The sequence below is a fragment of the Pituophis catenifer genome, unplaced genomic scaffold (assembly GCF_029215685.1).
Source record: "Pituophis catenifer annectens isolate HBS135680 unplaced genomic scaffold, rPitCat1.0.hap2 SCAF_3, whole genome shotgun sequence".
Lineage (NCBI taxonomy): Eukaryota > Metazoa > Chordata > Lepidosauria > Squamata > Colubridae > Pituophis > Pituophis catenifer.
In genome coordinates, this window is record NW_027256883.1 from 100,930,515 (window position 1) to 101,074,693 (window position 144,179).

The following is a 144,179-nucleotide window of genomic DNA, read 5'->3' on the forward strand; positions in this document are numbered from 1 at the left end:
GGTCTAGCACAGCTGCTTTTATATTGTGGGTGAGCCAGTTGTGTTGTGTTGTGTTGTGTTTTTTAGGTTAAAAAAGGGCAAAGAAGTGACATTGACTTGGCCACACCCACCTGACCAACAAGCCATGCCCTCCCAGTCACCTTACCAAGCCACGCCCACTAATTAAGCCACGCCCACAGAACCAGTAGCAAAAAAATTTAGATTTCACCCCTGATCTAAATACTAGTGTAGGAAGAAATATCCTTCAGGGTTCAGCTCCAAGTGGGGAAAAAGATACTAGAAACATGGAGACTGCTTGGAAAGATGGTTTAATGGTGGACAGGATCACATGGCTTGAGTTCCTGAACAGAAAAGGGGACGAGACGCAGTGAGTCCCCGGGTTTTATGCCCTCTCTGGCTTTGAACTTCCTGGGGCCCAGAAAGAGTATCCTGATTGGTTGTCAGACTCCCAGGGGGTGGGGGTCTTAGCTAACCTTGCTGGTTGATGTAATCTTCCCAGGTGCCATGTGGTGAGTTTCTGTTACTAGATGGGTCCTATTGTGTTGCAGATGATGGTCCATTGACAAAGATTGAGTTTCTGCCTCTGGCCCACTGACAAAAGGTATGGGCAGGAAGATGGGAGCTGCTTCGTCTTTAAAACATGCTTCTCCATTTCTCATCCAGGGAAACATAATATTCTGCCTTTTTAATATTTCCTAAAATATTTCATTCTTCTAGGAAAGGGGCAGGTGCTAACTTCCTACACTAGATTACTTTAAGATTAGAAATTCAAGTAAATGAGGGGAGATACAATATTGTTGCCAATTTAGAACTAAGGAGAAATTTCCTGACAGAACAATTAACAAATGGAACAATTTGCCTGCAGAAGTTGTGAATGCTCCAACACTGGAAATTTTTAAAATGTTGGATAACAATTTGCCTGAAGCGGTGTAGCATTTCCTGCCTGGGCAGGGGGTTGGACTAGAAGACCTCCAAGATCCCTTCCAACTCTGTTATTCTATTCTATTCTATTAGGTCTTCTGTTCTCATGCACAAAGATTTTAATGCAGAATATTTTAAGTAATTTTATTATTCCACCAGATATATTATCTTTGCTTCTAGATTTCTTAGCAGAAAATTAAAATCACAAATTCAATTAAAATTATTTTTACTACAATCTTATTTCTCAATTTTAACAATGCTAATTCAACTTGCCAACAAACGTGCTGCCTCTTTTCCTTCTATTGGAGTAAAAATAGTCTCCAAACTGCTCAAAAGAATTAGGGTCAATGTTCTATCTCTTGAAAGAAAGCATACTTTCATGAAAGAAACGATCCCAACCACGCGCGTCAGTCAAACCCGTTGAGCATGCGTGGAAAATAGAACACATTGTGACGTCCGCGTAGACGCGCATGCTCTTAGTACCTTATCTGCAACGGTGTGGCATCTTTTTCATGCGTCCTGTTGTGGGAAATTGCGGTGCTACGTCGTGTCATGTCAGCGGCTTCTAAGGCAGCCCTGGGGGTTTCTGTCCTGCTCTCGGGCGGAGTCATTATTGGTGTCCACGTCCAACAGACACGTCTCAGAGAGGTAATGTCGAAAGATTTCTCATACAGTATAAGCTCCTACTTCCTCGTTGAATTTGGAAGCCATTTTTTTTCTCTCGGGTTAGAGGTAACAGCTATTCCATAGAAAAGCTATGGAGGAATCTGCTGTTTTATATTGCTGTACTAGGGAAGTTGCAAAACGTTTTTAAAAGCATATGTAATTCCGCTGTTTCTCTTTCAAGAAAAAAGCCGCATTTAATGATTTTTCCTCCCAATATCTCTTCTGTGAAGAAAAGTTAGGGAGTTTCTAAATATATGTTAGTACTTTCTAAGGCTTATACTGAATTTGGACTGGAAGAAACTCCGAGGGACAATTTTACTTTTGCTCAACTTGAATGCTGCGTTGTAAGGTTTTGGTTTTCTTCCTGGAAATCTAAACAAGCCTTTATCATTTTCCTAATTAAGGTATCTTGTAAAAAGCAAGCAATAACTTGTATCTTTATATTATATTTTTGTTTTTGGGCAGGGTTTACAATTTACAATGGCTTAACATCAGTTCTTTGCAGAGAGTGAAAGAAGAAACTAATATTAAAATAGCATTGTTGCCAAAGTTAATTCCACTTAAACATTTTGAGAATTAAACAGTGTTAGAGAATGAGAAGTTTGACTCAATGATTGCTAGATGGAATCTTCATACAAGTTTATAGGAAACTAAAAAATTTCCTGGAAAGTTGGTATCCGTTTCTCAAAAACTGGATACTGCAACTTATTTTTACTTCATCCTTTTTTTGCTAACTTTTTTTCTGGTTTCTTGTTAAAACAATGTACCATACAAAATAGTATTACAACTAGTTTCATTTTTTATTTTTAATAGTAATAATATAAGTTTAATTTTTCAGTTAAATCTTTTAATCTCTGATTTCCCACAAGTGTAACTGAGGCTTTTATGTTCTAGGTAGTTCTCACTAATTGGTGGCAGCTGGGACCAGCAATACCATCTCTACTTTCATGATCCTGACTTTCATGTGCTAAGCAAATCCCATATGCATCCCACAGTCTGGTTGTCATTTTCTTTCAGCCCTAGGAAGGAGACAGTGACAAAACACTTCTGATAAACCTTCCCAAAAAACCTGCAAGGACTTGTCCAAGCAGTTTCCTCTATGATTGAATGGAAAAAAATATTTTGCAAAGATATTATATTTTAGCCTAGAGAAATTGTTAACTGTACTCCACTAGGGAGATATGGGACTGACAAGAAATGAGGGGAGGATCAGAGATATTGTTCAGGACCAGTAGCTGCACCAAATTCTATGGAACAGCTTCTCACAAGACATCTGATATTTATGGCTGATCCTCAAAGTTATAGCCCCTGTGGTCATGTGATAAAAATTAAGACATTTGGTAGTCTGTCTGCATTTATGACCATAGGGTGCCCTTCAACTCTCCTCACCTGCCTAATTTCCCCTCCAACTCTGCTCTCCTCTGCTGTCTTTTGTCCTTGCTGCCCTGCACCCTACCCACACCTCAGTGGGAGGAAGAAGATGGCAAAGATAATCTGGGGGCTGCAGGATGGAGTACAGGGTGGTGGAACAGCAGGGGCAGTGGAGTTCAGAGTGACCCAAAAAGCAGAAATGAGAGGAAATGGATTGGAGAAGTTGAAGTGAAGGGGAGCATGCTAGGGCAAAATAAGCATGATAGCATAATCTTGGGCTAACAACTGCAACCAGGACTACCAAAACTGCTGTTGCTAAATGGTGTGGTCACATGATATTTCACCTAACAGATAGTCCTCAAACGACAATTGAAATAGAACCTTACAATTCCCCTTCTGTGCTCTTCCCAGTGCGGTCATTAAGTGAATTGGGAGACATAGTGCAGATCCTTCCCCAAGCCTCCTAAGGCCTTCCCCAACCCCTGAGGCATTCTGTGCTCTGCTTCCTGCCCTTGGGTCTGTTTCACACCCATAGACCCACATTCTCCTTACCCCACGTCACCCATTGCACCTTTCGAACATCTCTGGAATTTGTGTTAGAGAAGCAAAGCAGGTCTCATTGTTTCTGGCCTACATGGTGCAATCCTGGAAGTGGCTGCCATTTTCAGGTAAGCTGCCCTGAATAGTGGGCACTTTGAAAATGGTGGCGGCTTCTGGAATCGTACCATGCAGCCTAGACACGATGAGGCCTGCTTTGCTTTCCTAACATGAGCTCCAGAGATCTTAAAAAGTTAAGTGAGGAAGATGTGGGGCCTGCGGGGCGGGATGCAGGCCTAAGGACTGTGGAACCTGATGGGGAGATAGGCAGGAAGGTGCTGAAGGGTCCTTGCAGTCAGTTGTAAGGGCAAAGGACTACAGGGGTGCTGCAGAAGTCATAATTTTGGAACTAAGTCAGCTTTTGTGGGGTCCACTGTAACTTTGAACAGTCACTAAATGATTGGTCTTAAGTTGACTGCCTGTAGTTCTTGACTTATAACCATTTGTTTAGCAATCTTTCACAGTTACAGTGGCACTGAAAAAAGTAAGTTATGACCAGTCCTTGTATTTACAACTGTTTGGATCATCCCCACGGTCATGTAATCAAAATCTGAATGCTTGGAAATTGGCATCTATTCCAGTGTCTCAGTCATATGATTATTTATTTATTTATTTATTTATTTATTTATTTATTTATTTATTTATTTATTATATTTCTATACCGCCTTTCTCCCATAGGACTCAAGGTGTACAGTCAAGAAAAATATAGACACACAAACATCATAAAATTGCTAATTAAAATTATTACTTAGTTTGGTCAATTAAAATAAAACCCAGAATTAGATAACATTTAAAAAATCATTCACATGTTCGTATGTTTAGCCCCGCCTGTTGGAACATCAGGGTCTTGAGGGCACGGCGGAAAGCACGGAGATCAGGGATATTCCGTATCTCCGGGGGCAGTTCATTCCAAAGGGTTGGAGCCCCCACAGAGAAGGCCCTCCCCCTGGGAGTCGCCAGTCGACATAATTTGACTGACGGTACCCTGAGTAGTCCCTGTGAGAACGAACTGGTCGGTGGGAGGCTATTGGTGGCAAAAGACGGTCTCGTAGGTACCCAGGTCCTAAGCCATGGAGCACTTTAAAGGTGATAACTAATTATCATTTGTGACCTTCCCAGCTGGCTTTGATTTCTCACAAAATCAATAGAGGAATTCATATAATGACCATGGGATTCACTTAACTTCAGTGAATCGTCTAATAACTGGGGCAAAAAAAACCTATAAAATCACATGCAAGTCACTTAATCTTACTTAGCAATGGAAATTCTGATGCCAATTGTGGCCGTAAGTCAAGGACTACCTGTATATGAGTAGATGTAGTCCTCAACATATGGCCACTTGTTCAATGACCATTCAAAGTTATGATGGCCCTGAATGAAGAAGCTTATAACCTGTGACCTCAATTTTTCTCCCAATGTGATGAGGTGGCTGACCCTACTGTATGTGAATCAGCTGATAGCTCTGCCAGGTCTCAGGAAGAAGGCTTGGTGTGGCCAGCAACTGCTTCACATGCAGTAGGGTCAGGCCTGGTGCACCTTAACAGTGAGAGGAAAATGGCAAAGACCAGCTGGTTGTGGCAGGGCGGATGGATTAAAGCACACCGCACTGCTTGGCCAGTCAGGTAGCTGATGTGGCTGAGGCTTACTCCCTGCTGCTGGCCTGGGCTGAGATGGCTGAGGCTTCCAGGGATGGCTGCAGCTTTGTGCAGCACTACAACTCAGGCATCTTGCACTGTGTCACATTAAGAAGCCCTTGAGCCAAGCATATTTTTTCCCAGCCTATCAGTGCTTGTGGCATACTGCAGCACCCCCAGTTTGCATGTAACTTGTGCTGGGCCTCCCCCAGGGGTGAAATGCTCCCGGTTCGGACTGGATCGCCTGATCTGGTAGTGATGGCGGCGGGTGGTTCAGAGAACCAGTAGCAAAAATCCTTGCCTCCCCCCATACCCAGCTGAGCTGCGCAATCATCACAGGCTTTTTTTAAAAAAAATTTAAAGCATTTTTTCTACAACCTCTTCGGCCACTCCCACCCAGTCACATTACCCACCACCACCAAGCCATGCCCACAGAACCAGTAGTAACAAATTTTACATTTCACCACTGACCTCCCCCCTTCCCAGCCTACTGTATCCTTGTGCTTCTTACTGAAAGTACCTCATCTAGAGCTGCATGGCATCTTGTTTATGACCATGTTGCTTAGCTGGAAGTTTGGTCCAAATTATAATCATAAGTCAAGGGTTATTGTATTTTTTGCTTATTGTATATTTTTTTTCATAAGGATCTGTAATCTAATTAATATTGTATTATAATTTATGTATATCTGCTAAAAACCTATGTTGCAATATATATTAGTTTTGAAGAATTCTTAATTTTATAGCAAGTATGATGGATCTTTTCCAATCTTTTAATAATATTATATCTTTTTTTCAGAGATTACATGAAGGCGTGTACAGAGATCTTGAGAGACAGAAATACAAGGAACATTTTAATCTTTTAGATAAACATACTACTTTAGCCTTACAACTTGAAACAGAGAATAGCAAAATGCTAATGGCAAGAAAACCCCAAGCATGAAAAGAAAGAGTTGTCATAATTTTCTGTTAACATAATTTTATTATCATATTTTTCAAGTCAAATCATTATTTTGATCATACTTTTTAAATATTAGAAGAAAACATTTTTATATAGTGAAAATAATTCTCCATAGGCATAATGGATAAAAATGCATACATGACTGACATGATGACTTGTCATGATGATGAAGCTACAAGAGCATCTCCTTCAGAAGGACTGGAAGAGGGGGAAGTAGAAGGAGAGACTCTTCTTATAGTAGAATCTGAAGATCAGGCATCAGTGGATTTGAGCCATGATCAAAGCGGGGACTCTATGAATAGTGATGAAGGAGAAACATCCTGGGCAGAGGAGATGTCTTATTACTGTGAAAGATGTCAAAAATGGTTGCCAGCAAGTAAGACTTCTTAATTATATTGTGTCCTTTGTGAATTTGAGTTTCTCAAAGTTACAGTTATTACTCTGTTTTGCACATTAGCACATATGTCCATGTAGAATAGTGTCTTAACACAAGTTTAGGTATAGGTATTCCGTTCTACCCATTTGGTGTTTTTTAGAAATGATCAATTAGCTTTGTATGAACTGCAGAAGCCTGGAGGTATAATACTTCTTAAAGTAAACAACATTGAAATCATTTATGCTTACTTCAAAATAAATGACACAGATCCCAATCCTCTTAAGACACAAATAAATTGTTGCATAGCAAATTCATTTTAAAAAGCCTTAAACATATATTAACTATTTGAACTTACTTTAATCAACATTTCTTTGTTGCATAGCAGAGAAAATACCTGCATTTGTTTTTTCTATGAGAAGCCATTGAGAAATTCAAGGACTATGGTGTTTAGATGTTCAGAAAGATCCAGAAAGGCAGCAATCACAAACCACTTCCATTCCTGTATTAAGAATATTCCACGAAGACAGGGCCTTCAAAATAACAGGATCGTTTAATGTTTATTTGTTAATTTTTATGTGTGATTGATGGCAAGCAGTTTCCTTCAGGTGTTTAAGTTGGCTTGCATTTCCCTTCATTCTTATCACGACAATCCTATGCCCAAGTTACCCAAATGAGTTTACACAGTTGAGGAAAACTTGAATCAGGTACAATACATTAACTAATAATATCTCTCCCACCCTCAAGGTAAACAAAGCTGGAAGACAGACAACTTTTCAGACAGACAATTTTTTTTTCCAATTTAATCATTTTTATATGCATTATCAAGCAAAATCAAACATAATACTTTCTATTCAGAAACCCAGTAAAAAGCATGTGTACTGTTTTTGCTACTGTTATTCTTATAATCATGATTGTTAACTAGAAAAAGGGCTGCTGCTGTTTTAACTGTATAAATAGCATTGACATTACAGCAAAACAGGGTATGCACAAAATGCACACATCCCACCTAGAAAAAAAATGGCCCAAATTAACATAGAACCTTTGTATTTTTAAATGCACCCTGAAACTTAATATTGATAGAATAGAGTAACATTTATAATTTCTGTTATGGTCCATGAAACCATACTTTATATTAGGCATTTATTATAGCATTTCAATTTCAATCAGAATAGAGCTGGAAGGGACTTTGGAGGTCTTCTAGTCCAAGCCCCTGCTCAAGCAGGAGACCATTTCAGACAAGTGGCTGTCCAGTCTTTTCTTTAAAACGTCCAATGATGAAGCACCTACAACTTCTAAAGGCAAGCTGTTTCACTGGTTAATTGTTTTCATGGTTAGGAACTTTCTCCTTAATTCCAGATTGCTTTTCTCCTTCATTAGTTTCGATCCATTGTTTTTTGTCTTGCCTTCTTGTGCTTTGGAAAATAAGTTGACCCCCCTCTTCTTTGTGGCATCCCTTCAAAATACTGGAATACTGCTATCACATTGCCCCTAGTCCTTCTTTTCTCTAGACTATCCATAGCCAATTCCTGCAACTGTTCTTCATCTGTTTTAGTCTCCAGGCCTTTAATCATCTTAGTTGCTCTTCTTTGCACTTTTTTCAGATGTTGAGAAGTCTCAACATCTTTTTTGTAATGTGGTGACCAAAATCAGATGTAGTGTTTGAGATGTGATCTTACGAAGGATTTATAAAGTGATACTAATGATTTTGATTCTATGCCTCTCTATTTATACAACAAAGGATTGTATTAGCTTTTTTGGCTGCTGCTGCACACTGCTGGCTCATGTTTCAGTGATCGTCCACTAGGACTCCAAGGTCCTTTTCAGTTACTGTTTTTGAGCCAGGTTTTACCTAATCTGTACGTGTACCTTTGGTTTTTCCTGCCTAGGTATAAAACCTTCCTTTTCTCCACATTTAATTTCATGTTGTTTGATAGGGTCCATTATTCAAGTCTGTAAAGATGTTTTTGGATTCTGAGCTTGTTTTCTGGGGTGTCGGGTATTCCTGCCAGCAAATTTGATGAATTCCCCTTCTATTACCTCATCTAAATCATTTATGAAGATATTGATGAGTACTGGGCCTAAGATGGAACCTTGTGGCACCTCACTGCTTACTTCCCTCCATGTAGATGTACTACCATTAAGGACAATTCTGAGTACAGTTTGTCAGCCAGTTACATATCCATCTGGTGGTGATGCTGTCTATACTACATTTTTCTAGTTTATCAAGAAGTAGGTCTACTTTGTTGAATGCCTTGCTAAAGTCTAAGTATACTATGTCCACAGCATTTCGCTGGTCTACTAATTTACGCTCTTTGTGAAAGAATGAAATAAGATTGGTTTGGCATGATCTGCTTTTAACAAACCTGTTCTAGTTATAACTTTATTTGTTTCTAGATGTTCTAGATCTGTTTTGCGATTATTTTTTCCAGTATCTACCCAGGCATTGATGTTAGGCTGATTGGTCTGTAGTTTTCTGATCTGTTTTCCCCACCCCTTTTTTTTTGAAGATGGGAACCACATCATTAACAACACTTACTGTGAGCACAAAAAACCACCACACATATTAATCTTTAAATTAGTTGCTGGAAATACAAAGTACAAATTGCATACATTCCTCTCACCCATCCATATTTTAATTGCATCCACTGGTATACATTTCTGCCTAGTACATTATTTTAGAAAATCATCTATAATTTCACAGAAAGGCTGACTGTCATGTAACAGAGAGAGAAACAGTTAAGCGCTATTAACAATTGTCTTCTGTCTGACCACATGGTTAAATGTTTCTATCTTCATGCTTCATACCAGGATCTCAAAAAGTTTAAATCAGGAACAGCAAGAACATGATCAATTAATTCTAGCTTAAGTGGTCAAAAATTTGAAAAAAGTACAAGGCAAGGAATAACAGCTCAGTCATATACTTGGACACTTGAAATACTTACGATTTTCAACAGTTCAGCGATTCGAATCCCTAGTGCCACGTAACGGGGTAAGCTCCCGTTACTTGTCCCAGCTTCTGCCAACCTAGCAGTTCAAAAGCATGTAAAAAATGCAAGTAGAAAAATAGGGACCACCTTTGATGGGAAGGTAACAGCGTTCTGTGCGCATTTGGCATTTAGTCATGCCGGCCACATGACCATGGAGACATCTTCGTACAGCGCTGGCTCTTCGGCTTTGAAACAGAGATGAGCCCCCCCTCCCCCTAGAATCGGGAACGACTAGCACATTTGTGCGAGGGGAACCTTAACTTTTTTAATATATATGATAAGAGCTAATCTGAGGTAGTGGTTAAGACATCAGGTAGAGACTGGGAGACCATGAATTCTAGTCCTGCCTTTGGCACAATGCCAGCTGAGTGACCTTGAGCTAGTCACTTTCTCTCAAGCCTGCAAACGAAACAATAGAAAACACTTCTGAAGAACTTTGCCAAGAAAATTGCAGGTACTTGTCTAGGCAATCTCCAAGTATCAGACATGATGGAATGGAAAAAAAAATACTTTGTAATATAATTCATAATGAGTGACTTGAACTGTTTTTTTGGAGAAAAAAGGACTGATTTTTATTTATTTACAGGTCATACAAGAGAGCAGATCACCTATCTTAAAGGTGATAACTTTTTCAAGTTTACTTGTTCTGATTGTTCAGAAGATGGGAAGGAGCACTTTGAACGGTTGAAGCTAACATGGCAGCAAGTAAGTAGCAAGCTAATTAAGAAAGTTCAAATGATGTAATAATAAAATAGTTCAGATTTCTTTATATGTTAACAGAAGAATTTTTAAAATTATTTCCTTCAACACATTTTTCAGTAAACAATGTTTAAAATATTTTAAACAATGTTTAAAATGTATGTATGTATATGAATATGAATATTTAAAGATTATTTGAATGTAAAAGTAAAATCTATACTTAAACAAAGGAGAACAGAAAGAAGTAAATAGTGCAAGAAAAATAGAATAGAATAGAATTCTTCATTGGCCAAGAGTGATTTGGACACATAAGGAATTTGTCTTTGGTGCGTATGCTCTCAACGTACATAAAAAGACAAGATACATTCATCAAGAATCATAAGGTACAACACTTAATGATAGTCATAGGATACAAATAAGCAATCAGGAAACAATATCAATATAACTCGTAAGGATACAAGCAACAAAGTTGCAGTCATAAGTGGGAGGAGATGGGTGATAGGAACGATGACAAGACTAATAGTAATGCAGCCTTAGTGAAGAGTTTGACAGTGTTGAAGGAATTATTTGTTTAGCAGAGTGATGGTGTTCGGGAAAAAAGAATAAGGATATAGCCTTTATCACAACTATAATGAAATTTAGTGATTCTTCACCCCTCTAAGGTTACAGACTTTTTTATCTATCTTCTATCTCGGGGGTCCCCAACCTTTTCGACCTCAGGGATCACCAAGTTCATAATTTTAAATCCCGCGGACCACTAATACAAATCCAGTGCGCCGCTTGCTGAAGCGCCTGGACTGCCAGTGACGGGATGGGGTCCTTCAGGCACTCTCCATCCTCTCTCTCTCTCTCTCTCTCTCTCTCTCTCTCTCTCTCTCTCTCTCTCTCGCTCTCTCCCTCACTCTCACTCTCTCTCTCCCCCTCTCTCTTTCTCTCTCCCACTCATTCTCTCTCATTCTCTCTGATTCCCTCTCCCTCTTTCATTCTGTCTCTTTCATTCTCTCTCTCATTCTCTCATTCTCTCTGTCTCTTTCTCATTCTCTCTTTCATTCTGTCTCTTTCTCTCATTCTGTGTCTCTCTCATTCTCTCTGTCTCTTTCTTTCTCTCTCTCTCTCATTCTCTCTCTGTCAGGTTCCACAGAACAAAACCCCCAGCCAAATGATGTTTAGGTTTGAAGCGTTTATCTTCTCCAGCACTCACTGACCATCCAAGCAATAAACAATGCAAAGAAAGGATTGACAGAGCTAACATCCGGTGCTCCCCACCACCTTTAAATAGTTCCCGTTGCCACACCCCTTCCTCCACGTGCCTGCCTGTCACCCAGTGCTCCCGGAAGTGCTGAGTCACTGTCTCGTAGTTGTAAATTTGCTTTGAGGCTCGCCTGCTGCTGGAGACATTCTGAGGCAGTTTTGGAGGCCCTGTAAGGGGCTTGACAATATCCAGCTGTTTGCAACAAGGCTGCCTCCCCTGGGATCGGCTCCTGATCGTCTCCCCCCCCCCCCCCCAAATGGCAGCTCTGAGCTGAGCATGCCAGAGCTGATATGCGGCCCCTCTACCACGGAGACTGCATCTGGAGTAGAGAGAACATGGTCAGGAGGGATATGGGTGGTTCGGGCCCCCCGGCTTATCTGGGTACTTGTGGTGGAACCGGGCTACCAGTCAAGGTGCCCTAACCTTTGTATCGGGGACCCATGAAGCCTCTGACAAAGAGTAGTCTTTCCATGGGACGAGGTATTGCAGCTGCCTCCTATGCCACCTGGTGTCTAGAAGATCTTCCACCTCATACTGTTGTTCCCCGTCTACGTTTACGGGTGGAGGTGGCTGTACATGATCCCCCCTTATGTGTGACGGCTGAACTGGCTGGATCAAGCTGCAGTGGAAGAACGGATGCATTTTACCTAATAATTGAGGCAATTTTAATTGCACCATGACGGGGTTAATCACCTTCACAATAGGAAATGGTCCAATGAATTTAGGGCCAAATTTCTTACAGAGCACAGATAACTTTAGCTTTTTGGTAGAAAGGAATACCATCTGCCCTACAAAGAAAGGCGTTTGTGGCCTTCGCTTTTTGTCTGCCTACTGTTTGTATTTCACAGCTGCATGGTGTAATGCCGTTTTCACCACCCCCATACTTATTGCATCCAGGCTATTCACTCCTGCATACCTGAGTCGGCAGTAGCCACCTGGGGACACTCCGGAATCAGAATGAAGTCCCTCCCCAGTGGCTACCTGGAAAGGGGTGAACCTCGTATTGCTATGAAGTGCATTGTTGTATGCGACCTCCGTGAACAGGAGTAGATCAGCCCAATTGGTCTGCTGATACTTAACATAACACCTTAAATAGCGCTCCACCATTGCATTGGCTCTTTCTGCAGCTCTATTGGTTGCGGGATGGAAGGCTGAGCTAAGGCCTTGGGACAATCCTATCATGTTTACAAAATTCCGTCAGAAGCGAGCGGTAAACTGCACCCCCCGGTCTGATATCCGTTTGGGTACACCATGGAGCCGATAGATGTGGATGATAAACAGTTTGGCCAATTGTTTAGCAGACGGGAGGCCGGTACATGCTACAAAATGAGCCTGTTTAGAAAACAGGTTTACAACCGTCCATATCACTTTCTTACCCTGGCTGTCCGGTAGGTTCACAATGAAGTCCATTGCTATCTGTTCCCATGGGCATATAGAGTCCCATGGGCATATAGCCACAGGTTGTAACAGTCCGGGAGGGTGCCCTGGCCTGGCTTTCATGGCCGTACATATGACACAGCTGCCTACGTACTCCTTTATGTCCTTCATATGGGGCCACCAGAACTGGCGATTGGTTAAATGCAATGTTTTGAGGAACCCAAAATGCCCAGATAAGCGGACATCGTGACATCGACGTAACACTAGCAAATGGACAGCACTGGGTACATATAATCTGCTTGTAGGGCTGCCTGGATGGCCCTGGGTATGTCCACAATTTGGGCTCATGCACGGGTTGTGGATGACGTATGTTGGGTAGCTAACACTTTAGTGGGTGGTGTTGGGATTATAGCTTGTATGGAGACCTCCCTCTTTCTGTCATATTGTGGTTTACGAGAGAAGGCGTCCGCGGGGAAGTTCTTTTCCCCCGGGATGTACTTCAGCGTAAAGTTGAATCTCCTAAAATATAACGCCCACCTCAACTGTTTCGGCGATAGTCACTGTGGGGATTGGAGGGCTTCCAGGTTCTTATGGTCTGTCCAGACCTCAAAGGCCAACCCTCCCCCTTCTAATAATTGCCACATTTAACAAGGCCCACCGGACTGCGAATGCTTCCTTTCCCTATATGGATCAATTACGTTCAGTTTCAGTCAATTTTCTGGAGGTATAAGCACATGGCTGGAGGACCCTGTCATTGTTCGTCTGTAAAAGAGCGGCCACCGCCATGTCACTAGCGTTGACCTGGACTACAAACGGCTTGTCTGTTTCTGGGTGTTTAAGCACTGGCTCGTTTGCAAACAGGGCTTTCAATTGCTCAAACGCCTGCTGACACTCAATCGTCCGTACCACCTGACAACCAGGGTGTAGGGACTTTTTGAGATGTTTTGTTTTCAAGAGATCAGTCAGTGGGAGAGCCACTTGGGCAAAGGATAGGATGAACTGGCGATAGAAATTAGAGAACCTCAAAAAACTAGCTGTTTGCGAGTTTTGGGGGCTTGCCAGTCCAACATCACCTTTACCTTCGCAGGATCCATTTCAACACCTTTAGGTGAGATACGGAACACAAGGTAATCCAGCCGTGACCGGTGGTACTCACATTTCAATAATTTTACGTATAATTGTGCTGCTAGTAGATTTTTCAGGACCTGACGCACTAGGGCGACATGTTCCTCCATGGTCCTGGTATATATTAAGATATTGTCTAGGTAGACGAACACCCCTTTGTATAAATGTTCATGCAACACCTCATTGATGAGTTGCATGAACACAGCTGGAGCTCCCTGGAGGCCAAAGGACATAACTCTGAACTGATAGCTTCCCAGGGGACAATTAAAGGCTGTTTTCCATTTGTCCCCTGCCCATATCCTTATCCAATAATACGCCTCCCTGAGATCTAACTTTATGAAAACACGGCCCTCCGCCAACTGGGCCAACATATCCTTCATCAACGGGAGAGGATATAAGTGCTCTATACAGACTGTGTTAATTCCCGGGAAGTCAACACAAAGGCGTAGGCCTCCATCTTTCTTTTCGTGGAAAAGAATGGGTGCCGCCACCCGGGACCTCGTTGGCTGAATGAATCCCCCTTTTAGATTTTTTTTCTATGTATGCCCTCATCTCTGTCAGTTCATGTGGGGTCATAGAATACAATTTGGGCTTGGGTAGTTTAGCTCTGGGGAGGATCTCAATAGCGTAATCCGTGGACCGGTAACGAGGTAGGGTGTTACACTCTCATTTGCTAAATATCTGTTTCAGGTCTGCATATATTCTAAGGAATTCTCCATCATCCGTTGTTTTAACATGGGGTAGTGTGATACTTCGCCCCTCCCTATCTGGTCTTGGTTCTTGGGGTTTTCCCTCATGGGGTGGCGGGTCAGGGCCAATCCCTATCCGCAGATGGCGAGAGCCACTCTCCCACCATAGTGTTGGGCCCCACTTATCTAACCATGCTAGGCCAAGTACTATCTCCTCCGTAATACTCGGGACCACAATAAACCTCAGTGTCCCTAGATGTTGCCCAATACCACCCTTTCTGTGACATGCATGGCTGGTCGACTCCCCAACAATGACCCATTCATTTTCTCGAAGCATATTGGCTTTGCCAGTGACCTAAGGCCTACCCCCAAACTGGCGGCTATGGTAGCATTCACCAAACAACGAGTACACCCTGAATCAATCAGGGCTGTACAGTTCCATCGTTTGCTTGCCTCTACCACTACCGGTATGACAAATGGTTTGACCGGTCTACATACCATTGGATCGGAGTCTCTTTCCATGTCCACTGGCATCAGGGGTGTCAACTCTGCTACTAAACGCAGTATGGAGCGTGCTTCCCTGGCTTGCCCTCTGTGATTTCTCTGATGCTCTTCCTGGCTGTTCCCTTCTTTGTGCTGGATGAACTACTGGACCCCTTTGGAGCGTTGTCATTGCAGTCAGCCGCCCTGTGACCCTGCCGCCCACACTGGAAACGTGATCAGCGGCCTGACCAAAGGTGGCTTTCCAGGTCCAGGTGCCACAGGGAGAGGGGCCATTGCTGATAGTAGGGGCCCCCATGGCCCAAGGCCTGTGGTCCGGGTTGGAGATGGTAATGGCCTTTGTCCTCAGGCTCCCCACTCTCTTTTTGGTCTGTCTTCCCGGAATTCCACATCGAGTTCCATTGCGGCCTGGAACCATACTGGCAATCTTGGGGGCAGTCCTCAGCACATACAGGTGTGGCATAGAGCACAGTCAAGGCCGACCTTGAAGTGATGCACAATCAGCTGCTCTGGCCAACCCCTTGTCAGCTAGGCTCCAGAATTCCCTAATGTATTCTCATACAGGCCTCCCCCGTTGTTTAACTGCAAGCAGTTCATCCTCCGCTTCCTGGGTCCTTGTACTGTCCTCGAATCATTCTTGCAATGCTGCTAAGAACAGACCTATGTCGCCTAGTTTGGCAACGTGTTCTACGTAGAGGTCCACCACCCAATCAGTGGCCTCTTCATCCATTACTGCTGCCACCGCCATTATCATGTCCCAATTGGACGTGTATAAATGGCCGTAACGGTCCAGGTGGTTTACAACCTGGCCCAGTAAAAGGGCTACTTTCCCTGGGCTGCCGTCAAATGTGGCCCGCATTGGTGGTGGATCCCAATGTTCCATGGCCATGGGCAACGGACACACCTCTGTGGCCTAGGGGGGGTAGTTCTCATATCCTGGTGACCTCTTCCCCAGTACGTGCTAACCTCCAGGGAACTGAGGTTTCTGGTGACAACCCGGCCTGGATGGCCGGCGGTCTGTCCCTGTGGGCTTCTCCTGGGGGTCTCTGCTGGGAACCCGAAACCCACCGGCCACGCCTCCTGGCTGTTGGGGTCCGTGCGGTGGGTGGCCTGTTGCAGCCAGGTCCCACCATCCACTGTCATGTCCTGGCTCACGAAACCCACCGCCCCAAACAACTCCTGCAGCACGTCTATGGTCTGGCTGCCGACTCTGGTGGAGTAGCTCCAATCGTTATCAGATATCCTCCTTTCCTGTCACTGGGCAAAATGGGTCCCAGATGGGGTGAGTGGAGGAACAGACGGCAGAGTGGCCCTGCGGCCCAGACCCCATTCCCCACTGGATCCTGGTGGCCTTTGTCCAGCCTCTGGCTCCCCATGCTCCACAGGAAGCTCCCTTGCGCTGGAGTGGTCTTTGGGTCTAATGTCCAGGGATGCCTTCCCTGCCAGGTCTGGTATGGCTTCCAGTACAGTGACTTCAGTTGCCACTGCAGAATCCTCCAAATCAGCTACCTCTAACCCCAATACTGTATCTTCAGCCATGGTGAAGAGCTCTGTCAAATTGTCAGGTTCCGCAGAAAAAAACTCCCAGCCAAATGATGTTTAGGTTTGAAGCGTTTATCTTCTCCGGCACTCACCATCCAAGCAATAAACAATGCAAAGAAAGGATTGACAGAGCTAACATCCGGTGCTCCCCACCACCTTTAAACAGTTCCCGCCACCACACCCCGTCCCCCATGTGCCTGCCTGTCACCCAGTGCTCCTGGAAGTGCTGAGTCACTCTGAGTTGTCTCACAGTTGTAAGTTGTGCTTCTGAGGCTCGCTTGCTGCTGGAGACATTCTGAGGCAGTTCTGGAGACCTTGTAAGGGGCTTGACAATGTCCAGCTGTTTGCAGCAAGGCTGCCTCCCCTGGGATCGGCCCCTGATGGTCTTTTCTTCCCCTCCCCGAATGGCAGCTCCAAGCTGAGCATGCCAGAGCTGACACTCTCATTCTCTTTCTCTTTTGTTCTGTCTCTGTCTCTTTCTCTTTCATTCTCTGCCTCTTTCTCTCTGTGTCTCATTCTGATTCTCTCTGATTCCACTTCATTGTCTCTCTCTCTCTCTCTCTCATTCTGTCTCTTTCTCTTTTTCATTCTGTCTTTCTCTCTCTCTCTCCACTCCTTCTCTCTATCTCTCTTTCTCCCCCTCTCTTTCTCTGTCTCATCTCTCTTTCCCCTCTTTTTTCTCTCTCTCCCACTCTCACATTCTCTCTTTCTCTCTCTCTCTCATTCTCTGTCTTCATTCTCTCATTCTCTTTCTCTCATCTCATGGGCCAGCCAGTGTCTTGGGGCTGAGAGGAAGTCAAGCATCTCCCCAAGAGACCGAGGTGCGTGGAGCACCAACAAGGGCCGTAAGAAACGGCCATAAGATCCTGCAAGAGACGAAGCTTCGCTCCTGCTCTGGAATATGGAGCAAATCTCCATCCCCCACCCTTCCCTTGCCAGGCGAAAAGTGAGAGGGAAGGGAGGGCGAGGGGCGGGGATAGCCACTGGTAGGTTCAGCCAACAGGAAGCTACAGCAGGGGGAAGAAAGCAGCCCGCCACCCGTTTCTTCAGCCCACTTGCACTGCCACCCCCTTTGCACCATTTCCTCATTCCGGCCAGCGAGGACTGCGCTGCAAAGTTGCAAGTTGCACGAACTTCCCTCTACAGCGGAGATTTACAGCCCCAGCATGAGCTGCCTGGCCAGTCCCATATTCCAGAGCTCTAGTCACAGGACTGGCCATTGCTCATCCCGGAGCAGCTCTTCCACCCAGGTGCGCCGCAGACCACCAAAATTTTGTCACGGACCACTGGTTAGTGACCACTGTTCTATCTTATCATCTTTATCCCATATCCCATCACTTATCTATAAATAAATCAAAACGTTCATCTATTCAGCCCTAATGTCAGCAAAAGGTATGTAAAGGGTTGCCATATCCCCGTGATGGCGAACCTATGGCACGCATGCCCGAAGTGGCACACGGAGTCATGTTGCCTGGCATGCGCAGCGTCGCCTGTTCCTCTTCCAGGTTTCTGTCGCTCATGCGTGCACAATGATCAGCTGACCTTTGTGCTTGCGTCAGAATCTCAAGGACCTCGGAGGGACAGCAATCACCCCGAAGGTTCAGAGGAATCCTTCTAAATCCAACCGGGAAAAAACCAGCCATCTTGGCTGGCTGAGCGTTGACAACTGATTAGTGTGGAAGCGAAGATCAAATAAAGAGGACATCAGTAAGAATTAAAATAAATAACAAGAATAAGAAAGGTATAACTACAAAGAAACGAAAAGAAGCAGGTGATAGTGAGACTCCAAAAACCAGCGGCTTTACTGCCAGACAAGCGGCGAGGGAAGAGATACTGGAGCGGAAATTCAAAGCCAACAGTAACAGCACAATTTTGACAGGCGGCGGAGGCAAGTGAAAGCTAAGAAACATTGCGAAAAGGTGGTGGATTACAAACTTACAAAATAAATTGGTTTCGAAGAGGAAAGTGTGTAAAATTAGAACTGTGATCGTGCTGAGAGACAACAGAGAAGCGAGACCTAGGAAAAAACCGTGGACTGAGAGAAAAGCATACAGTGGAAAATGAAATGAAAATGAATGACGGATAAAAGATTTGAAGAAGAGAAACTTTCGCTTTACAATTAGAGATGGCGGCAAGGTGAGCCACAGATACGAGACATTGTAACTAGATACCAGAAGGATACATTGAATCCCTCTGAAAAAAGACACAAACAAGAGACTTTTTTCTACTGAAGAATGGGAAGAGATTGACTTATTTAAAGCAAATTTCTTTAAAACTTTTAAAACTGGAGTGATAGAAGACAGACTGAAGAAGGAAGATCACGGAAGTAAGTCCAACTGTTTAAACATGATATAGTGGATAAACTATTATATATTTAATAATATATGTAATTAGTTACTCTCATTTACTTTATATATTTAAATTTAGATTTTACTCAATTTTGATCAAGTAAATAACATAAATAAGAATTATTATAAATTATATATATTCATAAATAATCTTAGATATTGAACGATTGATACAATACTAGTAATAAGTGCCATATTTTTTTAGATAGTTAATTATAGACTTTAGGTATTGATATTGTCTAACAATTAGAACTTATATTGCATATTAACTATATTGATTAGTATTATCTTTTCCTACTTTTCCCCTTTTCTGTAAACTTGATAGACGTTTATACAAGAAACGATGATGGCTATGCAGGAGAAAATGTCAAATAACCATTCTGAATTAAAAACAGACATACATGCACTGGACAAGAAGATGAATGAAATTCAAGTCTCAATATTCAATAATGAGCAAAGGATCCAGAAGGCGGAGCAAAGAATTGAACAGAATGAGAAAAAACTAGACCAGACGTTGACGATGCAGAACAAGGAATTAGAAGATTCATTAATCCAACTGGAAATGTACAGGGCTTCGTTTTACTTACGGTTCCAAAATGTCATAGAAGACAAAGATGAAGATCTGGGAGAAAAAATGGCTGAACTGATAGTGGAAGTGCTCCAACAGAGTAAGCAAGAAATTATTAGAGAATTGGACGACGATTATAGGGTACAAACAAATTATGCGAGGAGAAAGAGGCTCCCCAGGGAGGTCCACGTGAGGTTTGCAAGAAAGAAAGTGAAAGACATCTTGTATAACATGACGAGAAGGGCAAATTATGTATAGAGGAAAAGAGGTGATCATATTAAAGCAAGTGCCAAGAAGAGTGAGGGAGGTAAGAAAGGACTACAGATTCCTAGCCATGCAATTGAATAAAAGGAACATACTTTTTAGATGGTTCTTGCCAGAAGGGATGTTAATTACATGGCAGGGGAGGAAAATAAAAATAGCCTGAGTTCAGCACAAGATTTCCTCAACCAGCTAAGAGGGGCAGAAGAAGAACAGAGCAGTAAAGAGGAAATCGAGGCAATTAACCTAGAAGAAGAAACTTCACATAAACGAAACAGTAAAGAAGAAATCGCGGAGGAAAAGAAGATAGAAGAAGAAGAAGCCAAAGGGAAAAAAACAAGACCAGTAAGAGCCGTAAGAACAAACAGGAACTAGGAACCAGACAAGGAAATCAGGAATGAATAACCTAAAACTAATATCAATAAACGTTAACGGATTGAATGATTACAAAAAGAGGAAGTCAACACTCACAAAGTTAGCGAAACAAAATGCAGACATAATCTGCCTACAGGAAGTTCATATAAAAAAGGATGAGGGCACTTGTCTAGAATACACAAAATACGGCAAAATATTTACTTCACTAGCAGAGAAAAAAAAGGGGGGGGTAGTAATTTATGTAAAAAAGGGAATAGAAGCTGAATTAAAGTACAATGATACAAAGGGCAGAACTCTTATGATCGAGGTCACTAGAGGTAATTACAAAATGCTAATAGCGGGCATCTATACTCCAAACAAAAAACAGGGAGAATACTTCCAAAAACTCCATGAACAATTAGGAAAATTGGCACACAACGAAATTTGCATTATAGGCGACTTCAATGGCATTGTAGATCCGGACAAAGATTATAAAAGTAATAAATCCAACAAAAATAAAAGAACAAATTTACCAAGAGCATTTTTTGATTTAGCGGACAAATTAAATTTAATTGAATATGGCGAACCCTGTATCCAGATGCTAGACAGTATACATTCTATTCCAACCTGCAAAAGTCATGGTCTAGAATAGACATGGCATGGGTTACCAGGAAGGTGGGATTAGATATATGGACGGCAGATATTAGCCCAAATACTTGGGCGGATCATAACCCCCTTGAAATAATTTGGAAGAGTACAAAGAGAAAGAAACAACAGAGATGGAGGCTCAACGTGAAATTATTGAATGACAAAGAATGCATAGAAAAACTGAAAGAAGAAGTAAAGTTCTTCTTTGAAGAAAATGAGAACCAAGGAACACCACGAGAAATAGTCTGGGATGCTATGAAGGCCTATTTAAGAGGGGTAGTGATATCCTTCAATGCATTCCAAAATAAAGAAAAAAGGAAATCCTTGGAAGATATTCTTAATCATCTAGTGGAAGCAGAAAGGAAGCTCCAGGATAATCCTGGAGACGGTGTAGCAAAACAAAATTGGTTGATGTGGAGACACAAAATGAACATCTTTGACCAAGAGGAATTAGCCCTAAAAATAAAAAGAACAAAACAATATTACTTCGAAAATGCCAACAAGTCGGGAAGGTGGCTGGCCTACAAACTGAAAAAAGAAAACGAAAAAGGGCAAATTCATATATTAGAAGATGCCAAGGGCAACCTTTTAAATAAAGAAAAAGACAAATTAGAGAGAGCAAGGGAATACTACGAAGCTTTATACAAAGAAGAGGAAGCCTCAGAGGGAAAACTAGAGCAATATCTGGCAAATGCCGAACTTCTACAAATAACGGAGGAAGAGAGGGAAATGCTTAACGGAAAAATAACACTGGAAGAGCTTAAAACAGCCCTCTCCAAAATCAAAAATAACAAAGCACCAGGCCCGGATGGATTCCCAGGGGAAATATACAAAAAGTTGGAAGAAAAAATTCAATCAAAATTAGTGGAAATTTTTAATGAGGCCCTAACGAGTGCAAAAATTCCAGATACATGGAGGGAAGCGCATGTCACACTCCTACCAAAAGAAGGTGCCGACCTAAAACAAATCCAAAATTACAGGCCGATATCTCTCCTTAACACTGATTACTAATTATTCATGAGTATAATGGCCAAGAGACTTAAAAAAATACTAAACGCTTGGATACATAAAGATCAAAACGGATTCCTCCGGGGGAGGCAAATTAAGGACAATTTGAGAATTGTATTAAACATCCTGGAGTATTATGAAGAGCATCCCGGAAAACAGATGGCCCTAATTTTTTTGGACACCCAAAAGGCGTTCGATAATTTGAATTGGAAGTTTATGATTAACCAAATTAGAATAATGGGATTTGGATTAAATTTTGTGAAAATGATAGAAACTATTTATGACAACCAAAGGGCGAGCATTGTAGTGAATGGTGACAGGACAAGAGGGTTTCAGATTAGGAAGGGGGTAAGGCAAGGCTGCCCCCTATCACCGTTATTATTTATTTTGGCCCTAGAAGTCTTATTGCGAAAATCAGAAAAAATGAAGAAATCAAAGGTTTAAAGATCAGAAAAGAAATCTACAAAACGCAAGCATTTGCGGATGATGTGGCCCTAATATTAGAAGATCCTTTAGAATCCAGACCAAAAGTATTAGAGGAATTGGGCAAGTATGGAGAGGTGGCAGGCTTTAAATTGAACAAAACTAAAACTAAAATACTAACTAAGAATGTAATTGAAAACCAGGAAAATGAGATAGAAGAATCGCTGGGATTACAGGTAGTAAAAAAAATAAAATACCTGGGAATTTGGATTACTAAAAGGTGCTCATCCCTAAAGGAAGATAATTATGTTCCCCTAATTAGAAAAGTGAAACAAGATTTGGACAGATGGAAGAAAATTAAACTATCATTTGTAGGCAAGATAGCTGCGATTAAGATGAATATCTTTCCCAAAATTTTATTCCAATATCAAAACATACCAGTGACCCTAGACAAAAAAATTTTTTTTAGAATTGAATAAAAACATCAGGGACTTTTTATGGGATGGGAAAAAACCGAGGATCTCACTTAAAATTCTACAGGGAAAAAGGAACATGGGAGGTTTTGGACTCCCAGATTGGGAATCGTATTACAGGGCAGCCAAGCTAGTATGGATAAGGGAGTGGGCCATATTGGATAACAGGAGAATTCTAACTTTAGAAGGCCACGACTTACAGAAGGGGTGGCATGCATACCTGTGGGACACAAACAAAAAAAAAGAAAACTTATTTTCATAGGCATAAAATCAGGGAATCTCTAATCCAAACATGGACTGGAATCAGACAGCGTTAGTATACAAAAGTTCCCAAATGGCTCTCCACGATGGAGGCCTTGATCTATCCAAACAGGTGGGGAATGGAGAAAATGTGCAGATATTTATTTATTTATTTATTTATTATTGAATTTCTATACCGCCCTACTCCCGAAGGACTCAGGGCGGTGCACAGCCATGAAATAAAACACATAGATATACAAAATTTAAAATCGAATAAAATGGATTAAATAAATTTGGCTGAATTAATACCCATAATTTAAAATACCCATATTTTAAAATCCATTAAAATTTAGAATTTACACTTAAAAGGGAGAAGATTTAGGCGAGGCCAGCTTGATGAAATAAAAGCGTCTTCAACTCGCGGCGGAATGTGCGCAGATCCGGAATCCTCCGTATCTCTGGGGGGAGCTCATTCCAGATCGTCGGTGCCCCCACAGAGAAGGCTCTCCCCCTAGGGGCCGACAGCCGACATTGTTTGGCCGACGGCACCTGGAGGAGCCCCTCTCTGTGGGAGCGTACTGGTCGGTGGGAGGCTGATGATGGTAGTAGGCGGTCCCATAAGTAACCAGGTCCCAAGCCATGGAGCGCTTTAAAGGTGGTAACCAGAACCTTGAAGCGCACCCGGAAGACCACCGGGAGCCAGTGCAGCTCGCGCAGGAGAGGTGTTACATGGGAGCTCCATGTTGCTCCCATAACCACCCGCGCGGCCGCACTCTGCGCCAGTTGGAGCCTCCGGGTGCACCTCAAGGGGAGCCCCATGTAGAGAGCATTACAATAGTCCAGACGAGAGGTGACGAGGGCATGAGTGACTGTGCGTAACGAGTCCCGATCTAGAAAGGGACGCAACTGGCGAATCAGGCGAACCTGATGAAAAATCCTCCCGGTCACGGCCGTCAAGTGCTCTTCTAAAGACAGCCGTGAGTCCAGGAGGACGCCCAAGTTACGAGCCCTTTCCGTGGGGGCCAATGATTCGCCCCCAATAGCCAGCGATGGCGCCAGCTGACTATATCGGGACGTCGGAAACCACAGCCACTCGGTCTTGGATGGGTTGAGCCTGAGCCCGTTTCTCCCCATCCAGATCCGTACGGCCTCCAGGCACTGGGACATCACTTCAAGGGCATCGTTGGGGTGGTCCGGGTGGAGATGTACAGCTGGGTGTCATCAGCGTACAGATGGTACTTCACCCCGAAACCACGGATGATCTCGCCCAGTGGCTTTACATAAATGTTGAACAGAAGGGGCGAGAGAACCGATCCCTGCGGCACCCCACATATAAGGGGCCTCGGGGTCGATCTCTGCCCCCCTGTCAACACAGACTGCGACCGGTCAGAGAGAAAGGAGGAGAACCACCGTAAAACGGTGCCTCCCACCCCCAACCCTTCCAGCCGGTGCAGCATGATACCATGGTCGATGGTATCAAAAGCCGCTGAGAGGTCTAACAGGACCAGGACAGAGGAACAACCCCTGTCCCGAGCCCTCCAGAGATCATCAACCAACGCGACCAATGCCGTTTCCGTGCTGTACCCAGGCCTGAAGCCCGACTGGAACGGATCTAGATACGACGCTTCATCCAGGTACTGGGGTAGCTGTCGCGCAACCACACTCTCAACAACCTTCGCAACGAAGCGAAGGTTGGAGACTGGATGATAATTAGCCAATACTGCTGGGTCCAGGGAAGGCTTCTTGAGGAGAGGCCTTACCACCGCCTCTTTCAAGGCGGCGGGAAAGACACCCTCACCCAACGAAGCATTTATAATCCCCTGGAGCCAGCCTCGTGTCACCTCCCAGGTATAAAGATATAAAGATATATTAGATGGGGGAGGAAACCTTAAATCAATTGACACTCTGAGAGACCAAGGTATAAATCTTGATTGGTGGACTTACCTACAAGTAAAATCAAGATATCAGAAAGACAAGAATATGGCTTAGAATTAGGATATAATGGACTAGACAAAATTTTGATGGGACCGGAGAAAAAAGTTTTGGCCAAACTATATAACTATTTGCTAGATGAGGACAGAACTGAAGAGACATCTAAAAACCAACTGAAAGTATGGGAAAAAAATATAGGACATAGTTTAAATTTCAACGAATGGGAAGAGGCATGGAACAAAAACTATAAATTAACTAGAGCCGCGACATATAAGGAGAATCAATACAAAATGCTCCACAGGTGGTACCTAGCACCTGCCAGACTAGCTAAGATGTTTCCCAATATGCACCCCAACTGTTGGAAATGCGGCCATGGTCAGGGCACCTTCTTTCATATGTGGTGGACATGCCCCGAAGTGAAAAGATACTGGAATAGAATTTGGAGATTGATACAAGAAATAATTGGAGAAGACATAGAATTGACACCGGAAATATTTCTCCTGGGAATAGTAAAGAAGGGGTATGGAAAGAAAAAGATCCATTTGATAATACACATAACCACAGCTGCTAGACTGGCGTATGCACAATTCTGGAAAGAGAAAACCCTGCCACCAGAAGAACTTATAATTAGGAAAATTCTGGAGTGCGCAGAGATAAGTAAATTAACATATGAAATAAACAACGATGAGAACTCAGAGTATTATACTGTGTGGAAAAGGTGGTACAAATGGTTGAACAACAGAATTAAAGAGGGAGTATAAGGTATGTTAAATAAGTAGCAACAAATTGATTAAGTGACACCAGAGACATTTTATGTATATATGTAAAAACACTGCAGATCCGATGTTAACAGAAATGAAATTTTTGTCTTGTATAAATATAAAACTTAATAAAGTATATTTTAAAAAAAAAGATAGATGTTTATAGAGATATATCGATTAATTGAAACTGTTTTGATTATAATTATATACATTTATTATATAGATATTGCCTAGATATAGTAATTTTTATAGTAATTCTAAGTAGTCTTAAATAAGCTGGTTGATGATCTTAGACTACACACAAAATTATTGATAATTATTCAGAATAAAAAGTGTGATTTATTAATATTATTACCTGATATATAAATATTATAGTTAAGAGGAATAAGAATAGAGTAATGAATTGCTGAACTATTGTACTTTCTCCCTATTCCTCAACTGACCTACCTAACGCTTATATAACAATATTTTTAAGTGAAATTATTAGAAATACATAAACTAGTGACTATACAACAGAAAAGAAAACAGATAAGATATCTCACATACTGACTCCTTTCCTCAATCATACATATCGAACAAATCTAATACTAATATTAATACAGAAATAAAAATACATCGACTCTATAAGAATCATAGTGTATGAAAATTTGGGAAATCGTAAAACAAAAAATAAAGATGACAACAACAGGTCCATCAATAACAACCAAGACAGGTAAAAAATTAATATCAAACAAGACAACTACAATATCCTCACCAACAGAACAAAAAAACAATCAATACAATGCTATCCTCAGACAAAGAAAAAGTCTCCACTACATTCAACATACAAAACATCCAATCAGTCTTAGCCATGATCCAGGAGGGGATGAATAAGACGCAAGAATAGATAGCGAACAACCACGAGGAAATGAGACGGAACCATGAAGAATTGAAATTAGATGTAGGAGAAATAAATGACAATATTAAAAAAAGGATGACAAGATTGAGAAAATACAACAAAATATTGTAAAAAACGAACAGCGGATCCAAAATATGGAAATAAAAGTGAACCAAGCAGAAAAAAAAAATTGGCAATATGGAACAAAACCAAACAGCATTAAATAAAGAATTGGAAGACTCAGTTACCTATTTAGAAATGGAGAAAGCATCCTTTTACCTATGGTTCCAAAACATCGCGGAAAATAGAGAAGAAGACTTAAGAGATTTGATGACGGGAATATTAGCAGAAGCCACCCAGAAGGAGAAAGAAGAAATCAGTAGGGAAATAGATGAAATTTACAGAGTTCATACGAACTACGCCCGCAGGAATAAATTACCCAAAGAGATCCATATTAGATTTGCACGCAAAACAGTGAAGGAAGAGATTTATAAATTAATGAGAGAAGAAACAGTTATAAGGGGAAGGAAATAATAACCTTAAAACAGATTCCGAGATGAATAAGAGAGCAAAGAAAGAATTATAGCTTTCTAACAACACAATTGAATAAACATAAAATAATGTTTCACTGGTTAATGCCAGAAGGAATCCTCGTGTCCTGGGAAGATAAGAAACATAAAATCGACACACTAGAGAGAGCAAAAGAATTTTTCTATCATCATTTCATATTAGAAGAAGAGCAGGAAACCAGATAGGATCCAGAAAACAAAAACCAAGAACATTCTACAGAAGAAATGGAAAGAGAACAAGAAGAAAAAAGACGAACTGAAAGGGAGAAGGTGGAACAAGAAGGAGTAAGGGGGAAAACACAAATGATAACAAGGAATACAAGAAGACTTAGGCTAACAAACAGATAAGTAAGAAGAATGGGACAAGAAATAAGGTTAATCTCAACATAAACGGAGTAAATTTACCAACTAAAAGATCACACACATTTAAAAAATTACAAAAATTAAACATGGATATCATAAATCTACAAGAAGTGCATATCCAAAGGCAACACCAAAAGTTATTAGAAAATAGAAGACTAGGAACACTATTCACCTCGTTAACAGAACAAAAAAAAAAGAGGAATCGCAGTATATATCAAAAATCATATACAAGCAAAACAAATTTATACAGACGGAGAAGGTAGGATCCTGATGATTGATATTAAAATGGAAACCAAAAATATATTACTAATATCAATTTACGCACCGAATGGAAATCAAAAAGAATATTTTAAAAAATTATATAACATAATTAAAGACTTAGACTATGAACATATATGTATTATAGGGGACTACAATGCGATTGTAGATATAGAAAATGATTACCAAAGCAGCAAAAAGAATAAAGTTAGGAAAAAGACACTTCCAGATACCTTCAAAGATATGGCCCAAGAACTACAATTACAGGACACATGGAGAGAATTGAACAAAACCAAGAAACAATACACATTTTATTCGAATCAGCACCAATCATGGTCCAGGATAGATATGGCCTGGATGACCACGGAGTTAAGGAAGGCCAACAAAAACAAAAAAGATGGATGATGGATAAAGAGATTATAAATGATAAGGAATACATAGAAATGATTAAGAAAGAGATGAACATATTTTTTCAAATAAATACAAGAGAACAAATATCATTGCAAAATTTATGGGACACCACTAAAGCGTATATAAGAGGTTAATCAATTTCTTACAAAGCGAAGAAAAATAGAGACAAACAGCAAAGGAAAGATAATCTACTGACAGAACTTGGAAAATACGAAGCGGAACTACAGAAAGAACCACACAGTAAAATGATTAAAGAAAAAGTAAATCTTACGAAACATAAAATAAATTTAATAACCAACAACAGAAATAGCGAGGAAAATTAAAATGGCAAAACAAAACCAATTTGAATACGCAAATAAAACAGGGCATTGGCTGGCCTACAAATTAAAAAAAGGAAAAAAGAACAATATACCAACTACAGGATGAACAAGGAATGAGGGGGAAAAAAAGAATTGCAAAGAACTTTTTACAGGAAGAAATTCAAGAAGAAGAGATTAAAGATTATTTAAGTAAAACCAATATTCAAGAAATAAACGAAATCCAAAGAGAACTATTGAACAGACCAATTTCGATGTTTGAATTAATGGAGGCAAGAAAAAAACAGAAAAACAATAAAACCCCAGGTCCGGATGATATACCATCGGAATTCTATAAAATCGGGCATCAGTTAATAGAGAATATCTTATTGCAGGTCTTTAATGAAGCACTCTCAGAAGCCAAAATTCCTCAATCATGGACAGAGACAACCATTACACTGATACCAAAAGAAGATTCGGACCTTACTCAAATTAAAAACTATAGACCTATATCACTCCTGAACGTGGACTATAAACTATTCACTCGAATTATTTCACAGAGAATGAAAAATATTATCGTTGATTACATTCACCCAGACCAAAACGGATTTATCCCAAAAAGACATATTAAAAATAATACAAGAACGATAATTAATATTCTCGAATATTACGAACAGAAACCGGACGAACAAATGGCACTAATTTTCCTAGACACACAAAAGGTGTTTGACAATCTCAATTGGACATTTTTAACAGCAAACTAGAAAAAATGAGAGCAGGCGATAAATTCCTAAACATGATCAAGAGGATATACTCCAACCAAACGGCAAGAATATGGATAAATGGAGAGACAACGGACCAATTTGAAATATCTAAAGGAGTGAGACAGGGTTGTCCCCTATCCCCCCTACTATTCATACTAGCATTAGAAATATTATTGAATGAAATTAGGAAAGACAAAGAGATAAAAGGATTAAAAATAAAGAATCAGAAATATAAATTACAAGCGTTCGCCGACAATGTATTTATCTTAGAATGACCAATCGGGTATGAAATTATTAGAGAAAATAGAACAATACGGAAAAGTAGCAGGATTGAAAATTAATAAACAAAAAACAAAACTATTAACAAAAAATTTGACGAAAGCTCAGGAGAAAGAATTGGAAGACATATTAGAAATACAGACAACAACAAAAATAAAATACTTAGGAATTTGGCTCACCAACAAAGTATCAACACTCAAAGAAGACAACTATAATAAATTGGCCAAACAAATTCAAAAGGACCTAGATATATGGAGTAAACTACGATTATCACTCTTGGGTAAAATCGCTTCCATAAAAACAAATACCTTACCGAAAGTATTGTACATATTTCAAGTAATACCAATAAATCCAGGAAAAACATACTTCAAAGATCTCGATAAAATGATATCAAAATATATCTGGCAAGGAAAAAGGGCAAGAATTAAATTGAAACATCTTCAAGACACCAGAGAGAGGGGTGGTCTAGGATTACCGGACTGGCAAATTTATTATAGAGCAGCATCACTTACATGGATAAAACATTGGATAACACTAAAAAACAAACGCATGTTGGCTCTAGAGGGATTCGATCTGCTGAAAGGATGGCATGCATTCTTATGGGAGGAGAAATTTAGACAACATGAACATTTTAGAAGACACTTCATCAGAGAGGCACTAGTAAAAACTTGGACAGAAATAAGGAAGAATCACTACGACAAAATTCCAAGGTGGCTCTCAACCATGGAGGCCCAAATATATCCAAACGCAATGGACATAGATAAGATGAGAACATACAATGAACTGTTGAATAATGAAGGAGAAGTGAAGACAAGAGAAGAATTGAAAGAACAGGGTACAGACATTGATTGGTGGCCGTATTTACAAATAAAATCAAGACATAAGATGGACATGAAAAAATTTGGAATACAAAAAGAACAGAACGAATTGGACAAAATTCTGTTGGGATCAGATGATAAATTAATAACTAAAATTTATAACTATTTACTAAAATACAAATTGGAAGAAGAAGTGGTGAAAGAGAATATGATTACATGGGTGAAAAATTTCGGATACAATATTGAACTCGATAAATGGGAAAAAATATGGAAAGTAAATACCAAACTGACAACGTCTGTACCCTATAAGGAAAATACTTACAAAATGTTCTACAGATGGCATCTCCCCCCAGCACACTTGGCAAAGATGTTCCCTAACACTACACAGGATTGTTGGAAGTGCAGATCACACAAAGGGGCTACTACTACCACATGTGGTGGCCATGCCAAAAGGCAAAAAAATTTTGGAAAATGATCCAAAAACAACTGGAAGAAATTACCACCCAGAGAGTGCCATTAAAACCAGAAACATACCTATTAGGAATACTAACAAACCACTATGAAAAAGAAATACAATATTTGATAATCCATATTCTGACAGGAGCAAGAATCACATTCGCGCAAATGTGGAAATTAGAAGATACGCCATTGGAGGATAAAATAATACAAAAAGTAATGGAATGTGCAGAGATGGACAGGCTTACCAAAGAAATACAAGAAAAGGAAGACACAGAGTACTATCTGGTTTGGCAACGATGGTACGATTGGTTAGAGAAAAGGAAACCGAAGTAAACAATAATCAGTAGGATAGAAAGGGAATACCAACTAAGGAAACAAAAATCAAGAAATAATCTTAAAATATTGTTATATAATGAATGATGTGTATATATATATATATATATATATGTTTTCTCAGGTTTTCGCGGGTGTTTGTATGTAGGTCTTTGGTTATTCGGGTCTTCTCCCACGTAAAATTGGAAGTGTCTTGGCGACGTTTCGACGAAGTCTCATTCGTCATCTTCAGGCTGGTGTTCTCGGCTTCGTGCTTCCAGGAGCAATGTGAGATCGCAGCTGTCTCTTCCTTTTAACTGCTAGTGGAGGTGTGAGCTGATTGGGTGGGAACTTGGCTGTGTTCTGATTGGGTGGAGGTGTGTTCTGATTGGTTAGGGGCTTGGCTGTGCTCTGATTGGCTGGGGTTGTGTTCTGTTTGGGTGGGGGCTTGGTTGTGCTCAGCTTAGTCTGAGTTGCAGGGGGATTTGAGCTGGTGAGCTGCGTTGTTGTTGTTTGGCTTCGTGTTTGTGGCCGTGCGAGCTCTTCATGGTGGGTGTCAGTCTGCTTCATGTATGGATTGGAGGGGTTTAAAGTGGCTAATGATGCAGCTGCGGTCTGGCTTCTGGTCCTTGGTCGTGGCTCATTATCAGTGTGGGTTTGAGTCTGCTTTCTGCGTGGATGTGTGGTGGTGACATCAGGTGTGGCACTCGTGAGTGTGGGTCTGGTGTCATTCGTCGTGTTAGGGACTCGTTTGTCAATAAGGGCGGGTTTCCAAATGGCTGGTAGGCGGGAGGTATCGTCTCGTTTGTTCATGCTGTGTGGGCGTTTTTCTATCTCGATGGCTTCTCTGATTATTCTGTTGTTAAAGTGTTCAGTTTTGGCGATAGTTCTGGTCTTTTTAAAGTCAATATCATGTCCTGTGGCTTTAAGGTGTTGGACCAGGGAAGAAGTTGGTTCCTCTTTTCTGACTGAGTTCTTGTGTTCTTCTATGCGTGCACTTATTCGTCTGTTGGTTTGTCCGATGTATGTGGTGGGGCAGGCGGTGCATGGGATTTCATATACTCCTTGATTTTCTAACTCAATTTTGTCTTTGGGGTTCCTTAGGATGGTGGATATTTTTCGGTTTGTGCAGAATGCTGTCTTGATGTTATGTTTGTGGAGGATTTTGCTTATTCTGTCTGTGGTGCCTTTTATGTATGGGAGGAGGGCTTTGCCGTTTTCTTGTTCTCTGTCTTGGATTTTAGTGGGGGTTTCTTTTTGGATTAGGTTGGTGATCTTATTTCTTTGGAATCCATTGGATGTGAGTACGTTAGTGAGGGTGTGTAGTTCGGTTTTTAGGTGTTGTTCGTCAGCTAAGCGTTTTGTTCTGGAAATGAGTGTCTTGGCTACAGAGTTGATCTGGGCAGGGTGGTGGTGTGAGAGTGCGTGCAGATAGCGGTTTGTGTGTGTTTTCTTCTGGTATATAGTGTGTCCTAGGGAGCCATTGGATTTTCTGTAGACTAAGACATCCAGGAAGGGAAGTTGGTTGTTCACTTCTGTTTCCATGGTGAACTGTATTTTGGGGTGTAGGCTGTTGAGGTGTGTGAGGAAGTTGTCCAGTTTTTCTTTCCCATGTGGCCAGATTATGAAGGTGTCGTCCACATATCTGAGCCAGAGTTTGGGTTTGTGATCGGATTTTTCTAGAGCTTGGGTTTCAAAGTATTCCATATAGAGGTTGGCAATGGCAGGTGAGAGGGGTGATCCCATGGGTGCTCCTTCTGTTTGTTTGTATTTCTGTCCATTATAGATGAAGTATGTGTTGGATAGGCAGTGGTTGGTCAGATCTAAGATGTGCTTGGGGGGGTTATATTTGTTTTGGATAACTGTCGGTTCGGGAGGACCGATAGCGATAAATTGGTGAGGGTCGCAAAACCGGTATTAATTGCTGGCTGGCCACGCCCCCGAACTGGTCCCCATCCTACCTAGTCACTTCTTTTACCTCCTTACCACCTGAGCGGCTTGCCTGCCTAAGCTGCCTTCCCACGTGGTGCCTGCCCTGCACCCCAACTGAGCTGTCGCCTCCTGCCTATAGGTAAGTCGCGCTACCCCCCCCCAAAGTATGCTGCGCCACCCCCACCGGGTGTTGTACCTTATGTTTCTTGACGAATGTATCTTTTATGTACTCCAAGAGCGTATGCACCAAGACAAATTCCTTGTGTGTCCAATCACACTTGGCCAATAAAGAATTCTATTCTATTCTACGCTACGCTACGCTACTCTCTCAGAGCGCCCCTCCTTACCTTTGCTGCCCCTATAAGGTGGCTTTGGGTCTTTTCAGAGCCCACAAACAGGGAGAAGCCAGCATAGGAATGGCCAGCTCCGTTTCTTATGACTGGTAGTGCTGTGATGTCAGCCAGAAGTCTTGTTTTAATCTTGATCAAATCAACCAACTTTATATATCTTACTTTCACTTCTAACAGTCTTAATTTTAAAATCACTCAAATATTGTTGTAGAATTCTCTTCACTTCCTTTTTGTAGAATTCTCCTTCATTTCCATTGTCCCATTAGACAGAATTTTTCAAGACTTTTAACAAGCCTTTTTGGTAAATCCAGTAGGAAAAAATTATCAAAGTTTGTCTTGGCTTGTCATTTGCTTTTAGTACGTACACTTATATACTACTTCACTGTGCTTTACAGCCCTCTTTAAGCAGTTTACAGACTCAGCATATTGCCCCCAAAAATCTGGGTCCTTATTTTACTGACCTCAAGATCAGTAAAAGATGGAAGGCTGAGTCAACCTTGAGATTTGAACTGCCGAACTTCCCTTTTAAATTTTAAATCCTCAGCCAATTTCTTTTGTAGATTCAGTGAAACGTCCACTTCTAAATCATTCTCTTAGCCAGTGAGTTGTAAATATCATCTCTGTTAAAATTTGTTCTATATCTGTCATTTCTTCAGTAAATGTTTTCGGCATAGTCTATCAATACAGGTAATAGAGTTATGAATGTAATAGAGCCTGCCAATTACATTCGTACCCAAGGAATCATTTGAATCACGATAAATGAATGTGATCACTCCCTGCTTTCCCCAACGCCTGGTGGCTCAGCAGACTAATAGAATTGTGATTAACACCAGCAGTCTGCAATTACTGTAAATTCAAATCTCACCAGGCTCAAGGTTGACTCAGCCTTCCATCCTTTCTAAGGTAGGTAAATTGAGGACCCAGTTTATGGGGGCAATAAGCTGACTTTGTATAAATATACAAAAGTATGAAGGCTATTGCTTAACGCATTGTAAGCCGCCCTGAGTCTCCGGAGAAGGGCGGCATATAAATGATTTTTTTTAAAAAAAACCGCATTTGTTAATCAAATGCACAGGTCATTAAATGAGGTATCTCAGAGTAGGGAAGAGCATGCGGGGCCAAGTGCTGGAGCAGGCCATCCAAGGCATCCCCCATCCACTGAGATACCTCATGATCCCTTGGGGTTCCCACAATTGCTTTCCCCCCTATCCTGCCCCACCAGGTCTCCACAGACTGGGCCTGCTTTGCTAGCATCCCAGATTCCACTTACTCCTCCCCACCTCATTCCCCATGGATTACTTACTTTTTGAAGATCTCCAGAGCTCCAGAAGAGGCTGGCCCACTGGCAGAGAAGCCAAAGTGTTTTATTCAGATGATGGCGAAGCTGTAAGAAAGTGAAATCTAAGGAAAACATTTTCACCAGGGTCTGAGTAAAAAAACCTTCGGCTTGGGGCCAGAGAGACACATCATTATTTTGAAACAGTTTTGTGTTTGTCAATATGACCTCCAAATATTTCACCTTTTTCTCAACCCTTAAAACCAGCCTTTTTAGTCAATATATATCACAATCCTGTAAGATCATATTCTTAATTAGCATTGTTGTTTTCTCTTTATGTTAAAACTGCTAAAATGCCAAACTCATTTAATTTCCTCATCAAATATTCTTTATTATTTTTGGGGTCTTGCAAGAATATAACCAAATCACCAGCATATGTCCTCAATTTATAAACTTCCTTCTTGATACTTATGCCTGTTATTTTCTCATTTTGCACGATATCTTTGTTCAAAACTTCCAGCCCCCAAATAAACAACAAAGGAGACAAGGGATATCCTTGTCTTGTACCCTTTTGAATTTCATATGAATTGGTTAAATCACTGTTAATAACAATTTTTGCTTGCTATGACATATAAACAGTTTTGATCCCTTAAATAAAATTATCTCCAAAGTCCATTTCTTCCAGAACTTTAAATATAAAAGCCAAATTTAGATTGTCAAAGGCCTTTTTTGCATCTAAGAATATTAAAGCTGCCTTTTCTCATTATGGTATTGTAAATATGCAATAATATTCAAAACAGTCCTCACATTGTCCTTAACTGTCTTTGGTAGAAAGCCAGATTGATCTTCGTGAATATATGCCTATAAACTCTTCTTTAATCTCTCTGCCAAAACTGCAGCAAAGATTATATAGTCATTGTTTAATGAAATTGGTCTGTAATTCTTTATCTTTGTAGCATCTTGACTGTCCTTCAGTAGTAATATTGGATTCTTTCCATATTTGAGGTATCTTTCTCCCCTGTAATATATCGTTCATCTTTCAAAGATCTTGGAACGCCAGGGAACTACCAGAGGCTTGGAAAAGAGCTGAAGTGGTTCCCATCCGGGGGGGGCGGGGGAGGAGAACGGGACGACACAGATTCAGGAAACTACAGACTACAGACCAATCAGCCTGACATCAATACCTGTGAAGATCCTGGAAAAAATAATCAAGGAACAGATATTTGAACAAGCAAAGCAAGCATAGTTATAACCAGAAGCCAACATGGATTTGTCAAACTAGACCATGCCAAACAAATTTTATTTCATTCTTTGGTAAAGAGATTAAATTAGTGGACCAGTAAAAGGCTGTGGACATAGTATTCTTGGATTTCAGTAAAGCATTTGATATACCATAGTAGACTATGTTTAGAAAAATGTGAGATAGACAGCATTATCATCAGATGGATTGGTAACTTGCTGACAAACCGCACTCAACAGGTAGTCCTTAATGAACTACATCTGCATGATGGGAAGTAAGCACTCTTTAAGTTTCTGTTTTAGGCCCAATACTCTTCTATATGTTCATAAACAATTTAGATGAGGGAACCGAAGGTGAACTCATCAAATTTGCAGACAACACCAAGCTGGCAGGAATAGCTAATACCCCTGAAGATAGACCCAGGATCTTAACGGACTTGAACATTTGACCCTATCTAACCAAATGAAATTCAACAATGAAAACAATAAGGTTTTACATTTAGGCAAGAAAAACAAATGTACAGGTATAGAACTGGTAGAACCTGGCTTAATAGTAGCAACTGCGAGAGGGATCTAGGAGTCCTAGTAGACAACCACTTAACTATCAGCCAGCAGTGTTCTGCAGCCACCAAAAAAGCCAATACAATCCTAGACTGCATTAACAGACAGACCGAATCAAGATTATGTGAAGTGTTAGTACCAATTTATAATGACTTGGTAAAGACCACACTTTGAATATTGCATCAAGTTTTGGTCATAGTGCAGAGAAGAGCCACAAAGATGATTAGGGGGCTGGGGGCTAAAACATATGAATAAAGATTGCAGGAATTGGATATATCTAGCTAGTCAAAAGAAGGACTAGGAGGTAACATGATAGCAGCGGTTCAATATTTGAGGGGCTATCACAAAGAAGAGGGGGTCAGCCTATTTTCCAAATCATCAGAAAGCAGGACGTGAAGCAATGGATGGAAACTAATCACGTAGAGAACCAATTTAGAATTAAGGAGAAATTTAATGACAATGAGAACCCGATGGAATTCCAGTGGAATGGCTTGGCTTCGATGCATTGCGGCCGGCTCTCTGCGCTGGTAACAGGAACCACTGTAGCTGGCGGGCGTGTCTTTGCGCCCAGGGCACTATTGCAATACAGGAAATAAATTTGCCGAGCAGTTGCAATAAGCTGTGCAACATTACCTGCCTCTTGGCTAAAACATGGTCCACCAGGGCCCTGATGTCCTGTTGCCTTTCAGCCGACAGAAAGACCTGGCCTTTTATGGAATCGATCAAAGCCCCAAGGTGAGTAATGCACGCTGTGGGCTGCAGGTGACTCTTCTTCCGGTTGATGGAGAAACTGTGAAGAGTGATAATGTGGCATACAGACTGTAGATCTCGTAAAGCCTGCTGATGTGAGGGAGACAGGAGCAATATATTGTCCAGGTAACACAACAGTCGAATCGGGATGAGACGAATCGTAGCCGCCACCGCTGCCAGTAACTTGGTGAAAGTACGTGGGGCCGATGACAGGCCGAACGGCATGGTCCGATATTGATAATGCTTGCCGGCAAAGGCAAATCTCAGAAACCTGCAGTGCTGCGGATGTATGGGCACATGTAGGTATGCTTCCTGCAAATCTAGTGATGTCCCCCTGTCTCACACAGGCCAATATTGTCCTGAGAAATTGCATCTTGAACCTCTTGTACAGTATGTATTTGTTGATGAACTTTAGGTTCAAGATGCCCCTCCAGCCCCCCGAGGACTTGGCGACCAGAAACAGAATCAAATACACCCCTGTCCCTTCCTGTCCTACTGGAACTGGTTCTATTGCTCCTATTTCTAACAAATGTTGTATTTCCTTGGACAGTTGCTGATGTTTCTCTGACTGTCCGGCAATTGGACAGGAAAGGAAGCGGTCGGGAGGTGTGGTCCTGAATTCTAAGGTGAGACCTAGCCTCACCGTCCAAAGTATCCAATCTTCGGACGTAGTTGTTTCCCATTGATGGATGAAATGACTGAGGCGTCCACCAATGGGAAAAAGGGATTGCGAGTCACTTGCCTCGCCTACTGGGTCTGGATCCTGCTCCCCTATAGGGTCTCCTTGAGGTAGGGTGATATCTACCTCTGTCCCGAAAGGACTGCCTATCTGCATTCCTGTCAAACCTCTGGGGGTAAGTCCTAGTGAAGTAGGACCCACTGGGTCCTGAGTCTGGCGAAAGGGCTGTCTCTGAGGGTACAGGGTAAACCTGTGTTCTGATCTCCGATAGGATACCGGAAGCACCTTCTGTTTATCCTTCCCCTCTACAAGAATAGGCTTCAGTTCTGCTCCAAACAGATCCGTTCCTTTATAAGGAGCAGAGGCCAATTTCCATTTTGATTTTAAATCTGCTTGCCAAGGGCGCAACCAGAGGAGCCTCCTAGATGTTACATTAGAAGCTGTTGCCCTTGCTGCAAATTTTACGGCATCTAGAGATGCATCTGCCGAATACTCCGCAGCAGCCACCATTTTATTGATATCCTGCTGGATACGTAAATCGTCTGGAGGAAGACGGTCACACAATTGCCTCAGCCAGATTAAATTAGCTCTATTAAAAAAGGCAGAAGTTGCTGCCTTCACCGCCCAGGCAGCTGCTTGGTGTGTCTTTCTAAATGAAACATCCGCCCGTCTATCCTCAGTTCTTAACACTTCTGAAACATCATTAGACAAAACAGTAGAGGAAGTCAAACTAACAATGGGAGTGTCCACTGTGGGAATAGCTAACAACCTGTCTAATACTGGGTCTACACAATAAGTCCTTTTGTCATGTCCCATGGGCGTCGAAAAAGCCCCAGGGAGATCCCACTGCCTCTTAATTACCTCAGAAAATAATTCCGGTTATGGAATAAAATCATGGTCAGGGGCGGGAACAGCAAAGAATTCATTCTGAGGCGTCTGTGAGCCCTCTACCTGATTCCCTGAGTTCACTACCGACCCCATGTTAGTTGCTAACATTTTGCCTTGCGTAACAATGTCTTGAAAACAGATGGACGGAAAAGAATTGCAAAGGCCGGCTTATCTGGCAGTACTCCCTCGTCCTCCGAAAATTCCTGGTCCCCTGGGTCCCCTTCTGCCTGCCATGAATCCTCGCTACTGACTGATTCTTGTTGGGCGACAGGTAAAGATTGATGCCTCGATTGTATGGAGGCTTGAGGCTGACAACCTGTCAAGTTGGGTGGCATATGACCCTGCGGATTAAGTCCCGAGGCCAAAGCCTGGGCTAATGCATTTGTCAGTAAAGTCTGAAAATCAAAGGACTGGCTTTGTCCCTGCCCCTCCCCCGCGTGGAGCCCCGCTGTGGTTGGGGTAAAAGTGGCCTTTGGTGCCAATCTGGCCCCTGGCTGTAGTGCTTTTGATCCCCTCAGGGTCTCCAGGACAGGTCCTGAATCTTTCTCCTGACACCCCTGAAGCTCTAAGGCTGTAACAGAAGGAACTCTGGCAGCCACAGGCTGAGATACAAATTCCTCTTCTAACTGAGAAGAAGGTGGCGCAGTACTTGGCTGGACCTGTTTCTTGGCCCATTCAAACTGCCTCTCCAGGGCATTATGCCGTCTCTGGGCAACTCTGTCCTCAATGGTAGACCTAGGAATCCCCTGGTCAGGTTCTCTCCTATTGGAAGAAGAAGAAGAGCTCTTAGACCTAGACTTAGAGGTCTTTTTAGCTCTGGGGAGAGTCTGAGGCTGTTCGATGTCTGAGGAGAACTCTGGGTCAGCCATTGTAAGAGTCACTGCAAGGCACCAGTGACTCTGAAGAAATAGCAGAGTTGGCGCCTAAATCAACTGCCAGCTCCCTCCCAGAATGATACAAAATGGCATGAGAGCTAAGCTCTCCCAGCGCTCTGGCTGCTCTACTGGAAAACACTTGAATAAGCCTTCTTCCAATCCAGCCACCCCAGCAGCTTTCAAATTATGGCGTGGGCTAAGCCCTCCGATCACTGCCTCTCTGTGCAGTCAATAATTAGCGGTGGAGATGTAAACAATCTCACGCCACTGGGACCGTCAAACCTGGCATCAAAATAGCGCGAAGCAATCCACAGGCTTCTTGCGTTTCTCCGCGGCCAGCCTCATCCAACCAAACTTCAATCTTCTGTGCGGCCCGGTCCCAAGGCTTTCAATGCACTAGAGCTAATTGCTCTTCGAGCGCTAGTCAGAAGAAATCACCTCAGAGTTTGCCTCGGAGCCCCGAGCATTGACTCTGGAGCTGCTCTACACTAAAGGGAGCTTAAAATGGCAGCCGCGGTTATTCTGGCGCACCGGGTGACCAGCAGGTTTGCCAGCGGCTAATTCAACAGCTTAATGCCTTTTGGAGTATCCCACCCGGGAAAAAACTCCTGCTAAAATGTGGGGTGAGGGTGGTGACCTCACCCACCACGAGCAGCATTAAGCAGCTCCAGCTGCAACTTCAGCCAGAAACCTGCACTCTTCAGCTCCCGCAAATAAAATAACAAAAGAAATAAAATAATAAAATAATAAAGCCTCTCTAAACACCTATCTAACTAACTGCCAGAGCAGTTTGAAATAGGTCCCTACAAGAAGACTGAGCGAAAACAACTGAGGATCTAGGAGGCAGAGGAGGCATGGCCTATGCAAATTTAAAGAAATATTACGCTCAGTTCCTGACAAGTGAGGAAATCCCACACATGAATTGAGTAAGCAGTGCAACGGAAAATAGGGGAGAAGGTGGTAAAAGAGAGCATAAATGAGCAAGAAAATAATATTGAAGGAAAAGGAATTGAATGCAAAAAGCAGTTAGATGATTTCACTGGGATTTACAGTGGCAAAAAAAGAGTGGATGTGGGGAACATCCCCCAAAAAAGAATCAATCAAAGGGTAAAGAGAGAAATGCTCTACTGTAATGCTCTTTACATGGAGCTCCCCTTGAGGAGCACCCGGAGGCTCCAACTGGTGCAGAGTGCGGCTGCGCGGGTGGTTATGGGAGCGACGTGGCACTCCCATGTAACACCTCTCTTGCGCGAACTGCACTGGCTCCCGGTGGTCTTCCGGGTGCGCTTCAAGGTTTTGGTTACCACCTTTAGAGCGCTCCATGGCTTAGGGCATGGTTATTTACGGGACCGCCTGCTGCCGCAAACGGCCTCCCACCGGCTGGTACGCTCTCACAGAGAGGGACTCCTCTGGGTGTCGTGGGCCAAACAATGTCGGCTGGCGGCCCCCAGGGGGAGAGCCTTCTCTGTGGGGGCATCTACTATCTGGAACGAGCTCCCCCCAGAGATACAGAGGATCCCGGAACTATGCACCTTCCGCCGCGCTCTTAAGACCTTTTTATTTCACCAGGCTGGTCTGGCCTAACTTTTCCCATTCTTTTTTAATGTAAATTTTAATTTGTTCTTAACCTGGGGTTTTAAATTTGTCTTGGGCTAAATTGATTTAATTCGATTTTACTTCTGCTCTTAATTTTTGTATTCTATGTGTTTTATTCTGTGCCTGTTCACCGCCCTGAGTCCTTCGGGAGTAGGGCGGTATACAAATTAAATAAAATGAAAAAAAAAGTGAAAATAGTGGAAAGAGATCAGGAGAAAGCTTGGGGAGATCGACGTGAATAATATATCTAAAAGTGAGAAAAACGTTTCAGAAAAAAAGATTTAATAAATATAAAAAAAGAAAAAGAAGAAGTTAAAGAGAATGAGATAAAAGGAGAAAATTATCAAGAAGTGGAATTTTGGAGAGACCAAGAGAAAATGCTTAAAGAAGGGAAGTTTAGTGGAAAGGAGGAAGAGAAATAAGGTACATATTAGTAGATTTAAGGGAACTGTATCAATATTATTAATTGTGAATGGTCAACTAAGTTAAAGGGTTTTAATGTAAGGTTTGAATTGCTTATAGTAAAACAAAATAGATGAAATGTGAAATGGCAATTTGGTTTAATTTTGAAGACAATTTAAATTAAGAGATAGTTGAAATGTTAAAAAGTGGGATGGGGATTTTCAGAAATATATTCTGTAATGGAGAAATAAGATAATTGATGTTATTGTAAGAGATTAGAAATTAAGGATGGATAGTGATACTGTTTATGTATTATGTATTAAGAAATTAAGATAAGATGAAGTATGGAAAAAGAATATTATGGCTGAAATTGGAAACATGTAAAATGGTCTTGGGGGAAAAATAATATGGTAGAAGCTGAAATAACAAGATGTGGGGGAAAATGATTAATTTGTGATAAAGAATTATCTAATATATGGAATATGGAAAAAATGGGAAGATTGGAATAGATTATAAAGATTAATATATACAAGATGTATAAAATGTGGCCCGGTCAACACTCTGTTCATAAAATATGTATGATGAAAGAAAAACTACCAAAAAAAAAAAAAATCTGGATAGGCATGGCTGGGGAGGGTCATGTGGGAGTGACATTGAGTTGGCCACGTCCACCCAGGTTTTGTGGCTCCCAGTGTTTTCTGTGGGAAATGGGTCCAAATGGCTCTTTGAGTGTTTAAGGTTGCAGACCCCTGGTCTAGACAGTCACTTATCTAAAATGTTATAGATTCTACTGCTTGAGCAGGGGGCTGGACTAGAAGACTTCCAAGGTTCCTTCCAGGTCATTAATTCTGTTCTATTCTACATTGCATCCATACTATTTCGCTTTCCCTATTAGAATATTGGGGGTCTGCTGCTGCTTCTTTTTTTTTTGGCACCTCACCAATCCTCCAGGAGTTTTCAAAGATTATAGCTGGCAATTGTAAGATCATTTCTGCCAATTACTTCAGAATATTGTTTTTATTATTTGGCAAGAAGTGAAGGAAGGGACAAAGTCAGGAATGTATTTGTGATAACATCTGGAAAGTCTTCTGAGCTTTCAGAAGATGGTGAGAGACAGGTACGTTGGTCTATATACCAAACAAATGACCCCCATTTGATATGGAATCCCCATATCAAAACAATTTACCTTATGTGCGGCCAGAATCTGAAAATAACATTTATCACAGCACAGTACTTATGCAGATCTCAACCGAACTATTTTGCTTATGTGGGACTGATTGAAGTAGATTGCAGAGGTAACACCGAAATACAATTTTATCATATTTTATCTATATCTTCAATTAAATTATTGTATTTTATTCCAATTTCATTTCAGACTGTATTTTATTCCAATTTCATTTTAAATTGCTTTTATCAAATTTTAGTAATAATTTGTTTCTAGAACTCTGCACTTTGGTATCGCCCAAGGACTAATAAATAAATAAAGATTAAAGAAAGATGAATGTTTGGGTTTTCTGTGGCTTGAGATGTAATTAAATTAGGAAATTGAATATAGAATTGCATCAGTAATTCATCTTTGGAAATGTTTAAATCTTATGACACAAAGTTTAGAAGATAGAAGGTTTTTATACATAAGCAGATGAATTGTTTAAGGTGTTAATATTAGCATTTCTGTTTGTAAAATAGGTTGTCATGCTGGCTATGTATAATCTATCTCTAGAAGGAACTGGTCGCCAAGGTTATTTCCGATGGAAAGAAGACATTTGTGCTTTTATTGAAAAACACTGGAGTTATCTACTAGGAAATCGGTAATTATTACAAGTATATCGTAATGTATACAGTAGTATTATCATTTAAATATTCTGTTAATTTGGAAAATACTGTTTCAGTATTACTTTTAATTCTTGATAGAAAGGCCACAAGCTTCAGAATTTGCAGAGCGTATCAAAAAATGTTATAAAGCATAGTCATCCTTTTTTTTTAACAAAAATGTTGTGTCTAGTAGTTGTAACGTTAACCAAATATGATTCAAGGAAATCTCTAGAACATCAGCAATTTTAGTAAAATAAAACGCTCTGATATTTTGGATTACTGCAATTCCCTCTACATGGGCCTGCCCCTGAGATGTACCCGGAGACTCCAGCTGATCCAGAATGCAACTGCACGGGTTGTTATGGGAGCCCCTCGTTACTCCCATATAACACCCCTCCTGCGTCAGCTGCACTTGTTACCAGTGGTTCTCCGGGTCCGCTTCAAGGTGCTAGTCCTCACCTATAAGGCCCTTCATGACTTAGGTCCGGGATATTTGCATGACCTTCTACTACCTGCCTCTCACCGTCCTGTTCGCTCACATAGGGCCGCTCTCCTCAGGGTTCCAACGGTGAGCCAATGTCACCTTGCTGTGCCCAGGGGTAGGGCGTTCTCTGTGGGTGCTCCCACCCTCTGGAATGAATTACCTACTGAGCTCCGGACGGCTCCTGATCTCTGCTCCTTCCGTCGGGACTTGAAGACTTGGCTTTTATTTATTTATTTATTTATTTTTATTTTATTCAATTTGTATACCACCCTTCTCCTAGTGGACTCAGGGCGGTACACAGCCAAAACTAAAACACATAACAATACAAAATTTAAAATTATTAAAAGAATTATATACTTTGGCCCAATTTTAGAACTATTTGAATTAAAACCCATTGACAGATTAAAAGCTAAACAACTAAAAAACTAAAAAAGGGGGGGTTCACGCCAGCCCTGCTTGATGGAAAAGAAAAGTTTCCAGGGCACGGCGAAAGACCCAGAGATCCGATATCCTTCTTATCTCCAGGGGCAAATCGTTCCAGAGGGCGGGAGCTGCCACAGAGAAGGCCCTCCCCCTGGGGGTCGCCAGCCAACATTGTCTGGTTGACGGCACCCTGAGGAGTCCCTCTCTGTGGGAGCGTACTGGTCGGTGGGAGGCTATCGGCGGCAGAAGGCGGTCCCGCAAATACCCAGGTCCTATGCCATGGAGCGCTTTAAAGGTGGTAACCAACACCTTGAAGCGCACCCGGAAGACCACTGGAAGCCAATGCAGCTCACGCAGGAGAGGTGTTACGTGGGAGCGACCCCTCGCTCCCATAATCCCCTGCGCAGCCGCATTCTGCACCAGTTGGAGCCTCTGGGTACTCCTCAAGGGGAGCCCCATGTAGAGAGCATTGCAATAGTCCAGGCAGGAAGTGACGAGCGCCTGAGTGCCTGTGCGTAAGGAATCCCGATCCAGAAAGGGACGCAACTGGCGAATCAGGCGGACCTGATAAAAAGCCCCCCTGGTCACGGCCGTCATATGCTCTTCTAAAGACAGCCGTGCATCCAGGAGGACGCCCAAGTTGCGAGCCCTATCCGTGGGGGCCAATAACTCGCCCCCAATAGCCTGCGATGGCACCAGCTGGCTATATCGGGACGCTGGAAGCCACAGCCACTCGGTCTTGGAAGGGTTGAGCCGAAGCCTGTTACTCCCCATCCAGATCCGCACGGCCTCCAGGCACTGGGACATCACTTCAAGGGCATCGTTGGGATGGCCTGGGGTGGAGATGTACAGCTGCGTATCATCAGCGTACTGATGGAACTCCACCCCAAAGCCACGGATGATCTCACCCAGCGGTTTCACATAAATGTTGAACAAAAGGGGTGAGAGGACCGACCCCTGAGGCATCCCACAAACAAAGCACCTTGGGGTTGACCTCTGCCCCCCTGCCAACACCAACTGCGACCGGTCGGAGAGATAGGAGGAGAACCATTGCAGAACGGTGCCCCCCACTCCCAACCCCTCCAACCGGCGCAGCAGGATACCATGGTCAATGGTATCAAAAGCCGCTGAGAGATCTAACAGGACCAGGACAGAGGAACAATCCCTATCCCGAGCCCTCCAGAGATCATCCACCAACGCGACCAATGCCGTTTCTGTGCTGTGCCCAGGCCTGAAGCCGGACTGGAGCGGATCCAGATAGACAGCTTCATCCAGGTACCCAGGAAGCTGTCGTGCCACCACACTCTCAACAACCTTCGCCAAGAAGGGAAGGTTGGAGACTGGACGATAGTTAGCCAAAACAGCCGGATCCAGAGCAGGCTTCTTGAGGAGGGGCCTCACCACCGCCTCTTTCAAGGCGGATGGCAAGACATCCTCACTCAAGGAAGCGTTGATAATCCCCTGGAGCCAGCCTCGCGTAACCTCCCGGGAGGCCAGCACCAACCAGGAGGGACATGGGTCCAATAAACATGTTGCGTTCAGCCGCCCCAGTATCCTGTCCATGTCCTCGGGAGCAACAGGGTCGAACTCCTCCCAAATGGCAGTCTCAAGACCGGCACCCACCATCCCGTCTGTACCTACCCAGTCAGAGACCAAGCCTTCCTGAATCTGAGTGATTTTATCGGGCAGATACTGAACAAAATCCTCGGCACGACCCTGCAAGGGATCCTCCCGCGCTCCCAGATGGAGGAGGGAACGGGTCACCCTAAACAGGGCGGCCAGGCGATTTTCTGCCGATGCGATAAGAGCGGAAAAATAGTTACATTTTGCCGCTTTTATCGCCACTAGGTAAGTCTTAATATGAGATCTTATTGTCAGGTTTCGGTGCTATCTTGAATAAACTTCATTCTCAAGCGCAAACTCTCTAATGAATCATTTTTATTTTAAGAATAGCAGAATCCGACATTTCTGATTCAAATTGCAGCCAAACTGGCCCCTCCTTCCAACCCCCTCCTCTTCCGCTCTCCAACCCCAATGTCCATCATGCAGATCCATCTCTCCATCCCGGCACGTTCTTTTCACAGGAATGTAGCCCCCATCCTCGTCTCCCAGGAAACACTATCTGTAACATACAAAAACTAGGTAAAAGTTCATCTCAGCAATAAATCAAGCTTCTGCTTCATCTTGTTATGTCAGCGCTGGAAGAGAGCCTAATTTGGAACGCTGACACTTATCAGTGTTCGGTCGGATTCGGAGCAACTAGATCTCCAACTGCTCTCTAGGCGTCCTTTCTGGCGCTTCATCCCCCTCAGCTCCTCGGAAAACCAAGGAGCCAGGTAGACTCGGTGACAGGTCAGAGGCCGCACAGGCACGACTTGGTCCAAAGCATCAGCGGCCGCCCTATCTTAGGTGGCCACCAGCTCCTCAGCCGAGCCATGAGTCAGAGCCTCAGGTAATGGCCCAAGCTCCATCTGGAACCTATCAGGATCCATCAGGCGCCTGGGGCGGAACCATCTGGTCTGTTCCGCCTCCCTGCGGCGGGGTGTGGCGGTTAGAAAGTCAAGCCTAAGAAGGGAATGATCCGACCATGACAAGGGCTCAATCACTATCTCCCCTATCTCGAGATCATTCATCCACTGCCCAGAGACAAAAATCAGATCCAGAGTGTGTCCTCCCATGTGCGTGGGTCCACAAATTAATTGGGTCAGGTCCATGGCCGTCATGGAAGCCATGAACTCCCGAGCTGCCTCAGACGCTTCGCCGACAGACGGCAGGTTAAAGTCCCCCATCATCATAAGACTGGGGGTCTCCACCGCCACCTCGGCAATCACGTTGAGGAGCTCGGGCAGGGCCGCTGACATGTGGCAGGGAACCAGGTACGTAATCAGCAAGCCCATCTGCGTCCCTTGTCCCCACTTCACAAGGAGGGACTCACATCCGGCTATCTGAGGTACAGTGGCCTCCCTTGGGGCGAGACCTTCCTTTATTAGAACCGCCACCCCCCCACCCCTCCCCTGGGACCTCGGTTGATGGAATGCATAGAAACCCAGAGGGCACATCTCAATGAGGGGGACCCCGTGTTGAGGGTAAACTGCCCTTCTTTGCGCAACAGAAGACTGCACTTGGTGGACCAGGATTTGTAGTTGGTGCCATCCAGCCGGGTAACCAGCGATAAGTTGGGAGCTTGACCTTGTGCCATCCTCACCAGGAGATTTGAATACGTATCAGAATGTCTGGAGCAATAATGTGTGCTGCAACTCTCTTATTGCTGTAACTGGTACACACACTCTGGCACTGGGCCCATAACCAGTGTTGAGGGTAAACTGCCCTCTGCAGAGTAGAGCGACGGACCAGACAGCGTTGCAACACAGATACTCTCAGACTCTGAACATTGTTAGAAAAATAAATAGTCTTTACTTGTTGTAAAACAAATAAACCTGGCTTCTCATAAACGAAGATAACACTTTCAATACAAAACAAAGTTTGCTTACAGTTCTAGTTCCGTAACACCGACACAGTATCTTTAGCAGTAATATCACGAGCAGGAGTGAGCAGGAGTGAATGAACTTCCTGCCTTCCTTTTATTTGTTTTAACCACTTAATCAATTAGTCATCTTGTAGCAGTTAAAGTTACAGTACATATTATCTACCCAACCGTAGGATAATGATCCAACACCCCCCCCCTCCTGGCCCAACCAGGTCTCTGTAATACCTACCAGGTCCGCACCCCCCTCCTGAACCAGATCACAAATGAGGGGGGCTTTATTTACCACAGACCTGGCATTGCACAACATCAACCAAAGGCCCAGGGCCTGAGGATCTGAACAACCCGGGGTGCGAGACAAGCATTGAGGGCTGGAGCACGCAAACGCTCGCAGATAGCGAGTGCGTCCTCCCCTAACACGATATGGCCCCCTGCTCCCGCCATATTTGCCCCTCCCACCCATGATGTTGATGGCAACGCCCTCCCCAATATAGGAACTAGCCCCCCCAGCTCCCCCCGACCCCTGTGGGTTACCCCCCCCAACCCTATTTTCAAACAAATAGGCTGAGACTGATTCCGGGCTTTATTATTTACAACTAATTAATTATTTGGATTAAATTATGATTTTATTGTACTTGTTTCTTAACTTGTGTTCGCCGCCCTGAGTCCTTCGGGAGAATGGCGGCATATAAATACATGTAATTAATAAATAAATAAATAAATAAATAAATAAATAAATAAATAAATAAATAATAAATAAATTTTCATACTTATAAATTGCTTGCTTACAGCTTGCTTACACTTTCAGTTATTGTAACTTTCTTAAATATATGGTACATGAAATCTTAATGTATTGGATCTTAATTCAGCGGACTTAGTATGGAATGGATCAATAGTCTGCAACAGGAAATTGTATTTATGCAAATTGTCACAGGATTACTCTCCAATTTAACCAGTTTGTTAATAATTGACACCTGTGTCCCATTTAGTCAATTAAACTAAATGAGTTTATACTGTACTGTATTTTAAAAACCACAAGGCCACATTCCATTATTGAATAAATTTTTTTAAAAGTTTGGTTGGAGAATCTGTGTGGAGTATGATGTTCACTTTTCTGTTTATTTAAGATATTAAATGATGATTTTTTATTATTTGAAGAATTGTAATACAAGTGCCACTGATCAAAAGTGTGGATTAGTCAATTAGTCAATTAAACTAAATGAGTTTATACTGTACTGTATTTTAAAAACCACAAGGCCACATTCCATTATTGAATAAAATTTTTTAAAAGTTTGGTTGGAGAATCTGTGTGGAGTATGATGTTCACTTTTCTGTTTATTTAAGATATTAAATGATGATTTTTTATTATTTGAAGAATTGTAATACAAGTGCCACTGATCAAAAGTGTGGAATAGCAGTATGTTGAAGTAAAATATGTTTTGATGTCTAGATATGGATCAGCAACTAGAAATGTTCCAGAATTCCTTCTAGATAATTTAACAATTTTAATAAGCCTAGAATAATAATAATTTAAGAGTAGTTGTTAAAATAAAACAAATTATCTAAATAAAACATCTACCCTGTTTAAAGATCATTCAAAGTTACTAAAGCATTGAAAAAGTAACTTTACAACTAGTCCTTGTATTTATGATGGTCACAGTGTCCCATGGTCACATGGTTGCCATTTGCACTCTTCTCAGCCAACTGACAATAAGCAAAGTGGAGCAATAAAAGTTTATTTCATGTGATGTCTTGTTTAAAAACTGTGGGTGATTTACACAAACCTGCAAAAATAGCTTTGTGGCAGTCATGTAATGTTTCACTTAATATTCAAAAGCACATACTGTAGAATCAGAAATAAAGGAACTGGGCATCCATTTTAACATGTATGTTGCAATATTTTTCAGGATCAGACTCAATAATATTAGTAAGAGTTAACGGTTTAAATAGATTTCCTTTTATTTACAATAGGTATTCTATATTCACTGAATATTCACAGATAGAAGCAAGGAAAAGGGTGTAGGTAGCTCCTTATATATACAATGGGTGGAGCTATAAGTGGGAGTGGTGAATTATGAATACATTAAGTAGTGAAGAATAAGTTAACCCCTGATACCCCATTTATGTACTATTTACACATTAGAGAATAAGGCATTTACATCTGACAAATCCCCCTCTAAATGCCGATTCGTTATACAACACCAATTACACTCAGATTCAGGACAATACAAGACATACAATTTAGAAGTTAAATATTTGTGCTGCTTAGAAGGTAAGGGCTTTGTCAATATGTCAGCTAATTGTTCTGAAGTATCACAATGCACTGCTTTAATAAATCCATCCTGAGATAATTGTCTCACATGTTTAAATTTTATATCTATATGTCTGGACCTTTGTCCAATGGCATCAGATCTAGATATTTCAATGGCTGCTTTATTGTCTTCATGCATAACAAAAGGCAAAGTAGGTTTTTTCCAAACATCTGAAATTAAATCATTAAACCATACAAGGTTATTTGCAGCTTTGGATAAACAAACATATTCCGCTTCCGTCGTTGAAGTGGCCACTAGTTCTTGTTTACCAGTGTACCAGTAAACTGGACAGTTGTTTAAGAGAAAAATATAACCAGATGTACTTTTTCTGCATGAGGTGTCTCCAGCCCAGTCCGCATCTGCGTAACATACAAGCTTTGGTTCTTTATTATCATTAGGTTCTAATATTAAGCAAAAGTCTAGTGTACTTTTCAGATATCTTAAAATTCTTTTAACAGCTTCCCAGTGATACATTGTTGGTTTGCTGACATGTCTGGATAATAAATTGAGTGGTAAGGCGATATCTGGTCTAGTCCAATTAGATATATAAAGAAGTGAACCTATGATTGATCTATAAAATGTGTTGTCCTTGAATTCAGGGGAAGATTCATCAGTATTTCTAAGAAAATCAGTTTGCATAGGAGTATCACAAGGTTTGGCATTATTTAAATTGCATTTATTTAAAAGTTCTATGATCTTATCTCTCTGAGTGAGTTTGAATCCCCTTCTAGTTTTATTAATTTGGACACCAAGATATTTGTTCACTTTGCCTAGAGATTTCAACGAGAAATGTTCATTTAGCTTATTTACAAAAGTTTCTCTTCTCTCTTTATGCTTTCCTATATATAAAATGTCATCTACATAAATCAATACAAATTCAATGTAGTCATCACCCTTTTTGACAAAGAAACAGTTATCAGCAGTGGTAGCGTTGAAGTCCATGGTTTTGAGTACTTTTACTAAACAATCATACCATCGTTTACCAGATTGTTTTAACCCGTATAAACTCTTGTTCAACAGCCAAATTTCATTTTTGTTTGTGTATTGACTGTGAGGTGCTCTTACGTATATTTCCTTATCTAGTTTTGCGTGTAGATACGCAGTCTGTATGTCATATTGAAATACATCAAGATTGAGTGCTGATGCTACCACTAGAGCTGTTTTTACACTCTCTGTCCTTACTGTGGGGGAATATGTGTCAGTATAGTCCTCCGGATATTTCTGTGCATAACCTTGTGCAACTAGTCTAGCTTTGTATAGAGTATTGCCTCCTTCTAAGTTCTTAATTTTATATATCCACCTGGTACCAATAATTGTTTTATCTTTAGGTGCAATTGCAGGTGTAAATACATTTAATCCTTGTAAACTTTCCATCTCTTTCTTCATAGCTAATTCCCATTTTTCTTTTTCTTCACGAGGGAGTTTTAACACTTCCTCATATGTATTAGGTGTTATTGGCTCACCATCCATATGCATTATGTAATCCTTGTATTTATTTGGCATTTGATTTCTGTTGTTCCTAATGATTCTTTCAGGTTTACTATTGTTATCATGCAAATATCTTGCTTCCTTTTTTGTTAGTGTGTCTGTCTTTATTTTGTGTTGGCTATTTGTCCAAGTTTTGGTTTTGTTTTTATATTTGTTGATATTTTGTTTTTCTATGGTCCCTTTCTCATGAGATTCTGTATCTTTGTATTTATTTGGAAATATTTCATTAAGATGTAATTTAGACCAGTTGGCCTGTTCATGGAACACAGCTGTTCTGGAAACTATAAATTTGTTATTATTATCAATGAATCTGTACCCTTTAGTGCCAGTCTCATATCCCATAAATCTGAGTCTTCTGGATACGTTTTCTCCTTTTCTTCTCAACTGCTTAGGTATGTGTACGTCTGCAGTGACTCCAAATATGTGCATGTGTGCTAATTTTGGTTTCCTATTATACATTACTTCATATGGTGTCTTATTCACAATACTGGACCAGGTTCTATTTTGTGTGTAATTTGAATAATGTAAGGCTTCTGACCAGAATTGTTTGCTTAAGCCAGCATCTTCCAGTGTGCATCTAATCATGGTTTGTAATGTGGAATTCTTTCTCTCTGCAATCCCGTTCTGGAACGCAGAAAATGGACTAGATGTGTAATGTAGCATTCCTCTATCTTTTAACCATTGGGAGAATTCCTTAGACATGAATTCACATCCCCTATCTGTCATAATTTGTTTTATTCTGATATTGTGTTGTGTTTCTATGCGTTTGTAAAATTCCTTAAATTTTTGAAAGGTTTCATCTTTGTGTTTTAATGTATAAACAAACCCATAGCGGCTATAATCGTCTACTATTGTCAGGAAGTAACGTTTTCTATAAGTGATTGATGGAGTTAATGGGCCAACTAAGTCCATGTGTACTAAATCAAAAATTTGGTTAGTTGATCTAGTAGATTTTCTTGGCCTGGGACTAGTTTTTAGTTTTGTAGATTTACATACTGAGCATTCCAAATAGTTTTCACAATTTTTTATTTTGACACCTTCTGCGTGTTCAGTCATTTTTTGTACTACAGGAAAACTGGCATGTCCTAACTTCCTATGTAAGATGTGAGCACACTCATCATGAATTGGCTTACCTATTTTTGGTTTTTTTTCATTGTGTGCATCTACGTGATCATGAGACATTTTACATTCATCATTGTCACTGTTGCTAATATTTTCATCATCTACTTCAATACAATCTTCCATATTTGAATCAATGTTATGCAACCATTTTTCTTTTGTTATCAGATAAGGTAGGCCTCCTTTAATCATTACAGTGCCTATATTTATTTTATTCTTCTCCAAAGTTGCTTTTCCCTTTGAAAAAACTATATTAATGTCAAAATCTCTACTTAGTTTTATGGCACTTAGTATGTTATGAGGTATTTCAGGTATTAACAATACCCCCTCTATTTTTCCTAGACCAGGCAGGGTTACATTCCCTCTACCTAATACTTGAACCTTTTCTTGGTTAGCTACCTTTATTACAAATTTATCTTCTGCAAAAGAAGACAATATATTTTTGTTATTAGTGGTGTGATTAGTTGCTCCAGAATCAATAAGCCAATTATTGTTCTCATTTTGCTGTATTTTAGTGTTGTCTTGTTTATTTAATCCATTCAGTGAACCAGATTTTCTATCCTTTGAATTATCTCTGCCCCCTCTATTCTCTTTGTAATTTGGTGGGCTTCTATATCTATGTCTATCTATTGAAGACTGTCTATAATTGTATTTGTTTCTATATTCTGACCTATGTCTTTCCTTTGAAATTTTGGAACAATCTCTTCTATTGTGTTCCCTGGATCCACAATTGTGACATTTAAATGTTTCATTATATTTTTCTTGGAAAGCTACTTTCCTATATGGTTTGTGTTCTGTGTGATTGCTAGAACGATTCCTTCTTGAATTGTCTTCTGCTATCAATTTATTGGATAGACTTTCTATGGATAAATATCCTAGATTGATGGTGTCTAAATGTGACATAAAACTGTCCCATGATGGATCAAGTGAGTTGATAATAACACTTTTCATTGTTTGGTCTGAAATCACCTCCCCCCTCAAATGCAGCTCAGCTCTTATTTTGTTTAAGGATATTAAATGCTCACTTATGGAAACCCCTGGTTTTACCCTAGATGAAAAGAAATCCTTAGACATTCTTGTGGTGGTAGCTACACTGTCGCTGTGAAACAAATTAAACATGCATTGGATAATTTCTGAAACAGTCAGATTTGGCTTGATGCTATGATACATTGCAGGAGACACACTAGATATTATTAAGAAAAATGCTCTATGGTGTAAACAATCTATTTTTAAAGTCCAAGGTCTTTTTGGGGGACTAGTAATAAAAAACAGTAAGTTTTCCTTCATAAAGACAACCTGGAGCTGTTGATACCATTCTTGCAAATTAATGCCATCAACCCTTAGCTTTGGGAAGTCATTGGGTAAATTTCCGACATTATTTTGTCCATTACTTACAACCTGAGGTAGTCCGTGGTCTCGCAAGTGTAGAAAATTGCAAAACGGCATGGGGATGCTCGCAACGAGTCTGCATGGTCTTCTCGCCAGTTCATGTCTTCCCGGACCGTCTGCGTAGTTTTGCGCATGCGCGTTGTCCATTTCTTCTTTGGAGTCATCGTGGAAGGTTCTCTCCATTGCGGCTCGCTCGTTCTGTTCCTCTTCAGACGAGTCGGTCTCTGGTTCGATTTTGGGAGTCCTGATGACGGCGGCTGCTCTTCCTTTTCTTTTGGGGGCGTTGGCGCTTGTTTCGGTCTGTGGTGTAGGGCGGTATCGGCAAGGCTCTCTGGGTTCGGGCGTCGGCGCTCTCGAAGTCAGGATGGGAGCGGGCAGGTCTTGAGGCATCGGCTTGCTCGTTCGTTTCTTCGGTAGTTCTTTGGTAATTTTTAGTTTTGGTCCAAATGCAGCAAAATGCGTTTTCATTGCTGATTTTATTTGGGAGTTCGTTGAATCATCTTCACTTTCTGATTCTGATTCTTCTGAGAGGTTTGAATCTTCTTTTTCATTTTCGTTGTCTGGTAACGTTTTTCGCGCCAGAAATTTTGAATTGAGCATTTTGATTGGCTCTGCTTCGCTCACCTTGGAGGCCTGTTGAAACCAAGATGGCTGCCATTCAAAATTTCGCGCGGGATCACCGTTTTTCTTCTTCGTAATGACTTTCTCTGCAGTCATATCACTCACTATTTTTGGGTCTTTAGACTTCTCATTAGTGATGTTTTTCTCTCTCGCTGCTCCGCTGTTCTTCAGCATATCTTGGAGTTTCGCGATGAGGCTTTCATCATTCTTCTGGCTCTTTAATAGTTTTAATATCTCTGACTTGAGTTCGTTATTCTCTATTTCGATTTCCTCCTGGTCATCATTTTCATCTATTATTTCTTCGTCTTCAGTGGTGTATTCTTCTGATTCTCTCGAAATTGCGTTTGTGGATTCGTTGATTATTTCTTGTTCTGTTTCCATTTCTTTGCTGTAGGCCCTGGTGTTGGGCCTATCTTTCTTAGACATTTTTAAGTTTTTATTGAGTCAATTAACCATCCTCTGCTACCAGCTTGTTGCAATATTTTTCAGGATCAGACTCAATAATATTAGTAAGAGTTAACGGTTTAAATAGATTTCCTTTTATTTACAATAGGTATTCTATATTCACTGAATATTCACAGATAGAAGCAAGGAAAAGGGTGTAGGTAGCTCCTTATATATACAATGGGTGGAGCTATAAGTGGGAGTGGTGAATTATGAATACATTAAGTAGTGAAGAATAAGTTAACCCCTGATACCCCATTTATGTACTATTTACACATTAGAGAATAAGGCATTTACATCTGACAATGTATATGTCACGTTTTAATAGATTTAAAATTAGAGAATTCAGGAAAACATTTTACTATCTTTTGGATTCCTGTGTGTCTTTTAAAGCAGAAATCAGTGAGTTCATCTAATTGAGATGTTAAAAATACTATATTTTACAATAGAAGTTAACTTCACATGCTAATTTTGATCTGAAGGTACTTATGAACTGGAGGACAACAGAAATAGCTATTACAATTAGTTAATGATTGTTTTTGGGATTGGAATTTCTATTGCTAATCACTGCAATCATAAAGTGTGATCTCACATGACTGCATTGCTTAGTAATGGCAAACCCTGCAGTCCCTATTGCTGTCATTAAGCAAGGAATGCTGACAATTTTTTGCTGGCTGCCAATAAGCAAAATCAGTGGGGAAACTGGCAGGAAGTTGCAAGTCCAAGGCAGCCCATAGGCATCTAGTGGATAGGTAAGTGACTACTGCATTGCGATGTATGATCGGGGCCGGGGGGTAGTTGCTACCAGGTGAGGATGTGCAGGTGGCTGCCACTAGACGGGGATTCTATGGGCACATGTACTGTGGAGTAAAATCCCTGGGAATGATTCCCTGGGATCTTGTACACACTATAGTCAAACTCCTCAGGAGAAAGAGCTGCAAGGGTGCAAACAGCTCACAAAAGCAACTTGCAAACTTCCTTTCAAACTTCCTTGACTGTGTGGGAAGCCAGCACGAAAGGTTGCAAATAGTTGCCAAGCACCCAGATTGCAGTCATGTGACTACGGGGATCCTGGGCCAATTGGAACTTGGAGGCCCGGTTGTCTATACCACTTGTTCAGTACCGTCATGACTTTGAATGGTCGTTGACTGAGTGGTCATTAAACAAGGATATTGAGTAATGCCTGTAGTTTATAGAGCTTCATGTTATTAGATGTTGGTATAAATGTTAAAGGTGTTACCTAAAAATCATAATGCTAAATTCCTTATTCCCATCTAATTATTTAGAAAGAAGACATCTACATGGTGGAGCACTGTTGCTGGTTGCCTTTCTGTGGGAAGCCCTCTGTATTTTCGCTCAGGGGCTCAGGAATTCGGAGAACCAGGATGGTGGAAACTTGTTCACAATAGGCCCCCTATAATGAAGCCTGAAGGAGAGAAACTTTCTGTGTCTTCTCTAAAAGCAAAAGGTAGGGCTTTATGAACTGCATATAAATCTGCGTATTTCAAGATTCAAGCTAAGCCTAGGTTCATAGGCATTTTGGGGAGTGGAAAGGGAATGTGTGCAAGCTTTGAAAAATTATTTGAGAGTTAATTTTATGCATCACAAAATATAAAAGTACAGAAATACAGGTAATCCTCAACTTATAGCAGTTCATTCGAAGTTATAATGGCACTGAAAAAAAGTGACTTATGACTGTTTTTCACACTTATGACCATTGCAGCATTCCCATGGTCATGTGATCAAAATTGGCAACTGGTTCATATTTATGATAGTTGCAGTGTCCCAAGTTCATGTGATCACCTTTTGCAACTTTATGACAAGCAAAGTCAATAGGGAAGCCAGATTCACTTTACAACTGTGCTGCTAACTGCAGTTATTCACTTTTAACAACTGTGGCAAGAAAGATTGTAAAATTGGGCAATTTTACAATTGTCTTCCTTAGCAACAGAAATTTTGAGCTCAATTGTGGTCATAAATTGAGGACTACCTATACAGAATAATAGGGTTTGAAGGGAGCTTGGAGGTCTTCTAGTACAACCTTCTGCTCAGTCAGGAGACCCTATATAATTTGGGCAAATTGTTGTCCAATCTCTTCTTCTGGAGGTAAGCCATTCCACTAATTAATTGTTCTGACAGCAAATTTCTCCTTAATTGTTAATTAATTAATACTTGGATATCTCTGATAAACTTCCATCTATTACTTTTTCTCCTACCCACAGGTGTTTTGGAGGTCAACCCTCTATTCTCTGTGACAGCCCCTCAAATATTGAAAGACGACTATCAGGTCACCCCACTCCTTCTTTTTGTTAGACTAGACCGGACATGTCAAATACAAGGCCCGCAGACCAGATCCGGCCTGTGATGTGCTTAGATGTGACCAGGGTGGATTTGATTTAAATCGAGGTTGATTTAAATAACAATTTAAATCTTGATTTAAATCACTAGTAAAAAGGCTTGATTTAAATCAACTTGATTTATATCATAATTTTTAAAGAGCAACTGTCATCTCTGCTACTCCTTTGACCCACTGTTGACTCACCAAAAGTCCCAGTGTTGCAGAATATACAGCCTCATGCTACATAACTAAGCTCCATTTCATGCTGAATAAACTAAATTATTTATGTATCTTAAATAGAAAACTATCTTACGATAGATTTTTACCCCAAAAGTTTTTTATTAAAATAAATTTGATTTAAATCAAAAAAATCCGATTTAAATCAAAAAAATCTGATTTTTTTGATTTTTTTAAAAAAATCATTGATTTTTTTCCACCCTGGATGTGACCCACAGGGCTGCCCTGGAGACATAGAGGGGCTGGCCCCTGCTGCCTCAGCCTCCCCCCCCCGGCACATGCACATGAGTGGAGAGAGCGTAGGGCCTAGCATTCCCAATGACTGTCTTGCCCCGCAGGCTGGCCACATTCTGAGCACTTCCCTTTCACCCGGGATGCCAGCCCACATGTGCTCGGGCCAGCCACCATCACCTCGGCCCTGACCCACCCCTTCTATGCCATGCGCATAGAAGACGGCAAACGTGGGGTTGATGAAAGGGAAGCGCTCAGAATATGGTCAGCCTGAGGGGCAAGACGGTCATTGGGAATGCTAGGCCCTATGCTCTCTCCACCTCCTGTGCATGTGCCTGTGGGGGGGGGGGTTGCTGAGGCAGCAGGGGCAGCCCCTCACTGTCACCAGAGCAGCCAGCAGTTTGGGGAGGCAAGGAGCTTGTGGGGCACCAAATTGTCCCCTCGTCAGGTTAGGCAGTGTGACTTGTTCCATCCTGACCCAGGCATCCCGAGTCAGCCACGCTCAGTGAGCGGCATCAAACCGGCCACACCCACCCAGTCACACCCACCTAGTCACGGCGACCCAGCTACTGCTCTTTGAGGGCAACCATAATGCTGATGCGGCCCTCAATGAAATTGAGTTTGACACCCCCTAGACAGATATAATTCCAGATATAATGCCACCTCAGGTCCTTTGTCTTAAGTTTCCTTATCTGTTCATTCTTACTAGATTCTAGATTCCTGCAACTGTTCTTCATATGATTTAGTCTCCTGTTCCTATTCATCTTTGTTGCTCATCTCTGCACTTTTTCTAGAGCAAGGATGGGTAATTAATTTTTTCAAGGGGCTATGTGAGATGCTGGGATTGTTGCCCTCTGCCCTTTGCTGACCCTCTGTACTCTGCCAACACCCCACCCCCCAATGCTGATACCCCAACGATGACACAGGCCATATAGGAACCGCTGAAAGGTGTAAAATACCCAAGTCTGTTCTAGAAAATCAAGATTTTTTGTTGTGGTCAAAACTGGATGCAATAGAACATACGAGCTCGAGCAGGAGACTCTATACCATTTCGGGCAAGTGGCTGTCTAGTCGCTTCTTAAATTCTAAGTGTATTCCAAGTGTTCAAATGTTGTCAAGATCCTTCTGGATCTTGAGCCTATCTTCTAAAGTGAAGACTATTTCCACAGCTTGTTGTCGTTTGCAAATTTGATGAGTTACCCTTCTATCGCCTAAATCATTTATGAAGATATTGAAGAGTACTGGGCCTAAAACAGAATCTAGTGGTATCCCAACCGTGTGGTTGGTTGGTCAGTCAGTTACTAGTAATTTAAAACAGTGGTGACTAACCTGTAATGCCAGAATCACATTTGCACAGAATCACTTTTTTCCCCTTTTAGATCAGTGATGGCAAAACTTTTTGGCACCAAGTGCCCAAACCGGAGCTCCGCATGGGCTAACTGGTCTTTGGGTTTGTGGCACACAGATGTGCGTTGTCCAGTTGGTATTCGGGTTTCCGGCGCCCCAGCGCACTCAAAGATCAGCTGGCCGGCGCACGGGAAACCAGAAGAGCAGCTGGTGACGACGTGCATGCCCACAGAGAGGGCTCTGCGTGCCACCGCGTGCCATAGATTTGCCATCATGGCCTTAGATTATCTTCTGTCTGCACTAGTGAATTAATTTTATCTTCATATAGGAAAAATTAAAAATATAGTGCAATCCTAAAATAGATTTAATGCACTTAATCATATAAGAAAAAAATCCAGGAATGGCTAACCTCACACATATACCTGGTCTCATTCACTTTGCACCATCATTGAACCATTCTTTTCTTGGTACTCTTCTACACATTATTAAATATCAGGCTCACAACCAACAAAATACTGCACACTTTGATTTAAAATATGCAAGCATATATGTATGTAAACTTGCTGTGAATTTTTTTAATACTTGTAATGTAATCAGATATAATCAGCATTGTAATGCTGATATGATTATGGAAACTCACTGCTTGTTTTCCGGCAGGTTCAAAACTGTCTATAGATCCAATCATTACAGTGGAGGGGCTTAGAAAACGAGTGAGCCGCAATCCAGTAGAATCTGCTATGGAGCTGAAGGAGAAGCGGTCTCGCACTCAAGAAGCCAAAGAAATCAGGAGAGCTCAGAAAGAAGCAGCTGGCTTCATGGACAGGAGTACATCCTCTACACCGGTCAAATTCACCAGTCGAAACAGGCATTCAGACATTATGCTTGAAAAGGGGGAGGTGGTTGACTTTTCCTCCCTCAGTTCTTCTGATCAGACACCTTTGACCAGCCCATCTCCTTCTCCCTCTCTGGATTTTTCTGCTCCTGGAACTCCAGCGTCACATTCAGCTACACCTAGTCTGCTTTCAGAAGCTGATCTTATTCCAGACATAATGCCACCCCAGGCCCTTTTTCATGGTAAAAGCAATTTTTAAGTTTCCTTATCTGATCATTTTTACTAGATTCATTTGCACAAACGTATTTTGACTGTGGTTGTACTACTGAGATATGTAACGTTTGTTAAGAATGTTATAGGACAAAGAATATATAATTTTCATGATTGCAGCACTTGAGAAAATAAAACTATCCATATAAAAAAGGACTTAATGTGTAACATAGCAAATATTCATCTTTTTTCTTTCCTTTTTTATTAAGACACATAAATAAATGAAACAACAATTAATATACAAAAGGAAACATTGAATCATTTTTAAAAGCCTACAATTTGGAAATGTATCTAAATAGGTTGATAATCTTAAGAATTTAAAGATGTTAAACATGATAATTATACTTTGCCCAGAAAGACATTCATATAGACAGAAGTATAATTTTATATTATTTATTATTAAATTTATTTGCCGCCGATCTCATTTTGAAGCGACTGGGCAGCAATAATATTAGTAATAAGTGGTTTGACAGAGCTTCAAAATTCAGTGTTACATATTTGATTAGTATTTTTAAAACATTCTATCATAAAAGAAAAGAAAAATGATATCTGATGATAATATTCATTAGGTGTGCATATGCACACTTTCTCTGTTGAGATGTGGAAAATGAACCAACTTTTAAATGGTTGGTTTGAATGTTCTGAACTCAGAATAATACATAGAAGTATTCCAATTGTTCTGGGCACTATATTTGGACTTTTCTTTTGAGGCTTGCAACTGAATTTGCCAGTAAAGCAGTAAGGAGTAGAGATGCCCTTGCTGCTATTATTTGGATGGAGAGATCTTAGGAATGCTGGGCAAAACATCAGGCATTGAAATATCAAAAGGCTCAATAAAGAGCCATTCTGAATTTAGATGCTGCTATGGAGGACTATCTTCAGTGCTGGTAGAATTTCACTGCTGAATACAGTAGAACCTCTGGTTACGACCATAATTTGTTCCATAACTTTGGTCGCAACCCGATTTGGTCGTGACCCAAATCTAATTTTGGAAATTTGGTGCTTACAAAAAAAATGGCGCAGAAGGGGAAATTGTTCGCGGGAAAAAAATTGTGAATTTTTTGGTTGGAACCTGATTTGGTCGTGGTCAGAAGCGTTCATGACCAGAGATTCTACTGTATATCTGCCTGGCTATCTTCATCCCATTTTGATAGAGCTTTTAAAAATGTTCTTTAGGTTTCACTTAATTTTAAAACAGTGTAGTACATACTGTATAAAAAAGAACACTGCTTGCGGGTGGGGGGTGAAAGCCCTACTAAGCAGGTATATACAAAAGTATGAAGGCTATTGCTTAACGCATTGTAAGCCGCCCTGAGTCTCCGGAGAAGAGCGGCATATAAATCGAACCAATAAATAATAAATAATAAATAATAAATAAAATAAAATAAAATAAAATAAAATAAAATAAAATAAAATAAAATAAAATAAAATAAAATAAAATAAAAAATAAAATAAAATAAAATAAAATAAAATAAAATAAAATAAAATAAAATAATAAAATAAAATAATAAAATAAAATAAAATAAAATAAAATAAAATAAAATAAAATAAAATAAAATAATACATACATACATACATACATACATACATACATACATACATACTAGCAGAAGGGTATAAAGGAAGAATTCACCCTCTTTCTGAGCAACCAGTGCTAAAATCTGACTGAACCTGACAATGGCCGCCTGGTGGTTTCTTGCCTACCAAGCAAGAATGTTGATGTGATAATACTTCATATGTCTGTTATTTGATGGAATAAATCTTAAAATAAGACACTTATTAGTAGACTTTTATGGCCTTCCTCAGGTTGATGAATGAGAGATAAGCCCCTTACTTTACAATCCTGAATATGTTTAGTCTCCAATGTTTAGGCTCTGGATTAAGCCCGAGGTGAAGGATTAGTGCTGTCCCTCTGGTACCATTTCACTTATTTACTGTATTGCCTGAGAGCTATATATTACATGAAGATCCTTGTGACTCTGTATAATTCTTCAGTCTCTGCAATCCCACTGTGTGGAGAACTACTTGACTGACCAAGTGCTTTGCCAGTCTGTCCATTATGATTGGAACGACTTGCCTGGTGCATCTTTCCTGGAATAGCATACCAGTATGAGTTTACTGGAATAGCATACCCGTGTTACTCATATCAATGATATTTGTTGAGTCATCCCTGGTATTAAACTATCTGAACTAAAATGAGATTTAGACATTATCATCTATCCATCCAGGGGGACAGAGCATAATTAAATGTAATAACTGTTTAATAATTGTTTAAATTTAATATTTAAACAATAGAGACAAATGTTAACTAATGTGCTTAATCATCTCAAAGTTGATAGGGCATGGATAGCTTTGCTTCTTGGCTTCAAAATTACATAAAGCTGAATCGTCCTCAGGAAGTAAAGAGAGCAGTAAGTTTAGATAGGAAAGTAATAAACTGAGACAGGGTCATGAAGGAGAAGAATGTCTCTGACTTACAGATCATACTAATATTAATATGAAAAAAATGTTCAGCTATTGAAAGCTGAAACAAGGAATGAGTAAAGGAAAGAAGATATAAATGCCTCTGTATATGGCATTGTAGATAATTACTAACAGTACCAAAGACTGCAAGAAGCTTATCTGTCCTGGACCAAATACTATAAACTGACTGCTCCCTTGAGATGAAAAACAGCAAGTCACATTTTTGAATCATTTAATATGAGTGCAGATAGGACTTAAAAGTAAACTATTATACTCGAGAGATAGGAGGAAAATAGTATGGGTAGCAATTAAAATAGATGTACATTGGAGTACCCTTGGAAACACTACAGATTATCATCAAGACTAGGTTGATATGGCACACCTCTTTCTCACTTTCTCTCATGCGTACATTTGTAGTAATCAGATTTGAATAAAACTATCCTTAGTTGTAGGGTTGTTTAATTTTTCAACCAATATAAATACAACTGATTTACAGAAAATTGTACAGGTAATCATTGACTAACGACACAATTGAGCCCCAAATTCATGTTGCTAAGTGAGACAGTTGTTAAGTAAGTTTTGTCTGATTTTGTGACTTTTCTTGCCACTGCTGTTAGGTAAATAACTCCAGTTGTTAAGTTAGTCAGAGGATTGTTAAGTGAATCTCGCTTCCCCATTGACTTTGCTTGTCAAAAGATCACATGATCTTGGGACACTGCAACCATCAAAAAGGTGAGTCAGTTGCCAACTGTCTAAATTTTGATCATGTGATCATGGGCATGCCGCAATGGTTCTGTGAAAAATGGTCATAAGTCACTTTTTCAGTGCCATTGTAACTTCAAATGGTCACTAAGTGAATTGTAGTAAGTCGAGGATTGTATTTTAGTTTTCTGTTGTTTTGTAAAAATTGGGATATTGATTTTGTAAGGCAAAAAAATCAAAGTTGACATATTTTCAGAATTTCCTAGGTATCAACATTTACTATCTGCAGGAAAAATATTTGGTTACAATATTACAGTGTTTCTGAGGCATTTTGTTTTGTTTATAGATGATGAAGAGATGGAAGGTATGATAGACCCAGGAATAGAATATATCCCTCCATCCGGTGCATCAGGGACAATGATCCAAAAGAAAATGAAGCTGTCTGATCAGATTAAACAAGAGCTGATGTGTGAAGAAGGAAGAGCAGAGAGGCTAGTCAATGTTGTGGAAAATCATAGTAGTACACATGCCTTCCTTCAAGACCAAGGTCTAAACAAGCGGAAGACCCAGCAAGCTCATAAGGATTCGCAATCTAAATATACTGCTATTGGTATCTATGAAGAAAAACTTCTTTTGAGGAACTTGGAGGCCTGTCTAAATGCAGCAGACATGACTCCTGAGGCTCGGAGACTGAGGCGCAAGCTGATAGTCCGAAAGATGAAACGAGAGAGAGGTCTTCCCCTTTTTAACTTGGACGATATTGTGAATTCTGCTCTTATCTTGGTTGATCAGTTTTATGGAACTAAGGAAAGACATGCTGCCTATCTGCCATCAGATTATACAGTATACAAAACTTCTTGCCAGGCTTTCCGAATCTTGGATCGATATCAGGTTCCTGTTTTTCTGTTGTTATTATCACTATCATTATCATAAAATATATCTTATTTTTTCCTTAGGAACTTACAGTGATTCCTTTTGAAATCTCCCTGTTTCATAACAACAACCTATGAAGTAGCTTGGGTTGAGAAAGAGCAATTGGCTCAAAATCTCTGTCTTTTTTTAAGTTATTCTCTATAATTCAATATGTATGAGAATCCATTTGGAGACAATTTGGTGCCATGGTTAACGGACTGTCTTACAAACTGAGAGTTGGTGAATTTGGTGCCATCTTAGGCACAGAACCATTTGAATGAGACTGGGCCAATCACTCTCACAGTCCTAGTAAGGACTAACCATTTCAGAAAAAAATATTGGCAAGAAAACATTGTGAACTCTATGGCAAGAAACAAGACTGACTTGAAGGGACAAATAATAAATTATAATCTGTTGTTACATCCCTGTAAAAAGGATGGAGCAATAATGCTTAACAACAATAATAAAGTTGGAAGGGACTTTGAAGGTCTTCTAGTCCAACCACCTGCACAAGCAGGTGCCTGTGATGGTGAACCTATGGCACGAGTGCTGGAAATGGCATACAGAGCCATTTTTCCGGGCACGCGAGCTGTTCCCCAACTCACCTGCAGCTGCGCATGCACGCACCCCCCAGCTAGTGTTTGGGCCTCCAGTACGCATGCGCACAATTCAGGGGACTCAGCTGGTCCTTGGAGCTCTCTGCGCATGCATACGCATTTGTGCACGCACCCCGGAGTACTGGTGCGCAACACATGGTTGCGCAGACGGCATTCATGCATGTGCATTGAGCATGCAAAAACCACATGCATGCGCAGATGGTGTGATTGTGCATGCAGAGCATGGGGCACACGTGCGAAAGCTGTGCGCATGTGCAAATGGTGTGCGTGCAGCGCATGGGTGGGTGTTCAAAAGCTGTGCGCATGGGTAGATGGTGCAGTTATGCGCATAGCGCGTGGGGGAGGAGCCCTGCGTTAGCATGATGGCACGGATGCACGCACAGCGCGCAAAACACAGACCTGTTTGGCACTCGGTGAGTAAAAGGTTTGCCACCACTGCCCTATACCATTCTGGACAAATGGCTGTCTGATCTCTTCTTAAAAATCTCCAGTGATGTAGCACCCACAACTTCTTGAAGGCAAGCGGTTCCACTGGTTAATTCTCATTATCAGGGAATTAATTTAGTTCTAAGTTGGTTCTCTCCTTGATTACTTTCCATCCATTACTTGTTCTGCCTTCTGGTGCTTTGGAAAATTGATTGACACCCCCCCTCCCCATTTCTTTGTGGCAAATATTGAACCACTGCTATCATGTCACCCTGGTCCTTCTTTTCACTAGACTAGAAATACCCAATTCCTGCAATCTTTGTTCATATGTTTTAGCCTCCAGCCGCTTTATCATCTTTGTTGCTCTTCTCTGCACTCTTTCCAGAGTCTCAACATCTTTTTTATATTGTGACGACCAAAACTGGATGCAATATTCCAAGTGTGGTCTTATCAAGACACTAGCTGGATACCCATGCTTTGCTATGAAACTGTGATCGGGCTTGATAAATCAACACTTACAGCTTGAAAATTAATGAGTAGTTACGATCGGCTTCTCCTCTTCCCTTCTCTCCCTCAGCCTTGCCCCACAGAAACGGCTCCTATCCTATCCCCTTCTCTCCCTCAGCCTTTCCCCACAGAAGCCTAGCCTATACCCTTCTCTCCCTCAGCCTTGCCCCACAAAAGCCTCCCCTATCCTATCCCCTTCTCTCCCCCAGGCTTGCCACACAGAAGAGGCCTCTCCTATCCTATCCTAGGCTTTACGGTTCTGGAGATTTCGTGATTACAGCGTGAGTGGTTTTCGCGTTTTTATATATATAGATTATAAAGCAGTACACTTCACATGATCCTGATCTTAATGCAGCCTTGGATTGCATTGGGTTTTTTCGCAGCACTTTGCTGCCTGTTATTTAAGTGTTTGTCTACTAGGACTCCAAATGTCAAATGGACCCCTTCCACTACACTAGGTATTGCAATTTCCCTTTGTAATATCTGGAATCCAGGATCCGTTTTACTTTGTAATGTTTCTCTCCTCCCATCATAGTTGGTCCAGGGGCTTCTTTTCCTACAGGCCTTAAGTTAGAGCCCTGGACTGGCTTCAACAAACTGCAATGGAAAACTGGGTGCCCTTTCCCCAATATCTTGGGCAGCTTTAACTCTACCATAACAGAGTTGATCACCCTCACAATAGGGAAGGGCCCCACATACTTAGATCCCAACTTTCGGCTGGTTTAATCTGGTTTAATATCAAGGTTCTGACTGACGAACCCAGCCGAGATGATCCAACACTCTTCATGCAAAATTTTATTGAGTACATCACTTCAGCACAGTTGAAGGCAAAAAGAAGATTTAGATCTTTCCCGTGCTAATCCCCATAGTTAAAGTTCACATTCTTCCACCCCCCCAATTAGCTCAGGTCACATTGTCTAGTACATTCTCTGGATATTGTTGTGGGAAAATCAGGCTTTTGTAAACACCTGCTGGTGTCCTCATGCAGATCTCTTGATATCTGGGCCATGTTCTATCTCCCGCTCCCTCCCCTCATAATTTGTTGGCAAACTGAGATGTGTTAATAATGGCAACAGCAAAAAGTCTGTACTGTGTTTTCCCGAAAATAAGACCCTGTCTTGTATTTTTTTGAACCCTGAAATAAGCACTTGGCCTTATTGCCATGCCTCAAAAGCCCGATTGGGCTTATTATCAGGGGATGTCTTATTTTGGGGAAAACAGGGTAGAGATTCTCAGTCATCCAGCCCAACCCCCTGCTTAGGCAGGAAACCCTACACCACTTCAGACAAATGGTAATCCAATCTCTGCTTTAAAACTTCCAGTGTTGGAGCATTTACAACTTCTGGAGACAAGTTGTTCCACTGATTAATTGTTCTGTCAGGAAATTTGAGGGGCTCCTACAAAAATGAGGGGGTCAAACTATTTTCCAAAGCACCAATAGAAAAGCTTGCCTTCAGAAGTTGTGGATGCTACATCACACACAAGCAACACAGTTACAAGATAATTTGAAATCTTTACAGTCTAATACTGTAAGCTAACTCTTAAATGCTGAAAATGCAGGATCAAAATACATAAACACAGAAACAGCATTGCAACCCTATTCCAAATTAATAAAATCAATTCTGCTAATTAGAACATGTATTTAAAAAGCCATAAGAACTCTGACAAGAAACTCTTGCTCTGTATTAACATTTTTAAAACTCCTTCCCTGGCCTAATACTGTCAAGAACAAGGAGAGATTCAACCTAGAAATGAGGAATTTTCTGACAGTGAGAACAATCAACCAATGGAACAGCTTACCTTCGGAAGTTATGGGAGCTTCATCACTGGAGGCTTTCACGAAGAGATTGGACTACCATTTGTCAGAAATGATGTAGGGTTTCCTGCTTGGGCGGGGGGTTGGACTACATGACCTACAAGGTCTCTTCCAACTCTGTTAATCTGTATGATCTATAACTTTCTATTGTTTCTGGGCCACTGCATTCCTGCGGTTTTGTTATTGCAACTAAGTATTCGCCTGTTAAATGGTTCTTGGCTGTCTGCCTGGGCCAGAGCTATTAACTGAAGGGAGAGAGAAGTGGGGGAGAAAGCTCTCTTGCACTTTAAGCCTTAATTTTAAAAGACCTAGAATTTTTCTGTTGAGGAAATGGCTATGTGGTTATTTCTTCTTTTTCTTTTCCCTTCCTTTGGTTAATTACAAATTAGCAGGAATGTCAGAGAGGTGTGTGAGCTAGTGGAATCTTTAGGCAGGCATGCAGGCAGGCAGCCTTGACTATTCAGCCAGTTTGCAGAACTCCACAAAGAGTTAACAAAACAGTTCTCCCAAAACTGTGCGAACTGGTTGAATTCCACCAGTGTTATTACCTGTTTGCTCCCAAAGCTTCCAGGAAGCTTAGTGTCCGAGGGCTTTGAATCCCGAACTTCTTGCACCCAAAGCGAGAATTATATCCCTAAGTCAATGAGCCGCTGATGCTATCATGATGATTGTTCCAACCTTTTAAGGAAGTAGCCATTATTGGGTGTTTTTGAAAATTACAACTTTTCATGTGTTTTATATTTATGTATTCTAGTCCGAGTGGATTTAATATTGCTATTCCTTAATTTTAGAAATAACTGAAACATTGTGAAACAAATTCTGATGACCCCATGGTTTATGCTGATACAATATTATTATAAGTTTCTGCTATCCTTTTGCTATCCTCAATTTATGACCACAATTGAGCCCCAAATTTCAATTGCTGAGCAAGACAGTTATTAGATGTGTTTTGCTCATTTTACAATGTTTCTTATCACAGTTGTTAACTGAATCACTGCAGTTGTCAAGTTAGTAACTTGGTTATTACTAACAATGGCTTTCCCCATTGACTTTGCTTGTCAGAAAGTTGCAAAAGGTGATCACATGTTCATAAATACATGCCAGTTGTCAAGCATATGCATTTTGATCACATGACGATGGGGATGCTGCAATGGTCATAAGTGCGAAAAGTAGTCATAAGTCACTTTTTTCAGTGCCATTATAACTTCGGTCACTAAATGAATGGTTGTAAGTTGAAAACTACCTGTTAATGCCAAAATGATTTGTTGTTCAATACTAAAGCTCCCAAGCTTGCTTCAGACTATAGTAATGTAAAATATATTGAGGCTATGGTAGTCATTGGCAGAAGCATTTCTGAGGAATGAGAAGGAAATCAAAGTACAGCTTTGGAAGAGAAAAGGTTGCAGAGCAAAAGAGAAAGATGGTCCTTTACTTTCGGAAAGCAAGAACAAAATCAGAGAAAGTAACTTCTTACTCACAGGAGGAACTTGGGTTACGGATGAGCACACTGGCATCCTCTAGATCAGTGGTTCTCAACCTTCCTAATGCCGTGACCCTTTAATACAGTTCCTCATGTTGTGGTGACCCCCAACCAGGGGTGGGTTCTACATTTTTTTACTACCGGTTCTGTGGGCGTGGCTTATTTTGTGGGCATGGCTTGGAGGTCATGTGACTGGGTAGGCGTGGCTAGCTGGTCATGTGACCGGGTGGCCATGGCTATGTTATAGAAACTACTCAGAGGGCTGAAAAAAGTCATTTCTGACAGGTCCTCGTACTTTTGACCGGTCCTTACACTTATGACCATTCTCACATTCTTAACAGCCACGTCACTCATTTCACAACTGCTTCTCTTCACCATGGTGACAAGATAGGGCAAAAACGTAAAATGTGAGGACAGTCGTAAGTTCGAGGACTGGTCAAAAGTGCGAGGACCAGTCAGAAATAACTTTTTCAGCCCACTGAGTAGTTCATATGCATAAAAAGATACAGCAATAGAGAGGGATGAAGGAAGGGAAGGGAAATTAGAGTAGGAATGAGGGTAAGAGAGGGAGGAAGAGAGGAGGAGAAGGAGAAAGGAAGAGGAAGTAGGGAGGAGAAGAAGAGGGGGAGGAAGAGAAAGTAAGAAGGAAAGAAAAGAGAGAGGTGGTAGGTTTGAGGAGAAAGATTGCTGCACAATAAAAAAGATGAAAGGGAAGAAAGCCAACCCCAAACAAATATAAAGATATTAAGATAAAGAATGAATGGTTAAACTTTAAAGAATAAAAGAGAACAAATATGAATAAATAACAATAATTAGGAACACACATACAAACATACAATGTATTTTCTTTGAACAGAGTATTTGGCCGGTTCACAAATTTAAACAGTGTTTAGTCATTTCAATTAAATTTACAATTTCTATATTTCCTTTTTGCCATATTTATTCCTCATCTATTTTTGTAAAAAACCAATATTACCCTTCATCCTCATCTCTAATCTTAATCAAATTCAATTTTTCCTTTCTATTCTATATTATACCCCTTCCCATGGTCATCTATTTTTATATCCATCCTCACATTGGTTAATTATGTAATATTACAGTTGTTTAATATAAATTCAACATTTTAATATAAATCAATTAGTTATATAACTACCTTTTTATATATTAATCAATATGAACATGAATATTCCAATTATTTCCATGCAATCCAATTTCTTACAAATCAATTAATTATATTTACCAATAATAATAAACCAAATAATTTCTCCCATATATTCCTCCAAACCACAACTTAACCATTTCTGCTTTCAACACAATATACAATTAATAGTATCTCAATTATTACAATTCCCTAGTTAAATAGAGCTTTCTTTCTTTTGTGTTTTAAAATCTTGAACTCTCCTCTTTTTCCCTAAATTTCCCATTGTTTGCACCTACCTTTTTTGGTGAGGAAAAAGAAAAGAAATCTGCCTGGCTAATTTTTCAACGTTGCAGCAACAGCAAAGCCAACAGCCTGCTTTAGTTTCGGTTTCCTTTTTTCAGCATAACTAGGGGGGAAAAAAATCTGCTCTAGGACTCTTTGCAAGGAAGCAGCAGAGCCCTCCGCAAAACAGCTGAGACCAAATCAGCTGAGAGTCGGGAGCCGATCTAATCAAGGGCTAATTAGCCTATGCTGAAGCTCCGCGGGCCAATAAAATTACAAAAAAACACCAAACCCTTTGTTAAATTGCTTGCTCACCTACCCCTCGCCCACCACTATTTATTGGCAATCCCACCACTGGCTATAGGGCGGCCCTTTGAAGCCCCGCGGCAAGAATTTAAACAGTTTTTTTTCCTCTAGCCATCAGCTGGGACTCAGGAGGCAGCAATAGATTGGGAGTGGGTGGGGTAAGCGAACAGCCGGCGATCCAACAGAGCAGAGAGTGAGGGTGAGTGAAGGCGTGGGGGGTGGGTGAGAGAGGGCTTTGGCGACCCCTGTGAAATGGCTGTTCGACCCCCAAAGGGGTCACGACTCCCAGGTTGAGAACCGCTGCTCTAGATAATTTGAACCACAGTTTCATAATCTTCAAAGCTACAAATCAAAGCAGATGGAGGCAAACTTGGTTTCTAGCAAGAAAGCTAGATTCTCACAGAATAATACTAATCAAAAAAAGAAAAAAATGGGTGTTATGGGAATTTTGGCAACTATTTGTGTTTATTTTAATACCCTCTCTATTTCTAGGGTTTCTTTTAGGATGGCAGGGATTTCATGATTCTCTTTTCAAATGTTGATGTAAATTGGAAGGTGACTGCCTATTTTTCTGATAAAGGAAGAATGTGTAGATATTCCAAATTTGTAATATTTCGTAGATTGCCATCCTCTTTCCAGTCATTGTGAAATTTTTTCCAGTCACATGTAGAAATGTTTCTGTTTCATGTAGAAAGGTGGGAAACACAGACTGAGAATAAATTTTGTGCAATAAATATATAAAAATACAAACAGTAAATATATTTCTAATTTGCTGCTGATAGTTTTCTTGTCTGCAGTGTCACAAATTCAGAATTTTTTACTTATCTTTTTATTATGCGCAATATTGGGCATCAAAGTAAGATAAGCAATTTGATTTTAAATGCATAAGACCACTTATTCAGTAGTTGGTTTCTCTAGGATGCATGCAACTTCTTGCTATTTTGGATACCTATATAATCTCTGTATATTAAAATTCTCTTTGTTCTGCTTAACATTAGATGTCATCATGCATCTGCCGTATTTGATTAATCATTGGTACTGGCCATATCACTGAATTTATTTCCTGATTACTTCTGTAACTCAGTTATTTCTTAATTTTGTTTTACAGACTAAGGTTTCTGCTGCGAAAGAGTTTCAACATAGAACTACAACATTTTGGTGCCGACTTGTAGGGGCTGAAGATACAACTGATCATAGCATTATCAGTCCCTATACTTCTCGTGTTTTGAAACCTTATATCAGGTATAGATATGCTATTGGGAAGACATTTTTTCTTCTGGCTCCTTTATATTCTTTGATCTTGGTAAATATTGATAATTAAGAAAATAACACTGATCAGCTATAGCTCTCCTATTGCTTTTTCTCATTGCTTTGTCCTGAAGAAAATAAAAGATGAAGAAGTAAAAGGTGGCTTTCAGGATGGGTGGCAGAGTTTGCTTCTGCATATAGACAAGGAAAGGGAAAGTGCCCAATGGTGGGTTGCTACCGGTTTGCCCCAGTTCGGGCGAGTCAGTAGTGGCGATGGTGATGTGAGAGCGAACCAGTTCGCTATGACCATCAGCTGGGCCCTCCCACCCCTGCGCTATACCTACCTATATTCGTTCATTTTTAGCCCAGCTGATAGGCGTGGCAGAGCGAATTGCCGCACCTCAGCTGTTCGGAAATGTAATGCGCTTGTGCAGAGTGCAAGTTTGGCATGCGTGTGTGCAAAGTAAACTGGTGGTAACACCGGTTGTAACCCACCACTGTTCCTGCCACAGTAAAACACTGACTATGCTAAGATTATGATGCTAATCAAGCACTCATCTTTTATCCAGAACTTATCAAATGGCAACATATGCTAAACATTTTGATAATTTAACATTATGTGGGAAAGCCACATATACTTTACTTGCTGAAGGAAGAGCTGGTGAGTTTAATGGGAGATGAAATACTTAGATTTAAGACATACACCCGGTGACATCAGAGTCATAGAATTATAGGGCTGGAAAGTTTCTTGGAGATCTTTTAGTCCAGCTCCCTTCCCAAAGTAGGAGACTTTCTGCATCCTGGATAAATGGCTGTCCAATTTTTTTTAAAGACCTCCTGTGATATTGCTCTCACAACTCCAGGAGGCAAGCTATTCCATTGATTAATTATTCTTACTGTCAAGAAATTTTTTCTTTGTTCCAGATTTGATCTCTCTTTAACAAACTTCCATCCATCCCAGTGGTGACATTCAAATTTTTTCCCTCCTCCTCCCTATGAAAGCCCCTCAAGTACCAGAAGATAGCTATTATGTAATTCTCTTGTTAGGCTAGACATATCTAGTTCCCTTAAGAATTCATCATATGGTTAGTTTCTAGATCTCTTATCATCTATTTGCTCTTCTCTACATCCTTTCTAGGGTCTCAGCGCCTTTTTTGTATCATGGTGACCAGAACTGGATGTGTATTCCAAGTGTGGAGGCACTTCTCTTTATCTTGATCCTTCTGTTCCCTCTGATGCAGCCTAGGATTGCGTTGACTTTTTTGGCAGCTGAACACACTGTTAGCTCATACGTAACTAATGGTCCGCTAGTAACCACAGTTACTACTCTGTTTAGCCAAGTACTGCCTGTTCTATACCTATGCATTTAGTTTTTCCTGCCTAAGTGCAGGATCTTACTTTTCTCACCACTGAACTGTATCTTGTTGGATAGGACTTAATGCTCAATTCTGTCAAAATCATTCTGAATTATAACTTTGTCTTCCAAGCTGTTACTCCCTGTAGTTTGTTTTAATCTGCAAATTTGATGAGTTCTCCTTCTATCCCATCATCTAGATCATTTATGAAAATGTTGAAGAGCATTAGCCCAAGACAAAATGTTGAGGTACCTCACTGCGTGCTTCCCTCCACGTAGATGTAATTCCATTAAGGACTACACTGAGTGCAGTTTGTCAGCCAACTGCAAATCCATCGAGTAGTGGTACTATCACACATTGTTCTATCACACCAAGAAATGGGCTGCAGTCTACTTTGTCAAATGTCTTACTGATGTCCAAGTATACTATATCCAAAGCATTACTTTGATACGCTAATTTAGTCAGTTTATCAAAGAAGGGAATAAAGTTTGTCTGGCATGATCTCTTTTTAACAAACTCATGCTGGCTTCTAGCGATTGATTAGTTCATTTTAGGTGCTCACAAATCTGCTTGAATATCTTTTTTAGGCTTTTCCCAGATATTAATTTTGCTAAGTGATTAGCAAAAAGTTCATCTCTTTTTCTTTTTCCTCTCATATTCACCCAAATGCATTTAAGAAGGCTTTCATCCATGGTGTTATGTCATTCTCCTATTGGCTGTCACGGCAGTCAGGCATGGGTGTGGACATCAGTATTAACCTGTAGGACCAAGTCTACTGGAAGCTTAAGCACCGCCTCTTCCTGTTCAGCTCCAGTTTTTCGACTCGGTCTTACAGGACAAGTCGTGCCTATAGAGGTTTCCCCAAAAATTATATTTTCAACTTGGCTTTGACTCGGAACGGACTACTTTTATTCTTTGGCTTTTCCCTTGATTTTGTTTGATTGTAACTGGGCTGCGCTGACAGTCGGCAGCCTCGCTCGGCGCGTGCATGAGCTCGCTCTGCCGCGTCGCCCGGCTTTCCCGCAAAGTACTTTGATTGCGGAGGTGGACTTGCGAAATCGCCAGCGCTTGTCTAATCGGCGCTTTATTCCCGGGCTCGCCGCTCTCACCAACAGCGGCGGTTTCTTGCTGCGCTCGAGCCCTCGGCCCTGCATCAGTCTCCGGCGCTATCCCTCCTGCCTTTCGCGCCTTCTGCCACTCTTCAACCTACGGGCTAGCGGCTTTGTTGGAGCTTCTATTCAGCGCATTTCTACCCTTGGCAAATGCAAGTACCTGGGGATCCCTCAGTTTCTAATTCACAGCCTTATAGCCCTCGTGTTTGGCTTTCCAAGATGGCGGATGCAGGCAGAGCATGCTCTTCCCGCCAGGCCCGCGATGTGGGGGGATCCAAGATGGTGGACGCCACTAAACATTCTTCCCGCCAAAGCCATGACAACGGAAAAAGGTCCCGGGGGAAGATCCTGGGGAGGGGCCCTCCAGGAAACGCTCCAATAAATCCAGGGCCCTCAGTTCATCTTCCATTACCAAGGCATCTGGCCCCAAACCATCACGGGAGGAAGAGAGGCGCCATAAGGCGTTTGAGAAGGCCTTCTCCAGGGCTCAAGCTGCCTCGGGATCACAGGGCAACCCTAACCAGGCTGAAACACCGGTTTGCAGTCACTCTCCGGATGAACTCCCATCCAATCCTCTCCTACAGGGGCCTACTCCTAATTTATCCCCTGACAGGTCTGTTGCTGGGGATGGTAATTGTGATGCTGTAGCCACTTCGGTTTTTCCTGTGGCTCATGAGGCCTCTCCTGCTCATGACCCTGAGGTTCAGGTCTCCCAGAGCCCGCCTGCCCTGGTTCCCAATCAAGTGGCTCAGCCTTTGCCTGCTATTACTCCTGCACTAGCGGCAATAATTTCAAATGCAATTCGCCAGGGCATTTCTCAAGGGCTCCAACAAAAAGATGTCAACCCAGCTGAACTTTCTCCTTCTACCAGCCAGCATCGTCCTTCTGTTGATCCTTCCTACCAGGATGAAGCAGATGTGGACGTTGATCCTTGTGAGGCTGAGGATTCTGTTAGTCAGGATTCCCTTTCTGATGGCGAAATTGTAGCTGATCAGGATCTCTCAGAGGATGACGGCCTGGAGCCTGATCAACCTGCATTCATTGGACTTTTTAGGCCTCAAATGTTCCGTTCTTTACTCCACAAGGCCCAAATGGTCACTGGTCTTGGTGTACCTTCTTCATCTTCTTCCATTTCTTCTGCAGATGCCACGACTTCCGCTTCCAGGAACGATGCCAACTCACTTTTCCAAGAACCTTCCGTCCAGAAGGAAGTGGTTCCGGCCCCGAAATTGTTTTCGGATGTGGTGCTCAGACAATGGGCCTTTCCAGTTTCGGGTCCCATCCCCAACAATTTAGACAAACGTTTCTTTAACATGGCTCCTGATTTTTCTCATCTCTTGCAGATTCCTTCAGTTGATCCTCCAGTTTTGGCCCTGTCTTCCTCTTCCCCTCTTGCAGGTCCCCCCGGAAGAGTGTGTGCGCCCAGAGGAGAAGAAGGCCGAAAGATCTTTGACCAAAGGTCATCAGGCATCAGCCTGGTCGGTGCAAGCTTCTTCGGCAGCGTCGTTTTTTAATAGGACGACTATCCTCTGGCTAAAACAACTGCAGGCTCGCTTGCCAGTTTCTGACCATCGTTCTCATCAAGATCTGAATAAGATCCTAGCCGCGGTGGAATTTTCTGCCGATGCTACCCTCAGCGCGGTCCGCTTCTCGGCTAAAGCCATTGGATCGGCAGTCACTTCACGGCATCTCTTATGGCTCCGCAACTGGCAAGCTGACATCAGAAGTAAGTGGCGCTTGGCTTCTTCTCCTTTTTCTGGCGATAAACTTTTTGGTTCACAGCTGGATCCTCTGCTTGTGGAAACTAAGGATCACCGCAAAATTCTCCCTTCCCTGAATCGTCGTTCGGACAGCAGGGCTCAACCCTTTTACTGATCCTCGTCCTTTCGTACCTCAGACCCGTCCTTCGCCTCCCAACGATCTCAACGTGTCTTTCCTGCCAGAGGCTCGGCCCACCAAGACAACCAGGTCAGGCACGGGGCCAGATTTAGTTTTAAGCGGTCCTTTCGAGGGGGTAGGGGTCGTCCCTTTCGTAGAACCCGGTAATGCTACTCCAGATCTTTCTATAGGCGGCCGTCTTTCCCGGTTTGCTGACACTTGGGATTCCACTGTTTCTGACGCCTGGGTTAGGACTACCATTCGTTCCGGCCTATCATTAGAGTTCCGATCTGTTCCCCCAAAATTTTTTCTACGTTGTCCGTCCTCTAAGGATCGGACCAAAGGAGACCTCCTCAATTCGGCTATCCAACACCTCTTAGATATTAAGGCCATTGAGCCTGTTCCCCTTTCAGAACAGGCCCAGGGTTTTTATTCCCGCCTTTTTCTAGTCCCCAAGTCCTCAGGGGGTTGGAGGGCCATACTTGACTTAAAGTCCTTAAATCGCCACATAGTTTATAGATGGTTTAAGATGCAATCCCTCCAGGCCATTCTTCTTGGGATTAGGCAAGGAGATTATATGGCATCGATAGATTTAACGGAGGCCTACCTCCACATACCAATCAGGCCCCTCCACCACAAGTTTCTACGTTTCTGTCATCAAGGCCGTCATTTTCAATATAGGGCCTTGCCCTTTGGCTTGGCCTCAGCCCCTAGGGTATTCACTAAGGTGATGGCGGCCCTTATGGCTCATATTTGTTCCATCCCTATTCGAGCCATGTTCTATTTGGATGACATCATCATCCTTTCTCGATCTGTCGATCAGGCTCTCCTGGACATTGACAGTACTGTCCACATTTTGCAATCTCATGGCTTTTCCATAAATTGGGCCAAGAGCCATTTAACACCGTCCACCCGCATTCATCACTTGGGGGCTATCATAGACACAGTCTCAGTGGAGGTTTCTTTGTCCCAAGACCGGCAACGTAGCTTTACCTCTTTAGCAGACCGTGTTCGACGCCAGAGGTCGGCGTCTTTGGCGGTCCTTTCCACCTTACTGGGAAAAATGGTGTCCACTTTCGGAATCGTTCCTTGGTCTCGCCTCCACAGCAGGGAGCTGCAGTGGCTGTTGCTCCCCTATCAACAGAAGTCTCTCAAACCATCTCTGCAGACTCTACAGCTTCCTCCGCTTGTAGTCACCTCCCTTCTGTGGTGGACCTCATCGGCGGTGTCCAAAGGCTGCAGATTCCTGGATCCCCAGAGGGTCGTAATCACGACGGATGCGAGCCTCCTTGGCTGGGGTGCCCATCTCGAGTCTCACTCGGCACAAGGTTTGTGGTCCCCGATGGAACGGTCATTCCCCATCAACGTTCTCGAGCTACGAGCGATTTATCGGGCTCTGCGAAAATTCGAGCCCTATGTCCGAGGCCGAGATGTTCTGATCCTCACGGACAACATCTCGGCCAAGGCACATGTATACAGACTGGGAGGAACCCGCTCGAGAAATCTGATGAAGGAGGCTCTCCACCTGGGTCTGTGGGCAGAATCTCACCTATGCTCACTTCGGGCAGACTACATAGCAGGAAAGGACAATATCCGGGCCGATGCTCTCAGCCGATATCGGGTGGACCACACGGAATGGAGCATTCCCCTTCCTCTCTTCGACCAACTGACTCTTCATTTCGGCAAGCCCCAAGTGGATCTATTTGCCTCCAGCAGCAACCATCGTCTGCCCCGTTTCTACTCCCAGTTTCCCTCGACGGGAGCGGAGGCGGTGGACGCCCTTCGCAGTCCTTGGCCCCAAGGTTTGCTGCTTTATGCGTTTCCCCCCTTTCCCCTAGTGGCCAAAGTGGTTCGCAAGCTGTTACAAGAAAGGGCGGAGCTCATTCTCCTAGCCCCACACTGGCCTCGCAGACCATGGTTTGCGGACCTCGTGTCCCTTTCCGTGGCTGCGCCATGGCGGATCCCGGACACTCAGATTGTGTTGCAGCAAGGCGAGCTTCTACATCCAGATCCCCAGGCTTACCATCTGACCGCCTGGAGTTTGAGCGGCAACGTCTGATCAATTCCAACGTGTCTCCCGCCGCCATTCCCATCATTCTGGCGGCTCGCAGGCCTTCGACCACTCGTATTTATGACTCCACTTGGAAAGCCTTCCTGCGTTGGAGTTCTAAGAGGCGTCTGGTTCCATCCTCAGTTTCGGTGGCTCAACTGGTAGACTTCCTGCAGGAGGGTTTTGACTCGGGCCTTTCGCCCAATACTTTACGCCAACAAGTAGCTGCATTATCATCTGTTCTATCCCTCGGACCGGAAGTTCCTCTCTCCAAGGAGCCTCTCATCCGGGCCTTCTTACGAGGCGCCACCAATTTACAACCTCCCGTAATCCACAGGTTCCCTACCTGGGACCTTAACAAGGTTCTCACTGCACTCACAAAACCTCCCTTCGAACCTCTCAGGGAGGTGAATCTGAAATTTCTCTCCTTCAAAGTTTCCTTTTTGGTGGCTATTACCTCCGCAGGGCGTATATCAGAATTGGCATCCCTCTCCGTCCGATCGGATCTTTGCATCTTCCACAAAGACAGGGTGGTCCTTCGTTTGGACCCAGCATTCATTCCAAAGGTTAACTCCACCTTCCATCGCTCCCAGGAGCTCATTCTTCCAAATTTTTGTCCTCAACCCAGTCACCAATTGGAAAAGACTTGGCACACCCTTGACGTGCGCAGGGCTCTTAAAATATACTTGACCCGTACTTCTTCCTTCCGGAGGACCGAAGCACTTTTCATATCCTTCCAACCATCGACCATGGGGGCTCGCATCTCGGCTTCCACAGTGGGCCGTTGGTTGCGAGCTACTATTGCTACAGCGTATGAGTCGCAGTCCCCCCTGCTCGGGTTTTACCCTGCTATTTCTGTAGGCTCGTTAGCTGAATTTATTTATTTTTGATTATTTCTTTTACCTTCGGGAGAGAGCTGTGGATTGGACTCATTGCAGCCAGCTGCTGAGGTGCGTGTGCCGCGTCTGGGGCTCCAGGCCGGCCCGCGCCTCTCCTTTCATTATATTTAGCAGCATCCAGATACTGTCCCTTCGGGGCAGTCCCGGGATTGGCATTTCAGCTGCCGGTGTTGATGTTGGGCTGCAGGTCAGCTGGCTGGCCCTCCCACATCACTTACTTTAATCAGCTCTCGTTAGTGGCGGCTCCGGAGTTCCTGCTCAGGTTCCGAGCACACTCTGAAGATAATACAGCTTTGCTGCGCTCGACGGCCGATTGCCTGGCGTGGGAGTCAGCGATCGGAAAGGCCGCAGTTGTTGCCAGTCACCGTTATTATGACTGCCATCTTGCTTTGCCCACGCGACCGCCATTTTGGAACGAGCGGCTTCCATCTTGGGCTCCTGGCGTGGCTGCCATTTTGGGTCAGGGCGACCACCATTTTGTTACTGGCGCGGCTGCCATTTTGGGACAGGGCAGCCACCATTTTGAAACCGGAGCGGCCGCCATTTTGAGATTGGGCGGTCGCCATTTTGTCTTGCCCTTGCCACTGCCATTTAAAGGCTCCTGCGGTGTCAGACCTCCGGAGCAAGCGGAGCCAGCGAAGCCACGCCTTTGGCCCTTTTGGGCCAGTGCTAGTGGAGGATATTCATTCAAGCCTGGCCTCTGGACACAGTTTCTACACTACTGTGACTCAGCACAGTAGGAGGTTTGTGCTCCTGGGAGGAATTGGTTTCTTATTGGTTACACAGTCCCATCTGGGCCTTTATCTCATTGCTCCATTGCGTTACTGACTTACCTTGGACTCATGGCTGACTCCTCCTTATCATCTGATCTGGAGCATGAACCTAGCCCTCCCAGACCCCCCAAAACCAAGGCCAAGGCAAAGACTTGGTCGACCTCTTCCAGCCGACCCATACCTCAGCCTAAGGCCCCAGTTGCCTCTGATAAAGACGCACTGTGTCGCTATAATGCTTTAGAGTGCCAATTTAAGAAGGCCAAGCAGGCTGCTTCTTCATCTCTAGGCCTAGAGGCGCAGCCATTGCAGCAAGCCCTTTTAGTGCGGGGATTGATGATGTCACGCCCCTCGTAACCCATACTCAACGGCCCAGTACGCTGGCGCACTCATTTGGGGGTTCTGACCAGTCTCTGGCTCGCTCACGAGGGGTGTCCTTTTCCATGCCGAACATTTCGGCAGTGGGGTTGGCGCCATCAGCAGCTCCCCAACAGAAACAGCCGGAGGCTACGTTAACCCCTACCGCTGCGGGGCTCCGCGACGCGGCGGGTCACCTGCAAGGGAGCCAACTGGACCTACAAGCAATGTTGTCTACTGCCCTATCATCTTTGTTGGCGGGTATTCAGCAGGCGACCCAGCTACCTAGCACAGCTGTACTGGTCCAGCCCCTGTCACAGGGTCAGCTTCCTGCAAGATCCCACTCTCCATCCCACAAAGAGTCCACTTCCTTGGATGATTCCGATCAAGGGGAGGACTGCCCTGAAGACATTGAATTTTCGGAGGACAAGGGCTTGTTGCTGGATACCCCTGCCTTTACTGGGCTTTTCAGACCGTCCCTCTTCAAGTCGCTTTTGTATAAAGCCAGGATGACAACAAACCTCGGGACGGGGGATTCACACCTCAGTGCAGCGCAATCGGCATTGGGTCCTCATGACTCCTTGTTTAAACTGACCAAGCCGGACAAGGATTGTATTCCCTGTCCCCAGCTGTTTTCGGAGGTGATACAGAATCTGTGGACCCAACCTGGCTCATTGACAGCACCCAGCAGCCAGGACAAGAGACTGTATTGCGCAGCCCCTGAGTTGGAGGACATGTTAACACTACCAGTGGTGGACACCCCGGTCGCGAACCTATCCTCTACTTCGGTCCTGTCCACTGACTCTTTGGATTGACTCAAAGCGGACGACAGGAGAGCCGAGCTTGCATTCCGGAAGGCACACCAAGCTACGTCCTGGGCCATTAGAACAGCGACTGCTACGTCCTTCTTTAATAGGGCCTCACTTATCTGGCTGAGGCAATTACAAGAGCGACTTCCCCCAGAGGAAACGAGGTTGCATCAAGATATTAACAAGATAGTGGCCGCCACTGAATACTCAGCGGACGCCTCGTTGAACTCTGTCAAATTTGCCTCACTCACATTGGCCTCCACGATCACATCGCGATATCTGTTCTGGCTCTGCGACTGGAAAGCTGATGCCAAAGCCAGATGGAAGTTAGCTTCTGCACCATACAAGGCCCCCAACCTTTTTGGGGCCGCCTTGGATCCAGTCCTTGTTGATGATAAGGATAAGCGCAAGGTCCTACCATCTTCCTACCGCAGACCAGAGCGCTGTTACGTCCTGTATTCACAGAGGCAGCCCTTTCGCGCCGCTTCAGGACCCGGTGACCTGCCTACCAAGGAGGTGATCACTTCGTGGATAGACAACAGTCCTGCGACCACGGCAGAACCCATTCCTCTTCCAAGCACCCGTTCTGGGGATCAGGGTATAAGAACTTCCACTGGGGCAAGTGACTGTCGGTCGTCCGGTCCCATCGGCGGGTGTCTCCAGCTCTTTTACCAGCAGTGGGACCAATCGACAGCGGATGCCTGGATTTGCCGCATAGTTGCTCAGGGACTATCCATCGAATTCACAGGCCCACCTCCGAGTTGTTTCCGGTGTTGCCCGGTTCCGGTAGCACCCGAGAGGAGACTTCTCATGGATGAGGAGATTCGTCATCTTTTGGACATCAGGGCCATAGAACCGGTTCCTCTGGATCAACGGGGAACCGGTATCTACTCAGTTCTCTTTTTGGTTCCCAAAAACTTGGGAGGCTGGAGAGGGATTCTGAATCTGAAAACCTTGAATCTGTCGGTTCACTATCGCAAATTCAAAATGCACTCCCTCCGTTCGATCCTCAGCAGTGTGAGAAAGGGGGACTTCTTACAGTCCTTGGACCTCAGGGAGGCATACCTTCATGTCCCGATTCATCCCGCCCACCGGAGGTTCCTGAGGTTTGAGTATGCGGGCAACCATTTTCAATATTGTGCCATGCCCTTTGGGCTCTCCTCGGCCCCCAGGACCTTCACCAAGCTGGTGTCGGTGGTTGCGGCAACCCTCAGGTCTGTACCAGTCAGAGTCTTATGTTACCTAGACGACATCTTGGTACTCTTGTCTTCCCTGGACCAGTTGTCTCGCGACATGGCTTTAGTAATCGATGCTTTCCAAAGACACAGCTTCTCCATCAACCGGAACAAGAGCCAGTTGATTCCTTCCACCTGTCTGCTTCACCTGGGTGCGGTGATCGACTCAGCCAAGGGTCAGGTGTTCTTGTCACCGGACAGAGTCTAGAATCTCAACGAATTGGTACATCAAGTTCTCGCTCAGAGGTCTACTCCCCTGTTGCTCCTGTCTCAGCTGTTGGGGAAGATGGTGTTGTGTTTTTCCATTGTTCCCTGGGCTCACAGGCACTCTTGCCCTCTACAGTGGCACTTTCTTCCCTTTCAGCGGAACGGCCGCAGCAACTCCTCTCACCGGGTGACATTACCTCCTCAGATATGCCTCTCGCTCCGCTGGTGGACCTCCCCAGCTCTGCTTCGGGGATGTCATTTCCTAGTGTCAGACCAGCTGGTGCTGACCTCCGACGCAAGCCTCCATGGCTGCGGCGCACACCTCCTCAATCAGGTGACACAGGGCCAGTGGTCTCCGGCAGAACGGCTATACAGTATAAATTTTCTGGAACTACGAGCGATACGGTTGGCTCTCCGACACTTTCAGCAGACTTTGGAGGGTCATCACATATTAGTCCTCACCAACAACATATCAGCCAAAGCTCATGTGATCCGGGAGGGTGGTACTCGTTCCAGATCATTGATGCTAGAAGCGGAGAAACTACTGAATTGGGCGGAACGTCACATTCTTTCCATCAGAGCGGACCACATCTCCGGCGTCGCAAACGTTCATGCAGATTGGCTGAGCAGGGAGCAAATAGACCCGGCGGAATGACAGTTGCATCCTCAACTGTTCCAGGACATCACGCATCGGTTCGGGACTCCGGTGATTGACTTGTTCGCCAGCCAGTCGAACGTTCAACTCCCTCGATTCGTGTCCCGCTACCCGGAACCGTTGATGGAGGATTGCGATGCCCTCCGATGTTGTTGGCCTCCAGGACTATTGTATGCGTTCCCGCCGATTCCCCTCATTCCTCGGGTTCTTCGGAAACTGCTCGAGGAACAGGCGGACCTGCTGCTGATGGCCCCCAATTGGCCACGCCGGCCGTGGTTTGCCGATCTAGTGGCACTGTTAGGATATGGTTTGAGCCTAACTATGTTGTCCAGGCAATATAAGTGTACTGTTACTTTATCTGTATATGTATTATGTGGCTTTAATGCTGAGTCATGCTGTAATCACATAATTACTGGTTGTGAGAATATTTAAGCAAGGTACTGCAACGTGTTCAGTTGCTGCTATGATATGCTATTGAGAGGAAGCTGCAATGCCATGCTGCCATTGTGTATGAAGCTGTGATGATAAGCTATCATTGAGAGGAGTTGTTATCTGCTAATTATCATTGGATGGATCTGCAACCATCATGGTTTGTGAACCAGAGTGAGTTTGTTATTCTAACCAACTACTGTTTGTTGGGTAAGAAGATTCTGTAACTACTGGACTGATTTACTGGCAAAGACTTGGAATTTGTTTAAAGACTATGAGACTGTTTTTCTACTATAAAGTAAGCTTTTGATAAACCAGTTTGCTTATCTCTTATTCATTGCTCTCAGCAACGTTTCACTGTGCAATCTACTCTGCTGGTCGGTAACACAACAACAATAACCTTAACATTGGTTATGGGCCCAGAGCCAACCAGAACTAACTAGGATTGTTAAAAGCTAAACTGAGAGGTAATGTGAACCCGGCTGGATGGAACAAACTATGTATCCTGGTCTGCAAAATGTAGTCTACTTCTGCGTAGAGAAGGACTGTGGGACGTAGTTAATAATCCACCGGATGTAACAGCATGGGATCCTGCTAATGAGGAAGATGAGAAGAAAATAGCCAAGTTTAACAGAGACAATGAACAAGCTCTTTGCATTATTGGACTAACACTGGGTGACCAGCAGCTTGTCCATATTCGTGGCGAAGAGTCTGCTGCTAGGTGTTGGACCAAGTTGAAGAGACTATATGTTCGTGACTCTGTGGGTGCTCATATTTATCTCACACGGAGATTATTTAAACAACATCTTCTTAAAGGTGGAGATATGATGGCTCATTTGGAATCCATGACCAGAATTTTCCAGGAGCTGCATGAAAAGGAACTTGTTTTCTCTGAACTACAACAAGTTTATATAATTCTTTCTTAATTGAACGATAGTTATGATGACTATGTTTCTTCATTAGAGGTTTTGTCCAGAGATGAACTGACATTGGCTGGCATAACCGGTAGGTTATTGGAAAAATCCAAAAGAAGACAAGAAAGGGATCAGTTGAGAGTGCAACAACCAAAAGAAGAAAAAATGTACTCAACTGCCTATTTTGTAAAACGTTGTTTTGCTTGTGGGGCTAAAGGGCATATAGCTAAGTATTGTAAGAATAAGAAAATGCCTGTTAGGAACAATACTAGACCCAAGAAGGGTTGTAATTTAGCTATATCCAGTTCAACCACTGATGTTAACCAGGATTGTTGGGTTGTTGACAGTGGTGCTTCTCAATCAATTTCTAGAAATAGAAATATTTTTGTAAAAATGGAGAAGAGTAACCAGCATGTTAAACTAGCAAATGGCTGGAAGGTTAAGGTAGCTGGAGAGGGTGTTGCTCGTTGGTCATTTAATAATGAACCATTGCCTATGTTATATATTCCTGGGTTAAAATTCAATTTATTGTCTGTTAAATCATTACTGCAATTTGGGTTTACAGTAACATTTAAAAATGAGAAATGCTTTATTGAGAAAGATGGCAAAATTGTTACTGCAAGTTTGGAAAATGATTTATTTGTTTTAAGGGATAACCCAGTATTGGTGGCTAAATCTAAGTCTGTCTATAAGAATGTTAAACCACATGATGAATGTATTCATCTGTTACACCGGAGACTTGGGCATTTAAATTTCAGGACGTTAAAGCAAACAGTTCAGTTATCTGAAGGGATAAAACTACAAGCATGTAGTAAATATCTGAATTGCAATGCCTGTAGTCAGCAAAAAAGTAGGGTTACACCAGCAAACCGTGTTAATGGTTTTAAAACCAAAAATCCATTAGAGGTAGTGTTTATAGATCTAATTGGACCCAAGAAACCTAGCATAGGAGGTGCCTGCTATATTCTGAGCATAGTAGACCATTATTCAAGATACGGATTCTGTTATCTAATGAAAACAAAATGTGAAACATTCCAGCATATTAACAACTGGCTACGTTTTGTGGAAAGGAAACAGAAATTTAAAGTTAAATGCTTAGTGACTGATAATGGTACAGAATTTACCAACCAAAGATTAGAAAAGTTTTTGCAGGATGCAGGAATCCAACATAAACGGTCTGCTCCTTATATTGAAAGACATTACAAGCCATGACTAGAACAATGTTGGCAGATTCTGGTTTGCCTGAAAATTTATGGGGTGAGGCTGTTATGTGTGCTAACCATGTGTTAAACAATGTGGTTCATTCCTCTACAGGGGAAATACCATTCACCTTATGGTATGGGAGGAAACCAAATCTTAGTTACTTACACACATTTGGAACCCCAGCTTGGGTACATATTCCATCTAGTTTAAGGAGAAAGGATCAACAGAGAGCCAGAAAAATGTTTTTCGTTGGCTATGAATCAAATCATAGATCTTTTAGATTTTGGGCACAGGGAACTACTAGTATTTACTGTAGTGCAAGTGCTAAATTTCTAGAGCACGAAGGATGGGATAAACTAGAGCGTGCAGATTATAGACATAAGAATACTGTTAGTATAAAGCATCATATTCCTGATGATATTCCTGAGGATTTAGATAATGTAAAATCCTCTATAAAGGAGGAAGAACAGGAAGTAGGTTTAGAGGATGCAGTTTTAGGGGAGGAGTCAGATGAATCATCTGCTGTAAGTCTTGTTTTACCTAGGAGATCAACTAGGGAAAGACATCCACCTGATCGATATAAAGCAACCGTAGTTTGCCAAGTGAATATTGAGCCTTCAAGTTTTGAGGATATCAGGCTTTATCCTGAAAAGGAGCAGAATGCTTGGAAGAAGGCAATGAGTAAGGAAATTAATTCTTTAACTAAGTTAGGTGTTTATGAAACTGTGAAATTGCCACCTGGTGAAAAGTTAATAGGTTGTAGATGGGTTTACAAAATTAAGAAAGGCATAGATGGGACAGTAACTCATAAAGCTCGCCTTGTAGCTCAAGGTTTTTCTCAGACCGAAAAAGATTTTGATGAGGTTTTTGCTCCTAGTTTACGAGCGAGTACTTTACGGACAATGCTAGTGTGGGCGGCTAAGCATAAATATACTATTAACCATATAGATGTAGAGACAGCATACTTGCATGCTCCATTAAGACACACCATCTATATGAGGAAGCCTTTAGGAGTTGAAACACAAAACCACACTGATTGTTGGAAGTTAAATAAAAGCCTTTATGGTTTGAGACAATCAGGGTTTGAATGGAACCAATGTATAGTTAAAGAGCTAAATAAGATAGGTTTTTATGAAGGTGTAGCGGATAAATGTCTCTTTAAAAGAGAAACTAATGGTGTAGTATCATTTTTGTTATTGTTTACAGATGATATAGCCATAATAACTAAAACTGACAATGAAGCCATAGATATTGTTAAACAGTTAGAAATCAAATTTAAAATCAGAAATTTGGGAAGTATTAGGCATTATTTGGGTTTAGATATCAATCAAACAGCTAGAGGTTATAAAATATCTCAATCTAGCAAAATAAGCCAAATGTTAAAACGTTACGGCATGGAGCTATGTAAGCCAGCTAAAACGCCTATGGCACAGGATTTTCAACAAGGTGAAATCCAAAGTCCTAAATTTAGTAAGGAGATCTACCAGTCTCTTATAGGTAGTCTATCTTATATAAGCAATTGGTCAAGACCCGATATTTCATTTGGAGTAAACCAATTAGCGAAATATAATGCAGAGCCAACTGATAGGCATTGGCAGGCTGCAAAGCGTATATTAAGATATCTGAAAATGACGATGCATTATGCATTGTATCTGGAACCTAACAATGATTTAATATTGAGTGCATATGCTGATGCCAGTTTTGCTACTGATGTGACCACCAGAAAATCCACATCAGGTATAGCTATCATGTTAGACAATTGTTTGATCGGCTCGTATTAGTCTACTCATATTAGTCTACTATAAAGTAAGCTTTTGATAAACCAGTTTGCTTATCTCTTATTCATTGCTCTCAGCAACGTTTCACTGTGCAATCTACTCTGCTGGTTGGTAACACAACAACAATAATCTTAACAGGCACTCTCCGTTGCCTGTCCATGGGTGATTCCTCCTCACCGAGTCTCTCTGCGTCAGGGGGTCATCTGCCACCCAGAGCCTCAGTGGCTCCAGTTGACCGTCTGGCGCTTGAGAGGGTCATCATGAGGAGGGACCGGCTGTCGAACGAGGTGATTGACGTTATTCAAGCTTCCAGAAGACCGTCCACTTCCCGTATCTATGAGGCTTCCTGATGGGTGTTCTGCGCCTGGTGCTCTAAGCACCATGTGGATCCGACGTCCACGGACATCCTCAACTTTCTTCAAGCGGGCTTCGCCAGAGGTTTGGCGCCGTCTACTCTGAGGAGGCAAACTGCAGCTTTGTCTACTGTGCTTACCTGTCCACCGTATCCATCCTTATCACATCATCCTCGGATTCGGGATTTCCTCCATGGCGCCATGAACTTAAGCCCACCTACGGTACATCGGTATCCATCCTTGGACCTTCCTCTTGTCCTGAAGGCTCTTATGTCGCCCCCCTTTGAGCTTTTGGGCTCCGTCGCTCTCAAGTTTCTTTCCTTTAAGGTGGCATTCCTCCTGGCAATTATATCGACCAGGAGGGTGTTGGAACTTTCTGTCTTATCTATCAGGAAGGATCTCTGCATTTTTCGTTCAAATTCTGTAGTGCTTCGCCTGGACCCTACATTCACCCCCAGGGTGAATTCATGGTTTCACCGGGCCCAGGAGCTCATCCTGCCGGACTTTTGCCCATCTCCTTGACATCATCGGGAGCAATGTTGGCATAAGTTGGACGTACGTTGGGCCCTCAGGCAGTACATTCGCCATACTTCTTCCTTTTGTAGGACTGAGGCCCTCCTGGTCTCGTTTCTTCCAGCCTCCATGGGCCAGAAGGTCTCTGCTTCCACGGTGGGATGATGGATCAAGGCCTGTATTTCGCTGGCATAAGAACTCAACGCCAGACCCTTACCAGGCAGGATTTTGCCACATTCTACCCATAGTGCGGCAATCACAGCTGCCTGGGCTACCCAGGCCTCTGTTTCTGATATCTGTCGGGCGGTCACCTGGTCGTCCATCTCACCTTTCTTTCGTCATTACAAGATTGACACTTAGGCCTCGGCTGAGGCTTTGTTTGGACGGCGTGTGTTGCAGTCTGTAATTTTGGACCAAGACTCGGGGAGCAGTCAGCCTCCCGCCCCGGAGGTTTGAGCTTTGGTATATCCCAGCTATGGATTGTGGGAGCAGCGCACTGGAAAACGGACGTTGTCTTACCTGAACGTCCCTTTTCTGGGCACTGCGACCACAATCCATCCCTTGCCCTGTCAGCCTCCTGCTCCAGTATCAGTGTGTTGTGTTTTTTTGGTTGTTTTGCTTCTCTTCGAGTTTCTCTGTGTTTGGGAGTCAGCGCCTTCGTGGTAAAGACTGGAGTGCAAGGTGACAGGAGGGCGTGGTTATAGCACGAAGGAACAGAGTTTTTTTCTCTCAGTCGTTGTCAAGATATGGAGAAAGGAACCCAGCTATGGATTGTGGTCGCAGCACCCAGAAAAGGGACGTTCAGGTAAGACAACGTCCGTTCTTAACAAATTTCAGTAATAGCAATATCATACTTCAGGTACTAGGACTTCAGGTTCTCCCTGTTTTTACCAAACTCTTGAGTATTAATGTTAAGAGCCTTGATAGCACAGTGGTCTATGCACCCTGTTATTAACACAGCTGCCTGCAATTTACTGCTGGTTCGAATCTCTCCAAGGCTCAAGGTTGACTCAGCCTTCCATCCTTTCTAAGGTAGGTGAAATGAGGACCCAGTTTGTGGGGGCAATAAGCTGATTTTGTATAAACATACAAAAGTATGAAGGCTATTGCTTAACGCATTGTAAGCCGCCCTGAGTCTCCAGAGAAGGGTGGCATATAAATCAAATTAAAAAAAAATGTATAGGATTTAAGCCAGGGGTGAAATGCTCCCAGTTCGGACCGGATCACCCGATCCAGTAGCGATGGAGGCGGGTGGTTTGGAGAACCGGTAGCAAAAATCCCTGCCCCCCCCCCATGTCCAGCTCTTCTCTTTGGCCGAAAAAATGTTTTTAAAAGTAAAAAAAACGCCTCTGATGATCACGTGGCTTAGCTGGGATCATCAAAGGGATCGTCAGCTGATGATCCCAGCTGAGTTGCCTGATCGTCAGAGGCTTTTTTTCTTTTAAAAGCCTCTGATGATCCAAGCTGAGTTGCCTGATCGTCAGAGGATTTTTTTCTTTTAAATGCCTCTGACGATCCAAGCTGAGTTGCCTGATCGGCAGAGGTTTTTTTTCTTTTAAAAGCCTCTGACGATCCAAGCTGAGTTGTCTAATCAGCAGAGACTTTTTTCTTTTAAATGCCTCTGACGATCCAAACTGAGTTGCCTGATTGGCAGAGGCTTTTAAAAGAAAAAACAGGCAACTCAGCTGGGATCGTCAGAGCCTTTTGAAAGCATTTTTTTACAACCTCTTCAACAAAGAGGTTGTAGAAAAAATGGTTTTAAAAGAAAAAAAAATTGGCTACGCCCACCCAGTTACATTACCTCCCCCCCCACCAAGCCACGCCCACAGAACCGGTAGTAACAAATTTTAGATTTCACCACTGATCATTATGACTGACTTTGTATCTGTTTCCTACCTCTCCTGTTTTGTACTAGGTTCCCTTCCTACTTTTCTCTCCCTTTCTCATTGTCTGATTCATTGTCTTGTGGATTATGCTTGGGATTTTATTTTAAAGATTGGTTTCTCTAGTTTAAAGTCCTTTGGGTGAGCCTGGCTAGTTGTTTTCCAAACACATTCTTTCTGGTCCTTGCGATGTGTAGCCCATCTCTTGCTAGAAGTCGTTCTTCTAGGTAATGTAAAACATGGTATAAAAATCCAAAATTCTCTTTGTGGCACCATCCCTTGAGTTTACTTTTAGAATCCTTTGTTCCCTCATTGGATCTTGACCTTTTGTTGGAAATAAAGATGAGACTATTACTTGTGCTCCCAGATGCTTTGTTTTTTTGCTTGTAGTCCCTTGAAATGGTTTTCAGGCTATTAGTTGTATTATTCATCCCAACATCAAAGAGAAGAAAGTAATAATAATCTATCAGCTTCATTATTTTAGTAAGTCTCCTTGCTATATCTTTAATCTTTGCACCTGGGAAACAATGCATCTCTCTAGAAAAATTATCCTATTAAAATTGTCTTACTAAAAATGAGAGGGTCAGAGATACTGGACTTAATTCGGAGGAGAATGACCATGTGATTTTTGGAAGTCAACATAATGCAGACAAGAAGCAACAGAGCAAAGTTAAACTAGTAAGTTATACTGTAAGAAGGCGGATTTCAATAACTTAGATCTTTGGAAGGTTTTCCTGGATGGAAATCTTGAAGGAAAAAAGAAATCAAAAAGTTTGGAAAACTCTGAAAAATGAGATTATAAAAGCCCAGTCTAGCACAATACCATAGAGAAAGAAATACAAGGGAGCCCAGAAAAAACCAGCATGGTTGCATAAAAAACTCTCAAATTGTAAGACAAAAAGGACAAGTATAAAAAATAGAAAGAGGGACATACAGGTGAAATTTGAAAAATTAGAATATCGTGCAAAAGTTCATTTATTTCAGTAATGCAACTTAAAAGATGAAACTAATATATGAGATAGACTCATTACATGCAAAGCGAGATAGTTCAAGCCTTGATTTGTCATAATTTTGATGATTATGGCTTACAGCTCATGAAAATCCCAAATTCACAATCTCAGAAAATTAGAATATTACATGAAATCAATAAAATAAGGATTGTACATAGAACAATATCGGACCTCTGAAAAGTATAAGCACGCATATGTACTCAGTACTTGGTTTGGGCCCCTTTTGCATCAATTACTGCCTCAATGCGGCGTGGCATGGATGCTATCAGCTTGTGGCACTGCTGAGGTGTTATGGAAGACCAGGATGCTTCAATAGCGGCTTTCAGCTCTTCTGTATTGTTCGGTCTCATGTCTCTCATCTTTCTCTTGGCAATGCCCCATAAATTCTCTATGGGGTTCAGGTCAGGCGAGTTTGCTGGCCAATCAAGCACAGTAATCCCCTGGTAATTGAACCAGGTTTTGGTACTTTTGGCAGTGTGGGCAGGTGCCAAGTCCTGCTGGAAAATGAAGTCAGCATCCCCATAAAGCTCGTCTGCGGAAGGAAGCATGAAGTGCTCCAAAATCTCCTGGTAGACAGCTGCGTTGACCCTAGACTTAATGAAGCACAGTGGACTAACACCAGCAGATGACACGGCTCCCCAAATCAATACAGACTGTGGAAACTTCACACTGGACTTCAAACATCTTGCAGTGTGTGACTTTCCATTCTTCCTCCAGACTCTGGGTCCTTGGTTTCCAAATGAGATGCAAAAGTTGCTCTCATCAGAAAAGGACTTTGGACCACTGAGCAACAGACCAGTTCTTTTTTTTTTTAGCCCAGATAAGACGCTTCTGACATTGTTTGTTCAGGAGAGGCTTGACAAGAGGAATATGACATTTGAAGCCCATGTCCAGGATCCATCTGTGTGTGGTGGCTCTTGATGCACTGACTCCAGCCTCAGTCCACTCCTTGTGAAAGTCCCCAACACTTTTGAATGGCCTTTTCCTGACAGTCCTCTCCAGGCTGCGGTCAACCCTGCTGCTTGTGCACCTTTTTCTTCCACACTTTTCCCTTCCACATAACTTTCTATTAATGTGCTTTGATACAGCACTTTGGGAACATCCAACTTCTTTTGCAATTACCTTTTGAGGCTTTCCCTCCTTATGGAGGGTGTCAATGATGGTTTTCTGCACCATGATTGTGATTCCTACTGAACCAGATTGAGAGGCCATTTAAAAGCTCAGGAACCCTTTGCAGGTGTAATGGCTTAATTAGCTTATTAGAGTGGGACACTTTGAGCCTAGAATATTGAACCTTTTCACAATATTCTAATTTTCTGAGATTGTGAATTTTGGGTTTTCATTAACTATAAGCATAATTATCAAAATTATGACAAATCAAGGTTTGAACTATCTTGCTTTGCATGTAATGAGTCTATCTCATATTTAGTTTCACCTTTTAAGTTGCATTACTGAAATAAATGAACTTTTGTACAATATTCTAATTTTTCGAGTTTCACCTGTATAACTAAAGCAGAATATAAGCATATAGCCTGAATTTGTAAAGATGAAAAACTAAACTCACAATGAACAAAGACTTGTAAATAAATGTCAAAAACAATAACAAATTTTCTTTCAACATGTTTAAAAAAAAGTCAAGGAAAACAAGTTTCTGATAAGCCTAGCTGACAACTTTGTCATCCAAAAGATAGAGGAGGGAACTAGAGGGTCAGCTACACTGGACTTATTTGTTATTAACAGAGATGAAATGGGGTTGAAGTTGCAGGAACTTTGGGGGAAGGTGACTATGTCATACTGAAATTCAACATAATTCATAATGTAATCAAACAAAATAAAACTACTGTCTTAGACTTTAAGAGACCTGACTTCAATAAATTTAAGAGTTTAGGAAGGATTTCACAGATAGATATCCTAAAGGGGGGGGGGGAGGAATTCAAGATGCTGGGAAAATTGGAAAAATGAGATTATAAAAACTCAATACAATACCTCAGAGAAATAAAATAAAAACAAGAGACCCCAGATGAAAACAGTAGGTTTGCATAAAGAAATTTCTGACAAACTGGAGAGAAACAAGGACTAGTATAAAAAATAGAAAGGGATATATAACTAAAACATACCAGCAAATAGCTCAAATCTGTAAGGACTAAGTCAGAAAAGCTAAGGCTCAGAATGAACTAAAAGTTGGAACAAATGCCAAAAATAATTTTAAAAGTTTGTTTTAACATGTAAGAACAAAAAAAAAAATTAAGGAAACAATTGTTTCACTAATGGAGAAGATGACAGGGAAATGACAGGCAGAAGGGAGAAAGCAGAATTGTTAACTTCATTCTTTGCATCTGTCTCTACACAAAGGAAAAAGTAGTCCAAACTATCAAAACCAGTACCGTAAAGGAATACAAATCAAAATAGGCAAGAAAATGGTAAGAGAACACCAGTCCACTGTAGATGAGTTAAGATCACCAGTATCAAATGAATTACATCCCAGAAATCTGAAGGTGCTGGTAGATGTTTAATTTTTACACACACACACACACACACACACACACACACACACACACACACACACACTCATGCATGTAGGTATACATATAAAATAATTAATCAAAAGTTATATTAGCCATATTTCATTAATTTAATTTTGGAGTGTATTCCTACTCGTATACCTACAGAAGAGAAGGTTAAAGAGGAACATGGCAGCCATCTTCCAATAGCTGAAGAGCTATCACAGAAAAGAGTGTCTGGCTTTATTTTTTATAGCTTCTGAAATTAGTATGGAAACAGTGGTCGACACTTTACAGCTGGAAGTTCAAAGTTGGAATAATGCAGAATTTCCTTACTGTGAAAACTGTTAAGCAGTAAAACAGCCTGAGCCATGAGAGTTCCATTGCTGAAAAAATTCAAGCAAAGTTTGGATAGCCATTTGTCTAATATAGGATAAATATTTCTTTCCTGGGAAGGGGATTGGTCCAAAAGACCTCCAGTATCCCTTTGAAACATATTTCTGTGAAATACAGTTTTGATCTACTTCGATCTACTTATACCGTGTTTCCCTGAAAATAAGACCCAATCTTATATTTGGGGGGGGGGCTACAAAATAAGCACTAGAGCTTATTTTTGGGGAAACATGATTTCAGAGTGATCAGCTTGGTGCCCTCCCCATGTGCGCACAAAAGGTAGCAAGTTTAAATCTCACCAGGCTCAAAGTTGACTCAGCCTTCCATCCTTTCTAAGGTAGGTAAAATGAGGACCCAGTTTGTGGGGGCAATAAGCTGACTTTGTATAAATATACAAAAGTATGAAGGCTATTGCTTAACACATTGTAAGCCGCCCTGAGTCCCGGAGAAGGGCGGCATATAAATCAAATCAAAAAACAAAAAAAGCGTGCTAGGGCCGATGTCTGGCTGCAGCCTGCTAGCCCCTTGGTTGCTGCACTCTGGGGCTATGCAGCCCGTGCAGCACAGGTGATTTAATTACCTGTCCAAGCGGTAATCAAATTGCTTTGATAGAGGTGCAGTAGAGGTGCAGGGGGAGACATGCATTCCGGATGCGCTGCATGGGTCACAGGAAAGATGAGAGTCGGTTGGAGTAGGTGGGCGGCCACAAGAGGCTCATCTTCACATGGTAGCATCGGCAGCAAACAGAGACAGAGGTGCATAGGAGGCACGTAATATTGTATGTAGGCATCAGGCAAGCCGAGAGACGGACAGAGTGGGCGGGAGGCTGCGGGTGGCTTGTCTTCGCATCTCTCTACTTGTCTGTGGCCCATGCGGCACATTCGGATTGCGTGCCTTCCCACTGCACCTCTGCCAGTCAGCTGTGCGAAGACGAGCCTCCTGCAGCTGGCTGCCCACTCCAGCCCACTGACCCAGCTTTTCCATGGCCCACGTGGTTCGTCCAGATCGCCTGGCTCTCTCGGCCTCTGCCTCCACCTGCTGCTTGGGACAGGTAATCAATTCACCGGCGCTGTGCAGGTTGCTGCTGCTGCCAGACACCATTGGCCCCAAGCACCTCTGGTGCTGGCCACACCCACCCCTCAGGCTGATGATGATCTTCACTAGGGCTTATTTTTGGGGTAGGTCTTATTTTCAGGGAAACAAGGTATTTAACTTAGTTTTTTCAATTGTTTCCTCTAGACGCGATTATGAGAACAAGCCCCCAAAGCTTCAGCTGCTGATGGAAATACGAGCTCATTATCATAAGAATGATCCAGGCTGGACTGCTGAACCAGAAGCCCCCATTGATTATTGCTACGTGCGTCCTAATCACATCCCGACCATTAATTCATTGTGCCATGAGTTCTTCTGGCCAGGTAGGATTTTACTAGATCAGAGCTAGCCAATCGTTCCTGATCTAAATACTGCATTTGATTGACTGAATCACTTGGTGGACTGAGGTCTTCCACTAACTCAGTGGTGATACCAGAAGTAGCAATTTAAAAGGTTTTGACAGATGTAGGGCATAGATTTAGAATGGAAATTGGAATTTTTGCCTCAGAATAATTTTGTGCTTCCATTCCTTTCTTATTTCTCTCTTTAAAAAAAATATCTGCAAGTCTCATTGCTAAATTTATTTTATTATTTTATTAAATTTATTTTATTAAATTTCTATACCGCCCTTCTCCCAAAGGACTCAGGGCAGTGTACAGCCAGAAATAAAACCATGACAATAGAAAAATTAAAAACAAGTTAAAACAATTAAATCAATTGGCTGAAAATTCTAATAAAACAACCCATTAAAATAGTAAAAATATTATTATTATTTAGGCCAGCCCTGCTTGTTGGAATAGTAATGTTTTTAGGGCATGGCGAAAGGTACGCAGGTCGGTAATCCTACGAATCTCCGGGGGCAGCTCATTCCAGAGGGTAGGGGCCCCCACAGAGAATGCTCTCCCCCTGGGGGTTGTCAGCCGGCATTGTCTAGCTGACGGCACCCAGAGGAGCCCCTCTCTGTGGGAGCGTACCAGTCAATGGGAGGCTATCCGTGGCAGAAGGAGGTCTCGTAGATACCCAGGGCCCATGCCATGGAGCGCTTTAAAGGTGGCAACCAACACCTTGAATTGCACCCGGAAGACCACCAGGAGCCAGTGCAGCTCACACAGGAGTGGTGTTACATGGGAGTGTCGGGTCACTCCCGTGATTACCCGCGTGGCCGCATTCTGGACCAGTTGGAGCCTCCGGGTGCTCTTCAAGGGGAGCCCCATGTAGAGAGCGTTGCAATAGTCCAGACGGGAAGTGACGAGGGCATGAGTGACTGCGTAAGGAGTCCCGATCCAGAAAGGGACACAACTGGTAAATCAGGCGAACCTGGTAAAAAGCCCCGCTGGCCACAGCCGTCAGATGGTCTTCCAGGGACAGCTGCGAGTCCAGGAGGACACCCAAGTTGCGAGCCCTCTCTGAGGGGGTCAAGATCTCACCCTCAATAGTCAGTGATGGAGTCAACTGACTATGACAGGACGCCGGAAACCACAGCCACTCGGTCTTGGAAGGGTTAAGTCTGAGCTTGTTCCTCCCCATCCAGATCCGTACAGCTTCCAGGCACCGGGACATCACTTCAAGGGCATCATTGGGGTGGTCCAGGGTGGAAATGTACAGCTGAGTATCATCAGTGTACTGATGGAAATCCACCCCAAAGCCACGGATGATCTCACCAAGCGGGTTCACATAAATGTTGAACAGGAGGGGTGAGACGACCGACCCCTGTGGCACCCCACAGACTAGGCGCCTTGGGGTTGACCTGTGCCCCCCTGCCAACACAGACTGCGTACGGCCGGAGAGGAAGGAGGCGAACCACCGCATAACGGTGCCTCCCACTCCTAACCCCTCCAGCCGGCGCAGCATGATACCATGGTCAATGGTATCAAAAGCCGCCGAGAGATCTAACAGGACCAGGACAGAGGAACAGCCCCTGTCCCGAGCCCTCCAGAGGTCATCGACCAATGTGACCAATGCCATTTCCGTTCTATACCCAGGTCTGAAACCCGACTGGAACGGATCCAGATAATCCGCTTCAGCCAGGTGCTGAGGAAGCTGTTGTGCCACCACACTCTCAACAACCTTCGCCACAAAACGAAGGTTGGAGACAGGACGATAATTTGATAAAACAGCCGGGTCCAGGGAAAGCTTCTTGAGGAGGGGCCTCACCACCGCCTCTTTCAAAGCGGCAGGAAAGAAACCCTCACTCAAAGAAGCGTTAATAATCCCCTGGAGCCAGCCTCGTGTAATCTCCTGGGAAGCCAGCACCAACCAGGAGGGACACGGGTCCTCCTGCACCCCTGAAATAATAAGACTCCCCGATAATAAGGCCAAGCCCTTATTTCAGGGTTCAAAAGAAAATAAGATCCTGTCTTATTTTCAGGGAAACACAGTAACTTCCTGATATCAGTTATGTCAACTAGGAGAGCAGAATAGTTAGAATAGAATAGAATAGGAGCATCTACTGCAGAGGTGGTATTCAGCAGGTTCTGACCAGTTCTGGAGAACCTCTGACTGCCCTCCCCCCACAATCTATTCTCTGCCTCCCAAGTCCCAGCTGATCAGGAGGAAATGGGGATTTTGCAGTAACCTTCCCCTGGAGGGGGGTGGGAATGGAGATTTTACACTATCCTTCTCCTGCCACGCCCACCCAGCCATGCCATGCCACGCCCATCAAGCCACTCCCACAGAACCAGTAGTAAAAATTTGAATCCCACCACTGATCTACTGGTGTTCCATATGGATTTGGTTGCCCTATGAATAGCCTCATGCTTTAATTCCAAGTGAATTCAGAATACTATAGGACTATAGGTTGCAAAAGTTTGTGCTCGTTACCCTTTTTGTCTGACACTACCTCAATATACACCAGGGCACCTAGGATGTATTTGCTCTAGAAACCAGAGAAATGACCCATTTGTGGCATACAAACCAGGAGACCAAGTCAAGCAGGTCTCACATTTCATCGTGAATCACGATGTGGGAGGGAAGTCGATCACATTGGCATTTATTGTCACCTCTTTGGTCAGGGAGCAGCCACGCATGGGCATCCTAAGAATAGAAGTCTTACTAATTGACACTTGGCTTCATAAATTAGACCGTCCATGCTTGCCAGTCACTTCAGAACAAACACCATAAAGTATGGCCTTTGGCTCCAGAGTCTATCTGCCAGAGAATATTATAAACAATTTTATAACAGGAGAATATTCCTGTAGTCCATCCTTCATATGTGGGCCAGAAATAAAAATCCATTTAAAAGAAGTCAGTATGATGTTTGAATGCTGTTTAAAAAAGTTGATGGAGTATGATAACGTACAAAAAAAATTCATGAACTTGTGGCAAAACTAAAGCAGTATTTTGTACTTTTATTGAAAACTATTTTATTTAATAGAAGATATTTGTAATTACATATGGGTAATGCTTTTTTTATTAACTCTCAGTAACTCGGACTATTTTTAAAATAAAAACTGTCTTGTTGCTTCTTGAAGATTAGCACACTTAATAGGTTATATTGACCACAGTCTATATGATTAGATGCAGGTAGTCCTTGTTTAGCAATCATAGTTAGGACTGGAAAACCACAAACCACAACTGGGTTTTCAATTTTATTTCAGCTTTCCTTTCTCCCTATTCCCCTCCCCTTTGGAATGTTCATTGTGGCCCTGAAATAATTAGCCAGAAGGCAATTAATGTTTGCATTTGCATTTGTTTTAGATTAAGCGAATGAGTGTAAGCAGCCCACAATGGGGGATACATATTGAAAGAATGTGCTAGTGCCAGCTGTTTGCCTAATATGCTCATGGCTCCCAGCCTCTTCCTCTCCATTGTGTTCTGTGAATGGAGGAAGAAAAAAAGGGTTAGACACAGGAAAGATAGTTTGTTTAAGCAATCTCTCCACTCTGCAAGAATGGAAAAAAAAAAAAACCCTGTTCAGGCATAGGATAAAGTGTAGCAACTGACTATAATGATGAACATGTGACTGAGAGAGATGCTGCAAAGGTTATAAGTGCACACCTTAGTTTTGAAGTTATTTTTTCAGCACCATCATAACTTCAAACACTCATAGCACTTGGCCTTGATAAGGTCTACCAATACTATGCTTCTAATGAAATGGACTGTCATCCACATTTATGTTAGATTTTGATATTTAAAATATCTTTGCTGCAATAGGCCTGGTGGCTCAGCAGACTAAAAGCGTTGTGATTAACACCAGCTGTCTGCAATTACTGTAAGTTCGAATCACACCAGGCTCAAGGTTGACTCAGCCTTCCATCCTTTCTAAGGTACGTAAAATGAGGACCCAGTTTATGGGGGCAATAAGCTGACTTTGTATAAATATATAAAAGTATGAAGGCTATTGCTTAACGCATTGTAAGCCGCCCTGAGTCTCCGGAGAAGGGCGGCATATAAATCAAATTAAATATATATATTTAATTTGATTTATAGTTACCACCTGGAAAATATCTTTTTATATAGTTATTTTTATATGATTCATTAACATGTAATTATTTCCATCATGAATATGAATATGTCATTGTTTGCAGTTTCCTTTTTTCATTATTTATAGGGATTGATCTGTCAGAATGCCTGCAGTATCCAGATTTCAGTGTTGTCGTTCTTTACAAAAAAGTTATAGTTGCTTTTGGTTTCATGGTGCCAGATGTCAAATATAATGAAGCGTATATCTCTTTCCTTTTCGTTCATCCTGAGTGGAGACGATCAGGGATTGCAACTTTTATGATATATCATCTTATTCAGGTACTTTGAAATGATTCTGTTATCCTGAGAAATATGACTTGATTAATTTAATTGCAAATTCAAATATTCATTTATTCAAGTAATAAATCTGTGCTTGTGTGACTTACTCATTGTTCAGCTTTTTCAAAATTAAGGAGGCTGTTTAGCTAATTTTTTATTTTGCTTTTAGGCCTTGATGTAGCACCTGAAAAAAATACCGATAGAGGAGAATATTTGCAGCTCAGGGTTGAAATGAGGGGTCTTTGGTGCTCTCAGCTTGATTTTTTTCTTGCAGATTTTTAATTACCCGTGTTTCCCTGAAAATAAGACCTATTTCAAAAATAAGTCCTAGCTTGATTTTTTTCACATGTGCCCAATATAAGCCCTACCCCAAAATAAGCCCTAATTAAGACCCCACTCACTCTGTTGCACCTGGTTGCACGGGGTGGGGTGAGCCACTTGCACGTGTTGCCCCCGGCCTCTGTTTCGCTGTCAGAGGCCTTCAGAGGCTGAGAAATGAGCTCTGGATTGACACATGCAGCGCCCCTTGGCCTCCATTTTGCTGTCAGAAGCCTTCAGAAAAGGCCTCTGCAGCCCAGAAATGAACTCTGGATTGACGTGAGCAGTGCCCCCCGACCTCCATTTCGCCATCAGAGGCACTGTCAGAGCTTGTTTCTCAGCTGCTGAGGTCTTTCCTGAAGGCCTCTGACAGCGAATCGGAGGTCAGGGGGCGCTGCACGTGTCAATCTGGAGCTATTTTCTTGGCTGCAAAGACCTTTTCTGACGTCTAAACATCTGGCAGTTTATCTAATGAACCATAATAATCTTAATAATAATACCCCCATCATTCAATTACAAAAGATGGCTTTACTTAGAACAGCTTATATCCTGCAATGATAACTTTTAACACAATTAAACATCTACATCTGTCTATCCCAGGTCCTTGTGAAGGACTCAGTAAGTGGATAAAAATTCCAAATCTAGTTTGAACATCTGGCTGACTGTAACAAACCATAACCTAAATTGTTTAGTATTTAAATGCTTAGCATCTAATTGTGCAATTTTATTTCAGTGGAAAAACTAGCTGTTAGGTTTTTAGGTATGTGTGTATGTTATGTACCCGTGTTTCTCCAAAAATAAGACCTGGTTTTATTTTCTTTTGACCCCTGAAAAAATGGCTAGGGTTTATTTTGGGGGGGTGTCTTAATCTGCCCCCCCCCCCGTGTTCTGGTATGAGGCAGGGGGAATTGAGCTTCCCCACACGCCTCTCACTGACTTACCTAATGGTCGCACCAGCCACCCACACAAAATGGAGGCTGCTCCAGTGACCCTGGCCACCAGGCCACTTCTGCTGTGTAATTGTGGCCACAAAAAGCCCAGGAGGCTGAGCAATACACCCCACACGCCTCGCATCTGCTTGCACCAGCCATCCACGCATGAGAGCTGCAGCGGCCACCAGGGCCAGGGCCCGAAGAGCACTGGGCTCAGCGTAGCTGTAGGTGTGCAGGCCGGCACTCAGCAACCCAAACAGTTGACAATGCAGGCCAGAGCATATCAGGCACCTAAACACTTTTCGCCTGCTTCGTTTCCCTCTTGGCGAAAAGTGTGCAGCAGTTCAAGCGATCAAATGTCTCTCTGTGTGTGAGAGAGAGACAGAGAGAGAAAGAGAAATGGCAAAGGGGAACCAAATAAGGGGACCAAGCCTCCCCTGCCCAGAAGTAACATGCAGCCTCTCATAGTAACGAGAATTGCAGGCAATTCTGGAAGATTGTGGGAAGCAATTGTGCCTGCAATTCTCGTTACTGTGAGAGGCTACACATTGCGAAGAACGAAGTGAGGTGTTGTGAGGGTGGAGGACAAAGCAAGGCAGGGGGTGCAGAGTTTATATTTGTGAGTAGGTTAGAGTTGAGCTATGGAATATGTATCTGAAAGAAATACATTGCTACTTGGAACAATGATCTCTGCAATATCTGGCATTTGGTTTGTGTTATTAGTTACTGGTGTCTTTTTAAAGGGGAAAAGGTCTCTTTGTTATCTTAAATTTTAGGTTTGTTTTGTTTGTATTAAATGATTTGAACGTGTTTGTGCCTTTAAAATGAGGATTTCATCTATACTGTAGCTAATAGTCAAGTCATGGAAAGTTGACTTTTTACAGTTGTTTAATTGATTTTAATATTTTGGAGCTCTGCTTGTATTCTTTGATAACAATTAGATAAGGAGAAGATTTACTTATTTGAGCTGGTTATGGGATGAAGAGTTTCATACTAGTTAATGAAAGGGGTAAAGAGATTATGAAATTGTTTACACATGTCATGATGATGGGAAATCCTTTTCTTAAAGGGAGAGATGTGCCTTTTATTCCTTTTCTTCCCCCCTTTTTCTTTCTTTTCTTTTTTCTTTATTGTTCCTTCTCAAAATGTAAATTATTGTAAAAAAAAAGGTTTCAGGACTGTAATGCAATTCTAAAAGTAATAGCAGACCCACACATTGCAACCAAAAGTATGGATCCAATATGTAGATATCTTTGTCATAATAACGCAAAAATTAGAGAAGACACATGAAAAATAAACATCTTCAACGGAATATACTGTATTTCACAAGGTAAGAAGAAAAAAAGTACTACCATTTCTGGATATCCTTATCTGCAAAGGAAATGGTGCAAACTAGAAACACAAGTCTTTTGAAAAACCAGCCACACTAACCAAATGCTCCACTATCAAACTAACAACCCAGGCTCCCACAAGAAGAACTGTGTAAGATACATTATTCATACAAGAACAAACATGTTGCAGAAACCAGAAAAAGTAAACAGACCACTTATGTAACATCTTCCAACAAAATAGATACTCACACAACTTTATCAAAAAGTATGGGACCACTCAACCCACTATAGTACAATCAATATAAGGCATGAAAAGAATAACACTACCATATATCAAAAACATCTGATACAACCAACATACTAATATAAGCACATGTCATGACCGCAGCATCCTCTCCAAAACATTTTAAGTAATATGTCAGTTTATTTTAAAAAATGTTTCACTTCTCCAAATGTGCCATTCTTGAGGTTTCCTTAAATGATTACCAGTTGTCTGAAGTTATCTCTGTCCTCCTTACTTGTCAATGTTGTAGAACTCAGTTTCAGTGCCAATGTTTCACTCCTTACAAGGGAACAACATGAATAGTGTTAAATGGAAGCTAGTGTAGGATCTGGTATTTCTACTGTCTTAAGTTATTTACCTTATTAAGAAGAGGAATCACGTAACCTGGATATAATTCTTTTTTTCTTTTCTTTTTTACAGACTTGTATGGGAAAAGATGCAACTCTCCATGTCTCTGCTAGTAATTCTGCAATGCTGTTATATCAGAAGTTTGGATTTAAAACTGAGGAATATATTTTAGATTTTTATGACAAATATTACGCTTTAGATAGTAAGGAATGCAAACATGCCTTCTTCCTGAGATTGCGACGATAATACATAAGCTTAGTAGATAAAATTGTAGAAAACCTGTCAGTAAAGGAAAATTTGGCTTAGAATGCTCCTCAGTGCTCTCTTTTATTCATTGGTAATAAGCTGGATATCTGCTGTTCAGCTTTTCTGAGAATTCTTTCACATTTCTGAGAAGATGAATTCTTCACAAAAAAAATCCATTAAAAGTAAAAAATGAAATTTATTGTAGAAGTGCAACTGGATCAGTATTTTTGTGAAGAACCTTATCAGTTCAAGTGCTAAATAACAACAGAGTATATTTATATACTCAGAGAATATTTATAGCTCAGGGTTTAAATGGGGTTTTTGGTGCTCTCTGAGCCTAATTGTTTTCTTGCAGATATTTCATTACCCAAACTAGGTAACACCAATCGGTGCTAGTAAGAAGTGGGCTTGCTTTCAGTTTGTATTCCAATGGCTTGCCCTGTCAGTGCTGGAGGGGGTAGTCTTAGAGGTTCTTTGTTTCCTCTGTTTACTGTTGGCTTGTTTGGCAGTTCCTTTATTGAGGTATTGTTTACTTGATTGTTGATCTGATGTTAATCTTAAAAGTTAATCTATGTTCATCTGGGTGCTGATTGCTGGTGAGGCAGGAGCGACAGCCAGTAGCAGAGTATACTGAAGAATTCCGGGACCTCGCATGTCATGTGAACTGGCCGGAATATATTTTGGTGAGTTGTTTCAAGGATGGGCTGAATGATGATCTATACAATGCCTGCGTGGCCCAAGGTGCACCGAATCATCTACATGAGTGGTACGTCACCGCTGAAGAAGCCGAAATTGATATGGCCAGAAACCAGTACCGAGTGGGGCGAGCATGGAAGAAATCCCCACCCCAAGCAAGAGCCCCTCAAACCACAAACCGCATTCTCTCCGAAATCCTCAGCCTGTTTCAAGTGTGGAAAAGAGGGGCACCGAGCTGCAGAGTGTCGTTTGCAAACACCCACCCGGAACCACCCCCTCTTTGGGGAGGAAACCCTGGCATCTCAGCAGGAGGAATCACTCATTTGGAAGCAATCCAGAAGACAAACCAATTAAACTGCTTACCCTCCCCTTAAGACTATCCCAAACCAGGACATGGAGATAAATATCTCCGCTCTAGTGGACTCAGGGTGCACCCATTGTTTGATCAGCCCAACCCTAGTAGGAAAGTTGGGGATTAATGTAAGAAAGCTGAAAAACCCTATCGCGACTTCCGGTTGGTGACTTGCAGCGACAGGGTGTTGAGTGAGAGCTCGCTGCTCCTCAACACCTTTAAACATCGCGTTTTGGGGATCCCCTCGGGGGACGCGGGACCCGGAGAGCCCTGCGGGCAAGAGGAAGCCAGGCAAGCGGGAAGTGGGTGCGATCACCTCTCGCTGGACCAGGCGGCTCTGCCTAGCCAACGCGGTGAGCCGGCCATTGATGGCGGGCGCGAAGCAGCAATAGCCAACAAAGACTGGAAGCTAAGAAGAAGATCGGCGGTGCGGTGACAGATTTAAGCCTATTTCCCTATACCTACGATCGTGCGGTAGAGAGGGGATCGGTGGTGTCGGGAGAGGAGTGCTCGGAGCGGCGAGAGGCAGAGACGGAGAGGGTGGAGCAGCTTGTACTCCCGGCGATCCGACAAGCCGAAGAGCAGACGAGAAAACGGGGGGAGTGGATTGCGTCTGTAAGGAGCTTTGGAGAGTGCGGTGTGGTGAGAGAGTAAAAGAAAAAGGAAAGATCATTGGTGTGGCTGGCTTTTGGTATTGGGATTGAGTGGAAGAAAGCAGAAGAAATACAGTGATTAGCTGTTTGAGGCTTTCAGCAAACAGGAAGTGCTTCCATTGAATCGGAAGAGTGGAACAGCAGCGGTTGAACAAGAAGACGCTCTGGCAGAGACTATTACCATCGAGTTTGGTTGGAGCCCAGCAAAGTGGGAAATTGAAGATCTCCTATTTATACTCTAAAACTCCGTAAATACTATAAATACTATAAAACAATATACTTATACCCACATATTTATATGTTTATATCTTTCCTATCCTTCTCTTGAGTATCTGTGATATTAATAAGTGAACTCTGTTTTTCTCTCTAACTTTATAATTTTATAATTAATATTAATTAGATCTGTTAAGCCATTTTATAGATAGATACAAAAAAAAAGGTTGATTATATATAAGAATTTAGATTTCTATAATTATTACTAGTTAAGGGGAAAAAAAAGGGTTGGATTCGTATCCTACTAATTAAATTATTATATAGGATTTTATATTTATTTATATTTATTGTAATCTATTTATACCTATTTATACTTATTTATATCTATTATATCTATTTATATCCAACTTTTATTAAGATCTGAACTTAGAATTTATTAGTTCATTAACTTATTGTGGTCAACTTATACAATTTAGAATATCTATCTGTATTTATCTATATCAATACTATCCATTAGGATCTGAAATTAGAATTTATTAACTTAAAATAATTACTTGTATTGCTAGCCTTTAACAATTTACATATATTACTTACTCTTTTCTAAGATTGAATTTAGATTTTATTAAGTGATTAATTGATTTGTATCGACATTTTGTCTACCTATTTGGAGGAGAATTATATAATTATATAATTAGTGATTGTTAATTGCTGGAAACTTTATAGTAGCCTACTACAGTACTTTGGAAAGTTAGAACCTAGTATTAATTGGAACTTATTGAGAGTGTAGAGAGGACCAATAAAGGAGCGAAATAAAGGTCTAAGAAAGCTCCTCAGAGAAAACGTGGCAAGTGCCACTGGATGAGAATTTGGAGAAAGATAGAGGAGATAATAAGAGACCAAAAATCGGTTCTGAAAGAAATGGCAAGTCTGACCTCCACAATTGCAAAAACTGCTAAAAAAGCGACATCTATACCTACCTTAGCGATGTCTTCCCCAGCCACCCAGAAATCAGTAGAAGGTCTCCAGAAACTAGACAAACCCCCTATAACTCCACTGCAAACGGTACAAACATCCCTTCAGTCAATCCAAGAAACAATGCTTGCGATGCAAGAAAAACTTTTGAATAGTCACTCCGAATTAAAATCAGACATCCATGCTCTTGATTTTAAAATGAATGAGATTCAAACTGCTATTGCTAGTAACGAAAATAGAATTTTAAAAGCAGAACAAAGAATTGAAAAAAACGAGAAAAAACTGGACACAGTAGACCAAACTTTGTCGGCACAAAACAAAGAAGCGGAAGACGCGCTGATCCAACTTGAGATGGACAAGGCCTCGTTTTTTTTGCGTTTCCAGAACATCCTGGAAGATAAAGATGAGGATTTAGGTGATAAGATAGCGGAGTTGATTGCAGAAACTCTGCAGCAAGACAAGCAGGAAATAATTCGTGAGATTGATGAGGTGTACAGAGTTCAGACAAATTACGTAAGAAGAAACAGACTCCCCAGAGAGGTCCATGTGCGCTTTGCTAGAAAAAAAGTTAGGGATATCCTGTATAATATAGCTCGGGAGGAAAAAATTATCTATGGGGGAAAAGAAATTAACATTCTGAAACAAATTCCGAGAAGAGTGAGGGAAAGGAGGAGAAACTATAGGTTTTTGACAAATCATCTAAACAGGAGAAATATAATTTTTAGGTGGCTCTTGCCAGAAGGACTGCAAATTTCCTGGCAAGGGAGGAAAATAAGAATTGATTGTCTAAGTGATGCTCAAGACTTTTTAGAACAACTAAGGGGAGGAGAGGAGGAACAAACCAGTAAGGAGGATAACGAGATAGTAAATACGGAAGAAGAGATATCCCAAGAGCAAATTACTAGGGAAAACATAGAAGAGGAGAAGAAAAAGGAGGATACTGAGGAAAGAGGGAAAAAATCAAGACCAGTGAGAGCAGTAACTTTAAAAGGTAAATAAGAACAAGAGACTAGAAACCAATTTCAGGAATGAACGATACCAAGATCATATCGGTAAATGTGAATGGATTAAACGATTACAAAAAAAGAAGGATAATATTGTCGAAATTGGTGAAACAAAATCCCGATATTATCTGCATCCAAGAGGTCCATATAAAAAAAGATGAAGCTGAATATTTAAATTACTGTAAATTTGGTAAAGTATTTTCCTCACTAGCTGAGAAAAGGAAAAGGGGGGTCGCTATCTATGTTAAGAAAGGAATAATGGCAGAATGTAAATATAAAGATGAAAAAGGGAGAATACTCATAGTTGAAATAATGAGAGGTAACTCTAGACTGCTATTAGTAGGGGTTTATGCACCGAATAAAAAACAAGGGAAATTCTATAGGAAACTGCAGGAACAGTTGGCAAATTGGGCACATCTTGAAATATGTATGCTAGGGGATTTTAATGGAATTGTAGATCCAAAGCTTGATTATAAGTGCGATATAACCAAAAAGAATAAAAGATCTCCCTTACCAAAGATTTTCTTTGATTTGGTCGATGAGATAAATCTAATTGACATGTGGCGTACCTTACACCCCCAGGACAGACAATTTACATTTTATTCCATCCCACAGAACTCCTGGTCCAGAATCGATATGGTTTGGGTTACTAGAAAATTGGCGTTAGAAATTAAGAAAGTTAACATGGGCACCAATACTTGGGCAGATCATAAGCTCCTTGAAATCAGTTGGTCCCATGATACGAAGAAAATACAACAGAGATGGAGCTTAAGGACCAATCTCCTAAATGAAAAAGAGTTCACACTCAAATTGAATGAAGAAATCAAACGCTTCTTCTTAGAAAACGGAAATCGAGGGACAGCCAAAGAAATTGTGTGGGACACTGAAGGCCTATGTCAGAGGAGTAGCTATCTCATATACTGCCTTTAAAAATAAGGAAAAAAGAAAGAGTAGAGAAGAACTTACTCAAAAATTATTACAAACTGAGGCTGAACTACAGCAACGACCGGGAGATGAGGCGACGAAACAACAGTGGTTGATGATGAGACATAGATTGAATCTATTGGACCAGGAAGAGGTAGCTCAAAAAATAAGAAGATCTAAGCACTATTGTTTCGAGAACGCTAACAAGTCGGGGAGATGGCTGGCATATAAATTAAAAAAAGAGAAGGAAAAAAACCAAATACTAGCTTTAGAAGATCCACAGGGCATCCTGTTGACGAAGGAAGAAGACAAATTAGAAAGCATAAGAAAATTTTATGAATGTCTTTACAAAAACGAAGGAATTGAGTTAAACAAGGTAGAACAGTATTTGTTGGAAGCCAACCTTCCTCAAATTCCGGAAGAAGAAAAGGAAATGTTAAATGAAAAGATCACCATAGGGGAGTTAAGAATCGCCCTATCCAAAATAAAGAAGAACAAAACCCCAGGCCCTGATGGTCTCCCCGGAGAATTATATCAAAAATTTGATGATGCTCTGAAACTGGAATTGTTAGAAATTCTAAATGATGTTATTGCTGGCATAACAATCCCAGACTCCTGGAGGGAAGCGTACCTGACGATCATTCTGAAAGAAGGTGCCGACCCGAAGCAGATCTCCAACTATAGACCTATCTCACTGCTTAACGCAGATTACAAATTATTTATGACTATAATAGTGGAGAGATTCAAGAAAATTCTAAGCCGATGGATACATAAGGATCAAAATGGTTTTCTCCCAGGGAGACAGATTAGAGACAATTTGAGAACAGTCCTAAATACCATTGAATATTATGAACAACACCCTGGAAAACAGATGGCTTTAATGTTTGTCGATGCCCAAAAGGCATTCGACAATCTGAATTGGACCTTCATGATAAACCAAATAGATCTAATGGGATTCGGGACTAATTTTAGGAGGATGATAGAGAATATTTACCAAAATCAGAGGGCAAATATATTAGTTAACGGAGACAGAACCCAGACATTTCAGATCCAAAGAGGAGTCAGGCAGGGATGTCCCCTATCCCCCTTACTTTACATTCTAGCATTAGAGGTCTTACTTAGAAGGATTAGAACTAATGAAAATATCAAAGGCTTGAAGATTAGGAAGGAAATATGTCACCGAGGGAGTTGGAAGAGCTGAGAACATTTATTGAGAAAAACCTAGTAAGGGGTTTCATTGAGCCAGCCTGAACAAAAATCGCAGCTCCAGTGTTATTTAGAGAGAAAAAAGATGGCTCAAAATGTCTCTGTGTTGATTTTCGTAATCTGAATGCGATCAGTGTGGAGAACATGTACCCCCTCCTCCTTATGAAAGATATGCTAGCACCCCTCGCTAAAGGGAATTTTTTTTGAAAGCTGGACTTAAGGGAGGCTTACTACTGTGTCAGAATTAAGGAGGAGGACGAATGGAAAATGGCATTTAACATCCCCCTCGGGTGCTACCAATTCAAGGTGTTCCCCTTTGGGTTACAAGGAGCCCCTGCAGTGTTTATGTAGTTAATAAATGAAGTACTACATCAGCATTTGTATAAGGGGGTCCTGGTCTACTTGGACGACATTTTAATATATACCAAGACTAAAGCAGAACATGTAAAACTAGTCAGGGCGGTTTTAAACAACTCCGCTCTGCCAAACTTTATGCTAAGCTTTCTAAATGTGAATTCCACCAAGCAAAGATTGACTATTTGGGGTACCGCATTTCACACCAGGGCATAGAAATGGACCCTCTAAAAGTGCAAGCTGTACTTGATTGGGAACCTCCACGCACGTATAAACAGTTACAAAGCTTCCTGGGTTTTGCCAACTTTTACCGCCAATTTATCCCCGCTTTCACTCAGATTGCCCTTCCCACCACCAAGCTCTTAAAAACGAAGGGGGAGGGCAACCCTAAACCGAAGCAGCCGTTGAACTGGACTATGGAATGCCAGGCGGCATTTGAAAAACTTAAACGGCTGTTCTTGGCAGAACCAATTCAAAAACACCCAGACACGGAGAAACCATTTGTCATACAAGCAGATGCCAGCGATGTGGCAATAGGAGCAGTCCTGCTTCAGAAAAATGAGCAAGACCAACTACAATCATGCGCTTACATATCCAAAAAGTTGAATGAGACTGAGCAAAGGTGAGCCATTTGGGAGAAAGGCTTATGCAGTTCATTGGGCACTGTTAACCTGGAGGCACTTCCTAGAAGGCAGTAAGACCCCTTTTGAAGTCTGGACTGATCATAAAAATCTAGAAGCCCTAAAGACCCCAAGGAAACTCTCCCCAAAACAAGTACAATGGGCTCAGTACTTTAAACGGTTTGATTTTACTCTAAAATACCTCCCGGGGGGAAAAACTTTCTGGCAGATGCGTTATCCAGAAAACCGCAATACAATAGTGTGAAGTCAGATGTAATCAAACCCATAGTACAAAACAATCAACTAGCCGCTAAAGTAATCACCAGATCCCAGGCAAAACAAGAAACATTGACGAACCACCCAAACTTTTAAACAAGCATTGGCCACCGATGAATGGTTTTTGAACCATAAATCCAGCTGTCTGATGAAAGAAGACTTGGCTTGGGTGGGAGGGAAGTTGTGTGTTCCAGCCAGCCAAAGACCATGCTTAATGGTAAGGTGCCACGACTCCAAATTAGCTGGACATTTTGGTTTTGTGAAAACTTTACACCTAATTAAAAGACAATTTTGGTGGCCATCACTAAAAAAGGACATAGAAAGCCATTTGTGCAGCAGCAAAAAGACGTCGGGGAAAACTTCAGGTCTATTGCAGAAGGTAACTGAGCCTTCAGCACCATGGAGAGAGATTGCTATAGATTTCATTGTAGAATTGCCAAACAATGAGGGAAATACTGTTATTTGGGTTGTGACAGACCTGTTTTCAAAACAGGCACATTTTATACTTTGCCAAAAGATCTCAACTGCTAAAGGTTTAGCCAAATTATTCCTAATACACATTTATCAACTTCATGGAACTCCACAAAGGATCATCTCCGACAGAGGGGTTCAATTCACCTCCAAATTTTGGAGGGCATTTTTGGACTTACTTGGTACTGGCCAGGGATTGAGCTCCTCACGCCACCCGTCTACTAATAGAAATTCTGAAATGTTGAACTCGGTGCTAGAACAATATCTAAGATGTTTTATTAATTTTCAACAGGATAACTGGACCAAACTTTTGCCTTTTGCTGAAGTTGCGTTGAATAATACTGTACATTCAGGCACTGGTTTTACCCCTTTTAGAATAGCGACAGGCCAGGATTTCAGTCCCATGCCTGAACTACCCACAGAAGAACCGACCATCCCCTCACTTAAGGAATGGATGGATAATTTGCAAAACACATGGCCAGTGGTTAGAGTAGCCTTAAAGGAAGCTAGAGAGGCTTTTAAAATTCAAGCTGACAAGAAAAGGATGGAACCCAAAACTTTTCATGTTGGAGACAGAGTATACTTATCTACAAAATTCCTGAAATCATTACAGCCATCGAAAAAACTAGGGCCAAAGTTCATTGGACCTTTCCCCATCACTAGATCCAGTAGCAGTTGAACTACTCCTTCCAAAGACACTCAGGCAAAGCCACCCAGTATTCCATATTAGTTTACTCAAGCGAGAAGTAATCTCATCCCTCAGACCACCTGCATCTACACCACCTGTTCCCATCATGATTGAAGGTGAACAACACTTTGAAATCAAGGAAATCCTTGACTCTAGGACCCACAGAGGGAAAATCCAATACTTAGTCGCTTGGAAACATTTACCATCAGCACACAAGGAATGGGTCACTAAACACTATGTTAGGGCTCCAACCTTATTGAGAAAATTTCACTCCCAATACTCTAACAAACCTTGTTAATATACTATCATGAAATCTTTTTTTTTTTTATTGAAAAAGTTTTAAAAACTGTCTGCTTTTTAGTATGCTGTCTAGATTTGCCATAGCTTTCCTCCCCAGGAGGAATCTTTTAATTTCTTGGCTGCAGTTCCCATCTGCAGTGATCTTGGAGCCCAGGAAAATAAAATTTGTCACTACCTCCATTTCTTCCCCATCTATTTGCTAGGAATTGAAAGGGCCGGATGCCATGATCTTAGTTTTCTTTCTTTCTTTCTTTTTGAAAAAAAAAAGATTTTTATTTCTAATACAAATAATGTAAATGTACATTCTCTTATACATAATTAATCATACATACACATATTTTCTTAAAGAGAGCATACAAATAAGACATTTTTATTGCAGTTGGTGTTGCTCTTCTATCCTTTTCCCTCATTTCACAACAAACCTTCCTTTCCCTTCCCTCCCTCCTCTCCTACTTTCTTCCTCCTCCTCTCCTTCCTCTTTCCTACTTCCCCTTCCTTTCCCCCACTCCTCCCCTCTTCCCCACCTTCTTTCCTTCTCTCCTACTTCTCTCCTCTGTCCTTTCCCCTTTCCTCCCTTCCTCTCCCTCCCTCTCCTCTTCATACCCTCTATTCCTCCTTTCTTTCTTCTTTGTTGTTGAATATATTCCCTCTTTGGTATCTGAACAACTCCAATATTCTAATAATATATACTTTCTTTTCAATTTCTTTTAATTTTTACCCAATTTGTCACTTTTATCATTGTAATTGTACATTTATACTTATACTCTTCTTTCGTTTCCCCACCCTCCCCCTTTTCCATTTTCTCTGGTGTCCTCTAGATTTTTATTTCTTTTTTTATCTCTCCATCATTTACCTTTCTATTATCTCCATCATTCATCTATCATTTTTTATTCATATTTCTTTTCTAACCATTCATAAAATCTTCCCCATGTCTTGAAATACACTGATTCCTCTCTTATCTTTTATTCTTAATCTATTCATTTCCGCACAGTCTAAAATCTTTTTTATTATTTCACCTTCTGACAGGAATTTTTCTGTCTTCCAGTTTTGCGCAAATAAAATTCTTGCTGCTGTTATTATATGTATAATTAAATACACATCTTCTTTACTATATCTCTGGCAGAATACCCAATAAAAAACCTCTATAGGTTTTTTATAATAAAAAATTCTATAGGTTTATGTAACATTTCCTCCAACCATGTCTGTATTCTAGACCAATAATTTTTTGCTTCTGTATATGACCACCACATATGATAATACGATCCCGGCAAATGCAAACATTTCCAACACTTGTCTGATTTATCCCTAAACATTTTTGCTAATCTTTCCGGTGGCATATACCATCTGTAAAACATTTTATATAACTTTTCTTTATACATAGTTGCCATTGTCAATTTATAATTCCTTTCCCATGGTTGTTTTCATTTCTCTAATTCTATTGCATAACCAAAGTTTTTTGCCCATGTTATCATTGTCTCTTTAACTTCTTCATCTTCTAGTCTACTTTGCAACAAATAATTGCACAGTCTTTTAATCATTTTTTCATCCTTTCCAATCATTATCTAGTCCAACTCTGATTCCCCCAAATTAAAACCATGTTGTTTCAAGTCTTTATCATATCTTGATTGTATCTGCAGCCATGTATACCAATCAGTCTCAATCCCTTGTTTTTCTAAATCTTGCTTCTGTTTTAGTTCTCCCTTCTCTGTTAAAATGTCTTTATATCTTACAATCTTGTCCATATTAATCATATTTGGATGTGTCAACACTATTATTGTTGAAAGCCATATTAGTATTTCCATATAGTGTTTTTCTTTTACTCTCTCCCATACCGCTAAAAAACCATTCCTTATGCAATGTCTCTGAAAGTATCCATGTATCCTATTTTTTCCATACCATAAGAAAGCATGCCAACCTAGTTGTAAAATATATCCTTCCAAAGTCATTAGTCTTGTATTTCTCAATAAAATCCATTCCTTAATCCAAGTTAGCATCGCCGCTTGGTCATACACTTCCCAATTTGGTAGACCAAATCTTCCTCTTGTTCTAGAATCTTGGAGCAATTTAAGATTAATTCTTGCTTTTTTCCCTTGCCATATATATTTCCACATCATTTTATTCAAACTCTCAAAATATTTCTTCTCCAATTTTATCGGAATTGTTTGAAAGAGAAACAACAGTCTTGGTAATACATTCATTTTGATTAATGCTATTCTTCCCATTAAAGATAATTATAAATTTTTCCAAATCTGTTTCAATTTAATTTCTCAGTTTATAATAATTATCTTCCTTCACTGTAATGCATCTTGAAGTTAATTGGATGCCCAGATATTTCACTTTCTTCACTATTTGTATACAGTATCCAGTTTCTCCATTAGTTGCTTTTTTTGTTTTTCTCTCATATTTTTAACTATAATTTTTGTCTTATCTTTATTTATTTTCAATCCGGCTACTTCTCCATATTCAAATTTATTTGCTCAATTAGCTTTGGGACTGTTTCTATTGGTTCTTCCATAATGAATACTAAATCATCCACAAATGCCTGTAGCTTATATTCTTCTTTTTTAATTCTCAACCCTTTTATTTCTTTATCTTGTCTTATTTTTCTATTTAAAATTTCTAGAGTAAAAATAAATAATAGTGGAGATAGCAGACATCCTTGTCTAGTTCCTTTTCTTATATCTATTTTCTCTGTCGTTTCACCATTTATTATTACTTTTGCTGATAGGTATTTATATATAGTCTTAATCATATTGATAAATCTATCCCCAAAATCCATGTTTTGTAGTTGTAAAATCATGAATTGCCAATTCACATTATCAAATGCTTTCTGCATGTCTAAGAATAACAGTGCCATTTGTTTCTCTGGATGTTCCTCGTCGTATTCCAATGTATCCAGTATAATTCTTATATTGTCTCTAATTTGTCTTTTAGGAAGAAAACCATTTTGATCTAAATGTATACATTCATTTAATAACCTCTTCAATCTTTCCGCCATAATTGATGCAAATATTTTATAATCTGCATTTAATAGTGAAATTGGTCTATAATTCTTTATTTGTTGTAAATCTGTTTCTTGTTTTGGTATAAGAGTTATATATGCCTCCATGAGTTTGGTACCTTGGCTTCTATTAAGTCTGCCTGCCTCTCTATGTCCTCTACCCTTCAAGGTTTGTTTTGCTTGGTTGTAGCCCAACTTGAGTATTGAGGCTGGAGAAAAGCCTAGGGAGAAGGCAGTGGCTTTCCTGTGTGCTGGTGCTCCTGCTAGCTCCCCAGAGCTGCCCCCTTCTCCCTCTCCCTCCCAGTTGCTGGGAGATCCCGTGTGAAGAAGGGAACGGCAGCTTTAGCAAAGGAATAAAAGTGGATTTTACTGCTTCCCCTTGGCTAATGGCCAGCGAGGACAGAGAAGTTGCTCTGTCATGAACAAGCAGAGACAGGCGGTGAGGGGCATGCCCGAGTGACACTCCTGCACCGATAAAACCTTCCCTTGGAAACCTTTCCCCCGTGGAAAGATCAGGACCTTTTTACTTTGTCCTAGGCCGAATCGAGGGGATGCTCCGGGCTCAGGTCACCATCGAAGTTATGGGCAGCCCAGCTCTCGGCTTCTGCCGGCCCTCTGGGTGGCTGCCACCCATTCGCCTTCCCCTCTGCCTAGGATCCTGCTGCTCATAATGGGGAATGCACTTTTGGGCCAGCCTGGCCAGCGGGTGGGTGAAAAGGCGGCTCACTCTGTGCCTGCTTCTCTGTCACTGCCGATGGGCTCAGACGATGCCTTGAGCACCACCATCTGGTGCAAATGTACAGTGATGAAGGCCCCCTCAGAATGGGCAGCGCAAAGGCAAGTTTTGCTTCACTCCTGCACACTTAGGCTTCGGCATTCACTACCCTCCCGGGCCGCTGCCCTCCCCTTGCCGCCACAGCACCATTACATTTAGGGAACTGCCCCAAAGATCGCGCGGCAAGAGAAAAGGCAGCCGCGTGTGCTGCCGCTGCCTTCCAGACCGGCCTTGGAAAAGCCTGCCCTCATAATTGGATTCCCTTTCTTCCAGTGCTTTCTTTACAAACGACAACTGCTTGTGTCCTAAATATGGCTGCTCCATGCTATCCACTTGATGTCTTCTTGTTTATATCACCTAAATATATTCTGCTACAGGCAAATCATACATACACAGAGAGATTGTTATGCCTTTAATTTGGATTTAAGCAAGTACAGGCAGCAGTAACCAAGGCATGTATGCAAACATGCATATAATAATGTGAAGTACCCACTCTACGTGCCTACTAACAATTTCCAACAGCAAGATTCCAAAGCAGTGTGGAAGAATTTTTAAAAATAGAATATTAATGGTTAGGCCTAGGGCTCCTGAGCATAGCCAGAGTTTTAAGTAGAGCAATCATTAATTAAACTTTTAACTAATGTGATCTCTGCATTACTAGTTAGGCTTCAGGAGGAAGTTGTTCAGAGTAACACCATATCTTGTTTGAGTAAAGAAAACAAACCTCAACCTGTTCCTGAAGGACAAGTGAGAAGGAAGAGAAAATGTAAATGGGATTAAAATGAATTCAGAAGTTCCTCTTACAGATTTTTTTCCAACACCTGCAGGCAAAAGCATTGTCAGGTCATTGCTGGAAATTCTCAGCATTGCAGTTGATCAACTAGTCCCGGCTTCAGAGTGGCAATCTGAGGAAATAAGAGAGTTCTGGCGCACAGAATTCAATGGAATGAGGATTCTCAACAAAAGTCTCATAAACCAAGGTGGCTCTTAAATAAAGGTACCACCACCTATGGTGATCAATCAAGGCTAGTAAAGGCCTTGCCAAGTGCCTCATAGAGTGCCTTTGCTATTTTTGGGCTATCACAGCCACTTCTTGGATCCAGATAGTGTCTTTGCTATGTATGCCAAGAGGAAATTGAATGGTATAATCTGGAAAATTTCTTTCAGTATAATGAAGTACATAATTGAAGTAGTATTTTCCCCCATTTACCTAATGTACATGCAAAGATGAGAAATTCTCCAATAAATGATCACAAGATTTAAAATCGTGTTCTACTCCTTTTGGTTTGTTTTTATAATGAAGCTCAGAAATGTTTTTGGTTGTTAGGGCCCAAATAACCAGGGCATTTCCCAGGAATACAAGGACTTAGCTGCAGTGAAGAAGGCTCCGACGAGCTGCCCCCCCCTCATCGCCCCACAGACTGTACCATTGAAATCCTCTCAGGGGCCAAACTACCAAAACCCAAAGTGTCCCCCAGGGAACTCGATGAATTGCCAGCTTTCATACATAAAAACCTGGCCACGGGATTCATCCAACCAACATGACCCAAAATTGCTGCACCAATTGAAATGTATTGGCTGGATCAAGTACAATGCGAAGATCATGTATTTTTTTTTTTTAATTTGATTTATATGCCGCCCTTCTCCGGAGACTCAGGGCGACTTACAATGCGTAATTAACCGTTTATTAACAACAGCTGGGCTAACTGCCACAGCTATAACTGAAACTACTTGGAACTCTGCCTGACAGCTCTTATAAAGCCAGCTGTCAGGCAGCTTAACCAATCAACGAACAGAATGTTACTTTAACCAATCAACGAACAGAATGTTACTTCCTACTTCAGCAGACTTAATACATTGCACCCCTTTCCACCTGCATGGCGTATGCGTAGTCCTGGAGGTATGCCGGTCGGCGCCGGCTTCTGATCGAATGTCTTAACCCTGCCTCACTCACAGACACTTGTGAGGAATTACTTTCCCCTGCAGTTCTAATAACTACAGGTACGTTACTGCTTTCAACCTGTGTTTCAATTTCTCCTGCGGGGTTTGTATTGTCCGAAGTAATCTGTCGGCTCAAAATCTGCTGCTCAGGGTCTGGTAGCTTCTCAGCTTCTGGTATGCCCCTTAACCCCTGGCTGAAACTTTCTCCTGCCTGGTTCTCTCTTTCTGTTATATCGCGTTCAATACCCCATCTGACCCGTAGCTGGTCTTGGTGACGTCTCCAAACCTTGCCTTGTCCCATATCAACTTTATATGAGCATGGACCTGTAATATCCACCACCTTACCTGGTAGCCATAACGGCTGACCCCCATAATTCCTGGCGTACACTTTATCACCCATACCAAAAGGTTTAGATGTCCTACTTGAATCCAAAGGCTTGGCAGGGGTGTAATGGGGGTGTAACCTATCCAAAATTGTATGCAGCCGGCAACCCATCAGTAATTTTGCCGGACTCCGATTGGTAACCTGACAAGGGGTGGTGTGTTGCACTAACATATACTCTGCTATACGGTCATGCCATTTCCCTGGTCCCATGCGGCCTAATGCCTCCTTTGCGGATCTCACAGCCCTTTCTGCAAGGCCATTCTGGTCGGGTGGTAAGGAGAGATAAGTGCATGCCTGATACCTAATTGGGCAAGGAACAACTCAAATGTGATAGAAGTTAATTGGGGCCCATTATCTGACACCAATAGGTCGGGCAACCTGTGAGTTGAGAATAGTGTATGAAGGGCCTTTATGACGGCCTCTGAGGATGTTGAGTGCATAAGTATCAGTTCAATCCATTTAGAGTACGCGTCAACCACCACTAAAAAAATTTGACCATGAAATGGCCCCGCAAAGTCTATATGAAGGCGGGACCACGGGCCAGCAGGGTCTTCCCATTCCCTGGGTTTACCCTTAGGGGGCATTGGCCGAGACTCTTGACAAGGGCGGCAAGTGGCCACCCAGTCGGTGATACATTGATCAAGATTAGGGCACCAGAGATAGGCTCTAGCTAGAGCCTTCATTCGGACTATTCGTGGATGTCCGGAATGCAATGATTTTAACACAGAATCCCGTAAAGATTTTGGAATCACCACCCTGTGTCCCCACAATAAACAACCCCCCATGGTAGATAATTCCGTTTTACGGATAGTGTACAGTTTCCACTTCATGTCCACGGGCCCTTGTGGCCACCCCCTTAGCACCCAGTCCATGACTGTGGAGATCTCTGGATCGCGGGATGAAACTCGAGCGATGTCAGCTGCCGTCAAAATGAAAGGTGAGTCTTCAATCATCAGGACTGACGAGGTGGGAGCTGGGTCAGAGAGCAACGTTGGCATGGGGCACCGGCTGAGGGTGTCAGCATGGGCCAGATTCTTGCCTGGCATGTACAGGAGCTGTGAATAATTTCGCTCCGCTGAAGTCAAAGTCCGGGAGAAAAATGCAACCGGGGCTTCATGGCCATCAGGGAAACGGTGACTTAAGACCGCTTCCACCCCATAAGGAGAAGCATCACACGCTAGCACGAGGGGAAGGGACTTGCAGTAGTGAGCGAGGACAGAGTTTGAAACGAGTATACGTTTGACATTAGTAAATGCAGCGGCTGCAGTTGAATCCCAGTTCCAACGTGTCCCCTGGTTCAGCAAACGATGCAAAGGTTCTGCAATAGATGCCTTGTGTGGTATGAAAATTGCATAAAAGTTTAAAAGGCCTAAGAAGGCTTGAAGTTCGACCTTGTTGGCGGGAGCAGGGGCATGTAAAATAGTGTTCGTCTTAGACTCTGTAGGGTGTATACCCTTACCATCAATTAGGAAACCCAAGAACTCGATTTTGGAAGCAGCTACAATACATTTGCTTCACTTAACTTTGAGCCCCACTCTCTGGAATTCGGTTAGAACCGATCTGAGTCTTTTAAGGAGTTTGGTGGTGCTGGTGGCCGATACTAATACGTCATCAAAGTACGGTACAACCCCGGGAATTCCATGAAGTAAACGCTCCATCATGCTCTGGAAGATTCCCGGGGCGACTGAAACCCCAAATTGGAGGCGGCGGCAACGGAAAGCACCCCAGTGTGTCACTATAATTTGTGCGTCCGCTGTTTGGTCAACCACAGGCAGTTGTTGCTATGCCTGTGCTAAGTCTAATTTAGCAAATATGGAGCCACTACCCAAGGAATGCAACAAATGTTGCACAATAGGAACGGGGTATGCATGCGCCTGTAATGCACGATTAATTGTTGCTCGGTAATCTGCGCAGATGCACACTGAACCATCCGCCTTCATGGCAATAACAATGGGGGTCTCCCATGATGCGTACTCAACAGGCTCCAGGATACGTTGTGCTATTAATTTGTCAAGTTCAGCATCCACCTTTGGTCGTAATGCAAACGGTACTCTTCGCGGCTTAAGGCAGCGAGGCTGCACTTGAGGGTCGAGGCTGAATGAAACCAGTTGTCCGGTGTATTTTCCTAATTCCGCAGAGAAAACTGAGGGGAATTCATTACATAACATGTCCAGTTCAGATGATGAGATGGCATTAACCCCTTGTATAGTTAGACCTAATGCATCGAACCAATTAAGGCCCAACAGGCTGGGGAATTTTCCTTCCACAATGACTAGTGATAATAATCCACTAAACTTCTTAAATTGTATTCGGAATGTGCCACTTCCGACAATCGGAATGTTGGCTCCTTGGCAATCTTTTAGCAGGAGATGGCAGGGGTCTAGTTGTCATTTAGCCAGTTTTGGAACTAGTCGTTTAATTGTACTCCATGACACTCCATGACTCCATGATGTAGCGGAGCCGGAATCAACTTCCATGGTGCACGGTTTCTGTTTGATGAATACTGTAAGGCGAATCTTCTGCTGGCTCAACATATTTGGTGGTGTTACTAAATTCACATCAGAAGAAGATAGTTGGTTACTATTACAAACTTTAGATGGATTAGGACGATATTGTCGGCCCCCATCCTGTGGCACACATGATTCGAACTGTGGCTGAGGGGCTCTGCATGCTCTGGCTAGATGACCTTTGCGGCCGCAGCAGCGGCACTCTGCGTTTTTAAAACGGCAATTAGCACGCAGGTGATTTCCTCCGCAGCTGAAACATGCGTTCGGCCCCCTTGACACGCTAGTTGGGCCAGAGTTTTGTTTTCTAGACTCTTGAAGACGGCACACTTCAAAGTCACCATCAGAATCTGACAGATTCTCATTTGTCTCATTTACAGATGATGAGTCTTTTTCCGTCTTAGGTGGAGTATATCCACGGGGCAACTTGGCTAGTGACAATGCTGCCAGTTCTGCAGCACACGCCTCATCCAATGCCATTTGAAATGTGAGGTCGTGATTCACAATCAGACACCTTTTAAGTCTTTGGTCCCTGACCCCACTGACAAGTCTATCAAGGAGATAATCTTCTAAATCAAAGAATCACAATGCCTGGCCGCCCTCCTCAGAGCCGCAACATATTGATTAATAGCCTCTCCAGGGGCCTGATCACGATGGTAAAAGTGTTGGCGGCGGGCTATTCTTGAGGGGGCTGGTGCGTAATGTTTTTTTAATTTTTTTATAAAGTCTTCCCATGTTCCCGAATGTACAGATTGTGGGGCCATTAATGTCATTGCAGTATCAAACATTTCAGTACCGCAGAAACTTGGGAAATAAGCGCGTTTGCGCTCAGGCGTCAGCTTTGTATAATCATTTGCAATTAAGAAACATTCAAAACGTGCCAAATAAGCCTCCCACATCTCTGCACTGGGATTGAAAGGAGGAAAGGTCTGTGCGGATGCCATTTCTTCTTCTTTTTTTTCTAACTGACTCACGTTTTGCTTCTTCAGTTTAAATCTCCGTTGTTTTCTTATTACTATGACTGGTAGATCGACCAGTTGATCCTCGTCGCCAGTTGAAATGTATTGGCTGGATCAAGTACAATGCGAAGATCACCACCAGGTTTTCATGCATTTCATCAGCCAAGGGCCCAGGGGAGGGGTGGGGGAGTGGCAGTGATTATTAGGGAGAGTCTTTGTCCGAGGGAGACCACTGTTCCTCAGATAGCCGGATGTGAGTCCCTCTTTGTGAAGTGGGGCCGTGGGGTGCAGATGGGTTTGCTGACTGCGTACCTGGCTCCCTGCCACGTGGCAGTGACCCTACCCGAGCTACTCGACGTCATCGCCGGGGTGGCGGTGGATACCCCCAGACTTGTTGTCATGGGGGATTTCAACCTTCCATCCGCGGGTGAGATGTCAGAGGTGGCTCGGGAGTTCATAGCTTCCATGACGGCCATGGACCTGACCCAGTTAGTTCAAGGCCCCACTCACATAGGAGGACACACTCTGGACTTGATTTTCATCTCTGGTCAGTGGTTGAATGATCTTGGTAGAGGGGACTTAGACATTAAACCCTTGTCATGGACAGATCATTCGCTCCTTCACTTGGACTTTCCTACCGCTTCCCCCTGCCGCAGGGAGACGGAACCGACTAAATGGTTCCGTCCCAGGCGCCTGATGGATCCAGAAAGGTTCCTGATGGAGCTTGGGCCGTTTCCTGAGACTCTGACACACGACTCGACTGAAGAGCTGGTGGCCGCCTGGGAGAGTGCGGCCGCCGGAGCTTTGGATCATGTCGTGCCTTTGCGGCCTCTGACCCGATGCCGATCTCAATTGGCTCCTTGGTTCTCTGAGGAGCTGAGAGAGATGAAGCGTCGGAAAAGACGCCTAGAGAGCATTTGGAGGACTAGTCATTCTGACTCCGACCGGACACAGGTGAGGTCTTATATCAAGACCTACCTAGTGGCGATAAAAGCGGCAAAATCTAACCATTTTTCCGCTCTTATCGCATCTGCAGAGAACCGCCCAGCCGCCCTGTTTAGGGTGACCCACTCCCTTCTTCGGGGGGGAGTGCGGGAGGATCCCTTGCAGGGTCGAGCTGAGGATTTTGTGCAATTCCTGCATGATAAAGTCGCTCGGATTCGGGAAGGCTTGGACTCCGACTGGGTGAGTCCGGGGGAGGAGACGAGGGTAGGTCTTGAGAATATTATCTGGGAGGAGTTTGATCCTGTGGCTCCCGAGGATGTGGACAGGGTTCTGGGTAGGATTAGTGCCGCCACATGTTTATTGGACCCGTGTCCCTCCTGGTTGGTACTGGCCTCCCGGGAAGTTACACGAGGCTGGCTCCAGGGGATTATAACTGCTTCTCTGAGTGAGGGTGCCTTTCCCGCCACCTTGAAAGAGGCGGTGGTGAGGCCCCTCCTCAAGAAGCCTTCCCTGGACCCGGCTGAATTAGTTAACTATCGTCCGGTCTCCAACCTTCGTTTCATGGCGAAGGTTGTTGAGAGTGTGGTGGCACGACAACTGCCCAGGCACCTGGATGAAGCTATCTATCTAGACCCGTACCAGTCGGGCTTCAGGCAGGGGCACAGCACAGAAACGGCATTGGTCGCGTTGGTGGATGATCTCTGGAGGGCCCGGGACAGGGGTTGCTCCTCTGTCCTAGTCCTATTAGATCTCTCAGCGGCTTTTGATACCATCGACCATGGTATCATGCTGCAGCGGTTGAAGGGGTTAGGAGTAGGGGGCACCGTTTTGCGGTGGTTCTCTTCCTTCCTCTCCGGCTGCTCGCAGTTCGTGTTGGCAGGGGGGCAGAGGTCGACCTCGAGGCATCTCGCATGGGGAGTGCCACAAGGGTCAGTCCTCTCGCCTCTTCTGTTCAACATTTATGTGAAGCCGCTGGGTGAGATCATCCGTGGTTTTGGGGTGAAGTGTCACCTGTACGCTGATGATACTCAGCTGTACATCTCCACCCCAGACCACCCCAACGATGCCCTTGATGTGATGTCTCGCTGCCTGGAGGCCGTGCGGGTCTGGATGGGGAGGAACAGGCTCAGACTCAACCCTTCCAAGACCGAGTGGCTGTGGCTACCGGCGTCCCGATATAGTCAGCAGGTGCCATCGCTGACTATTGGGGGTGAATCATTGCCCCCCACAGAGAGGGCTCGCAATCTGAGTGTCCTCCTGGACGCACGGCTGTCTTTAGAAGAGCATATGACGGCCGTGGCCAGGGGGGCCTTTTATCAGGTTCGCCTGATCCTCCAGTTGCAGCCCTTTCTGGACCGGGACGCCTTGCGCACGGTCACTCATGCCCTTGTCACCTCCCGGCTGGACTATTGTAATGCTCTCTACATGGGGCTCCCCTTGAAGAGCACTCGGAGGCTCCAGCTGGTCCAGAATGCGGCCGCACGGGTGGTTATGGGCGCACCTCGTTGTGCCCACGTGACACCCCTCCTGCGCGAGCTGCACTGGCTCCCAGTGGTCTTCTGGGTGCGATTCAAGGTGTTGGTTACCACCTTTAAAGCGCTCCATGGTATAGGACCCGGGTACCTTCGAGACTGTCTTCTGCCACCAATAGCCTCCCACCGACCAGTCCGTTCCCACAGAGAGGGTCTCCTCCGGGTGCCATCAGCCAAGTTATGTCGGCTGGTGACACCCAGGGGGAGAGCCTTCTCTGTGGGAGCCCCAACCCTGTGGAATGAACTGCCCCCGGAAATACGTAAGATTTCTGACCTCCGGGTGTTCCGCTGCGCACTGAAGACTCTGTTGTTCCGCCAGGCAGGGCTGTCAATATAATAATTTTAAATTGGGGTATTTTAATTTTTGGGGTTTTAAATCGGCCAAATCTATTTAATTATTTTAATTTTTAATCATTGTTGTGTCTTGTGTTTTTAAATTGGCTGTACACCGCCCTGAGTCCTTCGGGAGAAGGGCGGTATAGAAATAAAATTATTATTATTATTATTATTATTATTATTATTATTATTATTATTATTATTATTATTATTATTATTATTATTATTATTATTTTCCCCCTCTTTTATAAAAGATTTTTAAAATTTTAAATATCTTTTAGTATTTATATATTCAATTTTAAATTGGTTTTAAAAGTTTGGGGTTTTAAATTTGTCGGGGCCAAAATTATTTAATTTGATTTTATTCTATTTTTTAAATTTTGTATTGTATGTGTTTTTATTGTCTGGCTGTGCACCGCCCTGAGTCCTTCGGGAGTAGGGCGGTATAGAAATCTAATAAATATTATTATTATTATTATTATTATTATTATTATTATTATTATTATTATTATTATTATTATGTAATTAACCGTTTATTAACAACAGCTGGGCTGAGGACTTCCGGTTGGCACCGCAGGCACTGTGGACGGTCATTTATGACCGCCAGCCCTACGTCTCCATTAAAGCCGCTTTGACAGCGCAAATCGGCTGTCTAGCGGCTGAAAAACTCCTTTGGGAAAAGAAGGAGAGGAGAGCTGGTGGGCGAGAGTAGAGTCCCCCGAAAGTCCTCTGGATCATTCCCAGAGGCTTGGAGGGTGAGAGCTCCTCAGTCAGCCCGCCAAGACGCCCCGGAGCCAGGACGACCCTGCAAAAGCAGGGCGAGAAGTCGCGATCCGATCCTGCTTTTAAAAGTGAGTTTGATTGATCCCAAGCGCAGGCAGAGTGGAAAACAGGAGAACAAGCCTTAAAAGTACAGAGCTTAACTCCGAAGTTACTTTGTTTCAATTTGAATCTTGAGCTGGAGGCGGAAGATGGCGTCTTTGTTAGGGCTTTGAAAGTAAAAGCCAAAAACGAAAGTGCTTGAGAACTTTGCGCTGGGAGAGTGGATTAGCTGCCTATTAACTGCTGGGAACTGAGAGTGCGGAGGGAAGAGGAAAGCAAAATCTACTCTGGCAAATTAGAGACTATAAATTAACATCTTTAAGGACTTTGTTGCTTTTAAAGAAAAGAGGGGGGGAGGAAAAAAAATGGCTTCTAGACAAGTGAAACCAGGACTTGTTAAAGGAGGGGGAGGCTCTCCAGTTGTGTCAGTGGTGATACAGAAAGCACAACTTCCGGCTGATACACAGAGCCAGACCCAGAGTCAAGATGCAGCACTTAATGATTTTAAGGAAGCTATGAAAGAAGCCATGAATAATCAAGCAACAGCAATGAGAGAAGCAATGAACAATTTAACATTACTTGTTGAAGGGAAATTTAAGAAAATTGAGGAAGACATAAGCTCGATCAAGGGAGCAGTTGCAAAGGAGCACGATAAAATAAGAGATGATATTGTTTTTGCTGTAGCAGGACTCTCAAACCTTGTTATTCAGCTTGATGGGAAAGTTGAAGAAATTAATGAAGCCAACTTAAATTTGGAAAGCAAAATGGGTGATGTCATGACTAGAACAGAGAAAGTGGATGATGAATTGGTAATGTTACAATACAGATCTATGGAGTTTGCTCTGAGATTGAGAGGCCTGAAGGAAAATAGCAAAGAAAATTTAAAAGACATTTGTGCTGATGCTATTGCGGAGATAATTAAAGAAAGACCAGAAGATGTGGCAAGCCAAATTGATAAAATTTACAGGGTTAACTCCTGGCTGGCAAGACAAAGACAGCTGCCAAGAGATGTGGTGATCTACTTTACAACTAGGAGGATCAGAAATGAAATTCTACAAGCTTCTTACAAGAATAAAGTTCAGGTGGCTGGGCAGGAGGTGGTGGTTCTGAAAGAGATTCCTCCAAAGATGTTGAGAAGCAGGAACGACTTTGGCTTTCTGGTAAATGAGTTGAGAAATCAACAAGTGGCATACAGATGGGACATTCCAACTGGTCTAATAGTGACTTATAAAGGAGAAAGATACCGGTTAAACACAGTTTGGAAGGCAAAAGATTTTTATGTAAATGTTTTACAGGCTGGATACCCACCCTCACTGGGGGGGGGGAGGAAGAAAATGGAGATGTTACAACAAGAAAAAGATGGAAAACAGATACAAACCTACGCTGCAGCTGCAGCTGGAGGAATTCTTATGGAAGAAGATTTGGATTTTGGGGGCTTACCCCCAACTTTGGAACCACCTAAGAAGGGAGAGCCAAAAGCACAACGACTGACCCGATCAACTTATAAATTGCAACAACAACAATCAAAAGGGCAACAATCTCAAGATCTATCTCAAGAAGTCGAAAAAACAGAAGCAGTGGGGGGAGCTAGGCCGAAGAGTAAGGTGGAGGAGGAGCTTCAGCTGATGCTCACAAGGCTTTGAAAGGCTAAAGATGGCAACTAAATTCCTATCTTGGAATGTTAATGGCCTAAATTCACCACAAAAAAGAAAGAAAGTATTTCACTACTTGAAACAATTTAACAACGATGTTATTTGCTTACAAGAAACACATATTAGATTATCAGACCAAAAATATTTAATAAATTCAAGATTAGGTACAAATTTTGTGGCATCAGTGCCAGAGAAGAAAAATGGACTAGTCATATATGTAAGGAAAGGACTATCAGCTAAACTAATTGAGGCAGATGATCAAGGAAGATATATTGCAATTGAATTATTGACACAGTCTGGAAAAATGCTTCTTATTGGAATATATGCCCCTAACCAGCAACAAGACAAGTTTTATAAATTTTTACATACTAAAATAATACAGTGAGACTATAAATCTTTTATATTAATGGGTGATTGGAATGGAGTAATTGATACGCAGAAAGATAAAAGAAGCTTATCAAAGACTTCAGCACGTGCAAAACTACCTAAATCTTTTTTTGATATGATGGAAGATATAGAACTGAGAGATATCTGGAGAGAACATAACCTGGAGGAAAAAGATTTTACTTTTTTTTTCTGATAGACACCAATCCTTCTCCAGGATTGATTTTATACTAATCACAAATGATTTTATTTCCAGGGTGAAGAAAACGAAGATATGTCCAAGAACTTTAACTGATCATAGTCCGATCTGGATTGAATTTGAACAGGAGAGGGGAGAAAGGAGGTCTTGGAGGTTGAATGAAAATTTATTTAGATATGAAGAAAATGTGAAAGAGCTTAAAAAACAAATGAAAGAATTTTTTGTTATTAATATGAATAAGGGTATTTCTATGGAAATGGTCTGGGATGCTAGTAAGGCCTATATGAGGGGTATCTTAATACATATGAATAATAAATATAGACTAAAACAACAAAAGAAGCGTAAAGAGATAGAGGAAGAAATAAAAAAGAAAGAACAATTACTTATATCTAATCCAGGAGATAAGAAAGTAAAAGAAACAATAAATATACTACGAGGGCAATTTAATAACTTACAGCTTGAAATGTTAATGGCTGATCAGGTGGCAACTAGTTTACAATATGCTAAACATAATACATTTTGTAATTCCAATAAACCATGTAGGTGGTTGGCCTACATGTTGAGGAAAAAACAGAAAGCACGAGTCATTAGTAAGATAGAATATAGAGGTAAGGAAGTTTATCAACAGAATATGATTAAAAAGGCTTTTTTGGAATTTTATACAAAGTTATATGCTAGTGACTCAATACAAAGTATAGATATAGATAGATATTTAAAGGAAGGGAATTAACGTTGGAAAAGAAGGAAGGATTGAATCAACCAATAACTTCTGAGGAGATTGTTGCAGCAATTAGAGGCGCTTAGAACTCTATTTTGTAAAATTCAATCGGGGAGGAGTTCCACCCTCTTGGAGAACAGCTTTTGTTTCATTGATTCCAAAGGAAGATCAAAATTGTATTAAACCTGAAACTTTTAGGCCAATTTCACTTTTGAACACGGATTATAAAATTTTTGCTAAGATACTAGCGAATAGATTAATGCCAGTTATGCAACAAGTTATTCACAATGACCAATCAGGTTTTATAAAAGGGAGACAGATGAAATATAATGTTAGGCAAATTATAAACTTATTGGAATATTTGGAGAAAAATAATCAGGTCCCTGCAACGTTTATATTCGTGGATGCAGAGAAAGCATTTGATCGATTGAACTGGCAATTTCTGTTTAAAATAATAGAAAAAATGCACTTTCATACATTCAATTAGAGCAATATATCAGGAGCAAACAGCACAAATAATAGTTAATGGAGGTTTAACAGATGTGTTTAAAATTGAGAAAGGTAAAAGGCAGGGCTGTCCTTTGTCGCCATTGTTGTTTATTTTAACTTTAGAAGTTTTGTTGAATAAGCTACGTGATTCTGACAAAATAAAAGGAATTGTAATTAGACAGCAGGATTATAGACTAAGAGCGTTTGCAGACGACCTGGTTCTTACTTTATCTCAACCTATAGAAGCGTCTCCCTATATGTTGGATATAGTAGCTCAATATGGTAAAGTATCTGGATTTAAAGTAAATCTACACAAGACAAAGATGATAACTAAAAATTTATAACTCAAAGAGAAGAGTTAGGGAGGGTAACAGGGTTTGAAGTAGTTAAAAAGGTTAAGTATTTAGGAGTGTATATTGCAGCCTCAAATACGAAACTGTATAAAAATAATTATGAAATTCTTTGGCAAAAAGTACAGAAAGAAATGGAAAAATGGAAAAAGTCACTATCACTACTGGGAAGGATAGCAGCAATAAAAATGAATGTACTACCTAGGTTTTTATTTTTGTTCCAAATGATACCAGTGCTTAAAAAAGATGGAAATCTGATGGAATAGCAGAAAGGGGTTAATACTTTTATTTGGGCTGGGAAGAAACCAAGAGTGAAACTGAAAATTATACAGGATATACGTGAGAGAGGAGGTCTTAAAATGCCTAATTTAAGATTGTATTATGAAGCAGCCGCTTTATCACAAATTAGTGATTGGTTTAACTTAACTGAAGAAAGAATGTTAAACATAGAAGGTTATGATTTGTTATATGGATGGCATGCTTATTTGTTGTATAAAAAAAGTGGATAAAGTGTTTAAGGGTCATATACTCAGAAATGCATTGTTGAGGGTTTGGAAAAAGTACAAATATAAGCTGAACTATAAGATACCTATATGGGCAAATCCCAGACATGCAATAGAAAATATAAGTATAGAGCAAAAAATAGAGGTGATTACCTATAAAGAGCTTCTTCTTTTGGAAAGGGGTAAGTTGCAACTGAAATCTCTAGATGAATTAAAAGAAGAAGGGATAATTTATACTTGGTTTCAGTATGGTCAGCTTCAAGCTAAATGGAGGGAGGATCAAAAAATTGGGGTTATGCAAAATGAGGAAAATTTGGTGAAACAGATTAGAGATCAAAGTCAGATGCATATTAAAAGGTTGTATAATGCATTACTGGAAATAGACTCAGAAACAGAATTGGTTAAGGATTGTATGATAAAATGGGCACAAAACTTTCAGGAACCAGTGATGATGGAAACATGGGAAAAGATTTGGGTCAGAAATGTTAAATTTACGCAAGCACAAAATTTGAGAGAGAATTTTTATAAAATGTTTTATAGATGGTACTTAGATCCTAAAAAATTATCATGTATGTACTCGAACTTGCAAGCTAAATGTTGGAGATGTGAATGTAATGATGCAACCTATTATCGTATATGGTGGACTTGTAAGAAAATCATGGCATTTTGGATAAAAATTTGGTGGGTGATGCAGAACATTCTGAAAAGAAGGTTGAAATTTACTCCTCAATTGTTTCTATTGGGTATAATTACGGACTGTACAGTTTCAGAGACTAAATTGATTTTGAACTTAATATCAGCAGCTAGGCTGCTGGTAGCTCAATATTGGAAGAAGGACTTTTTGCCTACTATTGAAGAGTGGATATTGAAAGTAAGAAACCTAGCAGAAATGGCGAAAATCTCGGCGTATTTGAAGGACCACACGCAAGAAAGATACGTATTGGAATGGAGAAGATGGATTGATTATATTCAAAATAAGTATCAGACAAAATATCAAATAGCTTATGAATGAATGTTAATATTAGAAGTTTTTGGTTATTTGTAGTGGAGTTAAGGTTTCAGTGGGGGAGGCAGTACTTTGAGGATAAGTAGATTAATCTAGTTTATGTTTGATTAAATGAAATACCTTGTATTTTGCTCTGGGAAGTTGGAGGGGAGGGTGGGATGAAGGGGGGGAAAGGGTGGGGGGAACATGGGGGGGAATTTCTGTATTTCTTTTTTGTAAAACTTTTCAATAAAAAAAACAGCTGGGCTAACTGCCACAGCTATAACTGAAACTGCTTGGAACTCTGCCTGACAGCTCTTATAAAGCCAGCTGTCAGGCGGCTTAACCAATCACTGAACAGAATGTTACTTTAACCAATCAACGAACAGAATGTTACTTCCTACTTCAGCAGACTTAATACATTGCACCAATACTGTTCCGAGAAAAGAAGTATGGGTCTTTGTGCCTATGCATAGACTATAGAAATTTAAATGCTATAAGTGTGGAGAATGTGTATCCCCTTTCCCTCATGAATGATATGTTAGCCCACCTCTCCAAGGGAATTTTTTTTTATCAAAATTGGACCTGAGGGAATTTACTACAGAATCAGAATTATGGAAGGGGACGAATGGAAAACAGCTTTTAACACACCCTTGGGGTGCTATCAATTCAATGTGCTCCCATTTGGACTACAAGGCACCCCAGCAGTGTTCATGCAACTAATAAACCAGGTGCTCCATGAGCACCTATACAAAGGAGTTCTGGGGTATTTAGATGATATTTTAATATACACCGAAACTAAGGCCAAGCACATAAAACTTGTCTGGGCAGTCCTAAACAAACACTGTGCCGCAAAGTTTTATGCAAAACTGTCTAAATATGAATTTCATAAGGATAAAGTTGACTACCTGGGGTACCGAATCTCCCATGAGGGTGTGGAGATAGACCCAGGAAAAGTGCAAGTGGTGATTGACTGGGCCCCTCCCTGCATGTGCAAGCAAGTGCAAAGTTTCCTGGAGTTTGCAAACTTCTATCAACAATTTATTATGGCATTTGTGCAAATTACACTCCCCATCACTAACTTGCTGAAAAAGAAAGGGGGAGACAAGCCGAAGCCAAAGGAGCCCCTAAATTGGACCATGGAATGCCAAGGGGCATTTGACAAAGTGAAATGATGGTTCTCCGCCAAACCAGTGGTAAAGCACCTAGATCCAGAAAAACCTTTCATCATACAGGAAGGTGCTAGTGATATTGCCATTGGGGCCGTCCTACTCCAAGAGAATGAGCAGGGCCAACTACAATCTAGTGCATACAATTCTAAAACATTAAAAGAGACTGAACAGAGATGGACTATCTGGGAAAAAGAGGCATATGCCGTATGATGGGTTCTCCTCACATGGAGACATTTCCTGGAGGGGAATAAAATCCCCTTCCAAGTTTGGACTGACCACAAAAATCTCGAGGCCCTTTAAGAGGCCGCAGAAATTTCCCCCAAAACAAGTATGCTGGGCTCAATATTTCAAATGTTTCGACTTCACCCTCAAGTACTTTCCTGGGGGGAAGAACTTTATAACAGACTCTATCCAGAATGCCACAGTATAATAGCAACAAACCTGAGGTGGTTAAATCCCTGCTCCCAGCCTCCCAGCTAGTAGCTAAAGCTCAAGCAAAAGAAGACCTCCTAATGGACAATGCCACCACCCAAGCTTTCAAACAAGCCCTTCTCAAGGATGACTGGTTCCAGACCCATAAGAATACCTGCCTCCTTGAAGATGACCTGGTGTGGGTGGGAGAAAAGCTATACATCCCAGCCAGCCAGACACTTCCTCTCATGAAAGCCTGTGATGACTTGAAATTGGCTGGCCACTTTGGGTTCATGAAAACCTTGCACCTAATTAAAAGGCAGTTCTGGTGGCTATCCCTCAAGAAGGACATAGAAAGCTAAGTCACCAGCTGCCCTATCTGCGCAGCTGCAAAAAAAGGCAGGGAAAAACCCTTGGGCTATTGCAAATTATAGCCGAGCCATCAGCACCCTGGAGAGAGATTTCCATGGATTTCATTGTAGAACTGCCAGAAAGTGGGGGGAACATTGTTATTTGGGGTGTAATGGACCTGTTTTCTAAACAGGCCTACTTTATTCCCTGTCAAAAAATCTCCACTGCCAGGGCACTTGCCAAAATGTTTCTACATCACATTTACTGGCTGCATGGTGCCCCTCAAAGGATAATATCTGATCGTGAGGTCCAATTCATGTTCAAATTCTGGAGAACATTCCTCAGCCTTCTAGGTACTGGCCAGGGATTAAGTTCTAGTCACCATCCTCATACTAATGGTAGAATAGAGAGAACGAACAGTGTTCTACAGCAGTATAAGATGTTTTATCAACTACCAACAAAACAACTGGACTGACCTCCTCTCATTTGCAGAGATTGCATATAACAACTCAGTGCACTCGAGCACTAGTTTCATCCCTTTTAGAGTTGCCACAGGCAGGACTTCAACCCAGTGCCAGAACTACCAGTAGAAGAACCAACCATACCCTCCCTTAAGGACAAAACACCTGGCCAATAGTAAGGAAAGTTCTGAGCGAGGCTAGAGCTGCCTCTAAAGCCCAAACTGACAAGAAAAGGATGGAGCCTAAGCCATTTAAAATAGGGGATAAATTCCTACAATCCTTGAAACCCTCAAAAAAGCTAGGTCCAAAATACATAGGACCTTTCCCCATCATTCAAATCATAAACCCGGTAATAGTTGAATTACTACTCCCCAAAACCCTTAGGCAGGTCCATCCAGTGTTTCATTGCAGCCTATTGAAGCCAGAGATTACCTCTCCCTTGAGGCCATCGGCAGACATCCCATCTACTCCTATCATGATTGAGGGGGAGCAGCATTTCAAAATTAAGGAAATCCTGGACTCACACACACACACACCATGACTCCATGCAATACCTAGTTGCTTGGAAACATTTGCCCCCCTCAAAATGAGTGGGTAGCTAAAAAACTTGTTAGGATCCCCAACTTACTGAAAAAATTCTAGTATTTGTCACAAGATTGTGACAAACTCAAATAACTCACTGCTTTGTTCTCTCTTTGTGCTTATTTTTCAGGTGGATTTCTCCCTTTTCAAGGGGGCAGCATGTCAGATCTCATAGATCCCTATCATGATCCTCCCATTCTTTATAGCCTTTTTCCTGATGCCTATGTATCCTGTACTTGGATTTACCTTCTGGGGAATGTAAGGGGGGAGGACCATCAAAACAGATCTCAGTTCCAAAGCCTCCAGCAAAAGACTCCTAGGAACAGCTTCTTATCACCTTCTCAGCCTGCGCTTCTCACAACAACTTCACACTTGTGGATTGGCTTATTCAACATCGGACTGAGGTTTCTAACTGCTTTATCCTAACTGAATTGCCCAGAAAACTTTAGATCCTGCTTTCTTTTGTCCTACAATACCTTTCCTTCAATAAAAGGTTCCTTTTGAAATGTTGATGTTTCAAGAGTCTTTATTTTCTTGAATGGAGAAGAGAGGCCCTTACAATTCCCTAATTGTTTGTGGATTCTAGCCTTGTTCAGTGGTGGTAAACTAGGCAGTCTATTCAAATATTGGAAGTGTTGCCACACAGAAGAGCATGGGCTGATTGATTCTTGTAAATATTGATTCTTAAGACTCTATTATTCTATTCATCAGGACAAGAAGTAATGAGTGGAAGCTTTACAAAGAGAGATCAAATTTAGAAGTAAGGAGAAATATTTCGACAGTGAGAGGAATTAATCAATGGAATAGCTTGCTTCCTGGAGCAGTGTTTGCTCCATCACTGAAAGTTTTCAAGAACAGACTGGACAACTACTTGACTGGGATGGTATAAGTCTCCTGCCTTGAATAGGGGTTGGATTAGAAGACCTCTGAGTTCCCTTCCAGTCCTATGATTCTATGGTTTAATAATTTATATCCCATCTTTCATTTTAAAAGTTCAAAGCAGTGTGAAAGCACCCTTTCTTCCTAACTTTTATATGATAAAAATAATAAAGCGTATATAGATATAGAGATAGACAGACAGAAATATAAATACACTTATACAGGGACATTTCCAACTATTTGTTCTTTAATCTCTGGCTTAGAAAATTTAATTGTCAAAATCTATACAGTTTGAACAATTTCATGAGGGTGCTGTATCTCTCAGCTGTCTCTGCTCTTTTTCATTTAACTATGAGAATATGTACAAATAGTGCATATCCCAATTTCAGAATTGAGGAAATATATCAGGACAACAAACTAGAACAGCTATTCAGGGCAAAATATTTGGAATAATTTTTATGCTTGTTTTTTTTTTCCAAATCAGAAAATATTTTAAAAGTAATAAAAGTCCATTTCTTCTACTCATCTGCAAAATTCTGTTAATAATCCACAATTAGTCAATCAATTAAAATAGAGCTGGAAGGGACTTTGGAGATCTAGTCAAACACCCTGCTCAAGAAGGCAGCCTATACCATTTCAGACAAGTGGCTGTCCAGTTTCTTCTTAAAAACCTCCAGTGATGAAGCACACACAACTTCTGAAGGCCAGCTGTACCACTGGTTAATTGTTCTCACTGTAAGGAAGTTTCTCTTTAATGCCAGGCTGCTTCTCTCCTTGATTAGTTTCCATTCATTGTTTCAAGTTTTGCCTTTTGGTGCTTTGGAAAATAAGTTGACCTCTTCTTTGTGGCAGACCCTCAAATACTGAAACACTGTTATGTCATCCCTAGTCCTTCATTTCTCTAGACTGGACATACCCAATTCCTGCAACCGTTATTCATATGTTTTAGTCTCCAGGCTCTTCATCATCTTAGTTACCATTCTCTGCACTTTTTTTTCAAAGTCTCAACATCTTTTTTTTTTGTTATGTGGTGAGCAAAACTGGATGCAGTTTTCTAGGTATGGTCTTACTAAGGTTTCATAAAACGGTACTAATATCTCACATGATTTTGATTCTATGCCTCTGTTTATGCAACCAAGGATTGCATTAGGTTCTTTGTCTGCTGTCATAAACTGCTGACTCATATTTAAGTAATTGTCTACTAAGAGTCCAAGACCCCTCTCACAAAAGCCCTCCATGATGGGCTTTTGGCAAGGGATGGGCTGCACCTCACAAAGGTGAGGGAAGAATGTTTTTTGAAAACAACTGGCTCCACTTATCAGGAGGGCTTTAAACTAAAATTGAGGGGGGGGGGAGGGGGACCAATCTCCAGGACCTAATTCCAAGCAAAAACCCCTAGAAAACAAGTCAAATAATGAGGGAAGGAGGGATGGGAAGGAAGACGAACTCAAATACCAAATAGGAGACATAGGAAGCATATCCAGAGTCAGACATAAAGATCTCAAGTGCCTTGAACTATTAATACATGAAGTTAGATATGATATAGTTGGAATTACAGAAACTTGGTGGGATGACTGGAACATACTGATAGAAGGATACAAACTGTTCAAAAAACCCAGACCCCCTAAAAGAGGAGAGAGAGTTGCACTGCATATAAAGGATCACTACATTGCTACAGAAATGCACAAAACCCAAGAAGAAAACCTTATAGAATGCATATGGGTCAATATAAATTATAAAAGAAAAAAAAAGAATGACATTGCCATAAGTGTATACTATAGGCCACCCAACCAAGCAGAAAAAATAGATGTAGTTTTTGCCAACCAACTAACAAATAAATTTATTATTTATTTATTTATTTATTATATTTCTATACCGCCTTTCTCCCGTAGGACTCAAGGCGGTGTACAGTCAAGAAAAATATAGACACACAAACATCATAAAATTGCTAATTAAAATTATTACTTAGTTTGGTCAATTAAATAAAACCCAGAATTAGATAACATTTAAAAAATTCATTCACATGTTCATATGTTTAGCCAGGGTCTTGAGGGCACGGCGGAAAGCACGGAGATCAGGGATATTCCGTATCTCTGGGGGCAGTTCATTCCAAAGGGTTGGAGCCCTCACAGAGAAGGCCCTCCCCCTGGGAGTTGCCAGTTGGCATAATTTGACTGACGGTACCCTGAGTAGCCCCTCCCTGTGAGAACGAACTGGTCGGTGGGAGGCTATTGGTGGCAAAAGACAGTCTCGTAGGTACCCAGGTCCTAAGCCATGGAGCGCTTTAAAGGTGATAACTAACACCTTGAATCACACCCGGAAGACCACCGGGAGCCAGTGCAGCTCGCGTAGGAGAGGTGTTACATGGGCATAACGAGCTGCGCCCATAATCACCCGCATATATGAAATATATGTAGGAAACACACTACAATAGTAATGGGGGACTTCAATTACCCTGACATCAATTGGAAAACTAATTCTGCACCAAGTGAGAAATTGAATGGCTTCCTGATCAACCTAGCTGACAACTTTATTGTCCAAAAGGTAGAGGAGGGACCTAGAGAGACAGCCATACTGGACTTAATTCTTACAAACAGAGAAGAAGTGATAGAGGAAGTTGAAACTGCAGGAACCTTGGGTGAAAGTGACCATGCCATTCAACATAATGCAAACATAAGCAATAGAAAATAATGATACCAGAGTCCTAGATTTTAAAAGAGCTGATTTTAACAAACTCAGAGAGAACTTGGAAAAGATTCCTTGGATGAAAATCCTAAAGAGGAAAACAACTCAAGAAGCTTGGGAAACTCTGAAAAAAAAAGATCATAAAAGCCCAGTCCAGCACAATACCACTGAAAAAGAAGAAGAAACCAGCATGTTTGCACAAAGATTTCTCTGACAAATTGAAAGACAAAAAGGACAAGTACAAAAAATGGAAAGAAGAACACATAACTAGGGCAGAATATCAGCAGATAGCCAGAATTTGCAAAGACAAAATCAGGAAAGCAAATGCTCATAATGTACAAAGACTTGCAACAAAAGTCAACCACCAACACCACCAACACCACTACCACCACCACAACAACAATAATGTTTCTTCCAACGTATAAATAACAAGAAAAAAATAAAGGAAACAGTCGGTCCACTAAAGAGAGAAGACAGCAAGGAAGTAACAGGCATCAGAGAGAAAGCAGAGCTGCTTAACTCATTCTTTGCATCTGTCTTCATGCAAAAAGAAACTGTAGTCTAACCTATCAAAATCATAACTGTAAAAAACAGACCAGAAATAAAAGTTAAAATGGGGGGGGGGGGAAATGGTAAGAGAACACCTGTCTGATCTTGATGAACACAAATCACCAGGACCTATTCCAGAGTTCTAAAGGAGCTGGCAGATGTCATCTCAGAACCACTGTACCACATCTTTCAAAAATCCTGGAGCACCAGGGAACTACCAGAGGACTGGAAAAGAGCTGATGTGGTTCCCATCTTCAAAAAAGAGGGAAAAAACAGATCCAGGAAACTACAGACCAATCAGCCTAACATCAATTCCTGGGAAGATACTGGAAAAGATAATAAAAAAACAGATCTGCTAACATCTAGAAATGAGTAAAGTAATAACTACAAGTCAGCATGGGTTTGTTAAAAATAGATCATGCCATTCTTCAATATAGTGACTAAATGTTGTGGCCTGTCGACCACCGACCCCTCCAACAGCCAAATCACATGAGGAGGTAGCGTGGGAGTCAGGGCCAGCATTAAGGCAATCTGAAAGCTCTGAGGGGGAATGGAGCTGTCAGAGAAAGAGACAAAGGTGGAGCCTGAGCTGTCCATCAGCCCTCAGATGGAGAGTCAACAGCTCCAGGTCTGGAGGTGGCTGATGAGGAAGAGGAGGAACAGCTGAGGAGAGCAGCGGGAATCTATGGACCGATCCTTGGGATGGACGAGCCACCACTGCAAGCAAAGCTCCACCCTAGTTCTGGGGATAAAAGGCAGGGGGCAGAGATGAATAGGTGTGGCACAGGGTGGGTTCTACTTACCTTTACTACCAGTTCGCAACAGGATCATTCCCCCCCAAGGCCCTCCTGAGGCTGAAAATGGCCCGTTTGCCAACTTCCGATCCCACCCAGCCACAGCCACCCAGTCATACCCAGCCATGCCACCTGTCTCTGGCCTCCAGAGGGCCTCCGGGGGGGGGAAGGCCATTTCTGCCTCCCCAGACTCCTAGAAAGGCTCTGGAGGCTGGGGAGAGCAAAAAAACAGGACTTCCGGTCCCACTGGAAGTTGGCAAACAGGCTGTTTCCGGCTTCCAGAGGGCCTCCAGGGGGTTGGGGAAGGCTGTTTTCACCCTCCCCAGACTCCTAGAAAGGCTCTGGAGGCTGGGGAGAGAGAAAAATGCCCCCCACCCCCCCAAGGTCCTCCAGAGGCAGAAAACAGCCTATTTCCCTACTTCTGGTGGGCCCAGAAGGCCCGAAAATCAGCTGGCTGGTCCGCGCATGCACAACGGAGCTGAGCTCATGTGCCCACCGATATGGCTACGCGTGCCACTTGTGGCACATGTGACATAGATTTGCAATCACGGGTGTTGAGCAGGGGTGAAATCCAACCAGTTCAGACCGGTTCGGACGAACTGCTAGGGATTATTGGCATTGGTTCGCTGAGCTGGTAGTAATCACCCTTCGTTGGCCCCACTCACCCCCTGCTGGTCGCCGCTCAACTCATCCGGCCGCTCAATATTCCCCAGAATTCAACATTAAATGCAGCAAAGAGAATGCTAACTTTTCTCCCTCCATTCAGAATGGAACTGCTGCAGTCTGTCCCTTTAGTCCCCATGAGGGAGGGGGGAGCAGCTGGAATGGAGCCATTTTCATGAAAGGCAGGAAAATGGGGAAGGAGATTTTCCTGCCTGTTGTCCATTCCTAATCTCAGTACAGACTGAGGGAAGGATGGTAGGCAGGAATATTCCCCTCCCCATTTTCCTGTCATTCGCGACAAGGAGTGGCTGGGAGGGAATGGGCTGGTGAGGATATGGGTCTTGATGTGAGTGATGTTGAGTTGGCCATGCTCACCCAGTCACATGACCTCCCCCCAACAAGCCACACCCACAGAACCGGTAAGGGAAATTTTTTAATTTCACCACTGGTGTAAAGTAGAGTCTCCTGCTTGGGCAGGGGGTTGGACTAGATCAGAGGTCCTCAAACTTTTTAAACTCAGACTCAACCCATCCAAGACCGAGTGGCTGTGGTTTCCATCGTCCCGATATAGTCAGTTGGCGCCATCTCTGACTATTGGGGGCGAGTCGTTGGCCCCCACAGATGGGGTTCGCAACTTGGGCATCCTCCTGGACTCACGGCTGTCTTTTGAAGAGCATATGACGGCCGTAGCCAGGAGGACTTTTTATCAGGTTCGCCTGATTCGCCAGTTGCATCCCTTTCTGGATCGGGACTCGTTACGCATGGTCACTCACGCCCTTGTCACCTCACGCCTGGATTATTGTAATGCTCTCTACATGGGGCTCCCCTTGAGAAGCACCCGAAGGCTCCAACTGGTCCAGAATGCGGCCGCGCGGGTGGTAATGGGAGCAATGTGGCGCTCTCATGTAACCCCCCTCCTGCGTGAGCTGCACTGGCTCCCAGTGGTCTTCCGGGTGCGCTTCAAGGTTTTGGTTACTATCTTTAGAGCGCTCCATGGCTCAGGACCAGGGTACTTACGAGACTGCCTCCTGCCACCAATAGCCTCTCACCGACCAGTTTGCTCCCATAGAGAGGGACTCCTCAGGGTGCCGTCGGCCAAACAATGTTGACTGACGGCCCCCAGGGGGAGAGCCTTTTCTGTGGGGGCACCCACCATCTGGAACGGGCTTCCCCCGGAATTACGAAACATCCAAGACTTACGCATTTTCCGCTGAGCCCTGAAAACATTTCTATTCCAACAAGCTGGTCTGGCCTAACTCTCCCTTTTTAATTGGCTTTTAAACTGGCTTTTAAATTGGGTTTTAAACCTCTTTAGATAAATTTGGATGTTTTTTAATCTTTGAGCCTAAATTACTTAATCTGTTTCTTAATAGTTTTTAACTTCTATATGTATTTGTATTTATTATGGCTGTTCACCGCCCTGAGTCCTTCGGGAGTAGGGCGGTATACAAATATGAAAAATAAATAAATAAATAAATAAATAAAACAGGGTGCCAATTCAGGAGCTTTAGACTGCTGGGGCACTGGACCAGCTGGGTGGGCATCGCTAGGTGGTCATGTGACTGGGTAGGCATGGCCAATTTAGCGGTCCATTTTGCCAATTTAACAGTCCATTAAACAATATTTATTTATTTATTTATTTATTTATTTATTTATTTATTTATTTATTTATTTATTTATTTAATCTAATTTTTATACCGCCCTTCTCCCGAAGGACTCAGGGCAGTGCACAGCCAAAGATAAAACAAGCGCATATATAAAATTTAAAAACAATTTTAAAACATATTAAATAATTTGGCCCCGACATCATTAAAACAAAAACAACCCATTAAAATTAAATGTTTAGGCCAGCCCAGCTTGTTGGAACAATAACGTCTTGAGGCACGATGAAAGGTGCACAGCTCAGGGATCATCCCTATCTCCGGGGACAAATCATTCCAGAGGGCGAGTGCCCCCACAGAGAAGGCTCTCCCCCTAGGTGTCGCCAGTCGACATTGTTTGACCAACGGTATCCTGAGGAGTCCCTCTCTGTGGGAGCGCACTGGCCAGTGGGAGGCTATTGGTAGCAGAAGGCGATCTCGTAAGTACCCAGGTCCTAAGCCATGGAGCGCTCTAAAGATGGTAACCAACATCTTGAATCGCACCCTGAAAACCACTGGGAGCCAGTGCAGCTCGCGCAAGAGTGGTGTTGCATGGGAGCGCCATATCGCTCCCATAATCACCCGTGTGGCCACATTCTGGACCAGTTGAAGCCTCCGGGTGCTCTTCAAGGGGAGCCCCATGTAGAGAGCATTATAGTAGTCCAGACGGGAAGTGATGAGGGCATGAGTGACCGTGCGCAAGGAGTCCCGATCCAGAAAGGGACGCAACTGGTGACTCAGGCAAACCTGACATAAATTAACATTTCATTTGTTTTTCTCCTGGGGGTGTTTTATTTGGTTTTGTTTGCATGGTTTTGTTTGCAAGAGCACTTTTGGTTGATTTCTCTTTTTACTAGATCGTTTTTTTAAGTTGTTTAGTGGTCCACTTCAGGATATTCAGTTTTGTAGCAATTCTTCTCAACCCCAAGGAGTTTACAATCAACAAGTCTCTCTCTCTCTATCTCTGTATCTCTGTATCTCTGTATCTCTGTATCTCTATCTCTCTCGCTATCTCTCTCTCTGTGTGTGTGTGTCTCTCTTTCTCTTTCCATATCTCTTTCCACATATCTCTCTCTCTCTCTCCTGAGACATCTTCTACAGGATCCCCTTGAATCCTGGCAGTGCCCTAGGATATCTCGTTGAATTCCATTCCATTCCCTTCCACTCCATTCCTTTCCATTTCCATTTCCAGTCCATTCCATCCTATTCCCATTCCCATTCCCATTCCCATTCCCATTCCCATTCTCATTCTCACACCGACTCCATCCTATTGCTATTGCTATTCCATCCCATCCCATCCCATCCCATCCTATTCTCCATTCCATTCTCTCCTATTTCCATTCCATTCCATCCTATTCCCATTCCCACTCCATCCTATTGCTATTGCTATTCCATCCCATCCCATCCCATCCTTTTTTTTTAGATATACTTTATTAAGTTTTATATATATACAAGACAAAAATTTCATTTCTATTTACATTGGATCTGCAGTGTTTATACATATATACATAAAATGTCTCTGGTGTCACTTAGTCAGTTTATTACTACTTATTTATCATACCTTATACTTCCTCTTTAATTCTATTTTTCAACCATTCGTACCACCTTTCCCACACAGTATAATACTCTGAGTTCTCATTGTTGTTTATTTCATACGTTAATTTACTAATCTCTGCGCACTCCAGAATTTTCCTAATTATAAGTTCTTCTGGTGACAGGGTTTTCTCTTTCCAGAGTTGTGCATACGCCAGTCTAGCAGCTGTGGTTATGTGTATTATCAGATGGATCTTTCTCTTTCCATACCCCTTCTTTACTATTCTCAGGAGAAATATTTCCGGCATCAATTCTATGTCTTCTCCAATTATTTCTTGTATCCAACTCCAAATTTTATTCCAGAATCTTTTCACTTCGGGGCATGTCCACCACATATGAAAGAAAGTGCCCTGATCATGGCCGCATTTCCAGCAATTGGGATGCATATTAGGGAACATCTTAGCTAGTCTGGCACCTGTGGAGCATTTTGTATTGATTCTCCTTATATGTCGCGGCTCTAGTTAATTTATAATTTTTGTTCCATGCCTCTTCCCATTCGATGAAATTTAGACTATGTGTCAGCGTTCCAAATTAGGCTTTCTTCCAGCGCTGACATAACAAGTTGAAGCAGAAAGAGCGGAAGCTTGATTTATTGCTGAGATGAACTTTTACCTAGTTTTGTATATACAGATAGGGTTTCCTGGGAGACGAGGGTGGGGGGCTGCATTCCTGTGAAAAGAACGTGCCGGGATGTAGAGATGGATTTGTATGATGGCCAATGGGACGTTGGGGCTGGAGAGCGGAAGAGGAGGGGGTTGGAAGGAGGGGCCAGTTTGGCTGCAAATTTGAGTCAGAAATGTCGGATTCTGCTATGCTTAAAAATAAAATGTTTCATTAGACAGCTTGTGCTTGAGAATGAAGTTTATTCAAGATAGCACCGAAACCTGACAGACAGCCAAACTCTCCTCCAAATCCAGGCTGGCTGAGTTTAAATCATCCCGTTCCCTCCCAGACATCTGGTCGGACGGACTATGGCTGAAGCCAAGCTCTCGGAGGAAAGCCTGCTTCAAGAAACGGGAGGAGCAGAAGCGGCCGTGATTCCAGCCAACTTGGAAAATACAAAGGTAAAAGATAAAGAAAAACCCCTAAGTGAATTGGGAAGGGCGAGCTGGGGATGGGAATGGCAGCGAAGCCCAGACAAGGCAGCACCTCCCCACCCCAGGATGAGAGACGAGGCAGAGGACTACCAACACCAAGGCT

General features: G+C 42.2%; 1 protein-coding gene across 4 annotated transcripts; it reads left to right on the forward strand.

Moving 5' to 3' along the window:
- Window positions 1-1,525: 1,525 nt before the first annotated feature.
- Window positions 1,526-103,991, forward strand: KAT14 (lysine acetyltransferase 14). Of its 4 annotated transcripts, XM_070940855.1 has the most exons (11): window positions 1,526-1,569; window positions 6,263-6,523; window positions 10,097-10,215; window positions 43,352-43,473; window positions 56,528-56,709; window positions 60,052-60,468; window positions 64,008-64,552; window positions 72,257-72,390; window positions 95,940-96,115; window positions 100,342-100,532; window positions 103,817-103,991. In XM_070940855.1, the coding sequence occupies exons 2-11, from the start codon at window positions 6,268-6,270 to the stop codon at window positions 103,988-103,990; spliced, it is 2,316 nt and encodes a 771-aa protein (XP_070796956.1). In that variant the 5' UTR covers window positions 1,526-1,569; window positions 6,263-6,267; the 3' UTR covers window position 103,991. The 4 variants fall into 4 exon arrangements, with proteins under 4 accessions (XP_070796956.1, XP_070796955.1, XP_070796958.1 ...); XM_070940854.1 differs by lacking the exon at window positions 1,526-1,569 and having other exon boundaries at window positions 6,138-6,523; XM_070940857.1 differs by lacking the exons at window positions 1,526-1,569; window positions 60,052-60,468 and having other exon boundaries at window positions 6,138-6,523.
- Window positions 103,992-144,179: the final 40,188 nt, after the last annotated feature.

Coding starts and splice junctions, on each gene's coding strand:
- KAT14 (XM_070940855.1), top strand. CDS start 6,268: ATGGATAAAAATGCATACATGACTGACATGATGACTTGTCATGATGAT. Junction 43,474..56,527: donor AGTTATCTACTAGGAAATCG/GTAATTATTACA, acceptor CTAATTATTTAG/AAAGAAGACATCTACATGGT. Junction 60,469..64,007: donor ACCCCAGGCCCTTTTTCATG/GTAAAAGCAATT, acceptor TTTTGTTTATAG/ATGATGAAGAGATGGAAGGT.